At 44.0% G+C, this 128,435-nt stretch overlaps 1 protein-coding gene across 3 annotated transcripts; it reads right to left on the minus strand.

The window, feature by feature from the left end:
- Positions 1–15,482: 15,482 nt before the first annotated feature.
- On the minus strand, positions 15,483–115,280 carry LOC110522245 (transcription factor HIVEP2). Of its 3 annotated transcripts, none has more exons than XM_036975817.1 (10): positions 114,802–115,280; positions 105,468–105,533; positions 44,656–44,838; positions 33,017–33,086; positions 27,796–32,913; positions 27,398–27,549; positions 24,765–24,940; positions 24,389–24,490; positions 23,009–23,940; positions 15,483–16,871 (listed from the first exon to the last, which is right to left on the minus strand). In XM_036975817.1, exons 5-10 carry the CDS (start codon positions 32,671–32,673, stop codon positions 16,044–16,046), a joined length of 7,068 nt encoding a protein of 2,355 aa, XP_036831712.1. In that variant the 5' UTR covers positions 32,674–32,913; positions 33,017–33,086; positions 44,656–44,838; positions 105,468–105,533; positions 114,802–115,280; the 3' UTR covers positions 15,483–16,043. The 3 variants fall into 3 exon arrangements, with proteins under 3 accessions (XP_036831712.1, XP_036831713.1, XP_036831714.1); XM_036975818.1 differs by lacking the exon at positions 114,802–115,280 and adding an exon at positions 106,043–106,173; XM_036975819.1 differs by lacking the exons at positions 105,468–105,533; positions 114,802–115,280 and adding an exon at positions 84,142–84,352.
- Positions 115,281–128,435: the final 13,155 nt, after the last annotated feature.

Here is a 128,435-nt window from a genome sequence, read left to right on the forward strand (position 1 = left end):
TATTTACAGAAGAACATACAGCATCCTATATACAGCGGAACATACAGCATCCTATATACAGAGGAACATACAGCATCCTATTTACAGAAGAACATACAGCATCCTATATACAGCGGAACATACAGCATCCTATATACAGAGGAACATTGTTCCTCAACTGTAATGTATGACATAATTGCTATTATTTTATTTAACTAGGCAAGTCAGTTAAGAACAAATTCTTATTTACAATGACGGCCTACCAAAAGGCAAAGACCCCCTGCGTGGACTGAGGCTGGGATAAAAAATAGATAAATAACATAAATATAGGACAAAACACACATCACGACAAGAGAGACAACACTACATAAAGAGAGACCTAAGACAACAACATAACAAGGCAGCAACACATGACAACACAGCATGGTAGCAACACAACATGACAACAACATGGTAACAACACAACATGGTAGCAGCACTAAACATGGTACAAATGTTATTGAGCACAGACAACAGCACAAAGGGCAAGAAGGTAGAAACAACAATACATCACGCAAAGCAGCCACAACTGTCAGTAAGAGTGTCCATTATTGAGTCTTTGAATGAAGATATTTAGATAAAACTATCCTGTTTGAGTGTTTGTTCCAAGTCGCTAGCTACAGCGAACTGAAAAGATGAGCGACCCAGGCATGTGTGTGCTTTGGGGACCTTTAACAGAATGTGACTGGCAGAACGGGTGTTGTATGTGGAGGATGAGGGCTGCAGTAGATATCTCAGATAGGGGGAAGTGAGGCCTAAGATAGGGGGGAGTGAGGCCTTTTATAAATAAGCAACCAGTGGGTCTTGCGACGGATATACAGAGGTGACCAGTTTACAGAGAAGTATAGAGTGCAGTGATGAGTCCTATAAGGAGCATTGGTGGCAAATCTAATGGCCGAATGGTAAAGAACATCTAGCCGCTCGAGAGCACCCTTACCTGCTGATCTATAAATGATGTCTACGTAATCTAGCATGGGTAGGATGGTCATCTGAATCAGGGTTAGTTTGGCCACTGGGGTGAAAGTGGAGTGATTACGATAGAGGAGACCAAGTCTAGATTTAACTTTAGCCTTCAGCTTTGATATGTGCTGAGAGAAGGACAGTGTACTGTCTAGCCATACTCCAAAGTACTTGTATGAGGTGACTACCTCAAGCTCTAAACCCTCAGAGGTAGTAATCACACCTGTGGGGAGAGGGGCATTCTTCTTACCAAACCACATGACTTTTGTTGTGGAGGTGCTCTTAACAGGGTTATGGGTAGAGAAAGCTTGTTGGACACTAAGAAACCTTTGTTGTAGAGCATTTAACACAAAATCCGGGGAGGGGACAGTTGAGTATAAGACAGTGTCATCTGCATATATAGTTGAAGTCAGAAGTTTACATACATTTAGGTTGAAGTCATTAATACTTGTTTTTCAACCACTCCACAAATGTCTTGTTAACAAACTATAGTTTGGACATCTACTTTTTCCAACAACTGTTTACAGACAGATTATTTCACTTATAATTCCCTGTATCACAATTCCAGTGGGTCAGAAGTTTACATACATTAAGCTTGGAAAATTCCAGAAAATGATGTCATGGCTTTAGAAGCTTCTGATAGGATAACTGACATCAATAGAGTCAATTGGAGGTGAACCTGTGGATGTATTTCAAGGCATACATCCAAACTCAGTGCCTCTTTGTTTGACATCATGAAAAAAATCTAAAGAAATCAGCTACGACCTAAGAAAAAAATGTGTAGACCCCCACAAGTCTGGTTCATCCTTGGGAGCAATTTCCAAACGCCTGAAGGTACCACGTTCATCTCTACAAACAATAATACACAAGTATAAACACCATGGGACCACGCAGCCGTCATACCGCTCAGGAAGGAGACTCGTTCTGTCTTCTAGAGATGAACGTACTTTGGTGCGAGAATTGCAAATCAATCCCAGAAAAACAGCAAAGGACCCTGTGAAGATGCTGGAGGAAACAGGTACAAAAGTATCTATATCCACAGTAAAACAAGTCCTATATCAACATATCCTGAAAGGCCGCTCAGCAAGGAAGAGGCCACTGCTCCAAAACCGCCATAAAAAATCCAGACTACGGTTTGCAACTGCACATGGGGACAAAGATCATACTTTTTGGAGAAATGTCCTCTGGTCTGATGAAACAAAAATAGAACTGTTTGGCCATAATGACCATCGTTATGTTTGGAGGAAAATGGAGGAGGCTTGCAAGCCGAAGAACACCATCCCAACCGTGAAGCACGGGGGTGGCAGCATCATGTTGTGGGGGTGCTTTACTGCAGGAGAGACTGGTGCACTTCACAAAACCGATGGCATCATATGAGGAAGGAAAATTCTGTGGATATACATGTATTTAAGCAACATCTCAAGACATCAGTTAAAGCTTGGTCGCAAATGGGTCTTCCAAATGGACAATGACCCCAATCATACTTCCAAAATTGTGGCAAAATGGCTTGAGGACAACAAAGTCATGGTATTGGTGTGGCCATCACAAAGCCCTGACCTCAATCCTGTAGAAAATGTGTGGGCAGAACTGAAAAAGCGTGAGCGAGCAAGGAGGCCTACAAACCTGACTCAGTTACACCAGGAATGTGCCAAAATTCACCCAACTTATTTTGGGAAGCTTGTGGAAGGCTACCTGAAACATTTGACCCAAGTTAAACAATTAATAGGCAATATTACCAAATACTAATTGAGTGTATATAAACTTCTGACCCACTGGGAATGTGATGAAAGAAATAAAAGCTGAAATAAATCATTATCTCTACTATTATTCTGACTTTTCACATTCTTAAAATAAAGTGGTGATCCTAACTGAACTAAGACAGGGATTTTTAACTAGGATTAAATGTCAGGAATTGTGAAAAACTGAGTTTAAGTGTATTTGGCTAAGGTGTATGAAACCTGAAGGTACTTCCGACTTCAACTGTAAATGGATGAGAGAGCTTCCTACTGCCTAAGCTATGTTGTTGATGTAAATTGAGAAGAGCGTGGGGCCTAGGATTGAGACTTGGGGTACTCCCTTGGTGACAGGCACTGGCTGAGACAGCAGATTTTCTGACTTTATACACTGCACTCTTTGAGAGGAACACCAATATGCTTTAGCTGGCCCAGATAAATGGAATGGACTACTGTATCAAAAGCTTTGGCCAAGTCAATAGAAATAGCAGCACAACATTGCTTAGAATCAAGCGCAATGGTGACATCATTGAGGACCTTTAAGGTTGCAGTGACACATCCATAACGTGAGCGGAAACTAGATTGCATACCAGACAATACTATAGACATCAAGATAGCCAGTCAGTTGATTATTGACATATACAGAGGAACATACAGCATCCTATTTACAGAGAAACATGCAGCATCCTATTTACAGAGGATCACAGAGCATCATATTTACAGAGGAACATACAGCATCATAGATATCATCCTAACCAACTTGCCCTCTAAATACACCTCTGCTGTTTTCAACCAAGATCTCAGCGATCACTGCCTCATTGCCTGCATCCGTAATGGGTCAGCGGTCAAGCGACCTCCATTCATCACTGTCAAACGCTTCCTGAAACACTCCAGCGAGCAGGCCTTTCTAATCGACCTGGCCGGGGTATCCTGGAAGGATATTGACCTCATCCCGTCAGTAGAGGATGCCTGTTTTTTTTGCCTTCCTCACCATCTCAAATAAGCATGCCCCATTCAAGAAATTTAGAACCACAAACAGATATAGCCCTTGGTTCTCTCCAGACCTGACTGCCCTTAACCAACACAAAAACATCCTATGGCGTTCTGCATTAGCATCAAACAGCCCCCGTGATATGCAACTTTTCAGGGAAGTTAGAAACCAATATACACAGGCAGTTAGAAAAGCCAAGGCTAGCTTTTTCAAGCAGAAATTTGCTTCTTGCAACACTAACTCAAAAAAGTTCTGTGACACTCCAAAATCCATGGAGAATAAGAACACCTCCTCCCAGCTGCCCACTGCACTGAGGATAGGAAACATTGTCACCACCGATAAATCCACTATAATTGAGAATTTCAATAAGTATTTTTCTACGGCTGGCCATGCTTTCCACCTGGCTACCCCGGGTCAACTGCACTGTACCCCCCACAGAAACTGCCCAAGCCTTCCCCATTTCTCCTTCTCCCAAATTCAGTCAGCTGATGTTCTGAAAGAGCTGCAAAATCTGGACCCCTACAAATCAGCTAGGCAAGACAATCTGGACCCTTTCTTTCTAAAATTATCTGCCGAAATTGTTGCAACCCCTATTACTAGCCTGTTCAACCTCTATTTCGTGTTGTCTAAGATTCCCAAAGATTGGAAAGCAGCTGTGGTCATCCCCCTCTTCAAAGTGGGGGACACTCTTGACCCAAACTGCTACAGACCTATATCTATCCTACCCTGCCTTTCTAAGGTCTTCGAAGGCCAAGTCAACAAACAGATTACCGACCATTTCGAATCCCACCGCACCTTCTCCGCTATGCAATCTGGTTTCAGAGCTGGTAATGGGTGCACCTCAGCCACGCTCAAGGTCCTAAACAATATCTTAACTGCCATCGATAAGAAACAATACTGTGCAGCCGTATTCATTGACCTGGCCAAGGCTTTCGACTCTGTCAATCACCACATCATCATCGGCAGACTAGATAGCCTTGGTTTCTCAAATTATTGCCTCGCCTGGTTCACCAACTACTTCTCTGATTCTTGGGCCGACTCTCTTCTCTGTGTACATCAATGATGTTGCTCTTGCTGCTGGTGAATCTCTGATCCACCTTTACGCAGATGACACCATTCTGTATACCTCTGGCCCTTCTGTGGACACTGTGTTAACAACCCTCCAGGCGAGTTCAATGCCATACAACTCTCCTTCCGTGGCCTCCAATTGCTCTTAAATACAAGTAAAACTAAATGCATGCTCTTCAACCGATCGCTGCCTGCACCTGCCCGCCACCTCCCTCACTAGCTTTGAGCACCAGCTATCAGAGCAGCTCACATATTACTGCACCTGTACATAGTCCATCTATAATTTAGCCCAAACAACTACCTCTTCCCTTACTGTATTTATTTATTTAGCTCCTTTGCACCCCATTATTTTTATTTCTACTTTGCACATTCTTCCACTGCAAATCTACCATTCCAGTGTTTTACTTGCTATATTGTATTTACTTCGCCACCATGGCCTAGTTGTTGCCTTTACCTCCCTTATCTCACCTCATTTGCTCACATTGTATATAGACTTATTTTTCTATTGTATTATTGACTGTATGTTTGTTTTACTCCATGAGTAACTCTGTGTCGTTGTATGTGTCGAACTGCTTTGCTTTATTTTGGCCAGGTCGCAATTGTAAATGAGAACTTGCCTACCTGGTTATATAAAGGTGAAAAAAATGTGTTAAAAATGTAAAACATATTTACAGAGGAACATACATTATCCTATATAGGAAACATTGGGTAGCTGATATGGATCATATAAATTAGACAGGATCTGAGGAAGGACATGTACAACCAAAGATATGATCTATCTGCCGTAATCATACGCAGGGGACCACATTTTTAGGAAACAGAAGCCGGCAAACGTGGTGTAACCATGTCTCCATGAAATACCTTTCATGTTCAAATCTTTTTTTGGACATGTTGCAGATTTTACAATAATTCCCCCAAAACTGCTCTCTTGGTCTACATATATTGATTGCTTATCAATTTCGTTGGGCTCTCAAATCACCACCAATGTGAGATTACAGTAAACAATAACATTAGTCTGACTCTGAGACTGTTGTTATCTGCTTCACATCTGGTTCTGTTTATGAGTTCCCATGACGACCATATGTGGCTCCAGTCCCCAAGCTAGCTTGCCTGGATCTCGGGGCCAGAGAGAGAGTGAACTTCATCCATCCGGCAGGCAGCCAAACCCAGCCTGGACAATAAAAACACCTCCCTATTTTGTAGAAAGAGAGTTTATCCAAACCAGAGTCCGACTGAATTAATACTGTACATATAATAGGACTGCTCATGTAAGTGGCTGTTATCTTATCAGGGACATGGGAGGGATTTTTCTCTTGAGACATTGTCTTGCCTTGGGCTGTTTTGAACAGCAACATTAAGGATGCATTGTTTAAATGTGTAATTAAACTGCAGTCATTTTGGGGGATTATAATCTAGTTAGGAGTGATGCAAAAATGATTTAAAACGCTTGACAAAGTCTCATGAAATGAAAATCATAAAGTGTAAAGTAAGTGGATAAAACTAAATACATGAGAGGTGCCGACTAATGCAGAACAGTCATTCGTCTACATGCATACAGTTCACATTTCAACAGGCTTTCAACACAGCTGTACTACTATGTTTTACCTACAGGTGGCAGTATATCTCTATGACATGTCTACAACGAATGCTCTTGAAGCAGTTTAGCCTAGAGTCGTAGTATATTTAATTCAACTGCTTATAATACTAGGTAAGTTTCATATTCACAAATGCAAATGGTCGAATTCAAAACCTAGCTTTTTTCACTTTATTAATGAATTTAAACAATATGGCACTACTTTAACTAAAATGAAGGGGGAAAAAGGCAATTAGAACTTGTTGTATTATTAATTAATATGATCTCTTTGTTTTGGATTCCTGGCAATTTAAATAATTTGTATGTATGCTTGTTTGCATGTGACTATTACTCTTTTGTTTGCGGATATTTGTTAATAAAAAAAAAATAAAAAAAATGAAAATGACTGCTCGACTCAAAAAAAATACAAAAAAATTCAAAATTAAAGCATCTACATTCATATATTATATTCTAGGTCAGTGCTGACTTTTACTTAGGGTACAGTCTACCCAGCCTTTATATAGGACATATGGGTTGTTGTGTGCACTACACCGCTTTATGCTTACTGTGTATTTCATTGACATTTACAGAATACAATTTTCTGGTAAACACAAATTTTGGTTCATATTCCAATGTTCCTGGCACACACCTTCCTCTATATAATTTTTGTCAAACCATCATGCATAGGTAGAGTACATTTGAATTATTGAACCTTTATTTAACTAGGCAAGCCAGTTAAGAACAAATTCTAATTTACAATGACGGCCTAGGAACAGTGGGTTAACTGCCTTGTTCAGGGCAGAACAGCAGATTTGTACCTTGTCAGCTCAGGGATTCAATCTAGCAACCTTTCAGTTACTGGTCCAACAGTAGGCTACCTGCTGCCCCAAATTTTAAGTAAAAATAATTTACATTAAATGATTTCCCATGCAAGTGGGTTTCCGTCTGAGGGATATCATCAGAGCTTGTTAACGTCACCAGTTTTTCCTGTCAAGTGCTCAGATGAACCTTCCCAATCCTGGAAATATGGACATGAGAGAGAACATTATGGTTTTAATTGATACATTTTCCTGACACCAAAAAATTGACAACTATTTCCTCCTCCAAACAGATTCTTCTCGAGGAAAACAGGCACACACACTGTGAGGTTACCCCCCAAACCAAACACTCACTGCTTCCTTGGAACACGTGAGTTCAATCTTGACGACAAATTGCAGTCTTCCATTATGCTAGTACTACATCCTAGTGATTCCAAATGACCAATTTGAAATGAGAGAAGTAACTCATTTGGCAAAATAAGACCGCTTTTAGACAGCTTGTTAACTGCACATTGAACAAACTGCACGGCTTGACGAGTCATCATTTATAACTAGCATGCATTTGCTTTATCCAGAAAAGTCCCATTCATCATTTACAACCTGGCCAAGATGGCACTTCAATAAAAATAATGCATTGATCATACACAATTACAGTGCATACACAGCACAGCAAAAACATAAAGAGATTATTTCCTGTCATTGTGGGTGTTTATTAGGATCCCCATTAGCCACTGCAAAAGCATCAGCTATTCTTCCTGGGGTCCACACAAAACCTGACATAATACATATTACAGAACAATATCAGTCAAGGACTGAAATGCATCAATTTAAAACGTCACACATAGCCGACATATCAGTACATACACACAATATCTAGGTCTAATACATAGTACAGCGCAAATTACAATACAATATATATAAAATGGCTGTGTCTCTTCACAGTCCCCTTTGTGCAGTAAGTTGTTCTTTTATCCGTTTTTTAAAACTGCTTTTATTGCTAGCTTGAGTTACCTGGGGTGGCAGAGAGTTCCATGTAGTCATGGCTCTATTTAGTACTGTGTGTTTCCCAGCCTTTGTTCTGGATCTGGGGACTGTGAGGAGACCTCTGGTTGCATGTCTTGTGTTGTACCGATGAGTGTCCGAACTGTGTGCCAACTGGTTCAACAGACAGTTCGGTACCTTCAACACATCAATACCTCGCACAAAGACCAAAAGTGATGCAGTCAATCTCTCCTCAACTTTGAGAAAGGAGAGACTGGCATGCATGTTACTGACGCTTTCCCATGTACATCTAAGTGCGATAAATTCTTTGTTCTGGTCCATCTGCAATTTATCTATGTCCTTCTTTGCTGCACATGACCACACAGCTGGGCAGTAGTCCGGGTGACAAAAAATTTGGGCCTGTCTGGTCGACTGAAATGTCAAGAAGGCAGAGCAACGCCCTATCATGGACAGACCTCTTCCCATTTTAGCAACCATTGAGTCTATATGTTTTGACCATGACAGCTTGCTATCTAGGGTTACACCAAGCAGTTTAGTCTCCTCAACTTGCTCAATAGCCACATTATTCAATAATAGAGTGAGTGATTTGTCCCACAAATTATGCTTTTAGTTTTAGAGATATTTAGCACCAGCTAGTTACCCATTCTGAAACTGACTGGAGCTCTATGTTACATTTCTCAGTTATTTATTTTAATGTTGCAGCCAATGTGTATACTGTTGAGTCGTCAGCGTACATAGACACAGGCTTTATTCAAGAGCAGTGGAAGGTCATTTGTAAAAACAGAGAACAATAATGTCCCTAGCCGGCTGCCCATAATAAGGCAGAGGATGCAAATGTTTTTTCAGCAATAGGTTATGATCAATGACATCCAAGAGCTGTAATGTACAGTAACTATATCCTTAGTGGCATGCTACAGCACGCCCTCTAAACCCATAACTAATGTTGCTCTTGCTCTATAACATTTCACAATAGCCACTCAGTACAAAGTGTGAAGTGGGTGATTGTGGCATTATAGTGATGGCCACTCCTCCTTTTTTCAAACAAATCAAAATGTTTATTTACTATACGTGCCTCACCCTTAAACCAACGACAACTGTAAATGTCTGTAAGAGAACAATAGAGAGTTGGTAGGCTATCTTTAGGGCCAGGAGAAATCTCTGGGCTGTGCTTAATATTCAGAGGCTGGCTCCAGCAGCACGTCCTGCAGTCCGGATCTGTCTGTGGTAGCCGTTCATCAGAGAGGGTTGGACATGAAAAGACAGGACAAGGCCAGACGGGTGGCAGGTGTCTGGGTGACACAGCCATGTCCTAGGGGAGGACACTCAACCGACTGCCTGCCTGCCACCCTGATGGAGATGTAAGGAAAATAATACATCTAGCGTGCTCACTCACAGCTGTGACAGCACCAGGCCACTGCACCCACACGCCTGGATACAAAATAACCAATAGGCTAGTCATTTGCTGTCTGTATTGTATATTCTACCTGAATACCGACATACTGTAAGAACAAGTTGTCAGATGCAGTGTTCATGAGGATGACAATCTGACAATCCAAAATAGGTCTCTGAGTTACTGAAGATCTAAAGGGAGAATTCCCATGTGAATTTACGTAAACAGATGACATTCAAAGTAGAAACATGTAAACTCATCAGGTTTAAAATACTCCAAGATCAAAGTATCTTTCAAAGTGATCTGAAAGACAAGCACATTAGTGAGAATAACCAACCTAGTTGTGTCAGAGTGGATTTAAACCAAAGGGAAGTAACTACACGCAGTGATAGCCAAAAATGAGCAGCTGGAGATGAGATCTTTAAGGTTTTATATAAGAGGTATATATATAAAGTGTATACCATCCAAAGGCCTAGGGCTCTATTCAATCCATAGCGATGAAGATCCAATTCATAACGCGATGTGTTGGCTCAATCGGAAATTACCTTTACATTTCTATTTATTTATTTTATTTCACCTTTATTTAACCAGGTAGGCTAGTTGAGAACACGTTCTCATTTGCAACTGCGACCTGGCCAAGATAAAGCATAGCAGTGTGAACAGACAACAACACAGAGTTACACATGGAGTAAACAATAAACAATAAACAAGTCAATAACATAGCAGAAAAAAATGAATTTATATACATTGTGTGCAAAAGGCATGAGGAGGTAGGCAATAAATAGGCCATAGGAGTGAATAATTACAATTTAGCAGATTAACACTGGAGTGATAAATGATCAGATGAACATGTGCAGGTAGAGATACTGGTGTGCAAAGGAGCAGAAAAGTAAATAAAATAAAAACAGTATGGGGATGAGGTAGGTAAATTGGGTGGGCTATATATCGGTGGACTATGTACAGCTGCAGCGATCGGTTAGCTGCTCAGATAGCAGATGTTTAAAGTTGGTGAGGGAGATAAAAGTCTCCAACTTCAGAGATTATTGCAATTCGTTCCAGTCGCAGGCAGCAGAGAACTGGAAAGAAAGGCGGCCAAATGAGGTTTTGGCTTTAGGGATGATCAGTGTGATACACCTGCTGGAGCGCGTGCTACGGGTGGGTGTTGCCATTTTGACCAGTGAACTGAGATAAGGCTGAGCTTTACCTAGCATAGACTTGTAGATGACCTGGAGCCAGTGGGTCTGGCAACGAACATGTAGCGAGGGCCAGCCGACTAGAGCATACAGGTCGCAGTGGTGGGTGGTATAAGGTGCTTTAGTAACAAAACGGATGGCACTGTGATAAACTGCATCCAGTTTGCTGAGTAGAGTATTGGAAGCTATTTTGTAGATGACATCGCCGAAGTCGAGGATGGGTAGGATAGTCAGTTTTACTAGGGTAAGTTTTGCGGCGTGAGTGAAGGAGGCTTTGTTGTGAAATAGAAAGCCGACTCTAGATTTGATTTTGGATTGGAGATGTTTGATATGAGTCTGGAAGGAGAGTTTGCAGTCTGGCCAGACACCTAGGTACTTATAGATGTCCACATATTCTAGGTCGGAACCATCCAGGGTGGTGATGCTAGTCGGGCGTGCGGGTGCAGGCAGCGAACGGTTGAAAAGCATGCATTTGGTTTTAACACTTTAATGTGGATCTTCTGAGATACGGTTTGAATCCAGCCCCTATACATGTACATGGTTTGTATGCATTGACTCCTGTTGTGCCTACGGTACTGTAAAGTGTGAAATGTAGTGTTGGCCTACATGATATTGCAAACATGAAGTCCACATACAGTACCAGTCAAAAGTTTGGACTCACCTACTCATACAAATTTTTACTATTTTCTACATTGTAGAATAATAGTGAAGACATCAAAACTATGAAATAACACATATGGAATCATGTAGTAACCAAAAAAGTGTTAAACAAATCAAAATATATTTTATATTTGAGATTCTTCAAAGCAGCCACCCTTTGCCTTGATGACAGCTTTGCACACTCTTGGCAGTCTCTCAACCAGCTTCATGAGGAATGCTTTTCCAACAGTCTTGAGTGGAGTTCCCACATATGCTGAGCACTCATTGGCTGTTTTTCCTTCAATCAGCAGTCCAACTCATCCCAAACCATCTCAATTGGGTTGAGGTCGGGTGATTGTGGAGGCCAGGTCATCTGATGCAGCACTCCATCACTCTCCTTCTTGGTCAAATAGCCCTTACACAGTATGGAGGTGTCTTTCTATCACTGCAGAATGCTGTGGTAGGCTTGCTGGTTAAGTGTGCCTTCTAAATAAATCACTGACAGTGTCACCAGCAAAGCACCCACACACCATCACACCTCCTCCTCCATGCTTTACGGCGTGAACCACACATGCAGAGATCCTCCGATCACCTACAGTACTCTGCGTCTCACAAAGACATGGTGGTTGGAATCAAAAATCTCAAATTTGGACTTATCAGACCAAAGGACAGATTTCCACCAGTCTAATGTTCATTGCTCGTGTTTCTTGGCACAAGCAAGTCAATTCTTCTTATTGGTTGTCTTTTAGTAGTGGTTTCTTTGCAGCCATTCAAACATGAAGACCTGATTCACGCAGTCTGCTCTGAACAGTTGATGTTGAGATGTGTCTGTTACTTGAACTCTGTGTAGCATTTATTTGGGCTGCAATCTGAGGTGCAGTTTACACCAATGAACTTATCCTCTGCAGCACAGGTAACTCTGGGTCTTCCTTTCCTGTGGCGTTCCTCATGAAAGCCAGTTTCATTATAGCGCTTGAAGGTTTTTGCGACTGCACTTGAAACTTTCAAAGTTCTTAAAATTTTTAGGATTGACTGACCTTCATGTCTTAAATTAATGATGGACTGTCGTTTCGCTTTGCTTATTTGAGCTGTTCTTGCCATAATACAGACAAATAGGGCTATCTGCTGTATACCATCCCTACCTTATCACAACACAACTGATTGGCTCAAACGGATCAACTTCTTATGGTATAGGGGACGCTTGCATCCCACTTGGCCAAAAGCCAGGGAAAATGCAGCGCGGCAAATTCAAATAAAATTATATAAAAATCTAACTTTCATTAAATCACACATGTAAGATACTAAATTAAACCTACACTCGTTGTGAATCCAGCCAACATGTCAGATTTTTAAAAGGCTTTTCGGTGAAAGCATAAGAAGCTATTATCTGACGATAGCACAACAGTAAACAAAGAGGGTAGCATATTTCAACCCTGCAGGCGCTACACAAAACACAAAAATAAAATATAAAACATGCCTTACTTTTGACAAGCATCTTTTGTTGGCACTCCAATATGTCCCATAAACATCACAATTGGTCCTTTTGTTAGATTAATTCCATCCATATATATCCAAAATGTAAATTTATTTGACGCGTTTGATCTAGAAAAAAACAGCTTCTAAATTGCGCAACGTCACTACAAAATATTTCAAAAGTTGCCTGGAAACTTTGCCAAAACATTTCAAACTACTTTTGTAATACAACTTTAGGTATTTTTGAACATTAATAATCGATCAAATTGAAGACGGGTCTATCTGTGTTCAATACAGGAAGACAACAAACCAAGCTACTTTTCAAGTCTTGCGCAACTCTCAACAGTGTTACGCAGTTTCTAGATGGCCATACTTCTTCATTGCACAAAGGAATAACCTCAACCAAATTCCAAAGACAGGTGACATCCAGTGGAAGCGGTAGGAACTGAAAACAAGTTCCTAAGAAATATCGCTTCCCAATGAGAAATCCTTGAACAGACAGAGACCTAAAAAAGAAAAAAATCTGAACGGTTAGTCCTCTGGGTTTGCCTGCTATATAATTTCTGTTATACTCACAGACATGATTCAAACAGTTTTAGAAACTTAAGAGTGTTTTCTACTAATAATATGCATATCTTATATTCTTAGCTTGAGTAGCAGGAAGTTGAAATTGGGCACGCTATTTATCCAAAAGTGAAAATGCTGCCCCCTATACCTTAAGTTAAGAAGGAAATAAATTCCACAAATGAACTTTAGTCATCAATGCAAATGGTGGCTACTTTGAAGAATCTCAAATATAAAATATATTTTGATTTGTTTACACTTTTTTGGTTACTACATGGTTCCATATGTGTTATTTCATAGTTCTGATGTCTTCACTATTATTCTACAATGTAGAAAATATTCAATATTAAGTAAAAACCCTGTAATGTAGGTGTCCAAACTTTTGACTGGCACTGTACGTACATATGAAGCACTTGAGGGAGACAAAGAATGAAAGCATCGAGGACATGCATATTGTTGTAGTATTTATTTATTTTTTTAACAAAAAAAACTTTTTTTCCCACCTGTACTGTGATTCATTATTAAAACTGGGGTCTTACATGATATTGTACTTTCCACTGAACATCACAAAGTTACCCTTTTTATGTATGTTTACCTTTTTTTTCTCTTTTCTTCCTATACAATGATTTGTGCTTTGATACCTTAGATTTTAAAGACATGTTAATACAGTTAAGTGAATACCAGGGACTACTGACAAAAATGTCCAAAGAGTAAAATACACCGATCTTATACACACCATACAAAATACAGATATACATAAGAGTGACTGGCTGAATGCTCCCATTCATTTAGGTTGTTTATTTGCACAGCTTTTTACAAGCAACTGGGGATTCCAAATCCCAGTTCCAAACTGTATATATTATGAGATTGTACCCCCAAAATGTATATATTATGAGATTGTACCCTCAAAATGTATATATTATGAGATTGTACCCCCAAAATGTATATATTATGAGATTGTACCCCCAAAATGTATATATTATGAGATTGTACCCCCAAAATGTATATATTATGAGATTGTACCCCAAAAATGTATATATTATGAGATTGTACCCCCAAAATGTAGGGAACATAAGGTGCATTTCTTCAGAGTTCTTGATATCTGTGTGTACAAGCCTTTAAAAATGTTTTGGGGATGAACTGACGGCATTGCCCAGAATCAACTCTTTCCATGTATAAATGTGTATGACTGCATATATATATATATATATATACACACAGATTCATGGGCATTCAATATTACATCTGCTGGAATGATCCCCATCCTACTCATTAAATCAAGTACTTCAAGCAACATGATTCACAGAAGATCAAACTATCTTTAATATTTCACTACTACTTCAGTAAGCGATGAACAACAACAAAAAGAAAGAAAATGCATAAGTGCACATGTTGAACAAAAAAATAATAAGTTCTACTTTTTTGTAAAAAATGACAAAATCACAACTAGTGTAGCCAATCCAGCAGGAGAGAAAAAGGTACAAGCATTTAGAACTAACTACCATACTGTATGTGGGTGTCAATCCAAAATGTAAGTGCATATATATATATATATATATATATATATATATATATATATATATATAGAATATATATATATATATATATATAGAATATATATATATATATATATATAGAATATATATATATATATATAATATATATATATATAATATATATATATATAATATATATATATATATATATATAATATATATATATATATATATATAATATATATATATATGTATATATATATAATATATATATATATAATATATATATATATATATATATATATATAGAATATATATATATATATAGAATATATATATATATAGAATATATATATATATATATATATATATATATATATATATATATATACAATAGGTATATATTCTTGTAAATTTAATTATATGTATATACTTCCAAGTAAAGTGTATTCACTAACATATAAAGCCATTTGACAGTGTACATATTTTTTGCTCTAATTACGCCATAGCAAAACCCATGCTTTACATAGAAAAGGCATACACAACATTAAGAAAAATGTACAATTTATAAAACATGATACAATAAATAGTATTATAGAATTGCTGCTGTACACAAAAGCCATTTCATTTCACTCATATAAAAATATGTTTTAGTGCAACCTTACATATATTGATACTTCACATCATTCAGACTCAAGTGTCCAAAAAAGACGGGAAATTGCATTTATTACAAAGCTGATAAACTTTATATATTTACATATCTTCCTGCTTAATATGCTTATAAGAATATAAGCAGAAAGTAAAGAAAAGGCACACACATTTGTACATTTAAAAGTACCAGACTGGAGTCCATAAGCAATTTGGTCAGGCTCATGGATAAGTTAACATATACTGTATGTATATTCTCTGAAACTTTAAATAAGAAATACATTGTTAAAATAGCAAACCAGGTTATAAAAGGCATGCTATACACATACATTGAAACTGCAGAGTATCTACTTAATTTGCTTGTGTTTGCGTGTGTGTGTGTTTGAATGTCTGTCTCTCTGTGTTCTTGTGTTGTGTGTGTGCAATAGTATGGGTTGATGTCTTTACGTTGCACGTCCCTCCCTTTTCAAACATCGTTCACCTGTTCTCTGTGGAGTCCTTTGATATATCTTTACCTCTCTTTGTGCTTGCTGCCCTTTCCCCTGGGCCCTGTCGACCTGGTGATCTCTCCTTAACATGGTGGCCTGGCTCTGCCGTGGGACCCGCCGGGCCCTTTGATGTGGCCGGCAGGGAGGTCTCTGAGCTGGAGCTGGAGGGTAGGGGGAGAGGGGAGGCCGAGCGGCCGGCCGGGGTCTGCCTAACCTCTAGGCCACTAAAGTGCTGAATCCTGCTGGGGGCGCTCTCCTGAGGGATGGGGTGAGGGGGATGGCAGGGGTGAGGCAGCGGGGAGCGGCGTCTCTGGTGGGGCTCTAAAGAGCACGCCACCACGCCTTTCTCCAGAGTGTCATGTTCCGTAGCGATGCGGAGAGAGGCGATAGCTTTGGTACATGTCTGTATGCTCTCCTCCTGCTGCTGATTGTCCTTGATGTCAGGCATGTCTGCGCTGTCCCGGCGACTTCCTGACCTGGGTAAGGACGGGCCGGAGGAAGGAACTGGGGTCCTCTCCATTCTTTCATGGCACTGGGGCGAATCGGTGGACCTGGTGGACCCCCTGGCCAGCGGGAAGGACACTTCACTGGTGCTAGACTCCTCGGACGTGCTCTTCTGCAGAGGGAGGCGGGCAGGGTGGGCCAGGCCGGTGACGGAGGTGGCCACGGAGTGCACCATCTGGATGCCCCCGATAGGGATCATGGGGAAGGGGATGCGGACCTGCTGCTGGGAGTGCAGGGGGAGGTGGCTGAACAGGCCCTGGTGTGGCCGTGTGGACTCCTGGCTGCTGTGGGGAGGGGAACCCTTCCTCTGATCCTGAAACAATACAAGATGAATTCAGTACAAAATATAGTGGCCAAAGATAAATAGGGTCTGTGGATCTTCGACTATAGAATATACAGAAAGTACTACGCATTTTCTCAATTTAATTCAGGGGCGTAGGCACTGGTGGGCGCAGACACACCCACTGGGGAGCCAGGCCCACCCAATCAGATTGAGCAATCCCCCAATAACATATTTTTATTGTATAATGTTTTTTTATTATTATTACTTGTCAGTGTTCCAAACGGGGTGGGTCCCATTGATCATCAGTTATCATATAAAAAACGGACAACATTTGCCTCCAACCTATGGCAAAATGTGTAGAATTACAGGTAATTTGCTGTAAAAATTGTAATTTTTCTCTCCACCCCATGGCAAAATAAGTAGAATTGCATGAAATGAGTTATAAAATTGTAAAATCTTCTCTCCGCCCTGTGGCAAAATATGTAGAATTGCAAGAAATTAACATTTAAACAAAAAATGTCTCTCTTCACTGTCATGAGGGGGGCCGCTAAAATGTTTTGCTCGCAAGGTGAGAATTAGTCAAATAATGATTAACTTAAAGACATAATAAAGTCATCAAATAAAATAAACGTAACATACGTTTTATTAAAGTGAAGTAATGTGAATAAATAATGGTTAATAAGTGATAGGCAGTAATGGGCAGTCACTACCATCATGGGACTTTATTCATTGTTTTATTCTGTGCTGTTACAGCATTCAACCCACATAATGCATGGTGCATTTTAATGTTAAAAAAAGATATATTTCTTAATAACTGATACAAAAATCGAACCATCAGTCCAGTGATTTAAAAAAAAAAACGAGTAATTTAATGCCCATGATGTGCCTCACAAGTAACAGGCTTTCCACATTTTGTTACCTTACAGACTTATTCAAAAATGGATTCAATACAAAAAAATCCTCATCTATCTACACACAATACCCCACAATGACAAAGCAAAAACAGGTTTCAAGGGCCAAGAGGGTGCAAAGCTGTCATCAAGGCAAAGGGTGGATAATTTGAAGAATCTCAAATATAAAATGTATTTTGATTTGTTTAACACTCTTTTGGATACTAAATGATTCCATATGTTTTATTTCATCGTTTTGATGTCTTCACTATTATTCTACAATGTAGAAATGGCCAAAATAAAGAAAAACACTGGAATGAGTAGGTGTGTCCAAACTTTTGACTGGTACTGTAAGTATTCATTGTCAATAAGGTATATTGTGTGTAGATTGAGGAGGTAAAAAAACAAACAATTTAATCCATTTTAGAATAAGGCTGTAATGTGACAAAATGTGGAAAAAATCAATGGGTCTGAATTCTTTCCGAATGCACCGTATGAAAATAGGCAAACGCATGAAACAACATCTATTTACAGTCAATGTAAATAGCCTATCGTTTTTAGGAATTGCATGTCATTGGAAATAGAACTCTGCCCTGTGCTTCTTCATACTATCAACAAACTATCGGTTGATAAGCAAATGCTGGTTATGGTTAAGGTTCGTTTTAAAATATGGATTGGGGTAAAGGTTAAGGTTAGGGTTAAGTTTAGCATTAGGATAAGGGCTAGGGTTAGGGTTAGTACACATGTAGTTGAAAGGTTACTGATCATCTGTAGAGCTTCTACAGATGGACTATGCAAATGAAGTGTTACTTTGGATTTTAATGGATCTTGAGATGGTAGGAAAAATCAGCTCAAATATGACAAACTATTACCAGCTAAAAAGAAGTCAAATATGAATATAACAAAAAAATATATATATTATACAGCTGAAGCAGGCTCCATTTCACGCTTCATTTAAACTGTCCGGATTTAAAAAGAATCTTAAGAAAGAAAAAAAACAGTTACTAACCACTGAGTGATGAGCCAAGCTTACAGTACATTATGGCTACGGCTGGCTTATCTTTTTATCCCTCACTACCACGGAAACCAACCAGATGGTGTGGAGAAGTCAAGAATGACTCCACAGTGCAAGAATACTGCATTTTTCCCCTTTCCCCAGGGATTCTTAATTAGCCACATATATAAATAGAAATGACCGCAGAGACTGTAAGAGCACTCTATAGTGGGCCTGCACGGTTCCATTGTACTATAACTTTAAGTTAGACTCTCCATTTATCATCCTATAAAAGCAGGCACTAATAATACACTGAACAAAAATATAAACGCAACATATAACAATTTCAACAATTTTACTCTGTTCCAGTTCATATAAGGAAATCAGTCAATTGAAATAAATAAATTAGGCCACAATCTATGGATTTCACATGACTGGGCAGGGGCGCATCAATGGGTGGACCTGGGATGGCATAGGCCCACGCATTTAGGAGCCAGGCCCACCCACTGGGAAGCCAGTCCCAGCAAATCAGAATGAGTTTTTCCCCACAAAAGGGCTTTATTACAGACAGATATACTCCTCAGTTTCATCAGTAATCCAGGTGGCTGGTCTCAGACGATCCCACAGGTAAAGAAGCCGGATGTGGAGGTCTGAGGCTGGAGAGGTTACACGTGGTCTGCGGTTTTGAGGCCGGTTGGAAGTACTGACAAATTCTCTAAAATGACGTTGGAGGCAGCTTATGGTAGAGAAATTAACTTTAAATTCTCTGGCAACAGCTCAGGTGGACATTCCTGCAGTCAACATGCCTATTTCACACTCCCTCAAAACTTGAGACATCTGTGGGACTGTGTTGTGTGACAAAACTGCACATTTTAGAGTGGCCTTTATTGTCCCCAGCACAAGGTGCACCTGTGTTATGATCATGCAGTTTTAATCAGCTTCTTGATATGCCACACCTGTAGATGGATGGATTGTCTGGCAAAGGAGAAATGTTCACGAACAGGGAATTAAACAAATGTGTGCACAACATTCGAGAAATAAGATTGTTGTGCATATGGAAAGATTCGGGGATCTTTTATTTCAGCACATGAAACATGGGACCAACACATGTTGCATTTATATTTTTATTCAGTATACAGTGCCTTGCGAAAGTATTCGGCCCCCTTGAACTTTGCGACCTTTTGCCACATTTCAGGCTTCAAACATAAAGATATAAAACTGTATTTTTTTGTGAAGAATCAACAACAAGTGGGACACAATCATGAAGTGGAACGACATTTATTGGATATTTCAAACTTTTTTAACAAATCAAAAACTGAAAAATTGGGCGTGCAAAATTATTCAGCCCCTTTACTTTCAGTGCAGCAAACTCTCTCCAGAAGTTCAGTGAGGATCTCTGAATGATCCAATGTTGACCTAAATGACTAATGATGATAAATACAATCCACCTGTGTGTAATCAAGTCTCCGTATAAATGCACCTGCACTGTGATAGTCTCAGAGGTCCGTTAAAAGCGCAGAGAGCATCATGAAGAACAAGGAACACACCAGGCAGGTCCGAGATACTGTTGTGAAGAAGTTTAAAGCCGGATTTGGATACAAAAAGATTTCCCAAGCTTTAAACATCCCAAGGAACACTGTGCAAGCGATAATATTGAAATGGAAGGAGTATCAGACCACTGCAAATCTACCAAGACCTGGCCGTCCCTCTAAACTTTCAGCTCATACAAGGAGAAGACTGATCAGAGATGCAGCCAAGAGGCCCATGATCACTCTGGATGAACTGCAGAGATCTACAGCTGAGGTGGGAGACTCTGTCCATAGGACAACAATCAGTCGTATATTGCACAAATCTGGCCTTTATGGAAGAGTGGCAAGAAGAAAGCCATTTCTTAAAGATATCCATAAAAAGTGTCATTTAAAGTTTGCCACAAGCCACCTGGGAGACACACCAAACATGTGGAAGAAGGTGCTCTGGTCAGATGAAACCAAAATTGAACTTTTTGGCAACAATGCAAAACGTTATGTTTGGCGTAAAAGCAACACAGCTCATCACCCTGAACACACCATGCCCACTGTCAAACATGGTGGTGGCAGCATCATGGTTTGGGCCTGCTTTTCTTCAGCAGGGACAGGGAAGATGGTTAAAATTGATGGGAAGATGGATGGAGCCAAATACAGGACCATTCTGGAAGAAAACCTGATGGAGTCTGCAAAAGACCTGAGACTGGGACGGAGATTTGTCTTCCAACAAGACAATGATCCAAAACATAAAGCAAAATCTACAATGGAATGGTTAAAAAATAAACATATCCAGGTGTTAGAATGGCCAAGTCAAAGTCCAGACCTGAATCCAATCGAGAATCTGTGGAAAGAACTGAAAACTGATGTTCACAAATGCTCTCCATCCAACCTCACTGAGCTTGAGCTGTTTTGCAAGGAGGAATGGGAAAGAATTTCAGTCTCTCGATGTGCAAAACTGATAGAGACATACCCCAAGCGACTTACAGCTGTAATCGCAGCAAAAGGTGGCGCTACAAAGTATTAACTTAAGGGGGCTGAATAATTTTGCACGCACAATTTTTCAGTTTTTGATTTGTTAAAAAAGTTTGAAATATCCAATAAATGTCGTTCCACTTCATGATTGTGTCCCACTTGTTGTTGATTCTTCACAACAAAATACAGTTTTATATCTTTATGTTTGAAGCCTGAAATGTGGCAAAAGGTCGCAAAGTTCAAGGGGGCCGAATACTTTCGCAAGGCACTGTAAACGTCCGACCCACTGGAATTGTGATACAGTGAAATATTCTGTCTGTAAACAATTGTTGGAAACATTACTTGTGTCATGCACACAGTAGATGTCCTAACCGACTTGCCAAAACTATAGTTTGTCAACAAGACATTTGTGGAGTGGTTGAAAAACAAGTTTTAATGACTCCAACATAAGTGTATGTAAACTTCTAACTTCAACTGTACATAGGCGTATTATCATTAACCATCACTCCTGTGTTCCAATGGCACGTTGTGTTAGCGAATCCAAGTTTATCATTTTAAAAGGCTAATTGATCATTAGAAAAAAAACTTTTGCAATTATGTTAGCACAGCTGAAAACTGTTGTTCTGATTTAAGAAGCAATAAAACTGGCCTTCTTTAGACTAGTTGAGTATCTGGAGCAACGGCATTTGTGGGTTTGATTACAGGCTCAAAATGGCCAGAAACAAAGACTTTCTTCTGAAACTCTTCAGTCTATTATTGTTCTGAGAAATGAAGGCCTTATAGTCAGAGTTCCTCTGTCCAGTGTCTGTGTTCTTTTGCCCATCTTAAATCTTTTTTTTTTATTGGCCCGTCTGAGATATGGCTTTTTCTTTGCAACTCTGCCTAAAAGGCCAGCATCCCGGAGTCACCTCTTCACTGTTGACGTTGAGACTGGTGTTTTGCGGTTACTATTTAATGATGTCATTCCATGACCTAGACTGACCAGGTGAATCCAGGTGAAAGCTCTGATCTCTTATTGATGTCACTTGTTAAATCCATTTTAATGAAGGGGAGGAGACAGGTTAAAGGAGGATTTTTAAGTATTGAGACAATTGAAACATGGATTGTATATGTGTGACATTCAGAGAGTGAATGGGCAAGATAAAAAAAATGCAAGTCACTTTGAATGGGAGCACCGGTTTGTGTCAAGAACTGCAACGCTGCTGTTTTTTTTTACGCTCAATAGTTTCCCGTGTGTATCAAGAATGGTCCACCACCCAAAGGACATCCAGCCAACTTGACACAACTGTGGGAAGCATTGGAGTCAACATGGGGGGACAGGTCCCTGTGGAACGCTTTCAACACCTTGTACAGTCCATGCCCCGACGAACGAAGGCTGTTCTGAGGGCGAAAGGTGTGGAGGGGTGCAACTCAATGCAACTCAATTTTTTTCTGAGGTCTTGGCTGATTTCTTTTGATTTTCCCATGATGTCAAGCAAAGAGGCACTGAGTTTGAAGGTAGGCCTTGAAATACATCCACAGGTACACCTCCAATTGACTCAAATTATGTCAATTAGCCTATAAGAAGCTTCTAAAGCCATGACATAATTTTCTGGAGTCCATGCCCTTACGAACTGAGGCTGTTCTGAGGGCGAAAGGTGTGGGGGGGTGCAACTCAATATTATGAATTTGTTCCTAATGTTTGGTATGCTCAGTGTATAATATGCCAGTAATGAGTTGTTCATGAAGGCTGATGTGCAATGTTTATATAATAAAATAGAACAGTTGAATACATTCTGGAACACTTACTGTCTCCATCTCTGAGTGGCTTCTGCTACGCTGGCCCATTGGCACCATCTCTGAGTGTAGGTGCTGGCCCAGACTCCAGGGGGCACTGTGATGGTGCATGCCCCTCCTGGGGGAGACAGGTCTGATCATGCCCCGGTGGCGACTCCGTGGAGACAGCTCCCTCCTGCCCACCAGTTCTCTGCCCGGTGACATGGGGCGTCCGGCGTGGGACAGGGGTGAGATGTGACTCCTGGGGGAAAGGTCCCTGCGGGGCGAGAGGTCCCTTCTGAAGGAGATGTCCCTCTTGGGGGAGTGGTGCCTGAGAGGGGACACCTCTCTGTGGGGTGACAGGCGGCCATGGGGGGACAGGTCCCGTCGGGGGAAGAGGTACTTGCGTGAAGTGGAGGTGGGGGACGGCTCTCGAAGAGGGGAGGAGTCCAGGCCTGGGGAAGAGAGGCGAGACAGGGACAGGTCGAATGATGAGGAGCTGTGAGCTGGGGAAAGGCCAAAGTCCTCGTCCATGGAGCTGGGTACGTCTAGCCTGCTCTTATAGTCCTCCCCCAGGGCGCCCTGCAGCAGCTGCTGGTACTCTGCCATCTGGCCCTGGCCTGCACCCTCACTGGGCACCATGAGCTGGGTGATCTGGATGCTGGGCAGGCTGGTGAAGTAGCTGAAGAGGGGTGGTTTGGAGCAGTGGCCCTGCAGGTCTGAGGAGCAGGCGCCCTGAGAGTCCGTGACGGACAGAGATGGTATGCCATAGGGCTGAGGGCTGGTGCTTCTGGAGCGAGTCTTCGGCGTGGATTCGCCATCGTAATCGTCGTCATCATCTTCATCGTCGTCCACCTCATCCCCGTCATCCTCGCCACCATCAGAATCATCGGCGTCTGAGAACTGGTGGTCAGCCATGATGCCTGACATCTTCCCAGACTCCCTCTGGCCATCCTCGCCATTGTCTAAAAAGAAACATATGGTTTATCCAACCGTTGATCCAGTCAAACCCTATGCAAATGCAATAACAGTAGCCTACTTTGTTCTGCAAGACAAATAAACAGAATTTAGTGCAGTCTTAACAAGGAAATGAGACATACAAACACAGTAGTGCTTTTCTATTTAGGCGTTTACAAATCTTTTACAGCAACTGCAATTTACTTATTTTGGATTGAATGGGTCACTGGTGTTCTTTCCCACTTTATGCTAAATGATGGGATACAAGCAGGGAAAATGTGAACTGTGTATCTTTAAAGTTGGTCATTTTACATAAACCTGACAGAGGCGGTTCCTGTTTTTCATTACAATAATTTTTCCTCAAGAACCGCACCAGTGCAACATACAGGGCCCAGTATTTATCAAATATTGGCTCATCTGTATAAAATATGCTCAGTAAGTCTGTCTGATTCATACCAGCTTCTTCGGCGTCCGCATCCTCCACAGATGTCACTGACACCCCGAGCTCCAAGCACTTCTTCATGTGGGCTTTCGACTTCATGTGTTTTGTCAGGTTTCCTGAAACAAGAGTTTACGACTTTTAAAATGTCTTACTGGAAGCAGCATAGGCCGCCTGGCCTTTCAATTGACTCATCAACACTCCACTGCAGCAGAGAGAGAGAGAACCTTGCCACCCTTCTAACGCAATGCAGACAGCAGTCTGTTCAGTCCTACATAAATCCTTTTCCAATGTGATCACTGTTTTTGTTTGAATTATCAGGTTAAAGTGCTTGAGAAGAAAGGTGTACATTTGCATACATGTGGTTATATGAAATGGAAGAAGGAAACCCACCTTTGGTTTTAAAAGCAAAGTTGCAGAACTTGCAGACATACGGCCGGACATCGGTGTGTGTGCGGATATGTTTCTTCAGCATGCTTGGCTTCTTACAGCGGATCCCACACTCTTCACAGATGTACTTCCCTCTTCCTCTGCCCCGCACGTAAACATAGTCTTCATTGGATTTGTACCTGAAATCATAACAAGATCAGATTATTCAACATTATTGGAGGGTTTTGAGTATATCGAAGCATGTGTTAAGGGAGCAAATATCAAATACATCAAACAGCTAACTTTACATTGGGAAAGTTAGCTTGCAACTGCTCAGAGAAAATAATTCCGGTGCCAGACTCAACTGGGTATTGGTCAGACATTTTTACAGCTGTTCTCGATTCTGAAATTGAATTATATAAAGAAAAAATCTAACTGTATATGATAATATTTTCAAAGGGATATTCAAGACGCCGTATGTTATTGTGATTTGAAAAATAAAATGATTTCAAAAATGATTTGGAAATCTATTTATCGCTTGAACCAAAGTAAAGAGGTTAACCGAAGCCTCACGGACAGTTGTCAATAATACCATGGCAGTTAAACAGCAAAATTATGCTCTACTGTATTTCCATAAAAACAGTAGCCTATGCTAGTAAGTAACACCTTTCAACCACAATTAAAAGCCATCTGAAAAATACATTCTGCTTTGTATATACTGTGCATTCGGAAAGTATTCAGACCCCTTGACATTTTCCACATTTCTACTTTACAGCCTTATTTTTCCTCATTAATCTACACATAATGACAAAGCGAAAACAGGTTTTTAGATATTTATGCAAATGTATTGTAAAATAAAAACAGAAAAACCTTATTTGCATAAGTATTCAGACCCTTTGCTATGAGACTCGAAATTGAGCTCAGGTGCATCCTGTTTCCATTGACCATCCATGAGATTTTTCTACAACTTGATTGCAGTTCACCTGTGGTAAATCCAATTGATTGGACATGATTTGGAAAGGCACACACCTGTCTATATGAGGTCCCACAGTTGACAGTGCATATCAGAGCAAAAATCAAGCCATGAGATCAAAGGAATTTTCGTGGAGTTGCGAGACAGGACTGTGCTGAGGCACAGATCTGGGGAAGGGTACCAAATAAAATGTCTGCAGCATTGAAGGTCCCCAAGAACACAGTGGCCGTCATCATTCTTAAATGGAAGAAGTTTGGAACCACCAAGACTCTTCCTAGAGCTGGCCGCCCAGTCAAACTGAGCAATCGGGGGAGAAGGACCTTGGTCAGGGAGGTGAACCCAATGGTCACTCTGAAAGAGCTCCAGAGTTCCTCTGTGGAGATGGGAGAACCTTCCAGAAGGACAACCATATCTGCAGCACTCCACCAATCAGGCCTTTATGGTAGTGACCAGACGGAAGCCACTCCTCAGTAAAAGGCACATGACAGCCCGCTTTAAGTTTGCCAAAAAGCACCTAAATACTCTCAAACCATGAGAAACAATATTCTCTAATCTGATGAAACCAATATTTAACTTTTTGGCCTCAATGCCAAGTGTCACATCTGGAGGAAACCTGGCACCATCCCTACGGTGAAGTACGGTGGTGGAAGCATCATTCTGTGGGGATGTTATTCAGTGGCAGGGACTGGAAGACTAGTCAGGATCGAGGGAAAGATGAACGGAGCAAAGTATTGAGAGATCTTTGATGAAAACCTGCTCCAGAGTGCTCAAGACTACAGACTTGGGTGACGGTTCACCTTCCAACAGGACAACGACCCTAAGCACACAGCCAAGACAACGCAGGCTCAGGGACAAGTCTCTGAATGTCCTTGAGTGGTCCAGCCAGAGCCCGGACTTGAACCCGATCGCCCATCTCTGGAGAAACCTGAAAACATCTGTGCAGCGACTTTACCCATCCAACCTGACAGAGCTTGAGAGGATCTGCAGGGAAGAATGGCAGAAACTCCCCAAATACAGATGTACTGCTGTACAGTCTGTATACAAGACTGTATACCCAAGAAGACTCGAGGCTGTAATCGCTGCCAAAGGTGCTTCAACAAAATACTGAGTAAAGTGTCTGAATACTTATGTAAATATGATATTTCAGTTTAGTATTTTAATACATTTGCAAACATTTCTAAAAACCTGTTTTTGCTTTGTCATTATGTGTAAATTGTGTGAAACCTCATCGTGTGTAACACCGTGTGTAATCGTGTGTAAATTGATGAGAAAATGTATTTAAATTAGATTTTAGAATAAGGCTGTAACGTAACAAAATATGGAAAAAGGCAAGGCGTCTGAATACATTCTTAATGCAGTGTATACATCCTATTTCTGCGGAAAAAGCCTTCAAGTCCATGAAAAACAGTCATTTGACAAAATCATGTAAAAGCTACATTTCAGTTACCACAGTAATTGTTTTATCATTCTCATATAACATAGACCATGAAGAAGTGGTTTCAGCCACCAGGCATTAAATTCAACTTAACCACAAAATATTTCATATTTAAGTGCTGGCCTGTACATTTTGTATAGAGGTCACAACAATATAACATTTTAAGCAGCCGTCTCCAGAAGGTTCCACACTGATATCAAAAGGCTTTCAATTACATTTTAATGGCTAATGGCAGCCATCTTGACATACCCTCCTTCAAAGATTCTGATGCGAGTGGGCTCAGCCTGCTTTGAGGAGGCCTCCTTCTCTCCATGGTCCTCCTTGATTCGTTCCCTGGAGCTCAGCCCCTTGATTTTCTTCCCATATTTGCTCACATCTAGCTGCATGAACTCTGGCTTCATCTGCAAATGGAAAACATGCATTACACTAAGTTAAATCCTCGCAAACAGACAAAAACACTTGATGGCAGATGTAATGAAATGTCGGCTCAAAATAACATTTTACTGTACCTAAGATTGCTTTATAATATTGTAGGGGATTTCAAACTTTCAAAAACGTACATGTGAGTTATGAAATCTGTAATGCTTATTTAGTAAATGTAAATGTAGTAAATTGTGAACAAGAGGCAAATGTGATGTGTTGATTACCTGCTCAAACTTCTGCTTCCAAGCAAGAGAGGACACAAGTTTTCCAGTTCCGGGTTGATACATAGCAGCCATCGTGTAGGTTTCTGTGTTCTTCCTCTGCTTGGATCGGAGCAGGGCCAGAGTAGCCTTGGTGCTGAGGCTGAGAGGGTTGGGGTTGTAGGAGCTGACACACCAGGAGCCGTAGACAGAAGTCAGGGGAGTCGTCTGAGCGTTGTTTGGCTTGGTCGAATTCAAGAAGCACCAACTGACACTGGTTGCCGTGCGAAGACTGGGGAACTGAAAGAACTGCTGAACGTCTGCCAGATCTGTGAGCAGCAGAGTGCTTCCAGCAGCGCCCCCACTCTGATTGGCAGCCAGCTGCACCAGCATGTTGACAGGGATCTTGCTGCCCATGGGTGGCTTGGCCTCCTCTGGAGTGTCACTGGAGGAGACCATGGACTGTGGGCTGGAGCTAGCCTCTGGGGTGAAGGAGTCGTCAACATCCAGCTCCTCTGGGGACTCTCTGCCACCAGGGGTGTCCATCACAATTTGCAGAGGGGGAGTGAAGCTGTCAGCTGGTGGCACATCGGGTATGTGAGGTGCGTTGGAACGCACTGGGATTTGGGTGGAAGGGAAGTCTGCTGGTGGGGAGGAGGACATCCTCTCCTGATCGTCCATTGAACCCTCACTCTTTAGAGGTGCATGCTTTGGTAACTTGACGCTGTCCTTCGAAGCACTCAGCTCGACAGCGCTCAGCTCTTTTACAATCTGACCGTACATCTTCTCCTCCTTGACCCGTTTCTGCTGTTTGGTCTCTATAAAGAGTTCCAGGCTACTGGCTGGTGATAACATCCGCTTGCTTCCCCCGATACTGGAGGATGCATCCGTGGTGGAGATGGTTCTCGATGTCAACGACAGCGGAATTCCCGTGTTTAGTCTCCCATGTTCAGTGTTCAGATCTGGAACTTTCCAGAGTGGATAACGTGGAGCTCCCTCAGGCTGACCAAGGATCTGAGATAAGTTGAAGCAAACTCCGTGCTTTGAAACACTGCCGCCTGTGAGTGAACTGGATGATGCATTCTCTGAGCATATGACTCTTGCTGAATAAGCGCTCTGGCTGTGGTTAGCTAAGAGCTGTGAAACACTTGTGTACATAACACTTCCGTAAGATGGCACGTGAGTCTGTATCCTAACGGGGATTAGCATACCTGGGAGTGATGGCTGTGATCCTGCATTCTGAGTGGCGAAGATTGGCTGGACCTGTTGCAGGAGCATTTTACTCTCGGTGAGGGCCACTTTAGACGGTGGAGAGTTGTAATGCTGGGCCTGGGGGGAGACTCTGCAGGGATACTGGTAGTTCTGACTGATAGCACCGTCAGCCTTAATGTCACACTGCTCCTGGATCTGCTGTAGCTGATGAAGAGGTGGGTGGGATTTCTGGGGCATGTGCGGTATACTAGGCTGTCTGATATGTAGTTTCTGTAACTGGTGTGGCTGGAAAGCCAGATGTTGCTTGTGTCTCTGTGTTGACTCCGGATGCCAGAACAGGCCGGGCTGAAATGGCAGGAAAGGCAGTGAAGCCAAGCTGCTCTGGAGTGAGGAGTATTGCATGGCTTCCTGGCTCATGAGCTCATGACTTGGATGCTCTACCTCTGATGACTGTTGACTTGGCAGACAAGATGACTTCTGGAACAGTGTTGAGTCTTCCTGGCTGTCCTCACTAATTCTCTGTTGCAGAAGATGATAAGGTGACCCTCTCTTGGGTCTTGCTACTTCGCTGGCTGATGCACCATGAGAACCTTGAGAGGATGGGGGGCTCTGCCAAGATAAGGGTCCATGGTCTGAGTGCTCTTGCTTGATGGTCATTTCGAGACCACCTTGCTCATGCACCACTGTCTCAGGGTAAACGCTAAGGGATGCCTGCCTTACTAGGTAGCCCCTTCTCCGTTCTTTCATGGCTGATGCACTGGAGTAAATCTCTCCCTGTCTGGATGATGTTGAGAGACTGCCATAGTCAAAGGACTTGCTACGGATCTCTGGGATCTCGGTGGCCAGAGCACAGGGAGCCTGTTCAGATGAGGATCGTCGCATCTCCCTCTGCTGGTGATGGCCGGGGATGGTGAGAGAGTTGCCACTGTACTCAGACTGCTTGCCAAAGTCATCCTGCTTGGTCGGTGACACAGACTTCAGGTTTTCTTCCTTGTCAAAAGACATAGAGAAGTTGGAGCTGTGGGACAGGTTGCTTTCCTGGCTGGGGCTCCTGGACAGGCTGGTGCAGGACTCAAAGCTGGAATCCCCAGAGGAGTGCTCCAAGTCTGCCAAACGCAGACGCTTCTTTTTAGGAGGCAACTTCTCCGTAGGGAGCTGGGACAGTGTCTCACTCCTCTGGGGCCACTGGAATTCTTCAACGTGCTTCTCCGGCTCCTTGGTCGGTACATCAGGCTCTTTCTCAGGTTTATCTGGCTCCTCCGTCACCCTGATCTCAGGCACTTGGATGTTAGGCTGCCGCACCAGTTTGGGGGGCATGTGACAGGGCTGGTTGGGTGAAGCTAAATCACTGTCGCTCTGCTGCTCCATGCTCTCAGACCTAAGGATAGAGTCTGGGCTTTGCACATCTTCTGTGTTTTCTGTATCTGACTGCTCTGAATATTGGCTAGAGGATTTGTCTTGCAGGTAGGCTGGGTGCTCGAAGGACTCTGACTTCTCGAAGGAGTTTGGCCTACTGAGTGAGTTTGTGTGCTGAATGACAGAGATAACGTTGCCAGTTGCCTTTCTGTCAGAGTCTGGGACTAGCACTACATCCTCTGAGCACATACTACTACAGCATGTTTCAAAACTGTCTGATTGGCTATGTGCATTGTACATGGATCCTATGGATCCTTTCCCAGTAGGTGTTGCCCTTGAACCTACTTGACTACCTTGTTTTGAATCATAATCCCCAACCATATCTACTGAGCCACTACTGTCATACTGGCCTGGGCCATCCTCCTCGTCCCCTACACTCTTTTCCTTTCTGCGTTTACGAGTGGCAATCTCTGTCATTCCCACTTTAGTACCATAAGGGCTGTATGCTGTATGCTCTGGCACCACAGGACTACGCTCCCCTAGCTTTAAAACCACAAATGGGGCTGTGTTCTTGGGAATGTGTCCATAGGTTTCAGATTCGCCATGCCCTTCATGTGCTGAATGCTCAAAAGCTGCCTGTCTCCTAAGCCTCCTCAGACCGGCAGCACCCGGGTAGAAGACATCATCAGAGGTCATCATCTCATCGAAGGAGTGGCTCACTCTTATCCCAGGTGGGACGTTGAGGTTGGTCGGGGAGGATGTTGGCATTGAGTTACTCCTAATGAGTGGCCCTGAATCAGGAGCCTCTAATAGACCTGTGTTGCTTTGGCAAGGGCTTGTGGGATACTGCTTAGGGTCAACACCTGCTAGTAGATGCGCTTCACTGTTATCATTACGGAAGAATATATGATCTTCAGATATCTTCCCCATGACTAGGTTAGTGTCTTGGCCAACAGTGGCCATGCCTACTGCAATAGATTGTCTAGATCTAGGAGAGTTAGGCTTGTAATACCAAGTCCGACCAAACATGATCTCCTCGTAGGACTTTGCGTTTGTGTTGGGAGGGCTGATCTGTTGCTCCGCACTCTCTGAAAGAGAGAAGTAGCCGGAATCTGTGCTGCCTTTGCTGTGTGGACTCAGAAGGTTCAGGGACTGCTGGGACTGCTGGTCTGAGTCCTGTGATCCCTTCCTATCTGTCAGTTTCAGAGCCAGTCTCTGTTTTATAGTAGGAGAGTCATCCACGCGGCTCACCTGGGAGCTGATGTGAGAAGCCTTGAGTTCCATGAATGGGGGGCACTCCATTACTGTTGGTGGGATCCCTTGTTTTGGGACAATTAGGATAGGCACTTTCATGGATGCCATAGCTAGTTCCTCAGCTGAGTCAGCATATGCCGGCTCCCCACCCTTCTCCATTGTGCTTTTGTCCATTTCAAATGATATCTGGGGGATGGGGCTGACTTTGTCCATAAACATAGAGACCTCTGCCGTCTCCTCGTCGGTGTCCGTGCTCTGTTCACCGTCTGAGTGTACATCTGTCTCTCCCACGGAGGATGCTTGATCCATGTCTGTGCGTGAAGCTGCCAGTTCGGAGAATGGGACTAGTCCTGCTTTGATGGCATGGGCATGAGATTTTCGGTGTTTGTACAAATTACTCTTGGTTTTAAAGGAGAACCCGCAGGGGACACAAGGGTAGGGGCGTTCCCCAGTGTGTGAACGAATGTGCTTCTTCAGCACGCTGGGTTTCGCACAAGCCCTTCCACAGTAGTGGCAGATGTACTTTCCTGGCTTCTTGGGTTTCTGCTCCTTCTTGTATCCCTCCTCTGGCAGCTCCGGCCCTGATTTGGAATACTGGCCAAAAGAACATGGTAAACTGGGAGATTTCTGACGAGAGAAAACTCCATGGGCACGGGAGTGTCCAGGGAATATGTCGTCGGAAGGGAGCTGTCCAGCGAAAGGCCAGGCATGGGCCTCCAGACCAGGCTGTGGCTTGGCTCCGGACAGGAAGCGCTCTTGCATGGGCTGCTGTGGGTACTGTTGTGGTAACTGGTAGGAGTAAGTACGGGGGAAAGCCTGTGTGTATTGACTGTCTTGATGCGGCTGACCCATTGCAGTTGATAACATCTTCCCAGAGCCATACTTTTGTGCTGAGCCAGTAATATTGCTGCCACTGGCACCACTTTGCAGGCTTTCGCGATGCGAGTGCCTTTTTCCCTCCGGGTCAGCGAAAGTGCTTCTTTTTGTGACAGCTGAGGGCTCGGAGACCCACTTCCTTTGTAGCTTCTCCCGTGGCTCCTTGGTGGATTTTTGACCAGAAGCTGATTCATGTGGCTCCATTGTCCAACTATACTTCCTTTGGGTTTCTCAAAGGTCAAATGTCAGATGCTGTAGTTCTCAAATGAAGGGGCCTTCCATTGCTGAAGTCGTTTTGGGTTGTTCTACATTTGAGTCACAAAGATCCTCTATAGTGGGGATCAGAACACTTTCTTTCTGTCAAGCATACTGTAAACTTGCGAACTTGCATCAGCCCTTCAATTTTCTTTTTGTTTATTAAATGTATCAAGACCTTTGAGTGATCTGAAAATTCAAACAGAACATGAATAAATTCCATGTACTGTGAAACAAAATGTGGTTTTAAAAATCATGATTCGGTATAAAATATCTATTACTGAACACTTACCAGTCTGAAAAACAAAGTTTTTGTTGATATCCCTCCTTTTACAACTTCCAAGATAATCTTTATGTACGACCTGGAGAGAGGAGATGGAAACAATTCAATGATTGAAACAAAGCATTTACTGTGAAGTCAGTTAATAACTTATGTCTCTAGGATTTTCCTCCATTTTCAAAAAATGAATCGCAGTTCAGTCATCTACAGTTGAAGTCGAAAGCTTACATACACTTTGCCAAATACATTTAAACTCAGTTTTTCACAATTCCTGACATTTAATCCTTGTAAAAATGCCCTGTCATAGGTCAGATAAGATCAGCACTTTATTTTAAGAATGTGAAATGTCAGAATAATTGCAGAGAGAATTACTTTCATCACATTCCCAGTGGGTCAGAAGTTCACACACACTCAATTAGTATTTGGTAGCATTGCCTTTAAATTGTTTAACTTGGGTCAAATGTTTCTGGTAGCCTTCCACAAGCTTCCCAAAATAAGTTGGGTGAATTTTGGCCCATTCCTCCTGACAGAGCTTGTGTAACTGAGTCAGGTTTGTAGGCCTCCTCGTTCGCACACCCTTTTTCAGTTCTGCCCACACATTTTCTATAGGATTGAGGTCAGGGCCTTGTGATGGCCACTCCAATACCTTGAATTTGCTGTCCTCAAGCCATTTTGCCACAACTTTGGAAGTATGCTTGGGGTCATTGTCCATTTGGAAGACCCATTTGCAACCAAGCTTTAACTTCCTGACTGATGTCTTGAGATGTTGATTCAATATATCCACATAATTTTCCTTCCTCCTGCAGCAAAGCACCCCCACAACATGATGCTGCCACCCCCGTGCTTCACGGTTGGGATGGTGTTCTTTGGCTTGCAAGCCTCCCCCTTTTTCCTCCAAATATAACGATGGTCATTTTGGCCAAACAGTTCTATTTTTGTTTCATCAGACCACAGGACATTGCTCCAAAGAGTACGATCTTTGTTCCCATGTGCAGTTGCAAACCGTAGTCTGGCTTTTTTATGGTGGTTTTGGAGCAGTGGCTTCTTCCTTGCCGAGCGGCCTTTCAGGTTATGTCGATATAGGACTCGTTTTACTGCGGATATTGCTACTGTTGTACCGGTTTCCTCCAGCATCTTCACAAGGTCCTTTGCTGTTGCTCTGGGATTGATATTCACTTATCGCACCAAAGTACGTTCATCTCTAGGAGACAGTAGGCATCTCCTTCCTGAGCGGTATGACAGCTGTGTGGTCCCATGGTGTTCATACTTGCGTACTATTGTTTGTACAGATGAACGTGGTACCTTCAGGCGTTTGGAAATTGCTCCGAAGGATGAACCAGGCTTGTGGAGGTCTACAATTGTATTTCCTGGGGTCTTGGATGATTTATTTTGATTTTCCCATGATGTCAAACAAAGAGGCACTGAGTTTGAAGGTAGGCCTTGAAATACATCCACAGGTACACCTCCAATTGACTCAAATGATGTCAATTAGCCTATCAGAAGCTTCTAAAGCCATGACATCATTTTCTGGAATTTTCCAAGCTGTTTAAAGGCACAGTCTACTAGTGTATGTAAACTTCTGACCCACTGGAATTGTGATACAGTGAATTATAAGTGAAATAATCTGTCTGTAAACAATTGTTGGAAAAATTATTTGTGTCATGCACAAAGTAATGTCCTAACCGACTTGCCAAATCTATAGTTTATTAACAAGAAATTTACGGAGAGGTTGAAAAACAAGTTTTAATGACTCCAACCTAAGTGTATGTAAACTTCCGACTTCAACTGTATATTCTCATGTACAGTGGCATGCAGTACAAGGAGTACAGTGCTAAACTAGATTGAGGTTAAAATATTTTGAATGAGTGTAGTTTGTGATTGGGCCACCCACCCCCTCATGCTTACAGTGAGTCATCAGTAACAACTAGGCCCACGCAGTTCCTAAAAAGACACAAAAAAGTACAAATAGCCGGCCAAATGGAAGTGACGTAAGACATCATATGTGCGTGGGCGTCCAAAGGGCAAGTCGTAAAGGAACTACAAGCGCTAGCATTTTTCTTTTCGCTGGCCTCTGATGTTTACTTTCTATACATACACATACTGCAATGCCTAGTGAACACAGAAGCTACAAATAAACTTGCATTCGTTTGTGATTCTATTTCAGAGTGCTAACGTACAGAAACCACACCAACACTTGAATATAGAATGAATCCAGTGTCTGAGACTAACACGTTGAACATGTAAGTCACTGTCGTGCATTTCTTGATTTCATTTTTTCTCTCTGATTGCGACACACACACACACACACACACACACACAGACGGCCCCTTTGCTCTGGCGCTACTGGGGTAGGAGCATGGAAGCTATGTGACGCGGGTGTCTTGAGGCCAGTGTGAGAGATAAAAATATCCCAGTCGAAAACACTGGTATTTTTAGCACCTGAAACATGAACTTCTCTTCGGTTTTTGTTTTCTTCCGTGCTGTTACACAAAAATAATGTGTGCAAACAACAGAACAAAGCCCTAGGCGCTCAGAATAAGTGGTTGGATGGAGGTTTGGTACCGGCCAGATATCCTTTCTTATTGACCAACGATAAATACCACCTGCGATCCTGTTAAAAAAAACTGTACATGTTTCAATTAAACCCAAAACCAAATGTGTATGTGAAAACACAGCCAGATGTTGCTATGTTTAGAGAGATTGGAAGATACAGAATGCAGTATCAATTGCAACACACCTGTATCAACAGGTGCAGGTTCTCGATTGTCAGCTTTGTAAAGATAACGTAGTTACAGAGAGAAACATTCTGAGAGGAATAATAACTCATCCTAGCCTATTCACACAATACGCACTCCGTATTTTGTGAAAAAGTGTCAGCTGATGAGCCTTATGAAGCCAGAGCAAACCTATCACTGAGTGGAAAAGAGCCATCTTTCTAAGCTGGAGTCAGTTTCATATATCACACTTAATGGTGGCCAGGTTGGTGCACCCCTCTCCTCTTCCCTTCCTTCCTTCCAAACCCCCCCCACCCCCCCCTCCATGTTTGGGCGCATCTCCTTCCATGAATCCATCTGTCTAGTATCTCTTGTTATCAGCACAGATCCGCTACCATGGTGCCCGAAGTTCTCTCAAATCTTTCTTTTAGGACATACAGTTCAGTAGGCATCTGCCCAAAACCATTAATGAATTATTCTCTGCCGTGTTGCATAAGGTTATCATTGTTCAAGTCAAAGAAAAACTATTGAATGGGTTATATAAAGTGTTTTCATCCTAACTAAAACGCTGTCCTATTTTCTGACTGAGTGTGGGTGGGAATATTCTTTGGCATCATTTTTAAGTGGAGTACCTGGAGGAAGTGTGCGTGGGACACACAGAGGCAGAGTGTGCTAGGGACACCTCGCTCTATAGAGACGGACCACATTCTCAAAGATATAAACAGAAACACTTCACTGGATGATTCAAGCATTTTATGTAACATCTCCATAGTCTAACAGTAGTTCATCTAATAGGAGGCCCCACCGCCAAAAACCATGATGGACCATGATGAGGCGGACATTTTCATTATTTACAGTACACCGGCCCCCCACAGTAAGTTACTCCCCCCCCAAGCATTACAGTACATATATCTCCATCAACCCCCTCCTCCCCAGAGGTACACATAAAGTGTGGGTATAAGCCATGTTAGCTTCTTTATTTGGGCTCTCTTTTCATGGGGAGAACATTACACTGATAGAGAGCCTCTGCCCACCTCGGGCCTAGTTCTGGTTTCTGGCTGGAGATCTATGGGGAGTGGGGGATAAGCTGGTAGCCTGGGGCTGTACCAGGCCCTACACACTGACGCACATCTCCATTGTGACTGGGGAAAGAGCAAACCTTAAAGAGGCCCTTTCACTCAATCAAAATGCATCCTCTTTCCAATGCAGGGATTAGGTATTTAAGCGTTTTTTGGGCTGGCAGATTCAAGAGAGAGGATTAGAAAATGTTTTGTTATTTTGTGTGACAATGAGTGATGTGTAGTTATCCTTAAACCGTTTGGACAGCCAAGATGCCACATACCAATTTGAAGTGCTTGGAATTCCGTTCAACACTGAAATAAAGAATAGAGTGAATCCCGTATTCTTTTCCCATAAAATAACAACATCTGAAGTTAAAAATGAACCATGACGCCATATCTCTCACTGTCCAACCAAAAGTTATTTGCAGGACACGAGCACGTGAAATAAATAAATACACTTGTTGGAATACATTTTTTTAAAACAGACCTGGAAAATATCTCCGTTGCCAAACTATGTTCTCTAAATATTTGGAGTCATAGTCTTTGACACTGCTATTATCGACTGATGCTTTAGACCTATCAGTGTTACATAGTTACTCCAATAAACAGCTGAAGGTAATTAAATCAACCTCATCTAGTTTCAGTTCCATCTCTATTACAGAGGGTAGTACACACGGTTCTGTTGGTCTAAGCAAATTGACATCTGCAATTATACCTGAGTAATTCCTGTAGAAACAAAGGCCAGTCGCATGGGTAAGCCGCCTGTGTGTTTTGGGTATCTCCTTAACCACAGGGCCATTCGATCAGCACAGTGGCCTAATTCAGTGGCCTGTCTGTGGGGTTGACCGTGACACATCCGCCAGTGTGTTTTCAAAGCTCCGGTTACCCCTTTTGTTTGTCCTCCTGGTGACATCACGTTCACAGCAGCGATGTAGGCAGACACACACACACACACACACACACACACACACACACACAGGCCGTTTCTTATTTCCCTGAACGGAAACCGGCACAGTTTCTTGTACTTTCCAGGGCAGACTCTGAATAATTCAAATCATTGCTAATTGTTTCCATTCAGTAATTACAGAGTTTATGGTAACAAAGTCCTGCCTAGAAGTGCATCATGGTCAGTGCCTCAGCCTCAGGGGGCCTAACGAGACCCCCAACCGAGACCCTTGTTTATTTATCTGTGTTTGTTTGTTAGAAACACACACATATCTGCATACAAGTTTTATACCTTTCTCTGTGTCTTCCCTTACAGTGGGAATGAGAGGGGAGCTGGGTCAGTTTGCTGGGGTCTTTGTTCCAGCTATTCCAGCTCATTTGGGATGGAGGCAATGTTAAAAGCTCCAACTGGCTTTATCAACTGGCTAGCTAGGGGAAAATCTGAAAGGGCTCTGAAAATAGATTGAAGCAAAGCTCCTACAATAAAGTATTATGTGTTTTAGGGGCGTCTGGATCAACACGCCTTTCACCTGAACTGTGTCAGGGAGTTATTCACAATGCAATGTTGAAGAATCCCTCTGTTCTCAAATGGACTGCATGCACAGAATACACAACATATTTTTGGGGGATAATTGAAAGGACTGAGTGAAATGTATTAATTCTGCAGTCGTGACACACTTCTCTACTCTATTCAGTTGCAGGTTCATCTGTGCCTCTCAATGTAACATGGGCAACAATAGTAGCTTGTTTGTCTTTTCCAGTCTGTATCGTGTATAAAAAATGCACATATTGTAAAATATGAATAGAATGGAATAAAAACAAAATAATATGCAATAAATATACACCCCCACAAAAAAAATCTATGAAACAGAAAATATTCCTGAATCTTTTGAAATCCCAGAAATAACTATTTTCATCTTCAGACTTATACCACCAATAGTTTGCGTCTTGAAAGCCTGAGAGATTCACCATTTGCACAGCCGGCAGGTTTGGGGTGTGATTTTATCCCCTGTAAGCAGGTTCTGTGGATGCATCACCCAGTCCGTTCGCAAGTCAGCCCCCGGGAGTGTCATATTGACTCCTCATTAGGAGCCCAAAGATGAAGCACAGCCTGGAGCTGGGAGAGACTGCAGCCGGGAGATACTGCAGTCTGGAGACTGTGGAGAGACAACACGCAACAGGTTGAGAGAGGGGGGGAGAGAGAGAGACCATCCATTGCTCAAACCAGGTCAAGGTGGTCAGCAGAGCCAGTGCCCTCACAGAACAATACTAAAATTACAACTACAATGTATAGTGCATCATACACATTTATAGAATGGTGAGTGTATGTGCAATACGTATGGCATGATGGGATGGATATTTAGTTTTGGGACAAACTCCAGCAACACATGAGAAAAGTAAAGACCAGTACTGGTAAAACTACAAGGCACATGATTCAGACAAGAATCATATATCTTGACAGTCATACATCCTTTCATACATCCTGTCATACATCCAGTCATACATCCAGTCATACATCTTGTCATACATCCTGTCATACATCCTGTCATACATCCTGTCATACATCCTGTCATACATCCAGTCATACATCCTGTCATACATCCTGTCATACATCCAGTCATACACCCTGTCATACATCCTGTCATACTCAGGTCTACATTTCAAGCAGAAAGTACGAGGTACAGCTAGGCATAAGATGGGAGGTGGTATTTTTAACATGGTGGGTGTGTGTGTAGTGAGTAGTGAAAAGAGAGAGTTGGGCTCTGCGTGGGTGAGAGGCCTTGGCTACAGCCTCATTGAGACAGGGTGAGGTGAGGAGTGTGGGTGACAGTTCCTGTGTGGGAAGAACAAGCCTGAATGCCATGCAGCAGGGTTACCATGCTGATGAATTGAAATTATGAAAGGAGCTGGTTGCACAACCCAGCTAGGCGGTTGGTCGGTCGCTCTGCTCGGCCACCTCTTCTCGCCGTCGGTGTGAGAGCTCAAGTGGGAAGACTAGGCATAGCAAACCACACCTTAAGCTGAGGCGTTCACTAGGCATAGCAAACCACACCTTAAGCTGAGGCGTTCACTAGGCATAGCAAACCACACTTTAAGCTGAGGCGTTCACTAGGCATAGCAAACCACACCTTAAGGTGAGGCGTTCACTAGGCATAGCAAACCACACCTTAAGCTGAGGCGTTCACTAGGCATAGCAAACCACACCTTAAGCTGAGGCGTTCACTAGGCATAGCAAACCACACCTAAGGCTGAGGCGTTCACTAGGCATAGCAAACCACACCTTAAGCTGAGGCGTTCACTAGGCATAGCAAACCACACCTTAAGCTGAGGCGTTCACTAGGCATAGCAAACCACACCTTAAGCTGAGGCGTTCACTAGGCATAGCAAACCACACCTTAAGCTGAGGCGTTCACTGTGCACAGCCATGCAATAGCACAAGCAATAATGGCAGTAGTTACACATTTCTTGCTGATAGGCAGGTGGAATTTATTACTTTTATTTGCATTTGTTGTTATGAGATACGGCAAAAACATTTGGCATTGAATGGGGAAACATAATCCATCAAATTATAAACATATTGATGTTACAAAAATGGACTAATCTGGGCACTGGGTTGTCTCTTAACAAATCGCTGTGTCACAAATCTCGACTGGGTCGTGCCATGGGTATCAGCCCCATGCCTGATGATGTTCCTGCTGATTGTGATGAATGTTATCTGCTCTTCCAAGAATGCTGGGCCATTATGGAAGGCGTAACCTACGAGCGGCGGTAATAAACAGAATCTCTCTCGGCTGTGCGGAGGTATACAGTCAGGCACTCAGGCCAACAGCACACACATCGCCTCACAGACAGTTGCCCCAGAGACACTGTTTGGCTGTTCACTCATTTGTTTATGAGCTTTTGATCGATGCGTCCATCCAGATCCTCTTAATCAGTTTCTGATCTGGTTTCTCCCTGGCTCTCTCCAAGAAGACAATCATATTCAGAGATTCAGAGTGTTTAATAGACACGGGTTCAGGGGTTTCAGGTGTGATTGCAGGCTACAGTGAAAATCTTCAGCTCCACATTAGTCATTAGTCAGTTATTCAGGCTCCACATTAGTCAGTTACAGAGACCAGGAGCAGTGCTGTCTGTTGGTGTTGGGTAAAGGCCCAGTACAGAGACCAGGAGCAGAGCTGTCTGTTGGTGTTGGGTAAAGGCCCAGTTACAGAGACCAGGAGCAGAGCTGTCTGTTGGTGTTGGGTAAAGGCCCAGTACAGAGACCAGGAGCAGAGCTGTCTGTTGGTGTTGGGTAAAGGCCCAGTACAGAGACCAGGAGCAGAGCTGTCTGTTGGTGTTGGGTAAAGGCCCAGTACAGAGACCAGGAGCAGAGCTGTCTGTTGGTGTTGGGTAAAAGGCCCAGTACAGAGACCAGGAGCAGAGCTGTCTGTTGGTGTTGGGTAAAGGCCCAGTTACAGAGAACACGAGCAGTGCTGTCTGTTGGTGTTGGGTAAAGGCCCAATTACAGAGAACACGAGCAGTGCTGTCTGTTGGTGTTGGGTAAAGGCCCAGTTACAGAGAACACGAGCAGTGCTGTCTGTTGGTGTTGGGTAAAGGCCCAGTTACAGAGAACACGAGCAGTGCTGTCTGTTGGTGTTGGGTAAAGGCCCAGTTACAGAGAACACGAGCAGTGCTGTCTGTTGGTGTTGGGTAAAGGCCCAGTTACAGAGAACACGAGCAGTGCTGTCTGTTGGTGTTGGGTAAATGCCCAGTTACAGAGAACACGAGCAGTGCTGTCTGTTGGTGTTGGGTAAAGGCCCAGTTACAGAGAACACGAGCAGTGCTGTCTGTTGGTGTTGGGTAAAGGCCCAGTTACAGAGAACACGAGCAGTGCTGTCTGTTGGTGTTGGGTAAAGGCCCAGTTACAGAGAACACGAGCAGTGCTGTCTGTTGGTGTTGGGTAAAGGCCCAGTTACAGAGAACACGAGCAGTGCTGTCTGTTGGTGTTGGGTAAAGGCTGTTAAATAAAGGTTAAATAAAAACAATTTAAAAAATAAAAAATTAAACCCAGTACAGAGGAGATCCAGCTCATAATCAACCCTCTCCAGAGACTCAGAGTCCAGCATAATATGTTTAAAAGTATTGCTTGGTTGTAAGTACAGACGATGCTAAAGGGAATGTGTACAGTGTGACCTGTTTGGCCATGCCACCAGCCCAGCGCCTCATCTTGAAGATGAATTAGCCCAGAACAGTATGTGGACTTTGGACAGGGTTGATGGAGAACAGGGGGTGACATCATTTCCCCCAGACAAGCCAGTCCATGAGCCTGAGTGTGAGTGGAGACACACACACACACACGCACACAAACAGGCACGCATGCACGCACACACTCTCCTTCTCTCTCTCCCTCTCTCTCCCTTTCTTTCTCCGTCTTTCAGTCTCTGTCCCTCTCTCTCTCCTCCTCTCTCAGTGAGAGGCCCATCATGGGGTGCAGGAAGACTCCAGTGGTCTGAGCATAGCGCCTGGGGTGTTGAGCCAAAAGACCGGGCCCCACAGGCTGAAAGCCATTTAGAGAGGGAGAAACAGATCCTTTCAACATGAGGTCATGCTTAATACAACTGACACTCTGGCGGCCCCGCCAGTGTCCCCAGCCTGATATACAGTTACCAATGAAACAAGTGGCCAGACGGACACAGACAAAGCGGAGAGGGTGTAAGTGCCGCCATGCTAAGGACCTGGGGAGGCTAGGTTGAGGGTTGAGGGCAGGGAGGGAGGGAGGGAGGGAGGGAGGGAGGGAGGGAGGGAGGGAGGGAGGGAGGGAGGGAGGGAGGGAGGGAGGGAGGGAGGGAGGGAGGGAGGGAGGGAGGGGAGTGCGGTACTGTGGGACTCTCTGGCAGACCGACTGTGGGACAGAGCCGGGTAATTACACCAGGCCTCAGTAATTGAAAACGGCATAGATAAAAACCCATCTCCCTGTGTCTGTGTACAAGCCCTCTGCTCCAACAGGCTGCCTGCTGCAATGCTGGAAAGAGCAACAAAATAAGAGTCGGCAGCAGCATGCTTCCTGGTTGGATTTATGATTATTTCCTGGAGGTGGTAACGGCTAAACATGCATGCTGTGTGCACAGTGGGATAAACCATGTGACCCAGATCTTACTCTTTATGTTGTAGTAGGTGCAGTTATGGGATTTCTCCAGCTAAGCAGCAGAACTAACTATCCCGAGTTTATTCGTGCTCCACAGCTGTAGCCGTTTAATGTACATGTTTCCATTTAGCGCTGGATGAAACACATAAAATCCCCCCTATGGAAGGAAAGAGAATAAAAAGAAAGAAATAAAAGGGCTTCATGTTGGTTTTAATTGTCTATGGAAAGACGGTCATATTTTCCACCGGGTAAGCTTGAAAAATTACCTTCATTACATTTTCCACAACATTTTGCAGAAATGTCAGGAAGCAGCTGTAGAGGTACTGATTAATTGTCTTTCTCACTGGTTCCCCCCTTACAACACCGACTTTGCACCGACATTAGAACTTCATGAGGCATGCTAAACTTTAGAGCAACAGAAAAGAGGCGACGCTAACTTTTGAATGCACATAACAGTAGGAAAGAAGGCTGCTTCCGTACGGACATCTCAGCTGTGGCTATCTTGGATGGAGGACTAACACAGGCTTAACTAAGCCTGGAAGGCAGCATCCACTCCCTCTCCATGTCCCCCCCCCCCCTCCCCCCCCCTCCCTCACACAGATCCCTCCCAGCGCTCAGAGTTTGGGTATTATATTCTTAATATACACCACACACCATGTGGACACAACCAATGTATCAAACAGGGTGTTGTACTACGGCGCTGGGGAACTCCAGTGGAACAGTATACCTCATAACTTCCAAATATTTTGAATCCAGTTTCTATAAAGAGAAGAGGAAGGCAAAACAAGAAGGGGATCATCTGGAGGATGTGATCCTGTAGGACTGGAGGAGGAGGAGGAGGAGGAGGAGAAGCTCAAACATCTGCCACCAATGTGCCTCCCTGCCTGCATGGTGCAACCAGGGCCTCCCTCCTAGACCAAATAAACGACTCTCGTCACTGTCCAAGGTTAACAGCCCCCACTTACGGCGAGTAAACAGACAGGACCCACTGACACCGCCTACCATGGAAAACCCAGTAAAGTGCTAATACTCCGTAGTTCAGACTTGTTGGAAACGTACACATCAGGGATGTCTAGCACAAATGTCACCAGCTCCACAGCCAACGTGTTTGGGAGTGAATGGACAAACGGTGTGTGTAGTCAAATGGGTTTCCCTTCCCTAAAGAAATAGCTAGCTGCACCACGGAGACATTTGGAGTTGATTCAGGTTAGCCCGACACGGGAGCAAAGAGAGGGTCTTCCATCGGTGAGAGGAGAGGTTTGAGCTGGAGGAGGGATGACAGATGGAGCGTGATGAAAAGTGACAGAATCATTTAGACCATTACATGGCCAGTCAGTTGGGAGTGTGGCTGTCACAGATCGAGAGGATGTTTTAGACCTGTAACAGCAGGGTTGTCTCACGACTGACCCGATAAACACAGCCATAATCAATTGTGCATAAACAAACCCAATCCTATCTGCTTCCTGGTGGTACTGCAAAGTCCCAATGCTAGAAATCGAAAACAAGGCTGAATCATGATATTCTTCAGTATTTATACTTACCTATTGAACAGCCAGTAAATCATGAGCAGTATTTTTATCACCTTTATCAAGAGTCAACCACAACCCATAGATCAGATAGCATCAGGCCTGTCTTTTATATCCCATCTGCTAGCATGCAGCTAAAGCTAACACTCACCCCTTTCCAGATGTGAGGCTCACTGAGACAAGGTGTTCCTAACACTCCAATTAGTTCCACCCTAAATGCACGCACTCCTGACTCTTGTGTGGAATGTGTGTGTGTGTGTGTGTGTGTGTGTACACTCACCTGCGTGATCTCAGGGGACTTGAGTGGTGATTGAGCCTGGCACTGTTTAGGGTTCTTCAGTCTGCTTTGGGGCAAGGTGGGGGGGTTGGGGGGATCACTGGGTCAGGCTCGTGGGAGGGGGGCAAGAGGGGGGTCCGAGGTCAGGATGACCCCTTGGTAGGGGTGAGGAGACGACACAGACCACTGGAAAGAAACAACAAGAAGAAGACCATTTAGACACCTCCCACAACAATAGAAACCTGCCATAAAAAAATCCAATACACTGATTTTGAATGGGGCAATAAATCAAACCAAAATTAGCATTGCTCTATCAATCTTTCAGTGCTCTGGGTTGACTCCATATAGTTAACGGCACTCTGCCAAAACGTTGTACAGAGATAGATCATAATTCATAGGATCTGAAAGGTACAGTATGGTGCATATACAGGAACAGGCAAAATGGTTACATTGCCTGTTAAAGCCTTTTCAATAGAGCTAGCTATGCCCAGTCTCTTTCTACCCTACATATCTCCCTCTGTTAGGAGAGGTCGAATTGATGCTCTCCTTTCCGACCTGACAAATTAGACCAATCTTATCTGCGTAAAAGAGGAGTGGTCATAATTAGGTTGGTTGTTAATCTAACGGACAGTGAGAAAGAATTAGATATTTTTTTCTTATCATCCACCGTGAAAACGGCAGCATGAAACTCTGCTCGATCCATTCATAACCTCCTCAGCCGTGCTGACAAATCACAGATATTACATTAATAGAGACCCAGAGAGCCAAGGCCAATGACATATAGCAGAGGTGGCACTCTCTCTCACTCTCGCTCTCTTTCTCTCTCCTTCTCTTTCTTTCTTTCTCTCTCTTCTTTGTCCCCCCTCTCTTCTTTATGCCCCCTCCCCTATTTAATTCCATGGCCGTGCTAAGGCCCCCCACTGGCTGGGTCTGCTGCATGAAAGAATATCACTGTGGTTTCGCAATAAGAGGGACTCCTCCCTGATTAAATACAGTACAGTGTGGTCACAGTAATCTGTGACCATACTCTCTCACTCACTCACTCTCTCTCTGAGAATCAGGCAGACAGAGGTCCACCAGGCCAGGCATGCTGTGGTTTATGTAAGCTTTTCCAGGTCAGAGGGTAGAGAGCCCCCCCCCCCCCTCCAGTAAGGTAGAATACTACCCCACTCTGTCTGACCTAGGGCTGCAGGGGAGGGGAACTCTGAGGCAAGATAATCCAGAATATTTCCATGGAGTTGCATCATAATCTGCAGTATGACTCTCTCAGAAACAAAAGAGCATAGGCTAGCTAGCCTACATCTAGCCATGTTGAATGCCATGCTCCCCTCCAACGCAGGATTCCACCAGAAACTAAAATAAAGACAAACTATCCTCTCTTTCACACAATGTAATTCAAGGTCCAAAAATGACAGTACTTCTACCAATCGGATTGATATGCCTAATGTACCACCTAAAACTGTTTGAATGCAGTGTCAGGACGACGACACGGATAATATACAGTTGGTGTAATGACTCTCGTTTGTAGAAGGAGACCAAGGCACAGCGTGGTCAGCGTACATCGTATTTTTATTGATGACACCGAAACAAAATAATAAAGACAACAAAAAAAACGAAAGCGCACAGTTCTGTCAGGCTCAGATACTAAACAGAAAACAAGATCCCACAAAACCCGAAAGGAAAAGTACAACTTATATATGATCCCCAATCAGAGACAACAATAGACAGCTGCCTCTGATTGGGAACCACACACACACGGCCAAAAACAAAGAAATAGAAAACATAGACTTTCCCACCCGAGTCACACCCTGACCTAACCAAACATAGAAAATAATAAGGATCTCTAAGGTCAGGGCGTGACAGTTGGCTAAGTTCTCTGTGCATCGGCAGGACAGAACAACTACGTCTGGTAAGATTAGGGGTGGGTGTGTGTGTCTATTTGTCAATAACGGCAGGTGCGCGTTGTCTAATATTACGGAAGTCTCAAGATATTGTTCGCCTGAGTTAGAGTACCCCATGATAAACTGTAGACCACACTATTTACCAAGAAAGTTTTCATGTATATTTTTCGTAGCCGTCTATCTACCACCACAAACCGATGCTGGCACTAAGACCACACTCAACGAGCTGGTTAAGGCCATAAGCAAATAAGAAAATGCTCATCCAGAGGCGGCGCTCCAAACTCTAGACCACCTTTACTCCACACACAGAGACGTGTACAAAGCTCTCCCTCGCCCTCCTGTTTTTCTAGCACAGACTGGAATAGGTTCCGGGATTCATCCAATGGCATTGAGGAGTATACCACCTCAGTCACCGGCTTTATCAATAAGTGCATCGACAACGTCCTCCCCACAGTGACTGTATGTACATATCCCAACCAGAAGCCATGGATTACAGGCAACATCCCCACCGAGCTAAAGGCTAGAGCTGCCGCAGTCATGGAGAGGGACGCTTACAAGAAATCCTGGTACGCCCTCAGACGAACCATCAAACAGGCAAAGTGTAAATACCTTACTAAGACTGAATCCTACTACACCGGCTCTGACGCTCTGACATGGCAGGGCTTGCAAACTATTACAGACTACAAAGCAAAACCCAAGCGCATGCTGTCCAGTAACGCGAGCCTACCAGATGAGCTAAATGCATTTTATGCTAGGTTCGAAGCAAGCAACATTGAAGCATGCATGAGAGCACCAGCTGTTCCGGATGACTGTGTGATCGCGCTCTCCTTTAAACTGGTCAACATTCACAAGGCCGCGGGGCCAGATGGATTACCAGGACATGCAGTCATGGCATGACCAACTGGTGTCATCACTGACATTTTCAACCTCTCCCTGACTGAGTCTGTACTACCTACAAGTTTCAAACAGATCACCATAGTCGCTGTGCCCAAGAAAGCCAAGGTAACCTGCCTAAATGACTACTGCCCCGTAAGCACTCACGTCGGTAGCCATGAAGTGTTTTGAAAGGCTGGTCATTGCTCACATCAACACCATCATCCCAGAAACCCTAGACCCACTCAAATTCGCATACCGCCCCAACAGAGCCACAGATGACGCAATCTCAATCGCACTCCACACTGCCCTTTCCCACCTAGACAAAAGGATCACCTATGTGAGAATGCTGTTCATTGACTACAGCTCAGCGTTCAACACCATAGTGCCCACAAAGCTCATAACGAAGCTAAGGACCCTGGGACTAAACACCTCCCTCTGCAACTGGATCCTGGACTTCCTGACGGGCCGCCCCCAGGTGGTAAGGGTAGGCAACAACACATCTGCCACGCTGATCTTCAACAGGGGGGTCCCTCAAGGGTGCGTGCTTAGTCCCCTCCTGTACTCCCTGTTCCCCTACGACTGCGTGGCCAAACACCATCATTAAGTTTGCCGACGACACAACAGTGGTAGGCCTGATCACCAACAATGATGAGACAGTCTATAGGGGAAGGTCAGAGAACTGGCAGTGTGATGTCAGGACAACAACCTCTCCCTTAATGTGAGCAAGACAAAGAAGCTGATTGTGGATTACAGGAACCGGTTGCATCACCGCCTGGTATGGCAACTTCTCTGCATCCGACCGTAAAGTGCTACAGAGGGTAGTGCATATGGCCCAGTTCATCACTGGGGCCAAGCTTCCTGCCATCGAGGACCTATATACCAGGCGGTGAAAGAAGAAGGCCCACATTTTTTTCAAAAACTCCAGTCACCTAAGTCATAGACTGTTCTCTCTTCTACCGCACGGCAAGCGGTACCGGAGCGCCAAGTCTAGGTCCATAAGGCTCATTAACAGCTTCTACCCCCAAGCTGAACAATTAATCAAATGGCCACCAGACTATTTACATTGACCCCCCCCCCCCCTTTGTTTTTACACTGCTGCTACTCGCTGTTATTTATCTTTGCATAATCACTTTACCCCTACCTACATGTACAAATTACCTCGACAAACCTGTACCCCTGCACATTGACTCGGTATCGGTACCCCCTGTATATAGCCTCATTGTTATTTTATTGTGTTACTTATAATTTTATATTTTACTTTAGTTTATTTACTAAATATTGTCTTCACTCTATTTCTTTAACTGCATTGTTGTCTGTGCCCAATAATATTTGTACCATGTTTTGTGTTGCTACCATGTTGTTGTGATGTTGTAAAGCTACCATGTTGTTGTCTGCCTTGCTATGTTGTTGTCTTAGGTCTCTCTTTATGTAGTGTTGTCTCTCTTGTTGTGATGTGTGTTTTGTCCTATATTTATATATATCTTTTTTTCTTTCTTTTTCTTCTTCTCCCAGCCCCTGTCCATAAAGGAAGCCTACTGCCTTTTGGTAGGCCGTCATTGTAAATCATAATTTATTCTTAACAAACTTCCCTAGTTAAATAAAGGACAAAATAAATCAAATAAAAAATAGTTGTTTAAGGGCTTGTAAGTAAGCATTTCACGGTAAGGTCTACATCTGTTTGTTGTATTCGGCATGTGAAAAATACAATTTTGATTTGATCGCATTTGGCCCACAGAACTTACTCAAAGGTTGCTGCTAGAACTACAAAATGAAGGCCATACCTGCCTCCATAAAATGTTGATCAAAACATGCTTGATAAGGTCCCTCAAATCATTTTACATTTCCATCCAGTTTGAAAACACCATAACATAACTACAGAAATAGCTGGCGGGAACTATTCAGTCTCTCTCAACGCTGAAGGTTAGGATAGAATACAAAGCTTTTTTTCAAAAAGCCAAGTCTCTTGCCAAGTCTGAGCTAGCCGCACATTTCCACCACATACCAAACCCACGGGTTGTAGCTATACAGAACATAGATGAATCCTCTTTTGAGGAGAAGTGGGCCATTTGTTTCAATATGGGCCTGTTGGCAGCCTGTTGGCAGCCGGAGAGCAGGAGTTCCTCTGAGAGAAGCTGGAGTAAGCGCTGTGATTATTGACTTCTAGTGGGCGATCACAGCTCTTCTTTTTTATCTCTAAGAATCACTACCGGGGCTTGTGAATGACGCGCACGTCCATGGCACCCATTACTCAATGCTGGGATAAATCTGGGAGAGGTCCATTCTCATTTCTGGAGCACGTAAGAGGAATTTAGATGACAAATACTGTAGAGAGGCTCAAATAAATACTCATCACTGCAACAAAGTGGCAAATAACAGTAAGTTCTCCAGTAAACTCTGAAGCATTTGAACTGCATTTGTTGATTATTAGTCATAAAACAGTTTGAGGAAATATGAAATGTCCTCTTTCCTAAAAAGGGAGCACTGACTGGAAATTGGAAACAAAAAAAGCAGTCCCTCTATTAGAATTAGAGAACTTCCAGTACCACACACACTTTCCTATCCATTGGCCTTCCTGAGATAATCACTCAAAACAAGTTCCATGTTTATCCTGTACGTTCCGCAGTCCAAAAATACCCCCAGCATTATCCGTGCACTAATTCATCCTCCCTCCTGCCTACTGCAGAGGTGCTGTCGGAAAGCCGTCACAGCCACACTCATTATTATTGTCTCAGTCTCAATTGGATTACAAGGCATGAGCATTTAATACAACACACATTATGGTACTTTCTAATCTTAATCCCTCTTTCTATTTCTCCGAAACATCAAAAGATCCTGCCACGCTCATCTGTGTAGCAGCACTGTAGCAGCATAGCGTCGGCACATGGCATGGACGGATACACCACAAAGACAACAGCACTCTGAACGTAACAGCCCTCTTACGTAATCCCTCGATTGATTCTTAAACACTTTCATGTTCTATTTAAAGTACTGCTGTTACTCAACAGAAGATACAAAGTGCATTGTTTGGCTAAGGTATAAGACAGGAAAACGTACGTGACAAACTGAAGAAGGCAGAGCCTGAAAAAAACAAACACTGGATGGCATTGTGTTAATCTATAGCAACCAAGGCCAATGTTTACAGTAATTCCCTCACAAAACAGTGCCTGACAACCATTGTTTCTGTTTAAACTGAAGAGATCTGAACTGGGTGCTAGGTGGAGATGAAAAGACCCTCCTGCTCCCACAACATTATTCAGCTGATAAAAATGTAATGTGTAGTAATACAGGAGAGTTAGTGGGATCATTGGAAGTGGCATTAAGAAGCTAAATGTATCACAGTGTGGGGTACCCTCAGGCCACCGGGCCTGTCATCACCTCCTGCCCTGCTCCCCCTCCTCACCCTAATCCCTGCCCCTGCCAACGGGTCTGAAACCATGGAAACAGACGAGCGCCCTGTCAGGTGCACCTGCATCGGCCTGACACCTCCTCTGCCCTAGACGACAAACTCCCCCCTCGACCCTCCTCTTTTCTCCTCCTCTCTCTTTCTCTCCCCTCCCTTCTCCATTTTCTCTCCTCTCTTCTCCTTCTCTCCAGCCCAGAAACAGCCAGCCCTCCACAGCGTGTTGCTTCAGCCGAAGTCCTATTCACCAGGGCAACCAGGGCAGCCGGCCTCCCTAACACGACTGAGATCCCATAATGAAGGGCCAATTAAGGCCATATAATGGGCTGAAGTGGCAGGGAGGCAGGGGGACAAAGCGCCCACCGCCCACGCCTCGCCACGTGCCCCTCTGACAAATTTCTCTGGCATCAGTCACGGCCTCACATGTCTGCCGCGTCGCCTTTCACTCGGAGAGAGTAGCAGAGCCCCGCAAAAAAAAAAAAAACACTGCCTACAAATATGCTGCTGGGGGAACAAGGCCCCCTGTGTGAGTGTGTCCTGTTTCAGTACCCTCTTTCTCTCTGTCACTCTCTTTCTCTTTCTCTCCCTCACCCTTTCTCTCTCTCCCTTTTCCCCCTCCCTCCCTCACTCCCTCCTTCGGCCGTCTAAACTAGTCTGGGTGCTGGAGGATGAGGATCATCTCTCTCTTAATATCTCTCATTTAAAGTCACACGTCTGTCTTCCATAATTAATCAAAGTCGTCTTAATAAATATGCCTAAACTCCTGTTTCTGCTTTAATTAGTCTCGTAGCCAGGGGCGTTACATAGAGACAATGCAATTACCGTATACTTAATGGGGACACTTAAACATTTATGGGAGGAAACTGAAAAGTACATTTGAAGAATGGCACAATGGACAAAAAGGGGGCAGGATTCAACCCTGTTCCTGTGTTAGAGGTGATGAGGGGAGAACAGAAAGAGAGGGGCTCCACGCTCCAGCACAAAAACACATCAGAGGGTTCTGTTGTTTTCTCTCCCCCTCTCCAGCTGCACATCCCGCCTCCCCTCCTCCCTCCTGTCCACCACTCCAATCCCCAAGTCTGTTCTTGACAGGTCAGGCCTGATGGAAAGCACAGCACTGAAGAATGAGTAGTACATCAGCGTGGAATTCAGAGAATAGCTGCGGTCATGACATCAGCGTCACACTTTCTTTCAAGTGGGGGCCCTGAGCGCTCCCCTGACAGCTGAGGTCGAGTGTCGTGTTACTCTTCACAAGAGCCGGGAAATCGGCCTAAGTGGATTTCCTGATGGCATCGGCAGCCATCTTTCATTTGAGTGGGCTTGACGCTGGTGTTTGTTCTGCGGTGAAGTCAAAAGGAGAGAAGGATCTCTCTGTGTGCTGCTGGACAACAGACAAACGTCTGATCTCGGAGCTGGTTGGTTGGCCAGGCCTACACATGGATTCCTCCACTCTGAGGTCTTGTCAAGACTGCGGTTTCAATACAATATCCCCTGTGTGTGTGTGTGTGTGTGTGTGTGTGTGTGTGTGTGTGTGTGTGTGTGTGTGTGTGTGTGTGTGTGTGTGTGTGTGTGTGTGTGTGTGTGTGTGTGCATTCCTGAAAGTAAAGAATAACACATCACTTTCCTTTCAACAGCCTTAATACATTCACAGAACCTCAGATCCCATAGCCTTCAGACAGACAGTTTCCCCTAAACAAATCAACAACAATAGTTCAAAGACTCAATACTAGTTACACTAACTAACACCACTGTGTGAAACCCCAGAGAGGCTCCAGAAGCAGACCAGACCCAGGAAACAATCAGGGTCCGGGAGCCAGACTTCAGCAGGTGTAGCAGAGAGAGCTGGGCCACTGGGCCGCTGCTCTGTAATCAGCGTGTTGGGAGACAGGATTTGGGCTGAACCAAAATGGGAACCGCATGGCCTTTAATGGGCATTAATCACACAGTGAACTCAGCGCTCACTGCTGGGCAAGAGAGAACGACATGCACGTCCACGCAGCATCCGGGAACAGATAATCAGTGTCATTTTCTCAACCAAATCACGTCTCTAAATCAGTGTCTTTCTGTGGCTGTGATGGGGGGGGCGGGTCATGTTTCGACACACTCACACTAACACAGGCCCCAGACAGCGTCACGCCATCAGAGGTGTGGGTGGGGTGAGCTGACTGCCCTTTGTCCAAAATAAAGGAATGAGAATCGGGTTCCCACCCTCCCTCTCCTCACTAGATCTCTCGTTGTCCCTATTCTCTAGAGTGGAGCCCCGTTCTCACATCATCATGTGGGGGGGGGGGGGGGGGGGGGCTGTGAGGTTACCAGGTTCAGTGGGGTCTGTTAGGGGTGAGTCCACGTACCCACTCCCCCTCTGTCTGTCTGTGTCATCCGCCTCTCCTCTCCCCCCCCCCCCCGAAAAATAACCTAGCCAGGCCATGATAGCTAGCCTGGGATGCCTGTGAGTCTCAGCAGCAGCAGCAAGAGCAGCCGGCATCCCCGCCAAGCCTACTCCTGTTATATGAGGTGGGATCTGGCCCTGCGCTCCTCTGAGTCAGCCTGTTAAACCTATCAAGGCCCCGTCTGTCCAGTTTCCACTAGTTTCGCCTCCCGATACACACCCGCCCCGCACTTTCTTTTCTCTCTGTCTCACTCTCTTTTTTTTTTTATGAAGCTTTGGGGTTTTTAAGAGCACCGAGGAGCATCTGGTGGGATTTCTGGTGTGCTGGGGCGGAATTCTCTGGGCTGAAATGAGAGCTTTATGGCTGTGTAATTGATGGGCTCGGGGACGGGCAGCACAACAGCAGCACATACCCATATCCTGTACGAGCCGGTCCCCCGTTTTATCGGGTCCCACTGGAAACATGCTGATTGACACTGAGGTTGAGGAGACCGGGGACTCTGTGCACTTCAACACATAAACACTCAATCATAAGTGGTTTGCAGCCAGAGAAGGTGAACATTTTCATATTGTTGGCGTCAGCTTCTCCAGTCAGACGCTAGCCATCTTTACCTACACAGAACACATCAACTGCCACCACAAGACTGTTCCTTATGATACAAATTAAATTCCACCATACATACTGCATGTCTGGCAATATATTATTAACAAGTCAGACCACCTTATTCCTATAAATCTTGTTCCTCCAGTCGGAGTGTGAGAGAGAACTTGTTTCCCTCCCATGTTAACGCAGTGTACTGCATTACACAGTGGTGTGGTTAAGGGCACAGCTGTTTTCTCACTACAGGGAGCTGAACAATAGCCCCTAGCTTTGTCCTCCCCTGGTACGACAGTCACTTCCTCATCCATACCCTCCAACACACACAGCGCTCTGATGAACCAACTGCCTTCTGATGAAATTCCCTGAAATCCGCAGGAAACAAAGTGTAACCCGAAACTGCCAAGGCATGGGAAAGAGGTCTATCTTCCACCATTGTTTTGTACACACCACGTTTTTCATAGGGTGGGTATAGAGGGTAACTGGCTCTGGTTGTCCTGTCGACCCTATTTGTGGAAACCCTGGATGTTGATCAAACAAAGGCAGTCTACATCCCTCACTGCCTACAGTCAACATGCCATGGGAGGAAGGCCTTGGTAGAGCTAGGTATCTGGTTTTGGTAGGGTATGTCTGTATGGCCAAACAAGAGACACACAGTACAGGAAGTAGGTTGGGCTACCCTGTTGAAAGCAGACACAGTTATCAATGAAGAGTACTCCATTCACACACAAACACAAACACGCACTCAGTCTCGGTGTGACGCAACACTGCCTCACCCCCTCCAGGAATGATTACAGGTGACGGGCCCATGGCCCGGAGGAGCTAATCTCCCCCAGACAGAGGATTGTGAAATGGGAGGGTCACAATCAGACGATCAGACTTTCATGCATTACCTTCCTTGAAAGGGAGAGCTTAGTCAAGAGAGGAGGGGGGGGGGGGGGGGCTTCCAAAGCATTGTGTTCATTCAGTCCAGTGGCCTGATCAAGAGGCTGCCTGACAACACCTAGGGACTATGATAAACAAAGGTGTGCCCACACCAAAGCCTTTCACTCAAGGTGTTGAGAGGACACACTTTTAGAGCCGCCTGAAAGGTGAGTTCAACACCGTTTTAACACTGCAATCATGATGTGACATCATCAGCAGCTTAAAACAGGGTTTTAACTTGGCATTTCAGATGCCTTAAAACTTGTACAAAATAATAAATAATCAGGGTCATTGATTATGAGTCAGAAATGGTTTGTTTATGATAAAAGGTCTGATAATATAAACACATCCCAAACAGTTTGAAAAGTATGATGTCATTTGTCAGCGGGTGAGGAAAACATGACATCCCACATCAGTTTTCCAGCTCTTTACCTTATTCAGGTATCAAGCCAAGGCTTCAGGTTGACTGCAGACTCACCACAGTGGCGTTAGATGCGAGTAGTAGGCTGATGCTCTAGCCTTGGCTGTCCTATTCATTATGGACTTCGATACAGAAACTGCTGTGTCTGCACAGTCTTTCCCAGCTAATCTCGGTATAACGGCGGGTGTGATAGACAGTAAAAGGCTTCCTCGAGATAAAGTAGTGCCCTTACCAGAGTCCCTGTCTCCCCGCCCAGGGGATTAGAGAGTGACTGTAGGGAATTGGAGCATCTTGTGCAAGCCTGATGCTGCAGGGACCAGGGCCATCCTCTGGGGCCCCCTATTATAATGTTGTCATTGGAAAGCAGGCTGCCTGCCCTGTCCACACTCCTAATAAAGAGCTAATTGGAAGAGGGAAACGGGGATGTTACCCAGAGCCAAGAATATCTCCCTGTCTGTCTGTCAGTCTTTCTGCTGGGTTTTTTCAAAAAGCCACTTCAGACAGAGCGTCTATATTTTAGCAGCGGTGTCTGTCTCTTTAACAGCCGCACTGGGAGGAAGACGGCCCCGTACGCGTGACAATAACAATGCCTGAGTGAGCCTCAATATCCATTCATATTCAAGCTAAACTAAGCACAGGAGTAGTGCTTAGTGACCCACTTTACAAAGCTGGTTGCCAGGCCTGAATTAATTATAGAGAAGGCCAGTGTCACTGCAGCCAAGACAGAGAGAGAGTTCGGTTTATTTGATCATTTAAAAGCAAGGTACACAGACACATTATGCACTTGATTAAGAATCTTAGAGAATGAAGTCATTGTGGTCCTCTCTTTCATGATAGCACTTGGCAAGTTTAGAGAGAGAGGGGGGAGAGGGGAGGGTGAGAGAGAAAGAGAGAGGGGAGAGAGAGGGCAAACGAGGGAGCGAAAGAAAGAGCAAAGGAGGAGGAGAAAGGAGAGAATCTCAGTGATAAGCAGATAGGAGAAAGGAGGACACACACAGTCAGATACAGTACATTGACAGGACAACAGTGTCACACTCAGCCACGGCCAAGAGTTGTTAAACCACTCCAGGCTGATAACAACCAGCAGTCACACCTCCACAGACACAACACCGTACACAGCAACGTCCCACGAGAGAGACATCCACTGCTCTCCGCTCTCCGTTCTTCACAGCCACAGTGAGGAGGAGGCCAGGCCAAGTAAGAAGAGGAAGGCCTGCTGATGTGCCTCTATCTACTCATATCAACTGACAGACAGCTTCTAAACAAACATGCCATAGGAGAAACACTTCTGCTCCAGTCACAGTTTTTTAGACAACAAATGTTATTCAGTCCAGTGAGAGCCTTGTATCAAGTGGACTTAGTCATTTAATGTGATTATGACCCTAAGCTGGAGGAATGTGTCGGTCGGTGGGACAAGAGGGTTTCTTTGAGCGTCTGGTTGAAGTAGCTGGGGGGAGGGAGGGGGGGGACTCACAGCTGTGGCGGTCAGCACAGGAATTCTGTCCAACAGACTGGGGAGACCAGAGGGAACACTACCTCACACTACTGACTGACTGACTGACTGACTGCAGACAATGTGTCAGGCTGGAACTCTGTACCGGTACCCCCTATAGCCTCGCTACTGTTATTTTACTTTTGCTCTTTAATTATTTGTTATTTTTCTATTTGCTTCTTTTTTTTCATTTTTCACATCAGTTTATTTGAGTAAATACTTTAACACCTATTCTTCTTAAAACTGCATTGTTGGTTAAGTGCTTGTAAGTAAGCATTTCACTGTAAGGTCTACCTACACCCGTTGTATTCGGCGCGTGTGACCAATAAAATGTGATTTGATTCAAAATGGCTTCTTCTATTAATTCGACCTCGACAGAACTTGATGGGAATCCAGGTGGAGTTGTGTTTAGAGACCTGATTTCTCCTGACCATGTGACGACAAGCGAGAGAAGAAAAAAAAAACTGAGCCTTGGTTATAGCCTACAATAGAATTGGCCTCTAATTTGGGCCCAGAGGTTTATCCGGGGTCAGTGCTTATTAAGAAAAACGCAGAGCCCTCTATTATTATTACATGAATGAACAGTTACCATGTGGCTATACTGTAACAACTGCATTACACTCGTGTCTTTCTTCACCAACCATTCATACAGTACAGTGTGTACAGTACACTGTTCTCTCTAACCCTGGCAAAGTAGAATAAGGAAGAGCAAGTTCATTAAACCTGATTTAAGCCACAGTAGGTTTGTGATACCTCGTTGACTGACAACTGTAACGTAGGCTTACCGTAGGAGCTGGATGACGTTAACTGATGTTACATTTCACGTTATACTGACCCATAATGTGGGTGACTTTAAAGACACTGCAAACTATATTCTTAAACTCGGCATGATGGAGATAACTGAATCGCTTAAAACGGGCTTCATTGACTGTTACTTTATTGAATAAGATGCAGTATGTACACTAAACTTTAGGTGGTTTTGTAACCCTGTCCCAATAGAATTAATCCATTCATTACTATCCATTGAGTGTCTTCCCTGTTTATGTTAATAAGGCACCAGATCCCAGCTGGGTATTCACAGTTGAAGGCTTAAAGCTGCTGATGGAAATAAGTCTAAGAACATTTCTCAACAGAGCAGCTGCAACAATATTCCGGATGCTTCCATAATAAGGATTTTATGTAGAGAGAAGGGAGGGATGTGGGGAGAAACTCCAAAGGGGGGAAAAAAAGAATGGTATTTCTGCCTGCATATCTAAAATGATCTGTCTGTAGACTTGTCTGAGTGGATTTGGAAGTGTGGTGGCGAAGGACACCTTTTTGATACACCGCGGCAAGTGGCCTTGGAGCGTCGAGGAACTGCTGAGACTCCGAGAAAAGCCATGAGTAATATACTGTGTCTGTTCAGCAACAAAAGTTCCACACTTAAATGATTCTACCGTCCCTGTGGATTCAAGACTGTTTTGCTGTTTTGTTCTGATGGTTTATATTATTTGTGTTCCCAGCCATTATTTCAATGCCCGAATGTAGCCATTTACACCACCGTTCAAAAGTTTGGGGTCACTTTTTATGGAATATCAAATCAAATTGTATTTGTCACATGCGCCAAACGGTGAAATGCTTACTTACAAGCCCTTAACCCACAATGCAGTTATAAGAAAATACCTAAAAAAAAAAAGTTAAAAAAACGTAAGAGATATGAAAAACAAATAATTAAAGAGCAGCAGTAAATAACAATATAGGGGAAATATACAGGAGGTACCAGTACAGTGTCAATGTGCGGGGGCACCGGTGTCGAGGTAATTGAGACAATTATGTACATGCAGGTAGGGTTGTTAAAGTGGCTATGCATAGATAATGACAGAGAGTAGTAGCAGCGTGGGGTTTGCGCATAGTTTGGGTAGCCATTTGATTAGCTGTTCAGGAGTCTTATGGCGTGGGTGTAGAAGCTGTTTAGAAGCCTCTTGGACCTAGACTTGGCGCTCCGGTACCGCTTGCCGTGCCGTAGCAGAGAGAACAGTCTATGACTTGGGTGGCTGGATTTTTAGCTGCAAAAGACTGGTGTTTTGCGGGTACTATTTAATGAAGCTGCCAGTTGAGGACTTGCGAGTCGTATGTTTCTCAAACTAGACACTAATGTACTTGTCCTCTTGCTCAGTTGTGCATTGGAGCCTCCAACTCCTCTTTCTATTCTGGTTAGAGGCAGTTTGCGCTGTTCTGTGAAGGGAGTAGTAAACAGCGTTGTACGAGATCTTCAGTTTCTTGGCAATTTCTCGCAACAAGAATAGACTGACGAGTTTCAGAAGAAAGTTATTTGTTTCTGGCCATTTTGAGAATCGAACCCACAAATGCTGATGCTCCAGATACTTAACTAGTCTAAAGAAGGCCAGGTTTCAGTTCAGTTTTCAGATGTGCTAACATAATTGCAAAAGGGTTTTCTAATGATCAATTAGCCTTTTAAAATGATAAACTTGGATTAGCTAACACAACGTGTCACTGGAAAACAGAAGTGAATGTTGCTGATAATGGGCCTCTGTACACCTATGCAGATATTCCATTCAAAATCAGCTGTTTCCAGCTACAATAGTAATTTACAACATTAACCATGTCTACACTGTATTTCTGATGAATGTAATGTTATTTTAATGGTAAAAAAAAACGTTTTTTTCAAAAACAAAAACATTTCTAAGTGACCCCACACTTTTGAACAGTAGTGTATGTGGCAGTGTTTTAACACAACACCGATATAAATTCCCGCCCAAGTGTTTTTTGTGTTGAATGGCAACAAAAGCTGTGAGATTGAAAGAGCGATAGAGAGAGGCGTGTAGCCGGAATCGAGCTGCTGACGCTAAAGGAAGTGGTCACGAGAGGTGTGAACTTGACTCCCCTGACAACAAAGAACAAGACTACTGAGAAAGAGAAAGAGAGAGAGAGAGCGTGAGAGAGAGAGAGAGAGAGAGCGTGAGATAGAGTGAGAGAGCGTGAGAGAGAGAGAGAGAGAGAGAGAGAGAGAGAGAGAGAGAGACAGAGAGACAGAGAGACAGAGAAAGAGAGAGAGAGAGAGAGAGAGAGCGTGAGAGAGAGTGAGAGTGAGAGAGCGTGAGAGAGAGAGAGAGAGACAGAGAGACAGAGAGACAGAGAAAGAGAGAGCGTGAGAGAGAGAGAGAGGGAGAGAGAGAGAGTGAGAGTGAGAGAGCGTGAGAGAGAGAGAGAGAGAGAGAGAGAGAGACAGAGAGAGTCACACACAGCTTCCGCTCAACGAAGAACATAAAGGACGGGACACAGGCTTAAGACAAAGCAGTAGGAAAACAATAAAGAAAATATTTTCATTCATGTTTACCATATACCAGCGCTCTCTCGCACCTTGAGGGCCCACCCCAGGTTTCCTGACAGGAAGCAGTCTATGAGACATGGACTCAGGGAGTAAACACTGACTGACTCTCTGACTGGCAAGCAGTGGAAACACTTGGTTCCACATGAGGAGGAAAGTTAGTCAGATTCCTACTGGGACACTCAACAACATGTTCCTTCGCTGGGAGGGAGAGGAGGAGCTGGATTGATCTTGCTCTCTTTCTTTCCGTGACCAAACATCACCCGTGGAAAACAGAAACACACACAGACACAAACACACAGGGGTTGTGACAGAGCATATTCCATTTGTTCTCCTCTCACTCCGCTTCCAGTCGCCCTATTCGACAGCACATTTTTCCAAGTCATTTGGCCCTGCCCAAGGAAAGAAGACAATTGTGTCTCTTATTTTTCCATGTCTGTTCTAACATGTTGAATCCACTCCGTGGACAAGTTGATTTTCGAGAAGGGGCCTCTGATGTAAGGTTCCCACTGCATCACGGAGACAGTCAGAGAGCGACAGAGAGACTCACGGTCAGGAAACATCGTAGCCTCTTTTTTTATCCAGTAAAGTAAGAAGATAAACCCAATTTTCCCTTATTAAGAACATTTGGGGGATAATTAGTTGTTTTTCAGTAGTTCTCCTGCGAGATAGCATGGCTCAGCGGTATGGCACCCACGGTAACGGAGCATGCTAACGTTTCCTGTTCCTTTACCCTCACGGCTAGAGAGAGCAGGACAGGTCCCTCCTGATTGGCCTTCAACATGTGTGTTGGTAATGAATGGTAGTGGGAAGGAAAACAGCTTTGGGCTCCAATAAGAAGGGAGGGGAGGGAGGGCCCTGGTCTGATTAACGAGGCTGGGGCGGGAGCCACACGGCTGGGGTGGGAGCCACACAAATAGACCCTGTGTTGGAGCAGGGCCCCAGAGAGACCCAGAGCCCTGGGCTGGGCTGCCAACCAAGCAACCACACCAACCCTCACAACAGCATAGGTGTTCCTGCCTGTATGGGACATCCTGTCACTACCATTGGGACACTTTCCAGTCCAGCTGGGATCAGGAGGACAGGGGAGGAGGGAGCGGAAAACACAGGGAAAACCCACAGGCTGAGTATTACTCTAGTCCCATACTGGGGATAACAGGACTTATCCACAACAGCCTACGCCAAGCCTGCGGCTATACTGTACTATATTAAAAGCTCAAAAAGTGAATATGCCTGTATCAATGACTGATGTGTGTTAACACTTACAGAGTGAGATAAAATACAGTATCACTGTTAACTAACTTTGGTGGACTCTCCTTCCATTCTGCCATTTTCTAGAAAGCCGGTGGCTTACAGCATTTCTCCAAAGTGAGATATAAATTGTCAGAAGATGGGCTTCTCTCTCTACGCTCGGCCTGTATCTCTGAGGAAATACCCTTCATTCTCCAGTGAAGTCAGAGTGAAAAATGTGCCAGGGGTAGTTCAGAAACAAGACATCCACTGCAACACTATTACTATATTACCTCTCTCTCTCTCTGCAACACTATTACTATATTACCTCTCTTTCTCTGCAACACTATTACTATATTACCTCTCTCTCTCTGCAACACTATTACTATATTACCTCTCTCTCTCTGCAACACTATTACTATATTACCTCTCTCTCTCTCTGCAACACTATTACTATATTACCTCTCTCTCTCTGCAACACTATTACTATATTACCTCTCTCTCTCTCTGCAACACTATTACTATATTCCCTCTCTCTCTCTGCAACACTATTACTATATTACCTCTCTCTCTCTCTATAACACTATTACTATATTACCTCTCTCTCTCTCTCTCTCTGCAACACTATTACTATATTACCTCTCTCTCTCTCTCTCTCTCAACACTATTACTATATTACCTCTCTCTCTCTCTCTCTCTCTCTGCAACACTATTACTATATTACCTCTCTCTCTCTGCAACACTATTTCTATATTACCTCTCTCTCTCTCTGCAACACTATTACTATATAACCTCTCTCTCTGCAACACTATTACTATATTACCTCTCTCTCTCTCTGCAACACTATTACTATATTACCTCTCTTTCTCTGCAACACTATTACTATATTACCTCTCTCTCTCTCTGCAACACTATTACTATATTACCTCTCTTTCTCTGCAACACTATTACTATATTACCTCTCTCACTCTGCAACACTATTACTATATTACCTCTCTCTCTCTCTGCAACACTATTACTATATTACCTCTCTCTCTCTCTCTCTCAACACTATTACTATATTACCTCTCTCTCTCTCTGCAACACTATTACTATATTACCTCTCTCTCTCTCTCTCTCAACACTATTACTATATTACCTCTCTCTCTCTCTGCAACACTATTACTATATTACCTCTCTCTCTCTCTGCAACACTATTACTATATTACCTCTCTCACTCTCTGCAACACTATTACTATATTACCTCTCTCTCTCTCTGCAACACTATTACTATATTACCTCTCTCTCTCTCTGCAACACTATTACTATATTACCTCTCTCTCTCTCTGCAACACTATTACTATATTACCTCTCTCTCTCTCTGCAACAATATTACTATATTACCTCTCTCTCTCTCTGCAACACTATTACTATATTACCTCTCTCTCTCTCTGCAACACTATTACTATATTACCTCTCTCTCTCTCTGCAACACTATTACTATATTACCTCTCTCTCTCTCTCTCTCTCTCTCTCTCTCAACACTATTACTATATTACCTCTCTCTCTCTCTCTGCAACACTATTACTATATTACCTCTCTCTCTCTCTGCAACACTATTACTATATTAACTCTCTCTCTCTGCAACACTATTACTATATTACCTCTCTCTCTCTCTGCAACACTATTACTATATTACCTCTCTCTCTCTCTGCAACACTATTACTATATTACCTCTCTCTCTCTCTGCAACACTATTACTATATTACCTCTCTCTCTCTGCAACACTATTACTATATTACCTCTCTCTCTCTGCAACACTATTACTATATTACCTCTCTCTCTCTCTGCAACAATATTCCTATATTACCTCTCTCTCTGCAACACTATTACTATATTACCTCTCTCTCTCTGCAACACTATTACTATATTACCTCTCTCTCTCTACAACACTATTACTATATTACCTCTCTCTCTCTGCAACACTATTACTATATTACCTCTCTCTCTCTCTGCAACACTATTACTATATTACCTCTCTCTCTCTCTCTCTCTCTGCAACACTATTACTATATTACCTCTCTCTCTCTACAACACTATTACTATATTACCTCTCTCTCTCTGCAACACTATTACTATATTACCTCTCTCTCTCTCTGCAACACTATTACTATATTACCTCTCTCTCTCTCTCTGCAACACTATTACTATATTACCTCTCTCTCTCTCTGCAACACTATTACTATATTACCTCTCTCTCTCTCTCTCTCTCTGCAACACTATTACTATATTACCTCTCTCACTCTCTGCAACACTATTACTATATTACCTCTCTCTCTCTCTGCAACACTATTACTATATTACCTCTCTCTCTCTCTCTCTCTCTGCAACACTATTACTATATTACCTCTCTCTCTCTCTCTCTCTCTGCAACACTATTACTATATTACCTCTCTCACTCTCTGCAACACTATTACTATATTACCTCTCTCTCTCTCTGCAACACTATTACTATATTACCTCTCTCTCTGCAACACTATTACTATATTACCTCTCTCTCACTCTCTGCAACACTATTACTATATTACCTCTCTCTCTCTCTCTCTCTCTCTCTGCAACACTATTACTATATTACCTCTCTCTCTCTCTGCAACACTATTACTATATTACCTCTCTCTCTCTCTCTCTCTCTGCAACACTATTACTATATTACCTCTCTCACTCTCTGCAACACTATTACTATATTACCTCTATCTCTCTCACTCTCTGCAACACTATTACTATATTACCTCTCTCTCTCTCTCTCTCTGCAACACTATTACTATATTACCTCTCTCTCTCTCTGCAACACTATTACTATATTACCTCTCTCTCTCTCTGCAACACTATTACTATATTACCTCTCTCTCTCTCTCTCTCTGCAACACTATTACTATATTACCTCTCTCACTCTCTGCAACACTATTACTATATTACCTCTCTCTCTCTGCAACACTATTACTATATTACCTCTCTCTCTCTGCAACACTATTACTATATTACCTCTCTCTCTCTCTGCAACACTATTACTATATTACCTCTCTCACTCTCTGCAACACTATTACTATATTACCTCTCTCTCCCTCTGCAACACTATTACTATATTACCTCTCTCTCTCTCTGCAACACTATTACTATATTACCTCTCTCTCTGCAACACTATTACTATATTACCTCTCTCTCTGCAACACTATTACTATATTACCTCTCTCTCTCTCTGCAACACTATTACTATATTACCTCTCTCTCACTCTCTGCAACACTATTACTATATTACCTCTCTCTCTCTCTCTCTCTCTCTCTGCAACACTATTACTATATTACCTCTCTCTCTCTCTGCAACACTATTACTATATTACCTCTCTCTCTCTCTGCAACACTATTACTATATTACCTCTCTCTCTCTCTCTCTCTCTCTCTGCAACACTATTACTATATTACCTCTCTCTCTCTCTGCAACACTATTACTATATTACCTCTCTCTCTCGCTCTCTCTCTACAACACTATTACTATATTACCTCTCTCTCTCTCTGCAACACTATTACTATATTACCTCTCTCTCTCGCTCTCTCTCTACAACACTATTACTATATTACCTCTCTCTCTCTGCAACACTATTACTATATTACCTCTCTCTCTCTCTGCAACACTATTACTATATTACCTCTCTCTCTCTCTCTGCAACACTATTACTATATTACCTCTCTCTCTCACTCTGCAACACTATTACTATATTACCTCTCTCTCTCTCTCTCTCTCTGCAACACTATTACTATATTACCTCTCTCTCTCTCTGCAACACTATTACTATATTACCTCTCTCTCTCGCTCTCAACACTATTACTATATTACCTCTCTCTCTGCAACACTATTACTATATTACCTCTCTCTCTCTCTCTGCAACACTATTACTATATTACCTCTATCTCTCTGCAACACTATTACTATATTACCTCTCTCTCTCGCTCTCAACACTATTACTATATTACCTCTCTCTCTGCAACACTATTACTGTATTACCTCTCTCTCTGCAACACTATTACTATATTACCTCTCTCTCTGCAACACTATTACTATATTACCTCTCTCTCTCTCTGCAACACTATTACTATATTACCTCTCTCTCTCGCTCTCAACACTATTACTATATTACCTCTCTCTCTCTCTGCAACACTATTACTATATTACCTCTCTCTCTCTCTGCAACACTATTACTATATTACCTCTCTCTCTCTCTCTCTCTGCAACACTATTACTATATTACCCCTCTCTCTCTCTCTCAACACTATTACTATATTACCTCTCTCTCTCTCTCTCTCTGCAACACTATTACTATATTACCTCTATCTCTCTCTCTCTCAACACTATTACTATATTACCTCTCTCTCTCTCTGCAACACTATTACTATATTACCTCTCTCTCTCTCTGCAACACTATTACTATATTACCTCTCTCTCTCTCTCTCAACACTATTACTATATTACCTCTCTCTCTCTCTGCAACACTATTACTATATTACCTCTCTCTCTCTCTCTCTCAACACTATTACTATATTACCTCTCTCTCTCTCTGCAACACTATTACTATATTACCTCTCTCTCTCTCTCTCTCAACACTATTACTATATTACCTCTCTCTCTCTCTGCAACACTATTACTATATTACCTCTCTCTCTCTCTGCAACACTATTACTATATTACCTCTCTCTCTCTCTCTGCAACACTATTACTATATTACCTCTCTCTCTCTCTGCAACACTATTACTATATTACCTCTCTCCCTCTCTGCAACACTATTACTATATTACCTCTCTCTCTCTCTCTCTCAACACTATTACTATATTACCTCTCTCTCTCTCTCTCTCAACACTATTACTATATTACCTCTCTCTCTCTCTGCAACACTATTACTATATTACCTCTCTCTCTCTCTCTGCAACACTATTACTATATTACCTCTCTCTCTCTCTGCAACACTATTACTATATTACCTCTCTCTCTCTCTGCAACACTATTACTATATTACCTCTCTCTCTCTCTGCAACACTATTACTATATTACCTCTCTCTCTCTCTGCAACACTATTACTATATTACCTCTCTCTCTCTGCAACACTATTACTATATTACCTCTCTCTCTCTCTCTCTCTCTCTGCAACACTATTACTATATTACCTCTCTCTCTCTCTCTCTCTCTCTGCAACACTATTACTATATTACCTCTCTCTCTCTCTCTCTCTCAACACTATTACTATATTACCTCTATCTCTCTCTCTCTCTCTCTCTCTGCAACACTATTACTATATTACCTCTCTCTCTCTCTGCAACACTATTACTATATTACCTCTCTCTCTCTCTGCAACACTATTACTATATTACCTCTCTCTCTCTCTCTCTCTGCAACACTATTACTATATTACCTCTCTCTCTCTCTCTCTCTCAACACTATTACTATATTACCTCTCTCTCTCTCTCTCTCTCTCTGCAACACTATTACTATATTACCTCTCTCTCTCTCTCTGCAGCACTATTACTAGATTACCTCTCTCTCTGCAACACTATTACTATATTACCTCTCTCTCTCTGCAACACTATTACTATATTACCTGTCTCTCTCTGCAACACTATTACTATATTACCTCTCTCTCTCTCTGCAACACTATTACTATATTACCTCTCTCTCTCTGCAACACTATTACTATATTACCTCTCTCTCTCTCTCTGCAACACTATTACTATATTACCTCTCTCTCTCTCTCTGCAACACTATTACTATATTACCTCTCTCTCTCTGCAACACTATTACTATATTACCTCTCTCTCTCTCTCTGCAACACTATTACTATATTACCTCTCTCTCTCTCTCTGCAACACTATTACTATATTACCTCTCTCTCTCTGCAACACTATTACTATATTACCTCTCTCTCTCTCTCTGCAACACTATTACTATATTACCTCTCTCTCTCTCTCTGCAACACTATTACTATATTACCTCTCTCTCTCTCTGCAACACTATTACTATATTACCTCTCTCTCTCTCTGCAACACTATTACTATATTACCTCTCTCTCTCTGCAACACTATTACTATATTACCTCTCTCTCTCTGCAACACTATTACTATATTACCTCTCTCTCTCTCTGCAACACTATTACTATATTACCTCTATCTCTCTCACTCTCTGCAACACTATTACTATATTACCTCTCTCTCTCTGCAACAATATTACTATATTACCTCTCTCTCTCTCTCTCTCTCTGCAACACTATTACTATATTACCTCTCTCTCTCTCTGCAACACTATTACTATATTACCTCTATCTCTCTCACTCTCTGCAACACTATTACTATATTACCTCTCTCTCTCTCTGCAACAATATTACTATATTACCTCTCTCTCTCTCTCTCTCTCTGCAACACTATTACTATATTACCTCTCTCTCTCTCTGCAACACTATTACTATATTACCTCTCTCTCTCTGCAACACTATTACTATATTACCTCTTTCTCTCTCTCTGCAACACTATTACTATATTACCTCTCTCTCTCTCTCTGCAACACTATTACTATATTACCTCTCTCTCTCTCTGCAACACTATTACTATATTACCTCTCTCTCTCTGCAACACTATTACTATATTACCTCTCTCTCTCTCTCTGCAACACTATTACTATATTACCTCTCTCTCTCTCTCTGCAACACTATTACTATATTACCTCTCTCTCTGCAACACTATTACTATATTACCTCTCTCTCTCTCTCTGCAACACTATTACTATATTACCTCTCTCTCTCTCTGCAACACTATTACTATATTACCTCTCTCTCTCTCTGCAACACTATTACTATATTACCTCTCTCTCTCTGCAACACTATTACTATATTACCTCTCTCTCTCTGCAACACTATTACTATATTACCTCTCTCTCTCTCTGCAACACTATTACTATATTACCTCTATCTCTCTCACTCTCTGCAACACTATTACTATATTACCTCTCTCTCTCTGCAACACTATTACTATATTACCTCTCTCTCTCTCTGCAACACTATTACTATATTACCTCTATCTCTCTCACTCTCTGCAACACTATTACTATATTACCTCTCTCTCTCTCTGCAACAATATTACTATATTACCTCTCTCTCTCTCTCTCTCTCTGCAACACTATTACTATATTACCTCTCTCTCTCTCTGCAACACTATTACTATATTACCTCTCTCTCTCTCTGCAACACTATTACTATATTACCTCTATCTCTCTCACTCTCTGCAACACTATTACTATATTACCTCTCTCTCTCTCTCTCTCTCTCTCTGCAACACTATTACTATATTACCTCTCTCTCTCTCTGCAACACTATTACTATATTACCTCTCTCTCTCTCTGCAACACTATTACTATATTACCTCTCTCTCTCTCTGCAACACTATTACTATATTACCTCTCTCTCTCTGCAACACTATTACTATATTACCTCTCTCTCTCTCTGCAACACTATTACTATATTACCTCTCTCTCTCACTCTGCAACACTATTACTATATTACCTCTCTCTCTCTCTCTCTCTGCAACACTATTACTATATTACCTCTCTCTCTCTCTGCAACACTATTACTATATTACCTCTCTCTCTCGCTCTCAACACTATTACTATATTACCTCTCTCTCTCTCTCTCTCTGCAACACTATTACTATATTACCTCTCTCTCTCTCTCAACACTATTACTATATTACCTCTCTCTCTCTCTCTCTCTCTGCAACACTATTACTATATTACCTCTCTCTCTCTCTCTCTCTCAACACTATTACTATATTACCTCTCTCTCTCTCTCTCTCTCTCTCTCTCTCTCTCTGCAACACTATTACTATATTACCTCTCTCTCTCTCTCTGCAGCACTATTACTAGATTACCTCTCTCTCTGCAACACTATTACTATATTACCTCTCTCTCTCTGCAACACTATTACTATATTACCTCTCTCTCTCTCTCTGCAACACTATTACTATATTACCTCTCTCTATCTCTCTGCAACACTATTACTATATTACCTCTCTCTCTCTCTGCAACACTATTACTATATTACCTCTCTCTCTCTGCAACACTATTACTATATTACCTCTCTCTCTCTACAACACTATTACTATATTACCTCTCTCTCTCTGCAACACTATTACTATATTACCTCTCTCTCTCTCTCTCTCTCACTCTGCAACACTATTACTATATTACCTCTCTCTCTCTCTGCAACACTATTACTATATTACCTCTCTCTCTCTCTGCAACACTATTACTATATTACCTCTCTCTCTCTGCAACACTATTACTATATTACCTCTCTCTCTCTCTGCAACACTATTACTATATTACCTCTCTCTCTCTCTGCAACACTATTACTATATTACCTCTCTCTCTCTCTGCAACACTATTACTATATTACCTCTCTCTCTCTCTGCAACACTATTACTATATTACCTCTCTCTCTCTGCAACACTATTACTATATTACCTCTCTCTCTCTCTGCAACACTATTACTATATTACCTCTCTCTCTCTCTGCAACACTATTACTATATTACCTCTCTCTCTCGCTCTCAACACTATTACTATATTACCTCTCTCTCTCTCTCTCTCTGCAACACTATTACTATATTACCTCTCTCTCTCTCTCTCTCTCAACACTATTACTATATTACCTCTCTCTCTCTCTCTCTCTCTGCAACACTATTACTATATTACCTCTCTCTCTCTCTCTCTCTCAACACTATTACTATATTACCTCTCTCTCTCTCTCTCTCTCTCTCTCTCTCTCTGCAACACTATTACTATATCACCTCTCTCTCTCTCTGCAGCACTATTACTAGATTACCTCTCTCTCTGCAACACTATTACTATATTACCTCTCTCTCTCTGCAACACTATTACTATATTACCTGTCTCTCTCTGCAACACTATTACTATATTACCTCTCTCTCTCTGCAACACTATTACTATATTACCTCTTTCTCTCTCTCTCTGCAACACTATTACTATATTACCTCTCTCTCTCTCTCTCTGCAACACTATTACAATATTACCTCTCTCTCTCTCTGCAACACTATTACTATATTACCTCTCTCTCTCTGCAACACTATTACTATATTACCTCTCTCTCTCTCTGCAACACTATTACTATATTACCTCTATCTCTCTCACTCTCTGCAACACTATTACTATATTACCTCTCTCTCTCTCTGCAACAATATTACTATATTACCTCTCTCTCTCTCTCTCTCTCTGCAACACTATTACTATATTACCTCTCTCTCTCTCTCTCTCTCTGCAACACTATTACTATATTACCTCTCTCTCTCTCTCTCTCAACACTATTACTATATTACCTCTCTCTCTCTCTCTCTCTCTCTCTCTCTCTGCAACACTATTACTATATCACCTCTCTCTCTCTCTGCAGCACTATTACTAGATTACCTCTCTCTCTGCAACACTATTACTATATTACCTCTCTCTCTCTGCAACACTATTACTATATTACCTGTCTCTCTCTGCAACACTATTACTATATTACCTCTCTCTCTCTGCAACACTATTACTATATTACCTCTTTCTCTCTCTCTCTGCAACACTATTACAATATTACCTCTCTCTCTCTCTGCAACACTATTACTATATTACCTCTCTCTCTCTGCAACACTATTACTATATTACCTCTCTCTCTCTGCAACACTATTACTATATTACCTCTCTCTCTCTCTGCAACACTATTACTATATTACCTCTCTCTCTCTGCAACACTATTACTATATTACCTCTCTCTCTCTGCAACACTATTACTATATTACCTCTCTCTCTCTGCAACACTATTACTATATTACATCTCTCTCTCTCTGCAACACTATTACTATATTACCTCTCTCTCTCTCTCTGCAACACTATTACTATATTACCTCTCTCTCTCTCTCTCTCTCTCTGCAACACTATTACTATATTACCTCTCTCTCTCTCTCTGCAACACTATTACTATATTACCTCTCTCTCTCTCTCTCTCTCAACACTATTACTATATTACCTCTCTCTCTCTCTCTCTCTCTGCAACACTATTACTATATTACCTCTCTCTCTCTCTCTCTCTCTGCAACACTATTACTATATTACCTCTCTCTCTCTCTCTCTCTCAACACTATTACTATATTACCTCTCTCTCTCTCTCTCTCTCTCTCTCTCTCTCTGCAACACTATTACTATATTACCTCTCTCTCTCTCTCTGCAACACTATTACTATATTACCTCTCTCTCTCTCTCTGCAACACTATTACTATATTACCTCTCTCTCTCTCTCTCTCTCAACACTATTACTATATTACCTCTCTCTCTCTCTCTCTCTCTGCAACACTATTACTATATTACCTCTCTCTCTCTCTCTCTCTCAACACTATTACTATATTACCTCTCTCTCTCTGCAACACTATTACTATATTACATCTCTCTCTCTCTGCAACACTATTACTATATTACCCCACTCTCTCTGCAACACTATTACTATATTACCTCTCTCCCTCTTTCTCTGCAACACTATTACTATATTACCTCTCTCTCTCTCTCAACACTATTACTATATTACCTCTCTCTCTCTCTCTCTCTCTCTCTCTCTCTCTCTGCAACACTATTACTATATTACCTCTCTCTCTCTCTGCAACACTATTACTATATTACCTCTCTCTCTCTCTGCAACACTATTACTATATTACCTCTCTCTCTCTGCAACACTATTACTATATTACCTCTCTCTCTCTCTGCAACACTATTACTATATTACCTCTCTCTCTCTCTCTCTCTCTCTGCAACACTATTACTATATTACCTCTCTCTCTCTCTCTCTCTCTCTGCAACACTATTACTATATTACCTCTCTCTCTCTGCAACACTATTACTATATTACCTCTCTCTCTCTCTGCAACACTATTACTATATTACCTCTCTCTCTCTCTCTCTCTCTCTGCAACACTATTACTATATTACCTCTCTCTCTCTCTGCAACACTATTACTATATTACCTCTCTCTCTCTCTGCAACACTATTACTATATTACCTCTCTCTCTCTGCAACACTATTACTATATTACCTCTCTCTCTCTGCAACACTATTACTATATTACCTCTCTCTCTCTCTGCAACACTATTACTATATTACCTCTCTCTCTCTCTGCAACACTATTACTATATTACCTCTCTCTCTGCAACACTATTACTATATTACCTCTCTCTCTCTCTGCAACACTATTACTATATTACCCCTCTCTCTCTGCAACACTATTACTATATTACCTCTCTCTCTGCAACACTATTTCTATATTACCTCTCTCTCTCTCTCTACAACACTATTACTATATTACCTCTCTCTCTCTGCAACACTATTACTATATTACCTCTCTCTCTCTCTCTGCAACACTATTACTATATTACCTCTCTCTCTGCAACACTATTACTATATTACCTCTCTCTCTCTCTCTGCAACACTATTACTATATTACCTCTCTCCCTCTTTCTCTGCAACACTATTACTATATTACCTCTCTCTCTCTCTCTCTCTCTGCAACACTATTACTATATTACCTCTCTCTCTCTCTCTGCAACACTATTACTATATTACCTCTCTCCCTCTTTCTCTGCAACACTATTACTATATTACCTCTCTCTCTCTCTCTCTCTCTGCAACACTATTACTATATTACCTCTCTCTCTCTGCAACACTATTACTATATTACCTCTCTCTCTCTGCAACACTATTACTATATTACCTCTCTCTCTCTCTCTCTCTCGCTCTCTCTCGCTCTCCCCCTCCCTCCCTCCCTCCCTCCCACCAATCAGTGATGGAGGTCGCCAGGAAACATTACATAAACCTCTGAGATATAGATATATAAAATTCAACCATTTTTGGTATTATAACTCTGAGCTCCCACACACACACAAGAGCTCTGGGCAACCCCCACATCCCCCACCTCTCTCAGGGCTGGGCTGGGTTAATGCATACTGACAGCATAGAGCAGTGCAGAGTAGTGCAGCACATTGCTTACATAACGTTAGCAGCTGCTGTCTGACTGGGGTGGAGGGCAACACACCACACACTACACTGGCTCTTCTGGGACACACACTGGAGTCACAACTGCCTCCCCTCCAATCATACAACCATCAGCCAGTGTGTGTGTGTGTGTGTGTGTGTGTGTGTGTGTGTGTGGTGTATAGATATCTAGAGGGGGATCAGAAAGAGGAGTGGAGGGGATTAACCCACAAGTAAACAAACCACATAATCAACTGCAATGTTTTTTTTTTCCCGACCTGGAGTGGGGAGAAATATTTCCTTGTCCTTTTCCCCACTATCTGGAATCTGGGACCGGGGGTCTTATTGGGACTGATGTGTTCTCTCAGAGCTCCACCGCTGTGACAGAGCTCTCGAAGGGCTCTCATATGAACATAACTACCAAGCACCTGCTGTGGTGGTAAAACATGGCTTCTAGTGGGCCAGGCCAGGAGCTGAGACAACTCTGGGCCCGAGTCGACTGTACTCTACTACTCTACCAGGTCCCAGGAAGAAGCAAGGTATACAGCTAAAATAGTCCGCAACCTCTAAACAGGGCAAAACTGACAAACAGTAGGAAAAGAGAATAAAGCCTCTACGACATTAAGATTAACCGCACAGGAAAAGGAAACCAACAGTCTCCAGCCTCCTCGGGCCACATCAACGCACCAGGAAACTGACGTGAGCTTAGTCAACATCCTCTTTCGTCACCTAGCACTGCTCCTGTGAGTTTAAAGGGCAGTCAGAAACAACCAGGGAATGTTATAGGCTTCTGTTCTGTTCTGTGGAGAAAGTTTATTTCGCTCCGGCAGAAATCTGTCGTCTGTGGAGCGTTCATGGGAGACCCGACAAAGGTGAGGCATTGTCAGGCTGAATGGAGCACTGTCTGTATTGTCAGGGTACAAGTTCAGCTGTCACAACTGACTTCAGCTCTTGGAAATGTTACAGCTTCAAGCCCGTCCATCTGTGGGCAACAGTCAGGCTGCAATATTACTGAATGATAGAAACTCCTCTTGGTTAGGAACAGTTTGCTCACGCTGCAAAAACATACTGCACTTTCTATCAACAGCTCCTATTCAGCTCACCCCACTGCATGATCATATTCCTCAGCCTCTGTTTAATTACAGCCAGCGGTAATCTGTGAAATAAGTTTGGAAAACCGGACAATTTCAATCACCTCTTCCAAAGGTTTCAACACGTGCTACACACACCGACACAAAATATATTTTTTGCCCATTTATATTCCATTTCAGATGCAAATGACCAGATCAGGTCTATTTTAGGGGGGAGAGCGAGAGAGAGAGAGAGAGAGAGAGAGAGAGAGAGAGAGAGAGAATAGGTGAAGTAGTATAGCAGTGTTTAATACCACCATTAATGTGGCCATGAAAGGGCCACCCTGGAGCCCTGTCCTCTTCCTCCTTGGGCCCTGAGGCCCCCCAGCCAGGAATGCCCCCTCAGCTGATGGACAGGCAGCCATATCGCGCTAGCGCTTTAAAGGAATTTCCTACTTTCATATAAAATTGATAATGGGATGTGTACGCAGCAGGAATGGAAAATCGGAGGTGCGTTACGAGGTTTCACATTCCACCATCTCCATGGGCCAGACACAAATGCCACACATCTGCTGGAGGACCTCTGGGAAGTCTCTCACTACTCTCTGTCTGTGTCTGTGTCTGTGTCTGTGTGTGTGTGTGTGTGTGTGTGTGTGTGTGTGTGTGTGTGTGTGTGTGTGTGTGTGTGCGTGCGTGCGTGTGTGTGTGTAAGTCAGACTCCTGTCAAAAGGTTTGTAGGTATAGCTGCCAGACAGCCTGATCGAAGATTCCGTAAAAACCTAAACACATACTGTATGTATGAATGGCTGACCAGACAAGTCAAATGCACAGCCATCTTCCATTACCACTACAGCACAAAATATGACACCAAAAAAGGACATACCTGTCTGGGGTGTGAGAATACCATACAGAATGAATGTTACACTAGTATCATCATTGGAATTTGACCTGTGCTGTACTTTACAATACATTATCACGAGTTATTAGTTACAGTAGTAATAACACTACTTATTTTCCCTATCATGTCAAAAAAACAACATAGGAAATTCTAGCCTGTTTCCAGAGCTTGTGCCCTGTTTGCGTAATTCTCCGGGCTGAATATCTTAACACACTTGGCCTTTGCACCAATGGGAGCATCAGGCAGAACCAGAAAGCAGATTTTCCCCCGCTCTATTCTCCACAGGTGACCTTTGATCCTGCTGGCAGTGGTTGAAAAAGTATTACATTGTCATACTTGAGTCAAAGTAAAGATACCTCAATAGAAAATGACTCAAGTAAATGTCACCCAGTAAAATACTACTTGAGTAAAAGTCTAAAAGTATCTGGTTTTAAATGTATTTAAGTACAGTGGTGGAAAAAGTACTTTCATACTTGACTAAAAGTAAAAAAGTAAATGCCATACATTAAATTCCTTACACTGTGTTTTAAAAAACATGTATTTACAGACAGCCAGGGGCAAATTCCAACACTCAGACATCATTTACAGATGCAGTATTAGTGGTAAGTGAATCTGCCAGATCAGAGACATCAGATGACCCCATGTTATATTGATAGGTGCGTGAATTGCATGGGAGTAAAAAGTACACATTTTCTTTATGAATGTAGTGGAGTAAAAGTAAAAGTTGTCAAAACAAGAAATAGTAAAGTACAGATACCCCCCAAAAATGACTTAGGTTCTACTTCAAAAGTATGTTTTACTTAGTTACACCACAGCCTAGTAGGGTTGGCTACGCTCAGAGGTTTCACCAGGTGACACAGACAGAGACAGACAGAGACACAATATCTGGTTTATCCCATGACATTGTATCACTTCCCCTCTTCCCTTTGTCCTGCTCTGAAGATCCTCCTGTGTTTGGTTGATTACAAAAGAACCAGTAGCACAAGGCTGTGTGAAAAAAAACTAATATTTACAGTATCATTACTAGACCAAACAGCCCTGAATGTATCGCTTTTGTGTAGAAATATTACAAGCACCTTTCAAACGTTTGTGGTCACTTAGAAATGTCCTTGTTTTTGAAAGAAAAGCAAATATTTTGTCCATTAAAATAACATCAAATTGATCAGAAATACCATGTAGACATTGTTAATGTTGTAAATGACTATTGTAGCTGGAAATGGCAGATTTTCGATGGACTATCTACAAAGGCATTCAGAGGCCCATTATCAACAACCATCACTCCTGTGTTCCAATGGCACGTTGTGTTAGCTCTGATTAAAGAAGCAATAAAACTGGCATACTTTAGACTAGTTGAGTATGTGGAGCAACAGCATTTGTGGGTTCGATTACAGGCTCAAAATGGCCAGAAACAAAGAACCTTCTTCTGAAACGTGTCAGTCTATTCTTGTTCTGAGAAATGAAGGCCATTCCATGCGAGAAATTGCCAAGAAACTGAAGATCTCATACAACGTTGTGTACTACTCCCTTTACAGAACAGCGCAAACTGGCTCTAACCAGAATAGAAAGAGGAGTGGGAGGCCCCGGTGCACAACTGAGCAAGAGGACAAGTACATTAGAGTGTCTAGTTTGAGAAACAGACGCCTCACAAGTCCTCAACTGGCAGATTCATTAAATAGTACCTGCAAAACACCAGTCTCAACGTCAACAGTGAAGAAGCGACTCCGGGATGCTGGCCTTCTAGGCAAAGTTGCAAAGAAAAACCATATCTCAGACTGGCCAATAAAAATAAAAGATTAAGATGGGAAAAAGAACACTGCCTAGAAGGCCAGCATCACGGAGTCGCCTCTTCACGGTTGACGTTGAGACTGGTGTTTTGCGGGTACTATTTAACGAAGCTGCCAGTTAGAAATGTTTAGAAATTAATTAAAATTGAAAAGCTCAAATGTCTTGAGTCAATAATTATTCAACCCCTTTGTTATGGCAAGCCTAAATAAGTTCAAGAGTAAAAATGTGCTTAACAAGTCACATAATAAGTTGCATGAACTCACTGTGTGCAATAATAGTGTTTAACATGAATTACTACCTTATCTCTGTACCCCACACATTCAATTATCTGTAAGTTCCCTCAGAAGAGCATTGAATTTCAAACACAGATGCAACGTCGAATACCAGGGAGGTTTTCCAATGCCTCCCAAAGAAGGGCACCTATTGGTAGATGGGTAAATGTAAAAAAAAAATTAAAAAAAACATATATTGAATATCCTTTTGAGCATGGTGAAGTTATGAGTTACACATTTTTGGATGGTGTATCAATACACCCAGTCACTACAAAGATACAGGCGTCCTTCCTAACTCAGTTGCCGGAGAGGAAGGAAACCACTCAGGGATTTCACTATGAGGCCAATGGTGACATTAAAACAGTTACAGAGTTTAATGGCTGTGATAGGAGAAAACTGAGGATGACTCAACAACATTGTAGTTACTCCACAATACTAACCTAAATGACAGAGTGAAAAGAAGGAAGCCTGTACAGAATAAAAATACTCAAAAAAATGCATCCTGTTTGCAATAGGGCAGTAATGTAAAACTGCAAAAAATATGGCAAAGAAATGAACTTGCCCCGGGTGTTAGATATTATGCACATTGATAGATCGATCGCAAATGTCCTCGCCATGTGATTTATCATAGTAGCAGGCAGCAGCAATCTAAACGATCAGACAGAAAACATGCGAGGGAAATTGATCGGGGGAAATTATGATGAAAGTGGACGGAGAAATACACCTTCACTCTATCCAATCAGAGCAGCAGGATCAACTGTACAGCCCGCCCTTCTCGTTACAAACAGCCAGTTGAGTTACTTAGACCACATAGAACCTAGCACATGATTGACGGACATGAGAAAGACACGTGCTGGCACCCGAAAATACCCATATCTGTTACGACTACTCGGCACACCCACAGTGGCTGTTTTTTAGGATAAAAAGAAACGGGCTGGAACTAAACACAGGCAAAACCCTAGAGGAAAACCTGGTTCAGTCTGCATTCCAACAGCCACAGGGAGACAAATTCACCTTTTATCAGGACAATAACCTAAAACACAAGGCCAAATATACACTAGAGTTGCTTACCAAGACGAAATTGAATGTTCCTGAGTGGCCTAGTTACAGTTTGACTTGAAAATGGCTGTTTATTTATTGTACAGTCCAGGTGTGCAAAGCTGTGTTAGAATTTTTCTTCCACGTTGACAGAGTATTTTGTGTTAGATCGTTGACCAAAAATGACATTTGAATTCATTGTAAATGTGGAAAAAGTCAAGGGGTGTGAACAGTTTTCGGAGGCACTGTAAGTAAAGCGAGCAAGGGAGAGCCTTTATTTGTGTCAGACGACAGCATGGGCCTGGTGGTCTGAACCGGAGCAGCCTTGTTTTATGGACCTGTCATCATCACAACTGATCTCTTGACTGTGTTAGCATGTGGTTCAAACAAACAGTTAGGCCAGTGTGTTGTGCTGTTTTGCTGTACACTGGGCTACTGCAAGGCCGGGGGCAGTGTGCTATTTCCATATACTTCTCCTTCCTCACACATTCCCTCTATGTAACCATGTGCACCACTCATTCACACTCCCTCACTACGTTTGCTGTTTCTGTCTCTCCTCTTACTGGTGTGTTTTCCTCCATCTATCCTCATGTCTCAGCTGCTAAATCCTACAGTTATTATTCATGGGTGTAAAATGCCACCCACTCTACAGCAATTTGGCTGAATGGTTGCCAGCTCTCCATCCCTCCCTCCCTCCCTTTGTCTCTCTGCTGCACACAACAGACATGTCTCTAGGTTGGCTTGTAACCCCGCAAACCTACATGATGATTAATAATAGGCACTAGGCATTTCCCTCCACTATCACTCTGGACCTACAAACATGGAAAGAAGAGTAGCTATGGAAAAATGCTAGAACAAAAGACATGGAAAAACGATAATAATACTATATACACTTGCAATCTCTTACATCCATCTGGTTTATAGGAAAATAAGGGGGGAATCATTCAAATGAAGACATCTGTATGCATAAGTCCACAGATATTTTTATGGGGGTTTGGGTCCACCTGTGCTATGAGTAATGCAGGCGGACTGGCCTGGTGATTTTTCCAGCATTAATGAGCAGTGTAGCAGCAGTCGTTTCTGGAAGGGAACAAGCGATGGAAAGGGAGGGAGGTGATTGGTGAATCTGAACGAGCGAGCTGCAGACAGGAAACTTTCCCAGCCGCGCCAGACAGAGACTGGATCATTTCAGAGGGACATTGTCTACGAGAGTTGAAGCTGATCCTACTGTAGTTCAGAAAGCCTCTCAACAAAAGGCTCAATGGTGGAAAATATAGAATGGAACCAAACGGCCAGCCTGCTAGCAATTAGCCTTCTAGCTATTTTGAGCCATTGTTGAGTAGCCTGGCTGTGCCACATTGAGCCCCTGCATTGGAGCTCCATTCTACCTCCAGTCCCCTCGCTGTTGGTGTGAGGTGGTCAGAGTGGACGTGGCCTGGAATAAGCCTGGTGGACAGGTGGTATCACCTAGAGTTGAAGTGTTTACTCCATGGAACACGGTCCCAGTTTCCTGGCTGCCTCACAATATCTGTCTCACCTCTACATGGAGCCTCTCATTCATTAACTCTCTTTCCTTCTCTCCTCTCTTTCACCTCCCTCTCTCTGCATGTCCTCTCAGTCTGCCATGGGCGCTGTGTCCCGTGTCAGTGGGCCATCTGTGTGAGAGTCCCCCTGGCCCTGCCTTTCCACTTCCTCTGTTTGTGTGTTTGCGTGTGCGTGCCTGCCTGCCTGCCTGTTTGCACCCGTGCGTGTTTGTCCAGGCCTGGTGCCATGGCCTCCAGCGCTGGCAGTCAGGCTGTAATGACAGAGCACCAGCAGCTAACCCTGGACACTGAGGCGTTCTGCCCTGCCAAACCACTGACACTAGCATTAGCATCTGTGCTAATCCTCCCATACAGGCTAGGAACCAGCACCTCCAGCCCACCATCTAACCTGACACACGGACCACATACACTGATATGCTAAAAGTGGCCAAAGCTAGCCCTAGAAGTACAAGCAATAGTAACCCATGGTAACTGTGGGAAAGGAATACTGATTGTGAACACAATGAACATGAAGCATGCTGGGCCTGCTGTTGTATTTTCAAAAGGTACAATATGTTTTTGACTGAGAAATAGATGCCCCTCACTCTCCTCTCACTCCCCTCTCTCCCAACTCTCTCGCCCCTCTCTCACTACCTCCATTGTTTGTCTTTACTGTTGAGCACAAGACATGTTTGCCAGAAGAACAGAGGCTGGGCTGTGTTAGCCTGCCTGATACCTGCTGAGTAGGAAATGGGTAGGAGGCAGGGAGAGGAAAGCTTGCCCGCCTGGCAGTGCCCGCTGCCCGGGCCTCTCTCTCTCTCTCTTTCTCTCTCTCTGTCATGGACCTGGCACCAGCAGCTGCCGGACAGAATGACAGAAGGTATGAGGGGCTTAGACCTGCCACGCCCTGTCAGAGACCACGGCACAGGCACTCTCACAGTAGGAGATACACTTACCGAAACACACAAACATTACAGTCCAACAGGACACAGTCACCCATCTCCAAACACATTTCCACAGCTAAACTTATTGGTCTGTCTGTCTGTCCTTACCACGTTCTTCACAGGAACAGATGAATCATAATCCTCCATAGGAAGGTGAGCAATACATTTTTTGCTGAGACAAGCCCATTGTGCAGCTTAAAGGAGAATAGTGAAAAGATGTTTGCCGCAATGGACCTAAATATAGAATGAATCGGGGATTCAATGATTATCATAATGCCTATGTGTGTGTTTCCAGGATTGCTGAGGCCGAAATGGCTTTTTCCATTCAATCAAGGCATTTTCTGTACAGCGGCTGTGTGGAAGCATCCATTCAGAAGAGTGTATTGAACAGCTAGCGCTTGACAATGCAAACCTTAAAGGAAGTCGTGCTGGCTTGAGTGACTCTAGCTATGTGGTTATGTTACCGCCTACACAGCGGGGACCAGATAAAGGTCACATCATACTAGAGGAGCACGGCCGAGCTAAAAAAAAAGAAAAAAGGGTCACTGAGGATCACACGTCTCAGGTTAAGACACTGAGCCCATCCACCTGGATCCTACTGTACACTACAGGACACTGGACAGGACAGCCCTTCTCCCCAACCACAGGGCTCTCCAGAGGGTGGTGCGGCCTGCACAACGCATCACCGGGGGCACACTGCCTGCCCTCCAGGACATTAACCACCTGAGTTATGGCCTGTCCACCCCGCTATCATCCAGAAGGCGAGGTCAGAACAGGTGCATCAAAGCTGGGACTGAGAGACTGAAAAACAGAGATAATGACAGAGAAAAGGTCATGGACAAAAACTGCTCCTAGCCTGGTCACAGATCTGTATATGCTTGGGCAAACATGTATATCTGCTACCAGGCTAGGCTGACCTTGGGTGAGGTACGTGGGCAGAAAAAAATCCCAACCTACTCCAATACTGAGAATGTTGAACATACTGTAGGATACTGGATGTGAATACCGCACAGCGATGGCCATTGATGTGGGAGTGGAGTAGCAATAACGCAGCTTGCAGTAAGGCCTCTCTGCATAGTAGACCCTTGTAGAGTGGAGGGAGTGGGACTGACTGTGACTCACTTTAGACAGGACTGGAGGCAAGCAGTAAACACCAAGTTAGATGGAAAAATAAAGTTGGGAGACCCCCTTCCCACTGTTTGGGCTCCAGGGTGAAATGCCTTATTATCCTTTATTACAGACACACACACACACACACACGCACACACACACACACACGCACACACACGCACACACACACACACACACACAAAAAAAATAGCTTGCGAACACTCAAAAACAGGCTCGAGGCTAATCAAATAATCGCAAACAGAAAACAAGCAACAAAGAATGCAGCCCCGAAACCTGCACACAATTACTGGCTTGTCCCGCTGCCAAGAGAGTGCAACTGATAAAGCAGGGGCCGGATCAGGCTGTTCTCGATGTGGCTCCATTGCAACCATAGTGGTGGTTGCTTAACGTAGCCCTGCATAACATTACCCGTGCCCTTTGAGGCCTATTGGAATCCAACTTTGTCGGGTAGTTGCATTGGTCCCCACCGACAGATACAGATAGTGAGACCAACACGCCCCATCACCCCGCGACAATGAGGCAGTAGCGCGGTACCACCACTCAGTCTCTCTGCCCTGTCAGGATGCAGGAGTACAGCGCTATAGCATCCACTACTACACACACAGCACAGAGCCAGGACGTGAGGACATTAGACAAACATTAGCATGAGCACACCTTGTCTTCCCTCCCATAGCTTGCTGGAGTTAGGGTTAGGACATAAGCTCTCAAAAGGTTGAGATGAGTTGAGAGGCAGTAGGAGGCCAGACAGGAGCCTACAGTGAGGGAGGGGGTGTCCCCCAGCCATGCCCGGGCAAAAATGTCCCCGCAAACGCCCTGAAGCACTGCGAGTAGCAGTGACACACATTCTAAATCGTCTGAGAATTTGTGAATGGAAAAATGGTTTAGCACACTTGGCATAGGCACGAATCCTCATTCCACAGTTATCAGACAGGGGTATTACAGTTCTCTTCTCCGCAGAAAGACAGACAGAGTGAGAAAAAGAAAAGCGAGAGAGTACATAAAAGGAATCTATCTGGCTGACTGTGGTGGGCAGGGAGAGAGAGAAGGAGAGGAGGGAGGGAGGAGTAGAGGGGAATGTTGTTCAAGTTCATTTCAAGGTTGTGCTAATTTCACCCCTGGACTACAGGAGCTAGAAAGAGTGCGGAAGAGAGACTGAGTTTGGGGTTGGGGTTTCTGTTGCTGGGGTGGTGTGTGTGATTAAGCATGCAGAGTGGCAGGAAGATGAGCTTTTCCGAAAGCAACATCTTTGAAATTGTGTGTATGTGCATGTGGGTAAGACCTGCGGGAGGCAAGAGGTGTGTGTACGTGTGGTGTTTCCCTGCCTTATCACCAGGACATTCCCTCACATAGCAAGTTATTCCAGTATGATCACACACACACACACACACACACACACACACACACACACACACACACACACACACACACACACACACACACACACACACACACACACAGAGAGAGACAGAGTGAGAGAGACAGACAGACACGCAAGCGATTCTGTGGCTCTGGGTGCTAGGCTGTAAAAGGAACCCGTTCTTGTTAAACAACATTGTCCCTCTCCCTGGGGAATACAGATGGAGGGAGGGAGGTTTGATTCAAAGCATGCAACGGCAGGGGGGGGGGGGGGTAGCAGTGCCACACTAGGAAAGACCTTTCCTTAATGGAGAAAACTGACAGCTCTGTGTAAACTCATCAGTGGAGCCCAGGGGGAAGTGACCGGGGGTCCTACAGCCATGCTTCCTACAGAGTAAACAACTCTGATACGTAAGAAAAGGTGGATTGTAAACAGGCAGGCATTGTTTCCCTCTTATCTCCGTCTGGGAGACGCCTGCCAAGGCTGTGCAAACAAGGAACACAGAGCAGGCACACACACACAGCCCTGTGACAACCCCTGCAGCCCAGACCAGGCCCAATCTGTCATACACACACACACACACAGGCAAGCAAAGTGAAGGCTGAATCGCTACAACAACACACAGCAGACAGTGGGTAACACAACTCACAGAGCAGAAGGCCCCCCTGCCCTGTCCGTAACACTATCAGCACTCCGGTGGCAATCCAACAGCCACTGTCATCCCCCATTCAGTTCACAAAACACACTGACAACAAGGAAATCACCTTCTCAGCAGCAACACCAGCGGGAGAGAAAGATAAAAAGGAGAGAGGGAGAAACATTTGGTCTACCAACCTAGCTATATCAGCTCCCCAGTCCCACAACATCTCCAGTCACCGACAGCATTCCTCTGGGGTGAAACTCCTTTTGTCCATTCTCTGTGGTCACCAATAGAAAAACCAAACTGCAGGGCCAAACTCCCATCAATCAGAATAGCCACTCACTGGTAGAGAGAGAGTGTATGCTTGTTAGGAGACCTACTGATGTAAGCTAGTCACCAGAGAAAATACCCAGTCAGTCATGACGCATACTTAGGAACAGAAATAGCAATAGGGCCCCCAGAGGGATTATACAACAGACTACATTTAGAGGCACTTCCACTGGCCCAAAGACCAGGCAGCGGCTTGTACACACTCTCGCTCTCTCTCTCGCTCTTTTTTCTCTCTCTGTCTCTCTCTCTTTGCTGGCCCCCAAGTCTTTTTTCACAAAGTAAGCTGACATTTTCCTAAGCAAGACATGAGCACAAATAGAGGGGTCAAGTGAAAGGCAACAGTTAGGGGGTGGAGTTGTAGGAGCATGGCTGTTGCAGGATGCTGCTCTCTCTTAGTTATGGCTGCATAATGAATGGAATTGTAGTCAAAATTGCAATATTGACATGTGCAATATCAATATCGCTGCAATTTGCAATCAAGAGGCTGCAATTTGTTTTAAATGCCACGAATGTAACATTTTAATGTAAAAAGCATCCCCCTGGGAAGCTCTGATCAACACTTTGGTTCCTAACCTGTCACATAACTTATACTGTACCTGTACAACACCAACCATAGAATCAGAATACTCATTTTTATTTCTATGATCCCAACAGTTCACCCAAGTGTTTTGATCTAAATCGCAAGTAAAATGGCAATCACAATATTTGGTAGACAAAATAGCAAATAGATGACATTCCCATATCGTGCAGCTGTACTCTTTACTGTTGTGATGACACAGTAGCACAGCCTTATCGGGGCAGCCCGGCAGGCCCCCGGGGGTTGTCCTGTCCCAGAGAGTGTGTACCGGCCAGGGGGCCAAAACAACATGGTAACCCCCCCCCCCCCCCCCCCCGCTTCTCCCCTCTACCCCTCCCGGCCTGCTTGCTTCCTCTGCCGCCTGTGACTCCCCCTCTCCCCCTCCTCCATCCCACTCCTCACCTCTATAAATATCTCGCCAGGCCAATACTGTAAAATCCTCTGAGATGTGCCATCTCTGGCCCCATCCTCTGCTCTCCGGTCAACAATATGATTTCCTCCTGTCTTGCTCTTTCAACGCGCGGCTACCACCACATTATCGGCCACGGAGAGTGATATTGGGACAGGTCATCACTGCGACAAGGCATCACAGAAAGTGTGTGTGGGGGGGGGGGGGGGGGGGGGGGGGGGAGTGCGAAAGGAGAGAGGGAAAGAGGGCGGAGAGAATCCCTGTTGAGAAAAAGCCTCCAGCCACAACCCTCTTTGCAGCTGTGGCGTGAATATTAGTGCATGTTTATGGTTCTGTGTCAGACAGCGGTGCGGCTAGTTTGAGGGTCACCGTGTAACATTCTCTGCATTGCATACATTCAGGGTCACACATGGCCAAAATAGCAGGCATTGTGGAGAGGAATTCACCTCAACACTCGGCGGATGACAACAAACACGTATGGCACTTGTTTAAAGTGGACCAACTCGACCAAGGTTAGACACCAGTCCCGTGCTGGTGATAAATTGGTTAATAACACCCGTGCTGTCATGCAAGACAAACGTACACATCTATAAGAAGCCCACTGTTACTTTGCCCTTACTGGAGAATCCAATTTACAGGTCTAAAAATAACTTAACCTCTGTTGACCTCTCTATGGGGAATCAGGAACCGGTGTGGGCAGGAGACAACTGGGAATAGTTGGCCCTAATACGCACACACACCAAGGACTCCCGGGAGACCTGACACCATAGCCACGTATGGGCAATTCAACGTAACCAACACCTGCTGTGAATAGAAGTCAATAGTCCACACTGTACACCTCTTACTAAGAGCAGAGTGCTCCTGAGCAGTGAGCAGTACCAGACGCATAGTTGAAGGCATGTCTGAGACAAGATCAATAGAACCCAATTTCACATAGTTCACAACGACATGCCTCGTTATTTCTACCCTGCACATGTATTTACAGTGGTAGGCAACCGAAAGAGAATAACACGACACCACACAACATACGAACAGATGGTTGGAGAGAAAAACAGGTAGTCGCTAAGGAAAACAGTCGGCAGTGTTTAACAAGCTCCAGACTTTCTCAGACTTTATCTTAAAGAGACAGTCCCCCCATCCTCCTGTACTGGTTGACTGTCTTCGTTTGAGAAACATGTTGGTTATGTAACCGTGTAGAACTAGGACAGCTCTCTACCATGTTGGCCCTTTCGTATTTTCAACATACTCAGAGTATAAATAATGAACCTACTTATTGTGGAAAGTGCACATACTCATATAAACGTGCAACATACCCTGGATACCAAGCAACAGAATGGTATAGTAGCAACATGTTTTCATAGTGTTTTATGAATATTGTATTTTGATTGTCTTCAATCAAAAACTGTATAAAATACCAAACCAAGTTGCTCTGTTCTGATGTCCAATACACCGGGGCCATCCTCCTTCATCCCAACTCATCCTGTGTGTGTGTGTGGGGGGGGGGGGGGGGGTTGCCCACACAGATCACCTCAGTGTCTTGATAAGAGAATCAACCACCTCTCGTCTCTTGGCAGGTAGACTAGCGGTTAAGAGCGTTGGGCCAATAACCAAAAGGTCACTGGTTCAAATCCTGAACTGGCAAGGTGTAAAAATCTTCCCTTCTGCCCTTCAGCAAGGCACTTAACCCCTAACAACAACTGCTCCCCGGACGCCGATGACGTGGACGTCGATTAAGGCAGCCCCCCGCACTTCTCTGATTCAGAGGGGTGGGGTTAAAAGCCAAAGACACATTTCGGTTGTATGCGTTCAGATGTGCAACCGACTAGGTATCCCCAGGTACATGTATTAGAGAACCATGTAGAGTTCTTCAAGTGGAGAATTCTATGAACACAGCTGAATTTAATTTTGCAGCACCTCAGGTCAATGCATTGCCTTATGGGTTTCTATGCCATAAAATGTCTAGCCAGATTCCAACCTTTTCCATCCAGGACCCTGCACAACATTAGTCCCAAAACTCTGAGTGGAGTGTACCCTTTTAAAAGGCTACAAAATGGCTAAAAAGAATATAACCTAAATGTATGCTAGAAAAAGTCAGTAAGCCTCTTTCTGGGACAAGAGCAAACAAACAGTGTTAATTGAGGACTTTCATCCCCTCCATTACATCCCCTCCTTTACAGCATCAATATTTCATCTCAAGTATTGCTGGAAGTATTTTACACACGCTGATATCCTGTTCGAAGAGTGATTTCCTATTAACACTTGCATAATTAACCAACATAGCTACCTTGATGAAATGCTTGCATCATACTTGAGGAGCTGAAAATAATATGATTTTGGAAGTTTTTACGGCACTGCGACGCGGATCTCTTGTTTAAAGCAGGCAGAGAGGCGGGAAATGAAATAATACGTTTCCCCCAAAAAGCAGGTTGGCAATACGACACCGTATCCCTCTGCCTTCAGGAGTAGTTATCCTCAACGCAAGTGATCAGAGACCTGGAATCATATTGAACTTCCTATAAAACAGGAAGAGAAAAAAAGTAACAATGGCCCTCTTAAAGATGATACATTTCATCAGCCACATATTGCATATCTGTGCCTAATGTAAAGTGGCCATGAGAGCTACACTGAGAGAGAAATCTGGAAAGTATTCAGACCCCTTCCCTTTTTCCACATTTTGTTATGTTACATTCTTATTATAAAATGGATTAAACTATTTTTAATTTTTTTAGCTACACACAATACCCCACAAAAACAAAGCAAAGAAAACAAAATACCTTGTTTACGTAATCTTTCAGACCCTTTGCTATGAGACTCGAAATTGAGCTCAGGTGCATCCTGTTTCCATTGATCATCCTTGAGATGTTTCTCCAACTTGACTAGAGTCCATCTGTGGTAAATTCAATTGGTTGGACATGATTTGGAAAGACACACATCTGTCTATATAAGGTCCACCATTACAGTGCATGTCATAGCAAAAACCAGGCCATGAGTTCGAAAGAATTGTCCGTAGAGGTCAGAGACAGGATTGTGTTGAGGCACTGATCTGGGGAAGATTACCAAATAAATTCTGCAGCATTGAAGGGCCCCGAGAACACAGTGGCCTCCATAATTCTTAAATGGAAGAAGTTTGGAACCACCAAGACTATTCCTAGAGCTGGCCGCCCGGCCAAACTGAGCAATCGGGGGAGATGGGCCTCGGTCAGGGAGGTGACCAAGAACCCGATTGTCACTCTGACAGAACTCCAAAGTTCCTCTGTGGGGATAGGAGAACCATCTCTGCAGCCCTCCACCAATCAGGCCTTTATGGTACTGTAGAGTGGCCAGACGGAAGCCACTCCTCAGTAAAAGGCACATGACAGCCCACTTGGAGTTTTCCAAAAAAGCACCTAAAGGACACAGACCATGAGAAACAAGACTCTCTGATCTGATGAAACCAAGATTGAACTCTTTGGCATCTGGAGGAAGCCTGGCACCATCCCTATGGTGAAGCATGGTGGTGGCAGAATCATGCTGTGGGGATGTTTTTGTAGCGGCAGGGACTGGGAGACTAGTCAGGATCGAGGGGAAGATGAACGGAGCAAAGGCCTTGATGAAAACCTGCTTCAGAGCGCTCAGGACATTAGACTGGGGCGAAGGTTCACCTTGCAACAGGACAACAACCCAAAGCACACAGCCAAGAAAATTCAGGAGTGGCTTCGGGACAATGTCTGAGTAATGGGTCTGAATACTGAAGTAAATGTCATATTTCATTATTTTATTTTAATTCCCAATTTGCTATAAATTCAACAACAAAACATTTTGTTTTGTCATTATGGGGTGTGTAGATTGATGAGAATTTAAAAAAAAAATCAATTTTAGAATAAGGCTGTAATGTAACAAAATGTGGAAAAAGTCAAGGGGTCTGAATACTTTCCGAATGCACTGTATGTCTAATGTTATGGTATTGAGTGCAGGTTGTACGACCTCCAGACAACACATTGTTCATTTTTCAATGAACATTTTCCCTCACATCATTCCCCATTTAACTTGACAAATGTGCTCCTTTACGCAGATATTGAATAAGCAGATATCGAATGAGTTCATCACATTTAAATCACTTTATATATCACTTTCCATTCTCTCCTTATAGCCAGGTAGGGACAGAGAGAGAGAAGTAGAAACACAGTGTGTCACATGTTCCTGGCCTCTCTAATGTCATATTTGACCTGGCGACCCCTGACGCTCCCTGGCCAGGAGGTGGATCCCCCCAGCAAGCCTTGGGGGAGCGTGAGGGAGCCTGACAGAATGAGAGCAAGCGATCATGAAAACAGTCACTCAGCAGCCCCTCCAAAACAAACACGCTCTCATGCAACCCAAGGCACAATTGCTCATCGGAGTGCAAGGCAGTGACTCGCTCTCAGCCAGCCATCAGGGACCCGGTTAGTAGTTACACAACACAACCCCGCCTGCCTGTCTGCGTGTTTTCCACCGTCAGCCGAGTGGGTATCCCACAGCTGTCCCCGATTCCGACGATGAAAACCTTTCGGTGCGAAAACCAAAAACTGAACGTCTCTCCCGAGCCCCTCTCTCTGGCCCTGTCATTCCACAGGGTCTTATGTTGCCCGGGGCACCTTTTGCCCCCGGCAGTAAAGCAAAGCAGGCAGAACAGCCCAGAGAGCCCCCCCGCTCACCCCCTCCACTCCCCCATGGCCTTTTCTTACTCCCACTAGAGTGTCAGTTTACGCCAAAATCAGCCAGACAAGCAGTACCAATTTTAGACTTGGCCCTAACTCAGATCAGCTGGCTGATGCGGGGGCTTCCCAAACAGAACACCCCTGCTGAGGTCGGATGGCCCTCAGCACCCCTCCAAGCAGCAATGCATGGAAGTGCAGGTGACTCACTAAGAGCCAGCCTCAACAACAAAACAACCAAAAGATATCTGGGTTCAGGCTGGCTCACTGAAAATGCATGTTTTTCAAACTTGAATCAAAACCAAATGTTGCAGCCAACTAATAGGTCATATAATGTTGTGATTCATGAAAGACCATGGATGGGAGTTAATAAACAATTCAGTTATTATGATCATTTGTAATAATTGCCCTGGAAAAAGCATTATCGCCTCATAATCACATTTTTGTGATTTGCCACTTTTTTTATTTCAACAAAAGACAATTGTCAGCCCAAATCCTCCATCACAGATGGCTGGATGAAATGTTCATCAAACATGATATTAATTGGGATGCATCACACCTTTCAGTTTTACAGACAATTTACATAATCTGGGTTTTAACAGGTTTTAATGGCAGCCAATTTGTAGCTATTTGTGGCATGCACACAGGAACTGAGTAGGAGGCTCTGAGAGGGTGGTAAGTGGCATCTTGAATATTGACAGATGTAATAAAAAAAAAGCATTTCAATGACATGAATATCCAGTAAACGGGTTTAAATCCTCATACACGATGCTCTACACCACAAATAAGCAAGCGTGTTCTAGAAGACAGTACATTTATAGAGGAACATGATCAGAATGACACGTCTCTTTACATATTTCGACTGAGATGATAATCTTACCTTTTGCGTTCGAAAAACAACTCCCTCCAGCAGTGACAACCAAGCGAAAGCACAGACATACCATTCATCTTTATTGCCTGGGCAGACTGTCATTTACATTATATGGCCTGGCTGGGGGGTAGAGTAACACAGAGAGGTTGTTTGTGGATGAGCGGTGAAGGACATGCAGGCTGATAGGCTCAGGCTGAAGTTACAATGGGCTGCCCCTTGAATGTTCTTTCCCTCTCTCTCACACACACACACACACATATGACCAAGCAGGCCAATTCTAATGGCAATCATTTCATTCTGAAAGACCAATAACGGTATGAAATGAATTCCCATGTGCCAAATGGATAGAACGAAACACCACATATGCATGTGCCGTCGATCCATCTAGTTCCGTTTGGAATACAACTGAATGGAACACTTAGCTCCCAGCCCAGTGATTGATTCCATGGCTGCCTGATGGATGTGTAAACAGAGCTGTTATAGCTAACATAAATGGAGTGCCAAGCTGAAGAAAGCAGACACAGTCAACTGGTCTGGTAACTGGTCAGGTAATGGAATCCCAATACATGGCATCAACCTCCAACCAAACTAAATCCTCAATGACGAAGTCTCTGTGGGAACCTTCTCACCTTGGAGACCGCCAACGACTTGCCGAGCCTGGATGTGATCCTGTTTCCTTACTTTAGTTTCCCACACTCACTCCTAATGAGGACCTGCATGCTTTTTCCCGCTCCCTGTGTACGGTGCTGCCAAGAAAGGGAGTCACTGGGCCCTTAGCCCCGGTTGTAAACATGTCTTGTTTCGGGAAGTAACATGACACATATTTATTTAGGGATTTCACCGAAAAATCAACAAGCTTTGTTAGCTTGTCCTGGCTTGCACACACAACAATACTCTTAATGGGAAGTTTTATAGGGTTCTATTAAACTATGGGAGCAGCTATATACAGTTGAAGTCGGACGTTTACATACACTTAGGTTGGAGTCATTAAATCTTGTTTTTAAACCACTCCACAAATTTCTTGTTAAAAAACGATAGTTTTGGCAAGTCAGTTAGGACATCTACTTTGTGCATGACACAAGTAATTTTTCCAACAATTGTTTACAGACAGATTATTTCACTGTATCACAATTCCAGTGGGTCAGAAGTTAACATACACTAAGTTGACTGTGCCTTTAAACAGCTTGGAAAATTCCATAAAATGATGTCATGGCTTTAGAAGCTTCTGATAGGATAACAGACATCATTTGAGTCAATTGGAGGTGTACCTGTGGATGTATTTCAAGGCCTACCTTCAAACTCAGTGCCTCTTTGCTTGACACCATGGAAAAATCAAAAGAAATTAGCCAAGACCTCAGAAAAAAATGGTAGACCTCCACAAGTCTGGTTCATCCTTGGGAGCAATTTCCAAATACCTAAAGGTATCATTTGTACAAACAATAGTACGTAAGTATAAACACCATGGGACCACGCAGTCGTCATACCGCTCAGGAAGGAGACGCATTCTGTCTCCTAGAGATGAACGTACCTTGGTGCGAAAAGCGCAAATCAATCCCAGAACAACAGCAAAGGACCTTGTGAAGATGCTGGAGGAAACAAGTACAAAATGATCTATATTCACAGTAAAACGAGTCCTATAATCGCCCATAACCTGAAAGGCCGCTCAGCAAGGAAGAAGCAACTGCTCCAAAACCGCCATAAAAAAGCCAGACTACGGTTTGCAACTGCACATGGGGACAAATATCGTACTTTTTGGAGAAATGTCCTCTGGTCTGATGAAACAAAAATAGAACTGTTTAGCCATCGTTATGTTTGGAGGAAAAAGGGGGACGCTTGCAAGCCAAAGAACACCATCCCAACAATGAAGCACGGGGGTGGCAGCATCATGTTGTGAAGGTATTTGCTGCAGGAGGGACTGGTGCACTTCACAAAATAGATGGCAGCATGAGGAAGAAAAATTATGTGGATATATTGAAGCAATGTCTCGTAGACATCAGCAAGGATGTTAAAGCTTGATCGCAAATGGGTCTTCCAAATGGACAATGACCCCAAGCATACTTCTAATGATGTGGCAAAAAAGTCAAGGTATTGGAGTGGCCATCACAAGGCCCTGACCTCAATCCCATAGAAAATTTGTGGGCAGAACTGAAAAAGTATGTGCGAACAAGGAGGCCTACAAACCTGACTCAGTTACACCAGCTCTGTCAGGAGGAATGGGCCAAAATTTACCCAACTTATTGTGGGAAGCTTGTGGAAGGCTACCTGAAACGTTTGACCCAAGTTAAACAATTTAAAGGCAATGCTACCAAATACTAGTATGTAAACTTCTGACCCACTGGGAATGTGATGAAAGAAATAAAAGCTGAAATAAATAATTCTCTCTACTATTATTCTGACATTTCACATTCTTGAAATAAAGTGGGGATCCTAACTGACCTAGGACAGGGTATTTTTACTAGGATTAAATGTCAGGGATTGTGAAAAACTGAGTTTAAATGTATTTTGCCAAGGTGTATGTCAACTTCTGACTTCAACTGTACCTGTGACTTCATATCATGTTATGTTATGGATGCCTCTGTTGGTGTTGTGATTTGATCTGTGTGAATGTTGCAATTTCTTATGTAACAGTAGTGCGTGTGTAATCCTAGCTAGTGTAAAGAATGGTGTGACTTTTCACAACATTGTCGCCCTAATGGATGCCATTGCTTTGTTGAAGGCCAGGGTCATCCCATCAACTGTAATGCAAGAACATTCGAGATGGTACAACAATAACACATATACTGTAACCATGGTCACAATGTACACTTATTACAAATATTTTAAAAACGACTAGTAATAAATAAATCAAGAGTATTTGATCTCTTCAAAGCCATCAACAAAGACTTTACACAGGACACTTTGTGTTTGGCAATGTCCTTGTAGGTCAGCTAGCAGAGAAGACAAACATCACGTCGCTTACCCATAGAGGACTACACCACTACGAAACCTACTTTCTCTGTGAATTTAATGGGTATTAAGAGGATATTGTATAACTACTGTATAACGAGCACGCATGCTGACTCATATAGTGAAGGTAGTTCTAGATGGTGAACGTGGATAAGATGGGAGGCAAATTCATTTTGCACCTCTGTTGTTTCAAGTCATTTGTCTTCGACGAATGAGCGGCGCTACAAATAGACACACTGAAAATAATAAGTGACCTCATTATCTTCACAGCAGGATGATTACATGTACGCCAATCATCCTCCATTCATACACTCTACCAATACCACACTAACTACACTGCCCGTGGAGAATACAGTAGTATTATAGACACCATTAGCACCCCCAGCCTCTGAGACGCTGCCTCTGTATACTGGTTAAAGTAACTTCTCTCCATGTCAAATTCTGCGAGCAGAGTTCACCTTCTGCCTCTTATCTGACTCAACAGCGCAGGTCTGCGAGCGGGGCACCACCATCAAGCAACACTCTCTCTCTGCACTGTTCAGCATAAAATATGCATCAAATGATATAACGCTTATATAATGCATCCCTGGCACAAGTCTGAGCTCAGCAATGCTGTGTTCTACAGCTAATTAAGCGGTCCGTGCCGAGCAAAACAGAGCAGGGGGAGCTGCTAATTTTAGGTCCTTCCCCGAGCCCATCCCAGAAACAGGAGGCTGAGAAGCAGCGGGAGGCTCCGGAGCTACCGCAACAGAGTGGCTCAAGGCGGGGGAGAGAAGGGAGGAGAGGATGCGGGTGGGGGGAGATAGAGAGAGAGAGATAAGGTCCCCAGTCAAACAGAGCAGACAGACCCGGGTTTCATCAGCGGAGAGCCCAGGTCTGTCCCAGCAGAGGAAATCAATCTGCCTCCCTGCGTCTCTGCCTGCTGCTGGGCCTTCCTCAGATCCGCTGTGTGTTTATGCAGATTACTAGCTTTAATAGAGTCCTCCGCAAACACCGGACCACATGGGTAACACCAGTCAGGCAGCCGCACTGATTCATCTGTATCCTGGAGCAGATCCTTCTCTCCTCCCCTGCTGTTCTGTAGGACTAACCTAATAAGTTATCAATACTAACATCTACATCGCCAACAGTTAGTCACCTATGCATATTGTGATATCGGCCTCACACTCAAGTGTGGTTTAATCTCCTCACAAGGCCACCAACACACACCATCGTTTTCCTTATCCATTCAAGGAATTAAGGAGATGTCATGAGTGGGCGCATACGGAGCGGAAACATTATTCTGAGACTAACAAAGAGCAGTTTGTGTGCAGACAAGAGCAGGCAGGGGAGGGAGGGAGGGAGAGAGAGAGGCTGGGGAAATCTGGCATCTGTGAGGAGTACTAAAGAAGGCAGAAGGACCCAGGCCTCAGGCTAGATCCTTCTCTGGGGGGGTCTCGCTGAACAATGATGCTTTAAACACTGCTCAATTCACCTGGCGGATGGGGAAGCATCCGCCCCCACTTACCTTCAGTCTCTCAACGCTATCCTTAACAAGGTCTCCCCCATCTGGCTGTAGCTAAACAGCAGTGCTACTCTGTGTGAGAGGCTGACCAAAATCTCTCACATAAATGTATGTTGCCTAAAAAAAGACAGAGCAAATATGCAGCCATCTTTTACAGGATTACAGTCTCGACTAGCATCGGAATTTGCTGCTTCAATATTTATATATCCCACAAACTTGCCAGAGCAGCTTTTTGGATCTCTGCTTGGGAGAGAAAAAACACCTAAATTATAGCTTTCTATACAGTGGCACATCAGACACCTAAGCTATCAAATGAAACTACAGGGACTCCCTTTCAACACCAAATAATATTTATGCACTCCTTAAGACGTAAAACATTGTTTATTTTTAAACTCTTTCTGCACAATCTTTTACAGTACTTTTTGCATCGCAATATTTCAAATGCAAAAAAAAAGTACATTCTTGCAGCAAGTAAAATAATACATTGGCCTAATTCATACTGCATAGTACACCAATTTACTGTATGAACTTCTTGCTCTACAGGAAGGCAGCTTGTAAATTCAGTGGGGCCTCTCACACATAGAACATCATCTCCCCTGTAGTATCCTGCCCAGTAGGCATGGATACTCAGGGCTCACTTAACTCCAATTACTCCTCATTGACTTAGAACAGAGCTGATCCCAGGACTATCAATTCTCCTGTAGCTGTCAGCGCTGAGTGATACGGCCCAGTGTTGCCCAGGTCTCTAACTCTCATTCTGTATAGACACAGATATTCTCATGGATGAACTAACTGTACACACAGCTCCCTGACTTTGCTAGTAATTATATGGTGAGCAGAAGGGTGAACTGAGGATGGAGGAGCACATCACAGAGAGATGGAGGGCATTCTTCTTATCCATTCCATGCATGCGGGCCCGGGCGCTGTACTGTAAAGCACGTTACTCCTCATTATTGCACGTCCACTTTAGTCGGTGTTGTGTACGAACTGGCTTGCAATACAGATAAGAGTTGTTAGTTGTGAGGGAAGTATGTAGCATGCCACAGCATGGAAGATTGAAGGCTCCCAATGCAGTTCTGACAGATCGGATGCTTAAATTAGATACTCAAGAGAGGAGCAACAATGTCAGCTTCTGTGGATCTGCCAACTGCCAGATGGGATGAGAAAATGGCCAGAAATCAGATAAAAGAGAAACTTCCCACTAGGCTACCGGTGCATACCTGCCTGCCAAGACACAGCCCCTACAGGACTACTAGCTACGTATGCCACTTGCATTGGAAGTGTTTTGAAATTGCACACACACAATCTGCTTTCTGTGTCCAGGGGGTAGGGTGTGCGCACACTGGTGTAGATTGAGTGATTATGCCTTTGCAAGACTATGTTTTATTTGAGACGTGCTCCGAATGAGAGGTGGCACCATTTTTAATTTGGGGGTTCCGCAAATATTCTCTTTATCTTCCCTCCAAGTGTTTTGTGGTGCGCTATAGGTGTGTTTATTCCCTGATTTATTCTGCTGTGTGGTGCGGTGGGCCCAGACTGGAGAGGAGAGGAAAAGCAAGGAGGGGAGAGGAGAGAAGGAGGAGACAGGAGGGAAGGAGGAGACAGGAGAGGAGAGAAGGAGGAGACAGGAGTGGAGGGAAGAGGAAGGAGGAGGAGGAGAGGTGGTGCATAGACCGTGGTGTTGACACAGCCAGGATGCTAAAGCATATGCAGTGTTGGTCACTGGCAGCACTAGAGACATGACACAGAGGCAGCTCACACTTCCCTTCCTCAGCCCACCTAAATAAGATGTGAGAGTGTTCGTGTTGTGGGTGTGGGTGAGTGCGTGCGTGCGTGCGTGAGAGAGTGAGTGTGCAATGGCGACGCCTCCTCTTCCCAGCCCAAAATCACAGTCTGCTTGGAGAGGAGCAGGATGCAGCTCTGAAAGCAGGTGTCGAGTGGGAGGAAGTGATGATTCCACAACTGTTCCAATTTGTCCCTTGTGCTAGGCATCCATCAACCTATTTAGATATAGGATAGGGAACATACTGTATAAATACACTGAACAACATAAACCCCCATGTATGGGTCTGACAGCTAAGATAACATACACTACATGTCAGAAAACGAGTGGTGGCATGCCTGTCTGACTGGTGCCCACCAAGACTGAACAAAGTGCCAACGACTTCAAAATGGTAAACGAGACTAGACAAACGAAGCCTGCTAAAGACACACAGACGCCGAATACACTGATAGCTGACTGGCTTTCATGTAAACATCTAGTTCATGTTCACAAAGAGGTTGAATATCAGGCTGATGGCGTTGTCGGGAGCTGTCAGTGGAATAGTATCTGTGTCTGTAAAGTGTTGCTGCATCACATATTAGTCAGACTGCGCTGATCGTATTGCAGGTGGCAACAAAGCACCACTATTTTTACGATGTCAAACAGGGGAACACAGTAAAGAGCGTTTAAACATATACATCAAAACGCTCTTTTAGATGCCTCTTCGCCTCGCCAGTTAAAAGGATCGAGGACAAACAAAGAAGAGCTTCAGAGCGGAGCTAGATATTCTGACACGTACGGAGAAAAGGAACCATTTTCTCTTTGCAAATATTGTCTTTGGGGTGTCGCTGCGCGTTGACAGGATGAGGAAGAGGATCAATGTTTACAGACAGATCGCTAGGGCTTTGGGGGGGGAGGGAGGGAGGGGTTGTATTCATCAGAACCTCTGACACTGCGCTTCACAGTAGATTCAGTGCTGAAGACGTCTGAAGACTGCCAGCCCTGTGATCAAGGGCCCAGCTCTGTGATGGATGGCAACACACACACAAACAGGCGGAAAAGGCAACCTCTCCAGGCAAGAGGGAGAGTCAGCTATAATCACATGCAAAGACACGCATATCATACATATAACTTATCAAAAGCACCCATCGCAAAAAAATGGACGAATGGAAGGCAATAATATTGGCCTACTTAGGTTTCTTGTCAATTTGTTTGTCTGTTTGCTTGAAGTTCTAGCATCAGTATTGAAATTCAGCATTCAAAACATGTTTTTCTGGGGTCCTTACAAATTCATGACGACTTTGGTGATGTAGAGATTTCTCTCTTTAATGCCCTGGCTGCCTGTGATGGGAGCTGGGAGCTAAGCTGGGAGCTAGCGAGCGCTAGCTAATCCTGAGGGCTAATAGAAAAGTCCAATCCCCTGCCACTCTCATCCCATACATGTCAATACACTCTGGGCTAAAGAGGGTATTATATAAGAGCCAGAGAAGGAGGCTGGAGGATAGTGGAGAGAGCACGTACACACACATATATACACACACACACACACACACACACACACACACACACACACACACACACACACACACACACTTGCGTGCACAGAGGGATGCTTCTCCTGGGTTTGTACACTGGCCTGCTACTTCGTCAGCACTTTATAGGCGTTTGACGTGATGTTGCCATGTGAGCTAAACCAGGCTCCGACTTTCAGTGTCACATCTTCCTAGCTATTGACCTCTTTTCACTCCCCCCCACCCCCCCCCCCACCCCAAATGAAAACAAACATCTTGGTCTTGTGTGAGGTAAGGGTGTAAGGAGTGCTTCAGGCTGAGTGGCCAACTGTGGCTAATCAAATACTGTGACGCATCCATGGTTCCTGCCTCTGACTGCAGAGTGGATGAGTATCATCGTCATCTTCCCATCATCTCATCATTGGAGTCAATAAAGAGAAGAGACACCGTCTGTCCGGCTTTCACGTCTCTCTCCTCTCTCCCTCCTCTGGTTAACGCAGTGAAAGGCAATCTGAATGAGGCTGAACAGCAAGGGGTCCGCTAATGGCAGACAGGCCAGATTAAGAGATGGAGAGAGAGGAAGTGCAAATATGGCAATGTCAGAGGGGCTCTATCCATCTCCTCAGCAGGCAGCACTGTCCTGTAGGGCTCACGCACCGGCTCACGCAGAGACACATGCAATCACAAACACGTGCACACACAGATTCACATGTGTCCATGTAAAGGACTGAGAGTTCAGTCATGCTGAGAATAAAATGACAACCTTCCAGTAGCAGGACACACAAGCAGGAAGTGGTGACAATGGCAAACCTTTACCATTCATACAAATCTCACTGGGCGGAAAAACGTTTTTTTCTCTCTCCTCTTTCACGTGTAAATGCCTGAAATTAGTGGGATTTTTTTGTTGAAAAAACGACTAATCTCTAGCTCTCTCTCTCCTAGAAAATCATGTACCTCATTCAGTCCCCACCGCCCCTTAACACCCTCCCCGCTTCTATCTCCTCCTTCTCCTGCCCGCACCCCCTCTCTCGGTCCCCAGACTTCCATCGGCACTCAGCGAGCAGAGCGAGCTAACGAGTGACACTCCTGCCATTTGCTCTTTAGAGAGCGTGGGCGTAGTGAAGTAGCACTTTAGTCACCGCCTGGCACAGCTGCGGGCTCCGGGGAGACCAACTGGTTCTTCCTGCGAGCCCGCCACCTGTTCTGCCATGGCAAAAGAGAGAGAGAGAGAGGGAGAGAGAGAGAGAGAGAGAGAGAGAGAGACAGGGGGATCAAGCTCACGGTTGCAGGGAGGAACAGGTGTGAGATGAGGATCCCTTTGTGGAGTGTCCTCTATGCAGCAGGCAGGCATGCAGTCAGGCAGTCAGGCAGTCAGGCAGGCAGGCAGGCAGGCAGTCAGACAGAGGGGGGCTTAAGGGTTGGAGAGCACAGCTCTGCAGCCTACTGTAGCTCATCATCCCTCTTTGGTCCAGTCAGTGCGTACCACCTAGACTGGTCTGGCTGTAGTGGTGGGTTATGGTAGAACTGTAGTGTACTGCACTAATGATATAGTAACACAGGATATAGCTTGTCAGATCCATCTTCACCCTTGCCTTTTGTGAACTAACACTCGCACTTTACATTTTTCCCTTCTAGCACTGACTTTGCTGGTAGCTACTTTATTGAGGAAAAATGTACTATCTTAAGATGAATGCACTTACTGTAAGTCGCTCTAGATAAGAGCATCTGCTAAATGACTAAAATGTCCATGTAAATGTTGTGATACAGCTTACTGTATATCAACACTATAGCTGGGAGACTGAGGTAAGCAATGGTATGGGCTTTTCAGGACCCACAGGTTACACTCAGGTCATACCAGTCCGTACCTAATCAAGACCCCCTTCAGCATGTGTGGGAAGACAAGGGAGGTAGAGTGGAGGTAAGGGGCAGGCAAGGGGCAGGTCTGCGTATCTTGGTAGGTGCAATCACTCCAGCCCTACTTGATCTCCCCCTCCATCTCTCTCATCAGGACGGACCGACGCAAACTCTGCACGCTTCCGCAGCTTCCCTAAACAGGAAGTATGCATGGCTGCACAGACATGAGTTTGTGAGCGCATCATTTGCATGTGCGGTGAAGAGGAAGAGGAAATGAAACCGTGCTTCGCTATGCCTTTACTGTACTGAGCCGCAGCGCCGTACGTTTCCTCATCCCCAAACACTGCTTTCCATGTGCTTTGACTAAGGACATAAGGCCTGCCCAAGGACTTCTGGGTAGCTGCATGAAATGGGAACAAGCAAACTGGTACTCAGCGACGCTTCAATCCATCCATTAAAATGCTCTGTTATCTATCCCCCCAGTACCAAAGGGAAATGGATCTGTGTGTGTGTGTGTGTGTGTGTGGGTGACATGCATGTATTTTCCTCCCCATGGACACAGAGTGAAAGGACAAAACGACGGTAACACAATACAACTCAGAATAATGGGTTCATGTGGGTGAACAGGGGTGAATGGGTCACGGACTCACGGACATGTACCGATGTGCGGAGCGTTTTTGTTGTTGTGTGAGACTAGTTGCTTATAAGCAGAGATCGTGTTCACGTGTTGGCTAGGGAATAAATGTGACTTTTTAAGTGTATGTGTACACACACCATTCAATTCCCTGCATATGAGTCTACGTGATCATGGTTCTGTACGGTTATGAACGTGCATGTGTTAGAAACTGAACATGTCCATAGATGTGTGTGAGCTCCGCTCCAGATCTGACAAGACTCCTGCACACACGCCGAGCAGAGCTCTTGTTCTAAGTCCACACCGATGCAGACGCAGCGTTTTGGCATGCTGCTGCCCCCTGTGTACACCAGCATGAACAGGCAAAATAGCAGCTCGCGCTGTGCTACAACATATCGACTGCTCACCTATCCCTCGTGTGTTGATGAAGGTGAAACCCAGACAACACAATTAGTCAGCAGCAGCAGCCGGGAGCCAGCTAACAACCTCCTCACATTAGCACAGCCATCAGTCTAGCCACTGCTCCTGACTCCTGGATATCAATTGTTAATGTATCCAATCAATAGAGAAGTAGAATGAGAGAGAGAGACAGTCAGAGGGAGGGAGGGCTAAGGAGAAAGGGGGGAGGTTATCTTTCTAGTTAACTGACGTGTTGGGGTTGTGAGTACCTACATGAGAGGCGGACGTCGTGTGCACACAGGGCAATCACGTGTTCCTTAATTCTTAGCAGCCATATTTAACCCCCCCGGGGGGTGAATATATTTGGCCACAGCTGTTTCACAGGCTGAGCGCCCCCCTCCTCTCCTCTCCCTTGTTCAGCCCCGTACGTCCATACTGTTACACTCTCAATCTGATTCTGCCAAGGACGTGCTGAGCCGCGTGCTGAGGGTTCCCATAGTAACAGAATGTGTCTTTCTACTTTAGGGCTCTCTTTTTCTATCTATTGTCTACCACGCCGGCAGCTTGAATCAAAGCAAATGCCGGGCTGACCAATAGCGCTCATCTATTTTCCTCCCCCCTCAGCTCCCCAGTCCATGACAAGCTTTCGGAATGCCTGCTGTGGTTCATAAAGTGACCGGCCATTTTCTTTGGCCACTTATGAATATGGCTGTGTGTTTCTCTTGGAGTGGACCCTTTTACTTTGGATGACGAGGGAGATCGATGTTTAGGTTTTTGGTTTCGGTCTTTGGTGGTGGTTTATGGCAGTGATGCTGTAGGCTGAAACCCTAAAGACAGCCCAGTCATAGTGTCGGGTAGATTCCTACTAGGCTTGGCTGTCCAGTGGAGGCCAGGGAGGGCTTGGGGGCCCAGTATTCAATAAGTATGTTGCTGTGCCTGGGTTTGCTTTAGCACGTTATAGCTGTGGTAAGCTGCCTGCTCTCCTCTCCTGCTGGGACTCCCCATGGCCATACGGTCAGAGGGGATACGGCAGCTTGACAACACTTCTACGCCTGGAGCCCTTCCACACACACAGGCATAACCACACACACAGGCATACACACACACACACACACACACACACACACACACACACACATACACACACACACAGGCATAACCACACACACAGGCATAACCACACACACACACACACACACACACACACACACACACACACACACACACACACACACACACACCAACTGCGCCAGAGGTCTCATGTCTTACCCTATTTGCCTTACACACACCTACTTACCTAGAAAGTCTACGTGTGTGGATTGTTAAATCCCACCAACCCATCATGATGTACCTAAATGTGTCTGCTTCAGGGAGACGGGAGCTGATCTGAGCTAGTAGGGAGCCGACGGCTCATTATGGGGCTTAGAGTTTAGCCCTGGTGACCAGCGTAGCTGCAGATCTCTCTCTGTGTCCGAGCTCTTCCTGCCAGGTGTGTGAGTGTCTGAGCCCCAGCACCTTGGTCCGATCCTCCCGCCTGGCAGCATTGACCTTTCTCTGGGCTTAGGGCTGAAGATGGCGGTGCTGACAGAACCCCGCTGCTTTCAGAGGGAGTTGAGCTGGCTGGGCCGATGCCGCATGACAAACAGTGACAGCACTGAACTCAAGGGCATCGCGTGACTGGCCACAGAGCTGAGCCACCTCCACCTCTGTATGCCTGTATGACACTGCACATGGAGACAGGCACACATTCACTACTACACCAAAGGAGAGAGTAGACCAGAGAAACCTTATCTGACCCAGCGCATGGTAGTCTGACCTTCTGCTACAGTAGCCACTCTCCTATGGGGATTAAACTTCACAGTAGACAGACTCTTGTCGACATGGATGTGGGGTGGGAGTGTTTCCTGTTGAATACTACGTCACATGAGCCTCCTGGGTGCGTGGCTGGCTGGGCTGGGGTGACAGCAGGGCCAGAGTGGCCATGGTTGACCTGTAAGCATGGCAGGCAGTTCCACTGGGAACATGAAGCTATGGATAACAGCAGAAGGAAGGTACTGCGAGACACGACTGTCACTTGTACAATGCAAGCACCGTCTATGAGTAAATATACCTTATTGGTTAACGTACTGCTTCGGAAACAAGAAGTCACTGGACAATGAACATAGGTATTGATAATAATTTGGAATAATAATATGAATGTTACCATGTATCAAGCCACTATTCATAAATTATAACACATTAAGCTCACCCCACTTCTGTGTGAGAGTCCATTGGTGCTCTGTGGGAGGGAGGGGTTATGGCTATACACCCGCAGGCAAGACTGTATAAATCCTACTTCCCTGTCTGTCTGTCTACACTGAAGACCCATGGAAACTATTTTCCATTGGACAGAACATGACCTAAATACAGAGAGCCTCCATAAACTGTTCACGACTGACGTCTTCTCCCACGTCTTCCCTCCCAAAACACCATGCGTCCCACTCCACTAAAAGCTTCAGTTGCACCCCCAATATCCGCTATATTGAACTTTGACGAACCGATGTCTAACCCCTCCCGGCTGTTGACAGCTCCTGCTGCTCAGCTGACTCACTGGACGCCATTTTGGATCCCACAGTTTTCCAGGGGGTTGCATGAATCTCCAATTAGCAGATGAAACAACAACTGGAGGGCTCTACTACAGTGCTCTCCTGTCATCTTAGAAAAATAGAGCTCGGAAACATAAACATTGCATGATGACAGATCCCAAGGCGGAGAGAAACAAGATTATAAATTCCTTTTAACCGACTAAGCACTTAATACCATTGGATTGTGTCTGCAGGGAAAATAAACAGTTACCAACCCAGAGTTTACTATATGGTACAAAATGATGAGGAAAAAATATTGAAGTAATAAACGGTATCAAATTCTATTATAATATTTAATAACGTATCGATAAAACCATAGTCATTTCAAGAACTGGAAAGCTCTCCTTTTCAAACAGGAAGGGAAGAAGTCTCTATTTTCTCTTGTTGAGCAGCTTGCCACACAAAGTTGTGCAATTAGTGACATTTCACCCTGCCTGTGCCCCCGTTACCCACCTACACTGGCACTGCCAGGCTTGTCACCCCGATTCGCAGCCACAGGTAGCACTGAAGCACCCCCACACTGTCACTCCCACTTCCTGTGTGAGTCGGGGACGACGAGAAGCTGACATTCACACACTAACACTGACCGGACGTGTGGGGCGGGCGCACCCACACACACACACACACACGCACACACACACACTCAGCAGAGTGTGATGGTTATCAGTGTTTTACATGTATTTTTCTATCTGCAGCCCCACTGAGAGCCTCAGTCAGTCAAAGAACTGTGCTGCAGCTGGAATACACACCACTTCCGCAACAAGGCACAAAGGGAAGCAGTAGAGAGAGAGAGAGAGAGAGAGAGAGAGAGAGAGAGAGAGAGAGAGAGAGACGTATAAAGGAACAGGGTATGACACGGTGACACGAGTGACAGAAGGACGCTCTTTAAACCTTCAAAGGCTACATTGCTGCACGTTGTCAACAGCGTCAACAACATCATCTGACGCCGACTGTTTCTTTTATCAAGCCCATTGCATGGAAATAATAGCACCATAATTAGTCTAGCGGCATTAATATGTTAATGGGGGAAAAAGCGCACACAAAAAAAACATTCTAAATTTAGGATATTATACTTTTGGCAAAAGATTATTAACGGAGTCATTTGGTTACCATGGTATTCAGCAGTGACATTGAGAATAATTCTACAAAATAACTACAGTACACCTCATTCAAACCCGTCTATCAGACAAAGGGACTGCCATTTTACCCTCTAATGATGGGTATTATGCGAAAAAGAAAAACGGCTTCATTGGTTCTGTTAAAGATCTCTCACTTTTAGACAGAAATTCACTCGTTAACACCTCTAGCGAGCTGTCCCTTCTATGATGTAGCTCCTGTCCTGTGTAAAGAACGATGGAAATGGCTGACCAGAGGTATACAGATGAAAAACAGTACAGTCCAGTCAGTAGAGTACAGTATGGGAACATACCTCTGGGATTTGTCAGACTTCTTCTCCCTGGCAAAGTTATCCAGGCACACACCCTCTTCACACACTCTGTGATCGGGAGAGAGAGAAACGGGCTGTCAGAATATAAAGACTAGTGGCTAAATGTGCATGACCATGCACAAATACCACCCAAATCCCAGACGAACACAGTGAAAGTGTAAATTGGTATTGATGTATATTCTGCACAAAGTGAACAGTGAACCTGCTCGCCACACTTTTCCTCTATGTATCTGTGCCTGTCAGCCTGCTACGCTCCTCTTTCTCCTTCAGGTGGTGTGGTGGAGCCTCTACCAACATCCCTGAGAGAGACCCTCTCTGCTCTCACCCCTGTCCTCTGTGCCCCGTCCTCTGTCCTACATAGTCACTGTGATGTCACCTCACCTCCTTGGCTGACGAGAGGCAGATGACAAGAGCAGCACCGAAACACACTGACAAGACCTCTCTCTCTCTGTATCACTCTCTCTCTCTCTCTCTCTCTTTATCTCGCTTCCTTCATATCTATCTCTCTCCCGACATTATTCAGCAGTATTCCAGAGCCAAGCCTCACAGCAGCCCACCTGACACGGTGTCCTCTGCATCCCTTCAGCGATGGGGAGCCTTGGGGGAGAGGGGCGGGGGGTAGAAATCACAGCCACAGAGTCCAAGTCGCACAAGCCTCTACGAGCGCCGTTCACACGGCTCTGAGAATAAGAACTATTCCCTTCTACTGTCTGCAGCCCTCCCTCCCTCCCTCCCTCACTCTCTCTCTCTCTCTCTCTCTCTCTCTCTCTCTCTCTCTCTCTAGCTTGCCTGCTCACTCTCTCTCTGCCTCTAGCACTGCTCGCTGCTCAGAGGCGGGAGCAGAGCGGGATAAAAAAATTATCATATTTCTTTAGCATAAGCAGCTGTGGTCTGATTGGCTGGCTGGGAGCGGAGGAGGAATAAATCGAGCCAGTGACACACCATCAGTGGCTGCTGGCTGGCAGAGTGCAGCCATAAAAGTAGGTCTCAGCTGGTTTTACTGCTGCAGAAAGCAAAAGAAAAGAAAGAAATTGGGGGAAAGGGAGAGAGGCTACCTCTTTCTGAGAGCAGGAAGGAGGAGGCCATGAGTGTTTCCTGTTGTGCAGCCAGGGCGAGTGACTAGCGAGGACGTCACACAGCGTTCACACTCCTCCAGGGCATCGGCACAGCCGGCGAAGGAGATACACTCCTTTCAGTCACCCAGAGGAGGAGGAGTAGCAGGAGGACAACAGCACAAAGACTACTCCATGTGTTGACTCTCTGTCAGAATGTGCCTGCACTGCTGCCCCACTGTTTCCTAAGTGGCCATGTCCTGCTCCATTGACAGGGGTTCACATTTAGAAGACATATAGCCCTGTGTGTGGGTGGGTGTGCATGTGCATGTGTGTCACACTGATCCATTATGCGGTTATAGTCAATGTGGTCCATGACAGCATCTGAGGAGGAGTGTCATTACTCAGCTGTGAATAGCCCCATCCGGCCACACTATGTCTGTCTGCACTGATTCCCAGCTAGGGCCAATTACACTGTAAATCAACACTTTATTCAGAGAAAACCCGTTCATTTAAGGAAAGCAAATACGGCAAGAATCTACAAGTATATGTATGCAGGCTTTTCCCTTTTAAGGAAAGTGTGTCATGATACACAAGAGGGAGAATAAAACTAGTAGGCGTACAAATTACATGTTTTTTCACCAATTCTGTCTTTCTCTTTTGAAGGACTACTCTCTTCCATTAGCCTTGAACAGCCTGCTATGGTTTTGCACTGGGCTACAGCCACGGAGCACAGGTGCAGATGTTATCAAGCTTCCTACTGTTGCAATTTCCCTCCACCACTTATATCAAGCCATCTGAGGGTAATTTTCTTCGGAAGCCCGGCCCGGCAGACCCTACGCAAACATGGGCCAAACGACACTCGAGGAGGGCAACAGGAGGCACATTCTGTTAGCCCAGCATTGGCTCAACAAAGCATCCTTGTGGAGAGAAAGAGAGAGGGAGGGGGTCGCCTTGGTTACCACTGCCATTTCCTCCTTGTTCCACTGCTGCTCCAGGGGAGCTGTAGTCAGCGCTACATACCACCCCCCACCCCCCCCCCCCCCCCCCCCCCCCCCGCCTCCTCTCCCTTTCTTCCCTTCCCCTCCCCTCCCCTGCCTCCTAGCTCTGCAGGTGTACATGTGCAGCTAATAGGGGAAACCACAGAGCAGGGTGAGTGTTTAGTAGGGTGAACCACTGAACCGCGTCAGCCCATTAACTGTATACGGTGCAGGGAGCACGGTGCCGGTGAATAATTCAAAGGGCCCCTCTCAGGGACCCGGTCACAGGTGGCCCTATCACCTTACCTCTGGGGCCTGAGAGCTGTGAGGAGGAACACATACACACTGCTGGGGTTTACACAATGTTTTCCATAATCGACGGCGGTCGGCTAAATAGCCGATAACAGAGTCATTGTCAGCCGGCTACTTTTTCCACCTCATTTATTAACTAGGCTTACTTTCATTTAAAAGTTTAAATTCACTAGTCAGAAAAGTCTGTATAGCCTTCTTCCGCTAGAATGAACGACATGCATCAGTGGCTAGCCAATGAGTACGGGTCACCCAGTATGCACAGAATCCTTTGTTAGCAAGGTTCCGCTGGCCTCATAGTGACGAATGACATTGTTTTGATAGCTACGTTGCTCTACGTGGCTACGTTAGCGTCAACTATGGGTAGCTACCACAGGAGATTGGATTTCTGTTAAGTCCTCACTAATAATGGACCCTGTGCGAATTGAGTAGCCTGTGATCATGCTACTCAATTTGCACGGGGTCCACAGTTACAAATTACTTCCTTCAGGCTAAGGAAGCTAGCCAGCTGTTATGGAAAACTATTTGTCAACAAATGGAAATTAACTAGCTATTTCCGGGGTGACGAATTACACTTTCTACCAGTGTCCTAGCTAGCTACTTCCCTCATCTTAACATTGATAGAAGTCCAAACTCTCGCGGTAGCTACCCATACCCACTGCATCTCAGTGCAAGAGGTGTCACAACAGTCCCTGGTTCGAATCCAGGCTGTGTCACATCCGGCCGTTATTGGGAGTCCCATAGGGCAGTGCACAATCGGCCCAGCGTCGTCCGTGTTTGGCCAGGGTAGGCAGTCATTGTAAATAAGAATTTGTTCTTAACTGACTTGTGTAGTTAAATAAAACAAATACATTAAAATATAGCTGATTCTAACATAGCAACGTTGCTATCAAAACAATGTAATTTGTCACTATGGGACCAACGGAACCTTGAAACAAAATAGCCCTTGCTCATTGGGTAGCCAAACATCTTCTAGTGATCTATTGATAGGACAGGCGCCTGTCAGTCACTAAGCGAGTGAAGATTTGTTAGTCTGCTGTCTGTCACCGCCTCTCAGTAACTGTGTTATTTTTTGTGCGCTCTAGATGGCCGCAGTCAGCTCCATGTGAATTTACACATGTTGTTTCTCACAACCTTTTTTCTTAGGTATTGCCACAAACTCAATTGAAACAGTAGATTAGATTCAGTTTTTTACACAATACATTAAATTTAATGAGTAGACTAGACTAGTTTTTCTGACAGTATTACTAATCTAATGTCTTCCCTCAAAGTCCCACCCACAGTGACTAATTGACGGATCTGAAACCCTAACTCTGTGATTTATAAACATCCGGCCCCCTCCCCTGACAATCCCATGGACAGTGATTGATTGACAGGCCAAACTGTCAGAGGGATAGTTCACCCAAATTTCAAAATTACATTTGTTTTCTTACACTATGTGTCCACAGCAGCAGAGTCAATACAATACATTATTTGAAGAACATGCATCAATGTGGCAATTCATATATTGCAGTAACAATGTACGCTGATTCAAAATATAAATGTAACGTGAAGTGTTGGACCCGTGTTAAATGAGCTGAAATAAAACATACACATAAAAAGCTTATTTCTCTCAAATGTTGTGCACACATTTGTTTACCTCCTTGTTAGTGAGCATTTCTCCAACATTAAGATAATCCAACCAGCTGACAGGTGTGGCATGTCAATAAGGTGATTAAACAGCATGATAATTGCACATGTGCACCTTGTGCTGGGGGAAATAAAAGGCCACTCTAAAATGTGCCGTTTTGTTACACAACACAATGCCTCAAATGTCTCAAGTTTTGAGGGAGCGTGAAATAGGCATGCTGACTGCAGGAATGTCCACCAGAGCTGTTGCCAGATAATTGAATGTTAATTTCTGTACCATAAGCTCCATCCAACAGCATTTTAGAGAATTTGGCAGTACGTCCAACCAGCCTCACAACTGCAACCATGCCACGTGTAACCATGCCAGCCCAGGACCTCAACATTCGGCTCCTTCACCTGCGGGATCGTCTGAGACCAGCCACCCGGGCTGCTGATGAAACTGTGGGTTTGCACAACTGAATAATTTTTGCACAAACTGTCAGAAACCATCTCTGAGAAGTTAATCTGCGTGCTGGTCATCCTCACCAAGTCCCAGTCATGTGAAATCCATAGATTAGGTCCTAATTTATTTAATTCAATTGACTGATTTCCTTATATGAACTGTAACTAAATCTTTGAAATTGCTACATGTTGAGTTTATTGCTCAGTATAAATATGACTTTAATCTCAAGAGAAGACAGGTTTAACAGTCCTGATCATATAGGCCTAAAACAACTAGCATACTGAATTCATACATTTTCAGTCATTTTAATTGTAAAATAATGTCTTTCTACTCAATAACACAACTCATTTTACCAATATGGGTATTTCATATGGAATCAAGGCATTCGAATGTACCAGAGGCCACAAAAATAGGGCTTGTTCTCCCGCCCGTGGTTAATTTTTATATTTGGCTGGCTAATCCATGTACTTACGGAAAACACTGTTTATATAAATACACACTATCACACACACACACACACACACCCCTTACATAAAGATACTGTAGAGGGGGGAACCTGAACATCGAGTCACCTGTGTCAACGCTGTTTTTGTTATTGTGATCACATGATTGTGAAGATTTCAAGCCAAGGTCAGGATCCTGTGCTGTTTTCAGAGTTACAGAAATTTCCATGGCGTCAGATGTAGGACACAGGTGTCTGAGTGTATTGTGACGTGAAAACATTTCTAGCGTAATGCAAGCAACACCACAGACCTACATACCCATTGCAATATACCCTGGATAAACAGCCACAACTACATGGTCACAATGACCCATCTCTAACCATTTGACTCATCTCTGACCATCTCATACATTTGAATATGATTTGGATCCACAATGCCACACTGAGATCAAAGGGACCGACTAGTCTGAAGGTCATCCTGGTGCTTGGACCTCTGTGTCCTCATTAAAGTTCCAAAGGCTGGGCCTAATATAGTGTAAAAGAGGTCATACAAAAAGATTTGTAGTGATTCTTATGTTGAAGATGTAAAGAATATTTGCTGGTCTGTGGTGTGTAATGACTAGCAACCAGATCCTGCATTTGGTATTCTTAGTATTCCAGGTACTAAGAAGCATGCACCCATTAAGAAAATGACTGTAAAAACTGCTAAATCCCCTTGGATTGATGAGGAATTGAATTTTTTAAAGTAATTTTTTTAACAAGGAAGGGATCATTGAGATTTGAAATTTGAGCGACCAAGCCAAGATAGGCAGCACAAAGTCATTGCACAATTACAGACAGACAACATGATAAACTACAAGTAATCTAGTAGAAACCATAGAATTCACAAGAGTATAACACAATCATAAAACAGCTAATTAAAAACATTGACAGGTCAGGGAATCAGCCTCAAAATCTTGATTTATAAACACCAATCGGGACAAGTTCTTCCAGTTTAAAAGTATTTTGTAAGGTGTTCCAAGCCAATGGCGCAGAGTACATAAAAGCCCTTTTACCAAATTCAGTTCGGACATTTGGAACAGTTAGCAGGATAAAGTCCTGCGAACGAAGAGAGTACCCACCACATCTCTGAACAATAAAAATGGTAGTAAACCCAAAATTGTATGGTTGAGAAGCATGAGGCAAAAGGTATGGCAAGTTTGGAAGCACAACCGATTGGCAAACCTACTGCAAATTGAGAAAATCATATGACTAAACTGAATAAAAATAAGAAGAAACTATACTATGAAACAAAGATAAATTATATAAAGAATGATAGTAAAAAGCTTTGGAGTATCTTAAATGACATTTTGGGGAAAAAATAAAACTCAGCTCAATCATTGAAACAGATTGTCACGCCCTGATCTGTTTCACCTGTCCTTGTGTTTGTCTCCACCCCCTCCAGATGTTGCTTATTTTCCCCAGTGTATTTATCGCTGTGTTTCCTGTCTCTCTGTGCCAGTTCATCTTGTATGTTTCTAAGTCAACCAGCGGTTTGCCCATTCTCCTGCTTTTTGCATTCTCCTTTTTCTAGTCCTCCCGGTTTTGACCCTTGCCGGTTTCTGGACTTTGTACCCGCCTGCTTGACCATGAGCTTGTCTGCCACTCTGATCTGGTTTTGACCTTTTTGCCTGTCCACGACCATTCTCTTGCCTACCCTTTTAGATGAATAAACATTCTAAGACTCCAACCATCTGCCTCCTGTGTCTGAATTTGGGTCTCGCCTTGTGCCTTGATACAGATGGCACATTCATCACAAAACCCACTGATATTGCCAAATACTTAATTCATTTTTTAATTGGCAAACTTAGGCATGACATGCCAACGACAAACGCTGACACTACACATCCAAGTATATCTGGTCAAATCATGAAAGACAAGCACTGTCATTTTTTATTCTGTAAAGTGAGTGTGGAAGAGGTGAAAAAATGATTGTTTTCTATCAACAATGACAAGCCACCGGGGTCTGACAACTTGGATGGAAAATTACTAAGGATAATAGCGGACAATATTGCCACTCCTATTTGCCATATCTTCATTTTAAGCCTACTAGAAAGTGTGTGCCCTCAGGCCTGGAGGGAGGCAAAGGTCATTCACTAAATCACAGTCCTATTTGGGATTATGTGGGAACCCCCATGGGGATTGGGACGGGGGACGGGGGACGGGGGTGACAACAAAGGTTAGAGAGTTAGACAGAAAGATTGCTTAGAGGATTTAGAAGGGGCCAGACACAGCTCAGGTGTGAGTCACTGTCATCTTCCCATCACTGAATGGTGACATGAAGGCAAAGATACTTAGGATCCATGCTCAGTAACATCCTAGCATCCCAGTCTCCTGATCTATACACTACAGCCACCACTATAGATAATACATGCAGAACCACAAGTAACAGCAAGTTTTAGATACCATGGTCTTCCGTTCCCAACTCGATTCCCTCTCTGGGTAATCAAGTCATTAAATGTGTTGCATGGTTTGGTCTTTGAAACTAAGTGGTGAGAGGGACTCTTCCATAACGACAATGGTGCAAAGTAGATCTCCTCTTCCCAGGCTGTGTGTTGTGTTCTGTGTTCCGTGTTCTGTGTGTATTCAGGGACGTAGCTCAAAGGCAGAGATTGACATTAGACTACTATTTATTTACCCCACCACAGAACATTTGACTGTATCATTAACCTGCTGGTGTCAAATGGTCCAGTGTCTCCGTGCAGTCAGTAGAGGAAAGACTCTTATCGGTATATTGTGTCAGGTACTGTAGATCTGAAATAAAGCTTCACAATAGACCAGCTCCCTAACCAGAGACACAATACAAAAACGTCCACACACAAAGAGATGAGTAGAGGGTTTCATCCACTGCTAAGTGACCATGGTGAAATTGAGCAATATCATACTGCTTACGTTCTGTATTCCAGGCTCACAACCTCACCGTCCTCCTCTCACAATCAGGTTGCTGGTACTGCGAAAGACACACTGAAATATGTGTGCAGTATGGCATAATATATCCCACTCCTCTCCTACAACGCTGTGGGACAGATGGTACAGCATGTAGGTTGGTCTTTTAGAATTCATGCCCAGTGTTTGATGGCTGTCCACTGGCTGTCCACTGTCCACTGTGCCACTCTACTGCTCTCTGCCTTTGGCTGTGGGTGCCAAACCTGAATGATATCCGTTTAGAGTCAGATCATGCTCAACAAAGGTGAATTACAATGATGGGATAGTAGGTTATTTCTGTATCTGCATTAAAGCAATTTAGGACATCTAAATGAAGGTACTGTATGAGAAACAGACAAAAACTGCCACTGGGTAACGTAGGCTTCAATTGTGGTACCATGGTAATAGACTGTTATCATGGATGTAAAGCCTTTGAGCACATCCATTAATGTTTCATGGGAAAACATATCACATGTTGATGGTTAGTTCTGTTTTGATGATGAAAAACACATCACTTAGTCACCTGTCATTGTCATGATGACAGACTGAAATATGGATTGAGGACCCAGCAGGTAAATATTATTGACATGGGTTCAATCAGTCAAACATACATTGGACAACCAGGAAGGATGTTAAACATGAAAATGTATCATCCTAAAGACTGGTACTGTATGTGCAAGAGCACATATCTCTCTAAACTATCTTTCTATAAAAAGCAATTGAAAAATGAGCTTTCTATTAGGAAAATAATATACTAGAAATACATGTTGACCAAATGGTTGGGAGGAAATAACTGTTAGGCAATGAAACAAAAAATACAAGCTAAGGAGAAAATTTGAATTTTCAACATCACTAGCTCTGTGCATATGCTGCAGTTGGGTAATCCGGTGCAGAAACAACCCATTCGTAATCCATACGTAATGGATAATACAAATTACGAATTATTATTATTATTATTTGTTTTACATTAAATCATATTATTTTCACCAGAAAGTGGGTATAAAAAAAAGCAGGCGCCTGAGAACCCCCTTAATGGGCCCCGTTTTTGACGGCGAACACGTCATGGAACATTCCCCGAACGGGCTAGTGTACCACCCACCATACCTCTCACAGACACACACACATTCAAGCACACAGAAACATAGGATGTAGGCTACATCAAATTACAGACCACGACAGTCAACACGCACATAACAGACAATAATATACAAATAGGTGACAGAGAAAGGTGCATGGTCTTGACTATTCCGTGGAGAGAGAATACAAGCTTCCTGCCATGAATCCATCTTAATCGGTTTACAAACCGTTTGCCCGCTGCATTGGCTGTGCAAATTCCTTAGGATATTACGCAACATTCCTAATCTGCGCGCAAGCGCTGGGTATTCCCCATCCCCACATAGCTATTATAATAAACGGAACAAAGACAATAGATTTTCCGTTACAAAATAACGAAATTGTACACTGGAAGTCAACTGACAGTTTATATTTAGTCACTTACCGTGTCACATTTAAAGTTTCGTGCAAAACACCACGTCCTGGTAGCCTAACATCCCAGAGAAATGACAACCTATGACAACGCTCTTGACACTTCGCTAATTGCCGGATAAAACGTCACGAGAACACAAAAACGAGCAAAATTAGCAAAGATCGACTTCTGCAGGACTATTCTCGAACCTTATGCTGCCACTAAATAAAGAAAAGTTGTCAGTAAAAAAATGCTCTTCAACAGGATTTTTCCGTTTTTGAGGAAGACGCCGAAGCTTAGAGCGTGAGTTTGCGATCGGGAGACACAGGGTTTATTTGTGGAACTACATCCCAGAATAGAAAAGATGAGAGAGAGAGAACGAGAGAGAAGGAGAATGTGACAGTGTGTTTGGTGCGTGACGTCATCGGATCCCCCAGCGCGACCCAGGGAGAGAGAGGAAGAAGCGGTGGAGCGAGGCAGTGTGAGGTGGTAGAGGGACAGGGACATGGAGAATCCGGCCCCGTCCCCCTCTCCTCCGTGCTCTGTACAAAGGGAACTCCCTAAGCAGCGCACCCAGGGACGTGACACGCAAACAGACAGACAGACAGACAGACAGACCAGGATACATTTCATGCAAGGACCAATTTGAAAATATGTCTCTAGCATATCCTATTAATAAATATACCATAGTGCAATTACTGTGTACCACAGTGTAAACGTTCTCTTTATTCTCATGGTTCAATATGCTAAAGTCGAAATTGCCAAGGGAATGGCTTACATGTCCCCCCCAATATTAAGAACAAATCGACCCCCCCCCCCCAATAATTATAAAAAAAAAAAAATTGAGATTGGAATTCGGGTGCCCCCCAAATAGCATATGAACACTTCGTAAGCAATGTTAAAATGTGTAGAATTTCAGGAAATTAGCTTTAACAGTCGACTTTGGGCACAAAAAACTGTCCAACTCCTCTTTGTCTTTTCTAACAGAAATGGGGTTTGCCTTTGGTGGGTCATCGATGTGTCACCGACGTAGTTAGTTCGTTAGCTAAGCTACCCACTTGTAGCTAGCCAGTAACTCCTCCAGTATGTGTTGGCGTGTATGTGCATGCGTGTTGTATGTATATACACGGAGCGTACAAAACATTAAGAACACTCTTTTGCTCTTTCCATGACACAGACTGACCAGGTGAATCGAGGTGAAAGACATGATCCCTTATTGATGTCACTTGTTAAATCCACATCAAATCAGTGTAGATGAAGGGGAGGAGACAGGTTAAAGAAGGATTTTTAGACACCTTGAAACAATTGAGACATGGATTGTGTATGTGTGCCATTGTCACGACTTCCGCTGAAGTCGGCTCCTCTCCTTGTTTGGGCGGCGTACGGCGGTCGGCGTCACCGTCTTTCTAGCCATCGCGCTCCATTTTTCATGTATCCATTTGTTTTGTCTTGTTCCCTGCACACCTGGTTTTCATTCCCCAATCAATCCATATGTATTTATTCCTCTGTTCCCCATCATGTCTTTGTGTAAGATTGTTTGTGTTACATGTATTTTGGAATTGTGGATATTGTTACGCGCATCACTTTTTGTCTATGTTCCGTGTTTGGGCACATTTTATGTTACTTTGTGCTGTCATTTTGGACCGGAATAAATAGTGCGCCTGTTCACTATACTCTTCTCTCCTGCAACTGACTTCACCTCCAATACACACTCCTAACATCCATTCAGAGGGTGAATGGGCAATACAAATGATTTAAGTGCCTTTGATACACACAGGAAACTGTTGAGCGTAAAAAACACTGCAGCATTGCAGTTCTTGACACACTCAAACCGGTGCGCCTGTTTTGTGTACTCAGTGTAGTAGGTGCCAGGCACACCGGTTTGAGTGTGTCAAGAACTGCAAAGCTGCAGTTTTTTTCACGCTCAACAGTTTCCTGTGTGTATAAAGAATGGTCCTCCACCCAAAGGACATCCAGTCAACTTGACAACTGTGGGAAGCATTTAGGTCAACATGAGCCAGCATCCCTGTGGAATGCTTTTGACACCTTGTAGAGTCCATACCCTGACGAATTGAGACTGTTCTGAGGGCAAAAGGTGGTGCAACTCAATATTAGGAAGGTGTTTTGTACACTCAGTGTAGAGTTAAGTGGATTAGCAGCTAGAACATGAGTGGCTTACTGTCTCTGGTAGCTGATGGTCACATCAGATCAGCTATGACCTGGGAGTCCCCATGGAAACACCATGGATACCTCCTCTCTCTAATCTCTAAGAAAGCCATTCACAAGGGAGAACAGCTCCCATGGCCCTAAACTAACTGATGTCTTTAAATCATGTCTGGACTTCTTGGAGTTATATTGTCATACTTCCGCAAGGGCTCCCTGGTAAGAGATACCTATACTTGAATGGGACACGTGCATAAATAAAGGATACATAAAAAAAAAAGCTAAACGTTACCCAACATAACATTTTAAAGATATCCAACATTGCTACTAAACCACCTTAACCTACACAACATGACCAAAAGTATGTGGACACCTGCTCATCAAACATCATCATTCCAAAATCATGGGCATTGCTGCTATAACAGCCTCCACTCTTCTGGGAAGGCTTTCCACTTGATGTTGGAACATTGCTGCAGGAACTTGCTTCCATTCAGCCACAAGAGTATTAGTGAAGTCGGGCACTGATTTTGGACGATTAGTATTGGCTCGCAGTTGGCATTCCAATTCATCCCAAAGGTGTTCGATGGGGTTGAGGTCAGGGCTCTGTGCAGACCAGTTAAGTTCTTCACACCGATCCCGACAAACCATTTCTGTTTGGACCTCGCTTTGTGCAGAGGGTATTATCATGCTGAAACAGGAAAGTGCCTTCCCCAAACTGTTGCCACAAAGTTGGAAGCATGGAATCATCTAGAATGTATGCTGTAATGTTCGTGCCTAGCCTGAACCATGAAAAACAGCCCAAGACCATTATTCCTCCTCCACCAAACTTTACAGTTGGCACTATGCATTAGGGCACGTAGCATTCTCCTGGCATCAGCCAAATCCAGATTCATCTGTTGGACTGCCAGATGGTAAATTGTGACGTTTCCACTGCTCCAGAGTCCAATGGCGGCAAGCTTTTGAGTTCCAAAATGGTGTAGCAGTCGGATCGTCTATTTTTGAAGAGCCTGGTTGCTCTTCAAAAGTGCTTTCCTCACCATCTTAAATAAGCATGTAGAACTAAGAACAGATATAGCCCTTGGTTCACCCCAGACTTGACTGCCCTTGACCAGCACAAAAACATCCTGTGGCGTTCTGCATGAGCATTGAATAGCCCCTGCGAAATGCAACCTTTCAGGGAAGTCAGGAAGCAATATACTCAGTCAGTTAGGAAAGCTAAGGCTAGCTTTTTCAAACAGAAATTTGCATCCTGTAGCACTAATTCCAAAAGGTTTTGGGACAGTCCAAGGAGAATAAGAGCACCTACTCCCAGCTGCCACTGCACTGAGGCTAGGAAACACTATCACAACTGACAAATCTACGATAATCGATCATTTCAAGAAAAAAAAATATACGGCTGGTCATGCTTTCCACCTGGCTACCTCTACCCAGGCCAACATTTCAGCACCCCCTGCAGCAACATGCCCAAGCCCCCCTGAGGATGCACCTCAGCCATGCTGAAGGTCCTAAACAATATCATAACCGCCATCAATAAAAGACAGTACTGTGCAGTCATCTTCATCGACCTGGTCAAGGATTTTGACTCTGTCAATCACCGCATTCTTATCGGCAGACACAATAGCCATGGCTTCTCAAATGACTGCCTTGCCTGGTTCATCAACTACGTCTCAGATAGAGTTCAGTGTGTCAAATCGGAGGATCTGTTGTCCGGACCTCTTGCAGTCTCTATGGGGGTGCCACAGGGATCAATTCTCGGGCCGACTCTTTTCTCTGTATATATCAATGATGTTGCTCTTGCTGCTGGTGATTCTCTGATCCACCTCTATGCAGACAACACCCTTCTGTATACATCTGGCCCTTCTTTAGACACTGTGCTAACAAACCTCCAAACGAGCTTCAACACCATACAACACTCCTTCCGTGGCCTCCAACTGCTCTTAAATACTAGTAAAACTAAGTGCATGCTCTTCAACCGTTTGCTGCCCGTACCCTCCCGCCTGACTAGCATCACTACTCTGGAAGGTTCTGACTTAGAATATGTGGACAACTACAAATACCTAGGTGTTTGGTTAGACTGTAAACTCTCCTTCCAGACTCACATTAAGCATCTCCAATCCAAAATTAAATCTAGAATCGGCTTCCTATTAAGCAACAAAGTCTCCTTCACTCATGCTGCCAAACATACCCTCGTAAAACTGACTATCCTACCGATCCTGGACTTCGGCAATGTCATTTACAAAATAGCCTCCAACACTCTACTCAGCAAACTGGATGTAGTATATCACATTGCCGGTTTGTCACTAAAGCCCCATATACTACCCACCACTGCGACCTGTATGCTCTCGTTGGCTGGCCCTCACTACATATTTGTTACCAAACCCACCGGCTCCAAGTCTTTGCTAAGTAAAGCCTTGCCTTATCTCAGCTCACTGGTCACCATAGCAACACCCACCAGTAGCACGCGCTCCAGCAGGTATATTTCACTGGTCATCCCCAAAGCCAACACTTCCTTTGGCTGCCTTTCCTTCCAGTTCTCTGCTGCCAATGACTGGAACAAATTGCAAAAATCACTGAAGCTGGAGACTTATTTCTCCCACTAACTTTGTCAGAGCAGCTTACTGTACCTGTACACAGACAATCTGTAAATAGCACACCCAACTATCTCATCCTGTCATGATCGTCGCATGAAGCGAACCAAAGCGCAGCGTGGTATGAATGCATTCCTTTTATTGAATGACAAAAAACACGATGTAAACTGAACAAGCTAACAAAACAACAAACTAACGTGACTGCTAATGAACCATAGTGCTAACATGCAACTAGACATAGACAATCACCCACAAACAAACAGTGAAACCCAGGCTACCTAAGTATGATTCTCAATCAGAGACAACTAATGACACCTGCCTCTGATTGAGAACCATACTAGGCCGAAACATAGAAATCCCCAAATCATAGAAAAAGAAACATAGACTGCCCACCCCAACTCACGCCCTGACCATAATAAATAATGACAAAACAAAGGAAATAAAGGTCAGAACGTGACACATCCCCATATTATTACATACCCTCTTGCTCTTTTGCACCCCTGTATCTCTACTTGCACATTATCATCTGCACATCTATCACTCCAGTGTTTGTTGCTAAATTGTAATTATAATTATTTTGCTTCTATGGCCTATTTATTGCCTTACCTTCCCACTCTTCTACATTTGCACACAATGTACATAGATTTTTATATTGTGTTATTGACTGTACGTTTGTTTATGTGTAACTCTGTGTTGTTGTTTTTGTCGAACTGCTTTGCTTTATCTTGGCCAGGTCGCAGTTGTAAATGAGAACTTGTTCTTAACTGGCCTACCTGGTTAAATAAAGGTGAACACAAATTCATAAATACACCACTCCAGCCGATGCTTGGCATTGCGCATGGGGCTCTTAGGCTTGTGTGCGGTTGCTCTGCCATGGAAGCCCATTTCATGAAGCTCCCAATGAACAATTATTGTGCTGACGTTGCTTCCAGAGGCCGTTTGGAACTTGGTGTTGCAACCGAGGACAGACAATTTTTAAGTGCCAAGCGCTTCAGCACTCGGTGGTCCTGTTCTGTGAGCTTGTGTGGCCTACCACTTGGCAGCTGAGCCATTGTTGCTCTTAGATGTTTCCATTTCACAATAACAGCACTTACATTTGACCGGGGCAGTTCTAGCAGGGCAGAAATTTGACGAACTGACTTGTTGGAAAGATGGCAGCCTATATGACGGTTTCACGTAAAAAAAAAGTAGCACATAATTAAAGAGCAGCAGTAAAATAACAGTAGCAAGGCCCTATACAGGGGGTACCGGTTAGTCAAGGTAATATGTACATGTAGGTATAGTTAAAGTGACTACGCATAGAAAATAAACAGAGAGCTGCCTTTCCTAGAATGGGGGGGGGGGGGGGGGGGGTAGCTTAGGGTTGATTAGCTGTTCAGGGGTATTTTGGCTTGGGGGTAGAAGCTGTTAAGAAGCCTTTTGGACCTAGACTTGGTGCTCCAGCACTGCTAGAGAGAAAACAGTCTATGACTAGGGTGACTGGTGTCTTTGACACTTTTTAGGGCCTTCCTCTGATACCGCCTGGTATAGAGCTCCTGGATGGCAGGATGCTTGGCCCCGGTGATGTACTAGACTACCCTCTGTAGTGCCTTGCGGTCGGAGGCCGAGCAGTTGCCATACCAGGCGGTGATACAACCAGGCGATGGTGCAGCTGTAGAACTTTTTGAGGATCTGAGGACCCATGCCAAATCTTTTCAGTCTCTCCTAGCATGCATGACTGTGTTTGTAATCATGTTTATAACACAATCATATGCAGTTATTCAAAAAAAGATCATGGTTGGCTACTGCACCCACTTACAGAAGCTATCTTTCCTCTTGAGAAACAAGAGAGAGAACCTGTGCTCTTGACCTCAAACGACATGTTAGAACAGCATCTCTCTGCTGGGTTATCTTGCATCATTGGCACAGTGTTCCTAGATGGTGAAATCAGGGCTGCTGGTACGAGTATCTGCATGAGTCTAACATTTTGACTTATTAATCCAAGGACACCTGAGGGTATTCCCACAGATCAAATTTTTTGTACTCTGACTTAGTCACTGAAACATAATGGGCCATGAGCCAAGCAGGTGCTACTAGTTGTTTCACACTGTAAATCAAACTATGTTGTTGCAACAGGTTGACTGATCCTATTATGAATGTTTAATATTATGTTCAGTTGTAAATCCATGTTTATGATCCATTACCACATCAAATGATGATACTATTTTACTGTAACATGCAGCAGGGGTTCTCAAAGTGGGGTCAGCGGAGGGATATTTTGATTTATTTTTACATGGAATTTTTATAATGAATATTACTAACCCGATTAAACAACTTCTGTCCATTTGATCTCTGGAATACGTTTAAAGTGTGTAATACAATGTCATATTATCCATCTACAGGCTCACAGGGATATTGGTATCACACAGTACTCCACCACCAATTTTACATTTTATTATTCCCCTATTTCTATTTTTATATTTACATTTTAGTCATTTAGTAACAGGAGTAATTAGGGTTAAGTTCCTTGCTCAAGGGCACATCGGGTGATTTTTCTCAGAGTTGTCTCGGGATTCGAACCAGCAACGTTTCAGTTATTGGCCCAATGCTCTTAACCGCTAGGCTAACTGCCACTTCTTTTTTAACATAAATGCAATGTCATTTTAGCTTTAAAACGACTAAGTTTGTCTCTTTGCCACAAGGCAAAATGTGTAGAATTGCAGGAAATTGGCTTCAAAACTGCAAAATGTTCTCTCAGATGGTGGGCCTTTGAACTGTTCTTTCCCCGGGTTCGAGACTCCAGCCATGTACTGTAGACGTCATAGTGAAAATCCCTGTAGGCTATTTTCATCGCACATGCCTTGTGTTCTAATTATGAGGGGGTCCTGGATGAAGGGGTCCCCGGACTCAAAAGGTTTCAGAATCCCTGACATGCAGTACTTTGAGCTCCTACACATAATGCTTATTGTCAACTGATCCCTTCTCAGATAGACCCTGAGATAAGCCCCTTGAAAGGCTTTGTCATTGTCTAATGGCCGAGACAGAACACAGCCAAGTCACAGCTTGTCCATTGAAGGCCTGTCCAAACACAGCATTTTGTACACAGTCATCAGACAGTCCACTTCCTGAAGCACACAGTCTCTGGAGCCCATATCCTGCCTGAGTAATACACACACACACGTGCACGCACACACACACTCTCTCCCCCCCTCAGGCACGTCCCATGGCTGTAACCAGTGCCTCTGGGAGACAATGAGGCCTTGACAGCTGATGGATTGCCGGTGCTTACCCACTTGGCAAAGCCGCTCCCCTGTCAGGCTCCACACCTATTTGTACCCAGCACTAATCTTCTGCTATTGTGCAGCCTTCAGCTCCTCTGATTAACCCTAACACTCAGCACTGCGCCACTCACTGGAAACCCAGCGTCAGCGCCTCTCTCTCTTGCTGCCAGGAAATTACATAAGGAAATGTATGTGTTACACATGACAAAGGTCCGTTTGTGTGAGTGATGAGGCAGGGAGCTAACGCAGCATGACAGGCATCCACCGGTGAATCCTCAACGAAGAGCTGCTTTCATCTCCCGCGCCAAGGCTGTAAAACAGCCAGTAAAAACTGCGCCAAGCGGACGGGTGACTGATCAAACAACCCAGGCTTCATCAGACATACCTGTGAGAGGCACGTAGGCACATAATTTCTCACTGATAGGACAGACACATACAGATATGAGAAATAATTCATTCCCATCATACTTAGTTTCCCTTACCACAGTTGTTGTTATCGAATGGGGTAATACTGTACCTATGTTACCAAGAGTCTGACACGTTTGTTTATTCAACCCTATTGGTTGTATGGCAGGTGCCTCATTGTGTTAAGTCATGTAATGACACTTAAGAGAGTGCTCTACATATCTATGTAGTTTGATATAAGGCCTGTTGAAAGCTTCTCAGCTGAGGAGCTGTATTCTCTTCCCTTTGGTACCAGACGGAGCTAAACAAAGACCCCTGGTGGTCAACTAGAATACTGACTCTGACAGAGTTCCAGTAGACTTCAGTTCAAAAGAGGTACAGAGTATGTGTTACTAGAGCAATCCCAAACAGTGTAAGTATGCCTGACCTGATTTCTACTGACGCGACTTAAAACGCCGGAAATAAAACAATAAATTGACTCATAATTTGCTGGAGGTTGATAGCTGTTCACTTCTGGTCCGAAAGTTCTAGCGCTCCAAGAATCAACGGGCCTATTAATCAAACTCTATGCTTTTGGCGATACTCGTTGTTTGTTTGAGTGGGGGAAGATTTGACCCATCAAGGTTCTGAGGTCAGAGGCACCCGCTTCTGTTCTGGGAGCCAGTGTACCCCCTATTCCTCGGAAATTAGGTACATCTCGCTTTTCACGACCTCAGGACACTGGGGCTCTTGTGCCGACGCAAAGTTTTCCACAGTGGAACATTTGCGGGAGATAAAAAGCTGGGCTATTGCAAGCACCTCTTAAACCCCTGGGACTATGTTTGTGTGTTTGAAGTTGGAAACTGACAGAAAGTGGTAAGAAATTGCAGCCTGGCAGAGGGATGCTTTCCACCCAGGACTTGGCACACATTTGACAGCTTGTTCTGCTTTCCTGGGCTCAGCGGGGTCAAAATATTCTCCCAATTACAGGCCTCTGTACACAGCCACTGATCCTGCTATTATTTCCCTTTCCTGTCAAATAGTTCCTGGTCAGAGTTTCCCCCCTTCTATTTAGGATTGTTTAACCTTAATTTGCAACACACTGAGTTTATTATAATATATAGTCTGTCACTACACGGTGTTAAACACCCTTCAGCTCTATAGGAACAGTGTGAATATTAGATATTCTCATATCTGGTTTTAACCAGCTGTTTTTTCACATATGGTTTATGAGCTTCAGTCAATCAGAGTGGCTGCTATGAAACCAGAACAGTCTAGGCAATAGGACCCACTTAGGTCATTTCTGTGATTTATACTAAACAAAATAATTGAACATGGCACCCGTCGTTGCAATCCTCTCAGTGAGCATGTAAAGCATGATACCGCAAGGTTTTGATCTATGCATAGTAAAGTTGTGTGCACTGCCGTCGACCCTTCCGAGTGGCAGCGATGACTGCTCTTAACCAGTAACAGTGACCAGTGTACATTTAGCTCACGAGACCTCTTCTTGTATTATCCAGGTGGAATTTGTAAACGTGCTATAATGTCATATCGTGGTTGTAGAGTGCATTTTGACAGACAAAATGCACCCTGTCGCTGTGAATAATATTTCCCTCAAAGTGATCTCTCTTTCCATTTGAGCAATTCCCCGGTTTTATTAGGAACTTTGCCGTGCTAAAATTAGGATGTTGCGGCTATTAGGTCATACAACCCAGCCGAGTAATTGAACAGATAAAGAACCAGCCCAGTCCAGCACCGCTCGATAATCAGATACGCTTCTGTCGTCATACAGACACACGCGCTAGAAGGTTTGATGTCACAGGCAGGTTATGAGAATGCTATTTCCATTCAACCCTCAACTGTCAGTGTGTCTTTGTGGCACATTATACGTGCCACCTTTGTTTGCTTGTCTCTGAAGCTTTCACTGCCTGGTGTTTGTACAAACAACACTTTCTTTTTGTGGTGCTCTTGTGTTCTCAGCCATTGTCGTGCGCAAACACGCGTTTACCTTCCTAACCGCAGCCTACGGCCTCTTCACACATCACCATCAAAAGCCTGGCCTATAGACACGGTCCTCTGTCGTTGCCTCTCTCCATTCTCCACAACAGGTACATGGCTGAGACCCTTTCCTCTGGGGTCATTGACAGTCTTCTGTAAAGAAACAAATAAACATGGAAATTGTGGCAAAACTATGGGTCCAGGAATACGATACAGTGAGCTTTCTTTAGAAGCCACATCCTTTAAACACAGTCATCAGAACAATGCTGAAAGTAGACAGCAGTATGTACAACATGCAACACTCCCATCCAGGCTAGTCAGAGGCTTTGGGACAATTAGCGGTTCTGCTCTGCCGTTCGTCTCATGTCATCTTTATCTAATCAAATGATCCATTCTAATCAGAACACGAGGCAGGCAGGGAGACCCTTGGCAGTGCTCTTTAACACTAATCCGCCACAAGGTTAGTGATACTAATATCACTAAAGGTTGCAAAATACAAACAGGCAGAGATGAAAGCCATGATCAAAGTCAATAGATTAAACCATAAAAAAACATAATCCCTCTCAAAATCAAAAAGCACTTACCAACCTACAGGATTGTAATGCCGTAATAAACCAACAGTGTAGCAAGTCCACATGGAAGACGCTTCCCGTTGGGCTGGACTATAGCCACTCCACTTAGATGACTAGCTTATCACCCATGTTTCCTCAGCTAACTGCCAGATGTGTTATTATGTAAGCCACCGATGTTTAAATCTGGAAGCATTTTCCCCCGGCTAAATAGATAGATAAATAAATATTTGTCATTACTAATCTGGATTAAAGCAGCGGTTTTAGCATGGGGACATCTAATTGCAGAAATGAGGACAATGGTAAGAGAGAGGCGAGAGACAACAGATGCGTGTCCTCATTCTCCTCGTTAGATTGATTGGCCAGACTTTGATGTTTGCAAACAGACACAAACACCCAGGCCCATGGATGCCAGCATTTGTATATGGGCATTATACCGAGGCAAACAAATTTAGGGCCTTAATGAGGCTTGGTGGCCTATTTCTAGGCCCTCGCCATGACGTGCCAGCTAGCCAGCCTGCCAGCTCACAGAGAGAGCTCAGTCACTCGCATGTTATAAGTGTGTGTTGAAATCTGTGTGAAATAGTGGGAGAAGAGAGGAGGGTTAATGTGCTGTAGCGTCAGTCAAGATGCAGCCTTACCCTGGCTGCCAGAGGATTAACCTGACCTTACATATACAGCTAAACTAGTGGGGGATAAGTGTCCATCTTCTGAAAGAGGACTCGGGTGAGAGGGACACCCTATCATGTGTTGTTTGAGGAGATTTATCGGCGACAAGGGGGAGTCATTAAAGACGGATGCTTGGACGAGGACAGACGTTGAGTGGATTAAGGAAACTCTGAAACTCCCAGTTAACCCGACGGGAATTTGTGACAGCCACATTTAGGCTGCACAACACCAATGGCGTAATCCCAGTCTGTTTCATGTCGCGTGTGGGTTGGGTATCTACAGTCAACATAGAATGAAAAACATATTCAAGGAGAAATAACTGGATGATAGAAAGGCCACAGTATGTGGATGTGATGGACAGTTTGGAGTCTTGACTGGTCTGTGCTAAACCCACTGGCCTTTATAGGCCCAACATAAAATACTCCTCAGAAGTGTTCCACTTCTTTAAATGCCAATGGTTACACTAGATACCATCCAAGTCTGAGAGGGAGGGAGCCCATGCTGTGTTCACCCAGCACAGGCTACAGAAGCCTCTCACTAGCCAATACGTCACAGTGAAGAGCAGGCTGATTTTCTACTGTAGCCACCGAGTGTACTGAGAGTGCACATCAAGCTGGATGAGTGTGAAATAGCTTGCTGTGAATCAGCTCTCCCACTTTAGGCAGACAGTGACACTGGAAACTCTCAAGCAAACACCCAACAGCTAACCACAAACCGTCAAGAGTCTGCACTCCAGCAGACCCCTGCAACTCTGCAGCAGGCCAAGAACACTGCAGAGCAATTCAGAAAATGTTCTACACTCTACATGAAGTGAATGTACCTGACAGAATGTGTGTGAGTAACTCAGTGTACTGGAACAAAAATGTAGAAATTGTGCATTTATGGTAGTTGGGAGCTTTTGCGTTGCTGAATGAGGCAGGACTCAAATGCATACCCACAAAGCCTCTCACTAGGGTTATACTAGGTTATACCAGGATAGCCCATCCATACCATCTCTGCCTGCCCAAGTCCCTCCGTCAGCCTTCAAATCTTGTGCTGACTTTGGGAGGGACCGAGGCCAGAACCTGTAATCCCCAGCTTTCTATCCTCTTAATAGCTGGGATTGGAAACCATTTGTCTGCCTCCAGTCAGGGATTTTTACAGAATAAACCTCTTTGGCTGCCTTATCGCAACATAAAACTGATTTTAACAGGGGGGAGAGTTAGTCTGCCGCCGCCTGACATCGCTCAAAAAGCTTAGAGACTGGAGCTGGCAATTATAGATTACAGTAATACTGTATGACGCAATGAACGTGTCAGTGAGAAATAACCTGGGTGTGTTTCTGTTCCAGAATGGTGTCTAATCTGATGCACTTGATTCACTCCTGATAGTTCCCAGGCCTATTCTCTTAGCTTTACAGATCCATGCAGCACTTTGATGTTCCTCCTCAGGTGATTCCATCACTCCCAAAATGGTGTTTTGCTTTGGTTAAAGTACTGTAGTTTTACAGCATCAATTAAAGATAAGAACTCGCTGACGGTATGTATAACACAAATATCAAACTTATAAAGAGCCTTGGGATCCTGAAGACTGCCAGTAAAGTTGTAAACAGATATAATCTGAACACCATTTTAATTTTTTTATTTCACCTTTATTTAACCAGGGAGGCTAGTTGAGAACAAGTTCTCATTTACAACTGCGACCTGGCCAAGATAAAGCAAAGCAGTGCAACACAAACAACAACACAGAGTTACACATGGAATAAACAAACATACAGTCAATAATACAATAGAAAAAGTCTATATACAGTGGGTGCAAATAAGGTAGGATAAGGGAGGTAAGGCAATAAATAAGCCGTAGTGGCAAAGTAATTACAACATAGCAATTAAACACGGGTGATATATGTGCAGAAGATGAGTGTGCAAGTAGAGATACTCGGGTGCAAAGAAGCAAAATAAATCAAATAAATAACAGTATGGGGATGAGGTAGTTGGATGGGCTATGTTCAGGTGCAGTGATCTGTGAGCTGCTCTGACAGCTGGTGCTTAAAGTTAGTG

This window comes from Oncorhynchus mykiss, chromosome 4 (assembly GCF_013265735.2).
Source record: "Oncorhynchus mykiss isolate Arlee chromosome 4, USDA_OmykA_1.1, whole genome shotgun sequence".
Classification (NCBI taxonomy): domain Eukaryota; kingdom Metazoa; phylum Chordata; class Actinopteri; order Salmoniformes; family Salmonidae; genus Oncorhynchus; species Oncorhynchus mykiss.

Excerpts from the sequence above, each read along its gene's own strand:
- LOC110522245 (XM_036975817.1), bottom strand. The coding sequence starts at position 32,673 with ATGGAGCCACATGAATCAGCTTCTGGTCAAAAATCCACCAAGGAGCCA. Across the intron at positions 24,491-24,764 it reads CTTTGCTTTTAAAACCAAAG|GAAACCTGACAAAACACATG; the intron begins GTGGGTTTCCTT and ends CTCTTGTTTCAG. Across the intron at positions 23,941-24,388 it reads TGCGGACGCCGAAGAAGCTG|ACAATGGCGAGGATGGCCAG; the intron begins GTATGAATCAGA and ends GTTTCTTTTTAG.